The sequence below is a fragment of the Thunnus thynnus genome, chromosome 12 (genome assembly GCF_963924715.1).
Source record: "Thunnus thynnus chromosome 12, fThuThy2.1, whole genome shotgun sequence".
NCBI lineage: Eukaryota > Metazoa > Chordata > Actinopteri > Scombriformes > Scombridae > Thunnus > Thunnus thynnus.
The window spans coordinates 15,002,968-15,127,528 of NC_089528.1; the positions used below are offsets into that span (position 1 = coordinate 15,002,968).

At 40.6% G+C, this 124,561-nt stretch overlaps 1 protein-coding gene across 5 annotated transcripts; it reads right to left on the reverse strand.

Annotated features, from left to right (window-relative positions):
• Positions 1-1,206: 1,206 nt before the first annotated feature.
• LOC137194156 (glypican-5-like) lies at positions 1,207-121,391 on the reverse strand. 5 transcript variants are annotated; one of them, XM_067605771.1, is made up of 10 exons: positions 121,298-121,391; positions 120,619-120,724; positions 105,150-105,311; positions 88,674-89,377; positions 67,206-67,369; positions 65,995-66,051; positions 65,161-65,283; positions 40,872-40,992; positions 19,917-20,058; positions 1,207-3,611 (listed from the first exon to the last, which is right to left on the reverse strand). In XM_067605771.1, exons 3-10 carry the CDS (start codon positions 105,256-105,258, stop codon positions 3,424-3,426), a joined length of 1,608 nt encoding a protein of 535 aa, XP_067461872.1. In that variant the 5' UTR covers positions 105,259-105,311; positions 120,619-120,724; positions 121,298-121,391; the 3' UTR covers positions 1,207-3,423. The 5 variants fall into 5 exon arrangements, with proteins under 5 accessions (XP_067461872.1, XP_067461871.1, XP_067461873.1 ...); XM_067605770.1 differs by lacking the exon at positions 121,298-121,391 and adding an exon at positions 121,195-121,249; XM_067605772.1 differs by lacking the exon at positions 121,298-121,391 and adding an exon at positions 121,012-121,100.
• Between the last annotated feature and the right edge of the window lie 3,170 nt (positions 121,392-124,561).

Here is a 124,561-nt window from a genome sequence, read left to right on the forward strand (position 1 = left end):
ACATTAGAGCTGACAGCACAGACTTATTCAGAGCAATTATAGCCCGTGAATAGGCAAAGTTTCCCCTACAGGAGCAGCCAACGGGTCAGCCACACATCAGCTGAGCGAGCAAACTGTCACAGGCAACGTCGCTGTCATCACGACTGACTGTCTGCCACGGTCCTTTTCACCACCAAACCTATTCATGCCTCCTGCACTCCTACACTCTACCCCCTGCCTCTATTTCTGGTGCCAACACACAGAATGATATGTTTAGCAAGTAGCTTCCTGGATGCAAATAGAGAAGGTCAGACTATAACGGCTTGCCCTGCCTACACCATCATAATTCCCGACCAGCTGCAAGTATGGTCAGTGAAACAGTGGTGTGAGGGACTTGGAGACTGAACTGGACCGGAAGCAAGCAAAAGCAAGTTAAACATTAAAAAGCAATTAAAGGAAATGTTTGACATTTTGGGAAATATGCTTATTCGCTTTCTTTAGAGATCGGATGATTGTTACTCCTCTTATGTGTGAGAGCGTCATCAATCTTCTCATTAAAGTGCCACAAAGACAGCGAATAAGCATTTCCAAAATGTCAAACTGTTCGTTTTAAAGTACATAATGGCCTCAGTGTGTGATATTCCTTTTTGAAGACAGGGGCAGAGTGAATTGTGTAATATTTACGACCCTACACACCCACACAGGTGTGTTCAATTACTTCGGCTGATTAGACCTCTGCTCAGATTGGAGTTGGGTGGAGCTGCTGTATGCCAATAATTACATGAGGTCACCAAACTCTATGTACTGATAGGAATGAAGATGAAAAAAATTGTCGATTGTGGAGTTGAGTGAGCTTACTAGACTTCTGCAGCCATCTCCTCATCTCGGTTTGAGGTTATTGACTTAAGGCTACATTAGCTGCTACTAGCATAACAAACCCAAAACTCTGAACTGTTGGCAGTTGATATGGGTGCCATGTTTTGACAAGAAAGAAGAATGTGTTGAATAAAAAATAAGATATCTCTGCCTCTGCTGCATCTATTTTTCCTTTCATATTTATTTAGCTTTAAGCACATCTCTATTGTTTATCAATGTCTTTGATGACTGATATTTTTTTAAGGTGAGGCTATCGAGACCAGCAAAGAAGCAGAGCACATTCAATAGAGCTCAGCTACACTGTATCATACTGATATGAAAAAAGAAATGAGACACAAAACAAATGGCAAGTGACTTAAAATATGTACATTTATACACATGCGAGGGTATAGAGCAGTAAGTGATCTGTGGGTGCAATGAACGCCAGTCAGGAAAAAACACATACATGGAGGAAATCATATGAAAACAAATAATGGTTACAAAACAAAATGCGACACATTTAAACTGCCAATACATTATATGAATATAGAGATCTCCCTTCTTCATTAACTGCAGGATGTACTTGCATGTGGTTTAACTAGACTGGTCATCCATCTTCCAGTGTTATGGAGAGCTAATGGTCAATCACTTGTCAGTAGGGAGAGAAAAAGTTGTTTACATTAAAGGCTTGTTAATGGTAGAGGTATATCACTGCTCATAGACCCATATCAGCCTGTGAGTGTACAGACCTATTTTAGCTTAGATACTGTATCTGTGTAGCTTTTAGGCATTTTCAGCTTTAATACTGTATCTGCATAGCATTGACCATACATACATTCATTATCATCATTCACACAGGTACTATCTGCTGTACCACCAATACACCATCTACACAAGAAAGCAATCAGGTGTACAGAGGAAGCCATTGTAAAAGCCACACAGTTTGTTTGTTCAGCTATTGCTTCACTTTGCTTCATCCACATGAGGAATTATTTAAAACATAATTATCTGTTGGATTTTCAAGGAATGGTCTGCTTAAGAGTGGGTGGAGAGACATTAGAGCTTATTTGGTTCTCCCAAGAAATGTTACAGAGAAAAAAAAACATGTTTTTTCAACAAATACATGATAAATCCATTAAGATTGGCTTACACAATGGCTACCACTGTACTGGATCAAACTATTGATGCATCCAATATCGTAAAACTTGCTCTATGTGTTGTTTTTTTTGTGTGTTAAATGATATTTTATTCAGCATGTGTGGGATCTGCAGCCAAAAGTCCTCTTGTTCGTAAGTTTCAAAGCATCATTTAAGAGAGAAAAAATAAAACCTGATGACATTTCATCAGTGAGATATTATGGTAAATGATTTAAAACATATGTATTTTTAGATGCTTTGCTGAACAAAAGGCCTGATCCTATCGCAACAATTTTGATAACTTGGTAGGTTATACATGCATTAATGTGCAATTCAACAAGCAAACACACAAAACTAGATGCACAATAAACATTAGTAAAATCAACAATGTACAGACTTTGTTCAAACGTCCAAAATTTGTCCATTTATGTCATAGGCTTGGGGTTGGAAAATTGTGTTCATTCCTGGTTTATTTGTTATAGAAATGAAATCCTTTTCTTTTTTTGCATTGTTTTCGATGCTGTATGGAGCAGACAAGCACAGTCCATTCATAGCATAGGGAAAAGAAAAGAAGAACGCATTCAGCTAAATCAGTTAAGAGCCTTTTGTTGAATTAGAACCTCATACACGCCATCAAATCTTTCCACCTATATACAGTTACATACTATACACACCTAGTTTGCCTGCACAGTGTGTTCATCTGTGCAAGTGTGCTGGTGCTCTACCTGGGAACTCATTACATTCTAATCCGTGCTGAGGTACACAGTCATTAGAGTATATCAAATCTGCTGTTCTGGGCCAGGCACCTGGGATTGATTTATCAATCTATCATGCATTCCTTAATCCTCAAAAAGAAAATGAGTAGAGTTTTCAAATGAGCTGAATACTTCTGCCTGGCTGACAACTGGTGCAGTGGTTATGATGAAGTTCTAGCCTGAAAAGATAAGTAAAAAAAAAAAAAAACAAGCAGCAGAAAAAGAATATGGCTATATTTGTATATGTAAAAAGTGTCTATGTAAATCAGTTAATGTGGAAGCGTTTTTAAGAAAAATCAGAATGATGCAGTCCCGTTCTGAACCACAAAGGGCGTGTTTTTGTGAGTAAAGCATAGAGTGGTAGGGCTGTACTGGTGTGTGTATACACACATGTCTAGCCCATATCGTATACAGAGCAGCCTAGAAGCAGCAGGGCTAATCTTTGTAGATGAGTGTGCAAGGGATCACCCCCAAGTTCCTGCAAGAGCCCCCTGTCTACAGTCTCCTACAACGTTGTCCTCTTCTCTTCCAGAATCCTGTCCAGCTTTCCATTTCCATCATTATCATCCATCCATGTACGTTGTAGGACAAGAGTAAGGATATTATGTGAGATATGTATATGGTATGAGTGTCAATGTGCATGTATGTGGCTCCTAAAGGGGCAGGAGGTGAGGGCGATTTCACAGAGGGTGCTGGCATCAGAACAGGGTCCACTGGAAGCAAAGTGCAGCGAGAAGCAGTGCGAGGCTCCAGGGTTGCGCCCAGATGGCAGATGGAGAGCCCCCTATCACCCTCACTGAGGGGGGCTTGACAGGGCTCTCATATGGGCTGTCACCTCCAGGCTGTCTCCCGTTGGACTTTCTTTCACTGGAGACATCTGTATGTGCTGTAAGAGACAGAAACAGAGAGATGAATGTTTTGGCTCATCACAGTAATCACGGTAAACTGCTTTGGGCTTGTAAAATTGTACATTAGGGACTCATCATCATCTAATCACCATCCCCATCACCTCATTCCAAGGGTTTTCAAAAACAATCAGATCTAAAAATGCTCTATAATTATGTCTGTTACAGTTAGAGCGAGTTCATATGTACATCAGAAGAAGCACAGCTGCGGCTGTTTCAGTCGAAAGCTCGCATAATTAGTTTTGAAGAGTGCTTTAAAAAATTGAAAAATGCAACTTGTCTTTCAAATCACTTTACAGAAGGGCTTTATATAAAATGTATTTACAGTGGCACTGTATTACTCCACGGCTACCAACTCACTTTCATACCCTTTTGTCTCACAACTACACACATCAAACGTGTGCCAGAGTATACTATGATTTTTCTGCCCCACAGGGACACAGTAAAATGAAAATTGAACCTCCACCGCCATCTCCACACACACATCATGATGGAGGACTGACTGGCTGTCTAATCTCCAGGGGCAGATGATGGACAAGCCCTCACGGTGTCATTACAGCCAATCAGAGATAAATCAGCCTGATGAGGGTAGGGCAGACATTAAGCACCCTTTTTATCACAGGCCTCGCAAACACACACACATAAAATTACACACACAATAAAATCGGAAAGAAATGAATTCCTTCTGCTCATTAGCCATTTCTCTTTCCACTTCTCTCTATGGATCCCAGCCCAGTCCGACCCAACCCAGCCCAACTACGCATATCAGTGGATGAGAAACAGATTATCACTCTCAGCACAGCAGGTACATTACACACTCCCAGTCGCCCATGTGTAGGAGTTTAGGGCTCTGCAAGCTGTGTGTGAGGGGTGAAGGATAGCATGACTGTGTGCGTTGAAGGACAGAATGACTGTGTGTGTTGTAGTAGGGGGTAAACTAGTTATGGGAGTGCCAGAGCCAAGTGTCAAAACAGTTTAAGCTGTCACTGTCATAAAATTAGGTCAAGTTTGCAATGATCCCAGCATCAATGTGTGGGTATAGACCGGTCTGTCTGAAACTCTGCTTTCTAATTTAAGACAGTTACAGTGTCCTCTGTGCAGCAACTTCACTGTCAAACAACTTGAAAGCCGGGTGTGTGATAAGCTAGATATTGTACACATAAAAAACACCAAAATTCATAGCATACCACATAAGAGCTTTGAATACCTAACTTAATTCACTGTCATAAAAGAACAAAAATTATTGCTCTTTTCAAGCTTTCATCCAATATGAGTTTTTTCCTTTCACACCTGGCATGGTCGAATGTGTAAGAATACATTCTTTCCTAGAACTGAGAATGCATTATCAACCCATCCCTACTGTGCACTTGGGTTTGTATGCGTGCATGTGTATGCATGTGTGAATAGGCCTAGGCAGGGCTTCAGAAAGAGAGGGAGAAGTGTTTCCAGTGCCAATGTTTTTTGTTGTTCCAGTAGACAATAGACAAAGACATCATTTATCCCAAATCAGATTGCTGTTATTGTTTCAATGGAAATGGCTTGCATCTCATCAGGGAGATGTCAGAAACCAGCGTTTGAACGAGCCAACACACAAATACCACTCCACTGCAGGCTAACCAACTGGCTAATTAATGGCGCAGGTCCTTGCCAGAACAAGCAATTACAGCACAGACAACAGTCCTGCCAACTAGTTTAAAGGACCAGTGTGTAAGATTTAGTGGCATCAAGTGGTGAGGTTGCAGATTGCAATCAACTGAATACCCCTCCCCATACCCTCCCCTTCCAAGCGTGTAGGAGAACCTAAGGTGGCCGCGAAACTCGCGAAAAAAACGCAAAAGGTCCTCTCTAAAATAAGTGTTTGCCTTGTACATTCTGGGCTACTGTAGAAACATGGCGGTACAACATGGCAGCCTCCATGGAGGAGGACCCGCTCCCTATGTAGATATGAAGGACTCATTCTAAGGTAACACAAGAATTCTTATTTACATGGGATCGTACACTATTTAAAACATACGTATGAATATTTTATTCCATTTCTGACGAGTCCGCTCACTAGATGCCACTAAATCTTACACACTGGCCCTTTAAAGTGTATTTTTCATGTAAGGTGGCCATTCAAGAATGCATGGTGTTGGAATGCTTTGTGAACTTTGATATAAAACAAAACTGGATGCAATAAAATTAAGTTACAAGGCTGATAGTCAATACTAAATAAACTACCCAAGTCCATTTTCAGGCAAAGCCTAAACTGGTTATCTAGTGAGCCACCAGCTGGGAGGAGCACAAAAGAGGCGCAAGAAAAAAATGCATAATTTATCCACTTTTAAATGCCCATCAAAGTAGCGACTGATGTGCCAATTTCACACCACAGTACACATGCCCTGAAAAGCTATTCTGGGCACATTTGACCAAGATGAGAACCTGGAAAAGACCTAGAACATGAGTGGGGAAAAGAACACCTGTGCTCCTCTGCTTTATGTGTCGCTGCTGTTGTGATTGGGACACAAATAAGCAGCCCAAAATTTGATGGGTAGATCAATGTTGCATCAGTTGTAGATTTGTTGGAAATATTTTGAACACTATAAATATGTTTTAAACCATTTTTAAAGATGATAGCAGTAAAGCTTTGGTAAAAAAATGCAGCAAGACAGCAAAGCGCTACAAAACAGAGCTCTGCCATTGACAGGTGCAGTTAAAATTTAACAACATAGTCATCATTTTATGATGAAATGTAATAATATATTGTGTCATATTTGTCTTGAAGAACTTAGTTTTAAACGACATAAAATCTTTAAACGATTATTATTATTTTGGCAGATTTACTGCAAATATGTGGGAAACACTCGAACCTTTTTATGTCAAGGAAAGAGTTTTTAACTCAATAACTGATATAGACCAGTAATTGTGTGTTGTATGTCAGTTTAAATTTCCAACAAATATGTTTTTCATGATATTTCATATGTCTGGTCTCCTTTTTATCTCAGAAAAATATCAGAAATAGACTGTATTTTGATACATTTTAAAATCACATAATATTGAAAGGTTTATATTGATAGCATTTTCAGCAATACCACCTGGCAACAGTTGAGAAAAAACATTAAATTATTTAAGGTTATATAGGGGAACACCAACTTGAGAAAGAGAGGTGTAATGAAATAGTTAAGTCCTTAAAAGCATGCAACAACTTGAGGCACAAAGAAATGAAAAACCAGGAGGCCTGGAGGATAATGGAATGTGATGTTGTTGTCATAATGAGACAATGTTAGCAGATAAGCCTTGCCTCATAAGCTGGCTCATGTGTAAATCCCCCAAATATGGTGGGGGGAAAAGAAGGGAGAACAAGCAAGACAGAAAAGCAGAGGGTGGGAGGGAGTGAAGGATGACGTAGAGGGTAAGAAGAGAAAAACAGTTAGTTTGACTTTTCAGAATCAGGATGAATATCCATCGTCACTTGTATCAAGGCAGATGGAATCAATCACGTCAGACGACTTCAAGGGTATGCGATGGCACATAGACATACTTCTCGCATTACAACAACAGTCGATGACATATGTTCTGCACCAGTAAAAGACAAATGTGTTTTGATTGATAAAAAGCTTTATAATAGGCAACAAACAGTGACAGAAGAGAACAAAAACAGAAACCAGAAAAAAAATATGACCGGATTTCTGAGATCTGAACATGACCACAGACCTCATGTCTGGGAAGAAGTGTATGAATGTGTATGTGTGTATGTGTGTGTGTGTGGGCGTGGGTCCAATATTGAGCAAATGAATTGTGGTAGCTTTCATTTGTCACTAAAGCCTGTGTTAGACAGGGTCATGGAGAGGAAGAGGATGGGGGATCATGTCAGCTGGGTAGCAGAGCTCTAGTCTTTGAACATCTAACACTGATATACAGTGACTGTAGAACCTTTATAACTACATACATACATAGGAGCAACAAAGCTCAACCCAATCCTGTATCACTTGTTAAAAAGGACTGTTCTGTCTTCTGCCATCTTGTTGACCTCTGATTTGGCTAAGTGTGTGAGAAATGGTTCATAGTGTCCTTTGCCACTAATGCCTCTCCAGATGGGCAGATTGTGTCTTTGGAGGAGCCTCCATTTCCCACTGGCCACGGAGCAACAACAGCTGTTTCTAACAAGCTTGGCCACAGCACTGAAGAAGAGGTGGACCTCGGGCTCTGGCCAAGGGGAAGGATGGATGGGAGGGGACGGAGAGAAGAAGGGAGGAATAGGGTTGGAAGGTGAGTGGGAGGAATAACAAACGTCTTGGCCATCATTTCTTTGGAAAAATTCTGAGGGACAGAAAATTGCACGATGGTTCTCTGGGCAACCATGCCATTTTTCTACTGCTGCTCTCTCTTTCCTTTCCTCTTTTCCTCTGTGTTTTTTTGTTTTTGTTTGCCAGCACATATTAAAATCTTCAAACCTATGTGAAGGGAAGAAGCAAACTGTTCCCAAACAATTCTCATTCTGTCTTTAACTGATAAGATTTAGTCTGTCTTTTCCTGTAAACAATAATACACACATACAGTACGAATGCACACAACACACATGGATGCACAAAAGCATACTCATACACTGGGACAAAAGGGCAAAAAGTTTACCACAGGACAAATCCAAAGTGTTAACCCAAGGAACTCAGGCCACACAATGTGTTGAGCATGTCTGACTGTGTGTGTGTGCGTGTACGTGTGTGTGTGCATTTGTGTGTTGTGCAAGCCTGCATGGGACTCTTGGCTGAACACTAGCTGCAGAGCTGTAATCCAATGAGGAATGGTGCTACTGTATACTGAGGCTTAGCAAGTTGTCACACTATATGCTATCAAGATGACAAGGCAGCTTTTCCAGACTAAGCACTGACTTGTAGCCATTACAAACATAGATCTGTGCCCTATTCAATTCAATTGAGGTCATTTTTTTCAGTTTTACTGAGTTAAAATCTACCCAAAATTGCCTATTGTAGCTTCTAACCCTAATTACAGTGTAGCCTGCTGTTGAACAGTGTAACTTAACCCTACACAGAAGCTGCATGTGTAGATGGAAGACTTTTGACATGTTTATCATGGCTTTTAAAGCACCTGTGGCAGTCTTTTGCTTCTCTTCCTGCTGTGTACAATTAAAAAGACGGTCAGAAGGCGGAGGTTTGATTTATGGCACAATGAGGGAGTATGGTGAGGTGGGTGGAGGTCAGTAACTTTACTCCTCCTCTCTCATTCTCACCATCTTCCACTCTCTTGGCTCACACCCCTGCCTTGACCTTGAGGTTCTTCTCCCTGCTAAGCAGTTGATGGGAGACGGATACAGGGGGAATTGTAAAGCAGTTTGTGGGTCTGGGTTTTGACAAGGCCACTGGATCTGCCTCACGGCGATGTTTCATTAAGAGAGGTGACCTTTGACACATTTTTTTTTTTACCACTCACACAGGCAGACACATGAGTGTAACCCTGCACACAGACGCAAAGATTTACGCATGCTTATGGTGCATGTACATATGTATGCACACACACAAACTGCCATGGTGTCTGAATAAGAAGTGGGGCATTAATGTGATTAGTTAGTCACTCCTCGTCATAGTGTGTGCTTGGCTCCTCCATAAGTTCATGACTTGTGAGCATGCCTCAGAGACAACAGAAGTACAATTTATCCAACTGTTCCTCTCTTTCTCCTGCGACAGCCCTGTCAAGCGGCTGAATAATGACCCTGTTGATTTGCTAGATCAATCCTTATTTGCTGTAAAACAAGATCTTTATGCAATAGCCAATATGTCTTTGGAGTGTAGGCGCCAGCTCACCGTTTTTCAAATGCAGGGAAGTCACTAAAAATGATTTGTACCATTAGTCTCTGTCATTATCAGGGCTAGAGCATTCTCCTGTGATCCAAACTGATGTGTGACCTTTGCCAGATATTTGCCACGTGCCATCTATCCCTCTGAGAGCAAGACGCTCTCTGTTTCCCAAGTGCAGAGAGAGAAGAGACACAGATGTGGTGCAATGTTCCACTCCTCCCTTTTAGTATATGCACATGGTTTAAAGTTTTATGATTGTAGATTTTACCCTTGTAATTTTCTACACTTAAACCATTTTGTGTGGATAAGCTGTTCGCCAGCCTTCTTTTGGGTTTCAACAATAGGAAGTTCAACAAGTCTGGTACATAGAGTTCACACTATGCATAAGTAACCTGTTAAGCCACACATATATTCAGTGACTACTGTTACTCCGTGGTTGCAACATTAACATTTTCACACAACACACAACTTGAATGCATGTACAAAGAGTCCTATAGAGTTATGAAGTGAGAGGAGCCGCTGGTTCTGGAAGTTTTCCTTTTTCTGTATTCCCATTTCAAATTTTTCAAATGATACCCTAAATTTTACTCAACATAGAGACTAGGGGTGGGTGATATGGCAAAAATATATCATATATTTGTTTCAGGCAAGATCTTATCACGATTCTTTTTCATGTTGATTTTTCAATAAGACTATTTTGCAAGTTACTGAACAGTACTCAAGATTCAAAAAACTTCATTGTCTATGACATAATGATAGAAATTTGTCTTAGGTTAGGGGCTCACAAACAACATAAAAACATACACCCATGAAAGACTCACATAAAATTATATTAAAACACAAACGATTCCATAAATAAATAAGAGTAGGTGTGCAAAGCTGCATTAAAAAGTAGTGACAGTCTATTTGGCCTTGTTTCAAATGGATATTGCAGTGGGAAACAAAACTAACAGTAAAACCAAACTAATTTTATAGCTGTGTAGAAGTGTTAGATTGATAAAAAGCCATATAAGTGCTCCAACTGTGAGTCACATAACACTGTCTATGGGAAAAATGAATGGTGCTGTTTGGATTCAGGAGTGCCCAAAATACCTCCTCCCACTTCACAACTCTATACACACCAAATGATATGGACAAGTCTCTTTTATTCTTGGGTAAAGCCAGCATTACTAAGCTGTAGAGCTATCAGTCTGCCTCCGATCAGACCTTTATAGACGAATAAAAGATTGATGTTGCTCTTGGTGGTGATGGACCATGGATGTCCTGACACTATGTGTTTTTTAAGTCCTTTCTTTCACTGGTTCACAGACATATACCTTCCAAAGCACTCACACGTTTCCTTATCTCTTTTCACCCACACTTTCTTTTAAAGGGGGGTAAGGTTAGAGGGCGGAGACAAGGGGAGGATGCATTCACACAGTTCATTACTGGCCATCCATCTCTGCTGTTTTTGTTCACAACTCACTCTTTATGTGGTGCTATGTCAGGCAGGGGCTCCTCACCCCTTCAGACTAATCTCCCTATTTTGTATTCAAAATAACACACTGATTTTGCGTGCACGCACACACACACACACACATACACACACACACACAAATTCACTTCTCTGGGAACTGTCCCCCTGGTTCACAGGCAACCTGTATAGGGAATCCAGGACTGGTACGGGGTCTCTGGCAGGCCACTCAAGGGGTGAAAGGGGCAGGAATACAGGGGCACCAGTGGGGTACACATCTGAGCCTACAGCTAGCCTAGCAACGGGCATAGCAGCATGGCAACTCCGGAGAAGGGATCAGTGCGATGGAATCTGCTCAGTGCGATTCTTGGCTGTACTAGACCATTAAACTCCTTGGCAGGATTAAGATTTACTCCCCTAAACACACACACAAACACATACACACAGAAACAAATAGGCAAAAGGGGCCCTGGGAGGACAGTGACCTCCACCAGTCAATGTGACAGATTCTCAAGATGGAGGGGAATCCTGAGGAGAAAACAGCTTTTATGCAAGAGAGAAGGCCTAGTGCAACTCCTCAATCTTGCACAGGCACACACACCACATTTCCCGCCAGAACACTCATTTAGATGATATCAGTGTTCAATCATACACACCCAACACTACACCTGCACACACTCAAACACCAGATGCCTCATTGCATTGGCAGGTGTCAGGTTGTCCTTGTAGACAGACAAGCGTGAAGGATGCAGACATAAACTCACATTCTGTACTGTGTGTAAACTGTCATTAGGGTGCTACCTGCTCTGAGACACCGAGAAGCAGCAGCAGTGCCCACACAAAAGAAAGATGCAGGGAATGGGATGCAGCCTTGTGTTGCTCCATGTGACCAGCCTCCCCTGAATTTAACTGATCTAAGTAATACTTGCCTTTTCAACTTCAAAGTGTTTTTATAAATCTGTGTGGGTTAGAAAAAAAAGAAAAAAGTTGTGATGTGATGTTATAAATGTTTGATTTTGTGGGGGTGAGTCAGATACTTTGATGTAAACTCTTGGTTGCATAACTGACTGCAGCTTTAGAATCAAATTACTTAGAAATGTGCACTATTAGTACACTGTCAGTGGCCCTTCCTATCTGCTCTACAATCAGCTAAGGCAATGAGAGGTCAGCCCCCTCCCAGCCCTCAGGACTGGCAGTCCTGAGGGCTGCCAGGTCCAGCTCTAATTGCCACATCAATTATGGATAGGGGAGAAGGGCTTTGTCGCTCTCACCGCTGGTCAATTGGATAGGCTTTTAATGAAGTGACTTGTCTTGCATGTACGTCCCTTTGATGCATACACATATATAAGCCCACACACCGACTCGTGCTGCAGGTAGTCAATACAAAAGTTGGCTCATTGCTACCAACCTCCATTATCTGACTACTCATGCAATGCTAATTCACTTTTGCTATCTAAAGCAGACACTTTGACTATTGCTTTGCTTTAAAACAAAAGTTCCCATCTTTTGAGTTTGAGGCAGGAGAGACTGCCTCAATGGGGGAAAAAAAAATCCCACCCAAAGTCCTTCCAGGCTTTCTCCCCTCACCTAGTCTGTATTTCCACCTGCATACCAGGCTAAGCTGAGACAAAGAGGATCAGACTCATCCCTGATTATCCTTCTACTGTATTTTTCAATATCAGTGGAATGTCTGTCTTTATTTGCTCAGTGCTGTGTTACAGCAGGAATGCCAGTTTCTGTGTTAGTAGCCAGGGTTGGGCTCCAGGCAAGGCAAGAAAGTCAAGGGGGTCACTCATGCAACAACCCCCCACTCTCCCATCCAATCCCCATCCCTACCCCCAGCAGAGAGGCCTGGGTATGAGCATTAATAAAGCAGCCCAAATAAACTAGGACCATCACAAAGTGGTCTCAGCTGTAGGTCTGTCTTGTAGCAAGCAACAAAATATTCCACAAATTAATTGAGTACTTACTAAGTCTAGTCTCAATGACAACCCCAAAAATTTAGTGTAAGCCTGACTGGCGGCAGGGGTGGAAGGGTGGTGTCTTATGCACACAATAGCTTATTCGCTGAATTTCTAGCTTTAAATAAAGATCAGTTTATGAGTCTGGACACCGACTTTAACCATCTTTAAAATGTCATTTACTGCTTGGAAACCTGCACATGTTATATGGGTTTCTTGTTATATTAGTGATTAAGAGCTCCTTCTGTGGTTCTGTAGTTAAGACCTATGTGGCTACACTATCAGAGCACTGAATCACTAACATTCCTTGTTTCTCTGCTAGTAAACTTCATAGCAACCATACAAAATGCCGAGTTCTATGTATCAGTTTCACTAACTTCCAGGTAGTAACTCCCACTGCTTCCTCTAGTTTATAACCTGTTGTCACACCAGAGATTCTCAGTGCTTCCCAAACAGGGTCCCAAAGGTGTGCTGGAGAGGCTCAATCATAAAGGCCTCGCCGATACTGCTTAGAAAGGAAATGATGATGCTGGCTAATGAGAACCATTCTCCTCTGATGACTGTGTGCCTAGGGAGCCCTTGAAGCTAATATGCTCTCAAACTGCCATAAAAACCACAGGGCAGAATATGCCAAGCTAGTAAGAAAAAGGAGACCACTGAAAGGCATGGTGGAAGATGATATAAACAGGGATGGAAGGGGGCAGCAGGAAAATGTTGATCACAAATGCTAATGTGGAAATAAAAAACTGTGATACAGTGATTATAATAAAACAGAATATCTGTCAGGTAGTTGAAGTTCTGACAAATGGGTTTGAGTACATATTAATAAAAGGATTATCCCTCTAATTGCTGTTTGAAATGTGTCTTTCCCCATATTTGTTAAATAGAGAACAAAGAATGATACTAATATTCCTCAGTATCATTCACAGATTTTGTCAAAACAAGTCTTGAGAAAATTATGCAATGTTATTCACAAAGTCCGATAAAAAAAATAGATGACTCTGCATATCTGAGTGAAAAAGTGACTCACTCCTCCCACATCCATCCGCAAACCAGACCATCTTCCTGCCCAGCCAAAGCCCTCTCTGATCCTCTTCTTCCTTCTTCTCCAACCCTACTATGCCCTGCGGAGCTCACTCTCAGCCCCTTGAGCTCCAGATGAAAGGCTAAGGGAAATGGCAGTCATACTGGTAATATCCGCACCGGGACACAGCCACTACATCTGCTGGCCAGCCGGCCTCTATGCACGCCAGTCCCAAGGGGCTCGGCTCAGTCCAGGACCTAGGATAGGAAGATTGAGGGGTAGATTGGTTTCTACTCAGCCTGGCAGAGCATACAAGGACCAAATCCCCCACGCACCCTTCTAACCCTGCTCTCTCACGGTAGATTGAATCATAGCTTTGTATGTTGCAATCGTCTTCTCTGATCCTTAACCTTTTATTCTCGTCTTAACCGTGCTTCCATGCCTCTGCGCCTCTTGTACTGTAACTTCACATCATTTGGCTCTAAGGTATTAAACTCCATTGTTTTCATTTTTGCAAACCATTTTCTTGACCCTTTACCTCTAACTATGACCTTATGTCTTCTCTAAGACCCCAACTTGCAGCACTTCTCTCTTAATCTCCACTCTGCTCTCCTTGCTTGCAAGTTTTCCAACATGAAAGGCAGGTGCGTGCTGCGTCCACGGCAACAGCAGACTGCAGTGAGCTGTAGTGGGCTTGGGGCCGATCCAGTGTAATCCTGCTAACACGGGTGTAGGTTGGCCATATCCTGCCCAAGCAGCCGTTCATATTAGGAATGTGCTTCCTCTGCCAGGGTGAACAGCTGGTGCACACCTTTATGGCCTTATAGGCTTTGGAGAGAGGTTCTCTCCATGCCTTTCACATTCAGGTACAAACACACCAGAAATGCTGGAACCTTATCAGGATGATATATGTCAAAGTTGAATTGCTGTATCAAAGTCAGATTCAAGGTCATAATTTATACAATACAACCTTGTCCTTTGGAAATTGGAGTGAGAGAAACAAGGCCTATAGCTGTGTGGATAGCAAAATATAAACTGCAAAATAAACTCATATCCATAATATGTGTGTGTGTGTGTGTGTGTGTGTGTGTGTGTGTACGTACGTGAGTGAGAGAGTGAAAGACACACAAGGAACGGTGGGCATTGATGGATGGGGAGCACAGATTTCACTCTGGTGCCCCTCAGCCTTAAATTCCAAACCTGCTGATTGAGGCGTTCTAGTGTGATTCAGACCCACCTCTCCATATCTTTGAATGTGTGTGTATGTGTGTGTGTAGGTCCGTGTAGAGTGAAATCTATGACTATATTCCATACTTCTAGAGAAAAAATGTTCACAAAACGAGCAGCTGTGAATCTGAAATAGTGTTCAGAGTTTACTTCCCTTGGGGTCAGGTTTATATACACATAGCCAGCTGTTTCCTTCGGTAAGAGGATATGCAAGGAGATACGAGAAAAGCTAATATATCTGTCCTTCTGTTCAATAATAACAAAAGCACACCAATAGTCTCTTAAATCTTTCCATCTTGTCATATTTAGATAATTATGTTCTATGACAGTATGGCAAAGTAAAACAATCATTGCCAATAGCTTCATGCTAATAGACAGGTTTCACTACTGAGCTTCAGAATGTGAGCAATGCCGGGGGTGTCTTCACTTTCTTGATGAGCTCACCACCTGACAGATGGTGTTTGTTACCAAAAGAGAATTCTACTTTCATGGCTGTATGATTCACACTTTTTTTTGCTGTACATCCCTCCGGCCCAATCACAAGAAGTGTTTATCTATGCATTTACTTCTCCTCCTCTGAGATGGAAAACCTTCTTTCTCCTCCTTTTGTTTAAATGTCTTCTCACACCTTTGCCAGACATATTATCTCAACAGCAGTCAAAGGTGGAGCACTTGGAAGGTTTTTTTTAAAAAAAAAAACCTCCCATGTTCCACTCTAAACCCCTTTAAGATTTCATGAAAGAAAACTTCGAGTTTTGTCCATCCTTTTTAATATCAGAATAAAACATCTCTTCTTCCATATATGCCTGTCTATTTTTGCAGATCTGCACAAAAGGGCTATGCCTACTTAGCCAAAGACACAGACAAGGCTGCTGAACTCACGGAAGCAGACAGACAAAGTACTGTTCTACCTTTTGATGCACAGACATTCTGAGTCTCATCTCTCCTAATGGAGAGATAGTGGTCCAATGTGACACTATGGGTCTTTTGGAGATTAATACGTTAATGAGCGAGCTAAAAATGAATAGAAGGAATTGGAAGTAGCAGCCATAAGTGTTCCCGGGTTAATACAGTTAATAAGCCATAGTCACACCACAAAATGTACCACAGAAGAGGCCCTCATAGCTGCAGGGGAAAGGGAAGACATGGTTCATTAAAGATTCACTGATTTATTCTCCTGTCCATGGCTGTGGTCATGGCGGCTCATACAAGACCAGGCCTTGTTTAGTTGGCACACAAAGTACACTAACATGTCTCCAGGCAAGAAGGGCAGGATCTGAACCAAGATCAAACAGGCATGACATCATGCAATCAGACTGTGCTTTCTTTTAGTAGTGGAGAGCAAATTGGAGTATGTGAAAAGAATGTAACTTTTCCAACTCCTGTCTGTAGATTTTTGCATATTAGCAGTCATTTTAGTCGGGCAGAGTACTACACATTCATAGCTCAGCGTTCATATGGCTGCCTACAATAATTTGGCTTTGGCAACCGCTGGTCCTAAATATCTATGCTGAATGAAATATCTGTATCTGCATTCTTGAACATACTTTTAATATGCAGGAGGGCCAACAGTCTGAGACTGTATACATGCATCCTATCTCCTCAGTACAACTTGCAGCACTTCCATCACATCTGAGTGATGATAGAGACAGTGAGTCTGTTCTGTGCAGATTAGCGCTGTTCATTAGCTTGGTAATGAAGTCTCTCTTAGCAGAACCGTGGGCAGTAATGCCCCCTTTTAACATGGACCTTGGGAGCTCTGCCACTGCTACACAGAAGCAAACAAATTCACAAGCAGATGGAAGGTAAAGTAAGCCTCCTACCCCTGCTAGGCAGTACAATCTCACCCAGGGTAGGATTATTATTTGGATTATCAATAACAGTTAAACCAAAATTAGTGAAATAATACGATAATGAGATACAAATTTTCAAAGATCACAATGATCATTGAGGCAGATGTCATCAAAAAACAAGAGGCCAAGAAATGCAATGTCACGGAATGTCAGAAGGTGAATGAAAAATGACTAAAAATATCTTCAAAATGCAAAGTCAGAGAAAATCCAAGACCCAAAACAGATTGCTTCCAAGGCCTGGACAGGAGAGTGTGTGAGTGAAGTATATGACTGAAAAACTGAATTAAAGAATGCTTATTACCAGAGCCTTTATCCACTTGAAAGCTGTGGAAATTGCCTGATCATACCTACAACTGAGTTCAAAGCCTGGCTTGGCTGCTGTAAATGAATGATACGCGAAATGGACCGCCTTTGCGTCACAGAACAAGTGTTACCCAACTCTTGCCATCAGACTTTAACTTTGACTGAGAAGCAACTGACTCTGTCTCATAGTCACAGTATAACAGGGTCTATGTTGTAATTTGTTTTTATAAAAACCAATAGGCCAATCACCTTTCCAAGCAGCATGATTTTGTTACTGGATGACAAATATACTTTTGAAAGCTACAGGACAGTTGAACCTCACCATGATATGGATTTATACTTTGAGCACAGACTAATAGGTTTTGTTCGGTAAATATCAGACAGTGGTTTTGATTGATTATCCCCTATTGTTGGGATACTGGTGCTGCTGTCAGAGCTCCAAGAAAGGCTGGCATATTTTATCCACATCGCAGCAAGGAGCAGGGCAGAAAGGACCTGACCAGAGCAGTGTGTAACTGGGATTCTAATGGCTATTGATTGGTGTATTAACTGTACTGTGGTGTGGATAGCCTTCTCACTACCCTTTGGTAAAGCTAGACCAGTTCTTTTAAAGTGTGCTGATAGCACACTGACTCATACTTGCCGTTGTCATCTTTTGTATGCCAACTTTGATAGAGCCCTTACGCCCTGTAAGTACTGTTTTGCATATATGTATATTACAATAGCTAATACCTCACAGTGAGATTTTGTTTTGTTTTCTTGTGTTATAGTATTTTAATTTACTTGCATTGACTATCTCTCTTTTTCTGCAGTTTCAGGAATAAATTGAGCCACAAGCAGCATCAAACAAAGTGCATGTTACAGAAGTACAATGGGGATATGATTACTCACTGGGTAAGTTTCATATTCACTGGAAAAAAAAAAACCTGATGAAATATGTACTGCATCCTGTTTTCAGCTCCACGGAACTTAGAGGAAAAGGTTTTTGACATGTCAAAGTGTTAAAAATCTATAGGAAAAAATATTTTGGTATATTTTGACAACACTCACAATGCCATTTAAATAAACTGGCTAAAATTGACAATGCTCTATTAGACAACTCTTCTTGACCCAAGTAACTCAAAAGGGATAATAAGTTTGTTCGCATGTGAAAAGACAGATGAATGTCTGTTGTATATTTCTAAGGATATTTTTTAAGCATTTTTGACTTTCTTTTGATAGCAGAGAGTGGAGAGGTGACAGGAAATGAAGGGAAACAAATGACAGATGCTGGAAAAATCCTATTGTGAATTCGAAATGGGATGTGGTGAGTACATGGTCAGTGTCTTAAACACCTAAGCCACCAGGACACACCAATGTCTGTTAAATCTAATTGTATCTATCATATACCTACCATAAGGCACCCATTATTGTATGTGGTTAGCCCTCTGTACTAGATGTGGTTATGTGTATTTGTGTTGGACTGAGTAAACATGGTGCATGTCGTTGTATGTATGATGAGATTGCTGAATCGGCATTTGGCATTACTGCAATTTTGCACTTGGGGCTACCAAATAGACTCAGTTTACTCCAGCAAGGATCTCATCACTGGGCCTGTCTTCATTGTGTTTCCCTGTTGGCTTGCTTGGATGCCTCAGTGTACAGTATTTCCACAAGGCCTATTTACCAGCCACATGAAAAAAAATCCTGACCTTTATACCTAACCTGGCACCTGCTGCTATTGTGTGCTGGATGAGTGCATGTTTGCTTCTCCATGCACCTTTTTACACACTCCATGCTTGTAAGACAATTCTTCACACCAGACTCCTTTGTCTGACTGTTTAGGGGGAAAAACAACATAATAACTAGGGATCATTAACATGAAGCTTCTGCAAGAGATCAAATCTATTTATCTATTTACTAATATTTATAACATTCAACCTCTGCAAATTTGTAAATGTGTAAATTTAATTTAACTAGTGCCATTTATTTTTTTAAAAGTTGTACTTGCACAAGCGTCACTTTTTAAACATTGCGCTGCTATTACTGCTGTTTTCTGGTATTACTTCTATTTGTTTTAGAATTTTAACTACATGAGTATAATGACAATAAAGATCATGCATGCATTCATTCAAATGATTATCATCAAAGCTAACACACGACCTAATACCTCTTCACTGCCTTGTGTGTCTCTGCGGCTTGTTGTCTAAGGATCTGAAGAAACTCCTGCGTTGCTACCTTTGCTGTAGCCTCAAGGAGAAGTTGGCAGAGTGTGGAAATATGTTTTTAAGGTGAATTTCCCTCGCCATGTAGGAGGTGATTGAAAGAGTGACTTTGTCGCACTTCTCAGAAAACAATTCAAGGCTGTCTGAGCTGTAGAAAGGAGAAGGACTGTCTTTTCAGAGGCAGATCTCTCCTTGGGTACATATTACACAAAATAATCTGATTAAAGCGAGTGCACAATTAAAATTATGACAGTTACTGTAAATCATCACAAAGACTGGTGGGGACATCACATGGAACTTGAGTGATGAAAGGAGTGGGCATTTTATATTCAGAGTGAAGGAAATGCACCCGAAATTAGGGCTTATTACAATTGCAAACAATATTGCAAATGGCAAAGAGAAAATTAATAGTAGAAGTGTGTATGTACGTGAGTGTTTATGCATGTGGATGTAGGCATGTGTTACTTACAGGTCTTGTCTGGACCATCTCCTGAGGCTTGACATCCATCTTCATCATCACAATCTGTGGTGCTGCCCTCATCTATTTCCCCACTGCCCAGCTCCTCCCAGGGCTCCATCTGGCCCAGTTTTGGAAATCTCTCCTGGGTCTCCTGGATGACAAACACAGTAATACGAGGTTAATGACACATTGCTTCATGCACAGAATAATATTAGTATAACTGTGTCAAAAGAGGAAATGATGAGCACTGTGGGTGGTATACAGAAGTGAGGGCCCTGGGTGGTAGGATGACGTGTTGCATTTAATTATACATACAAAATATACATCATCTCAATTAAACTTTGTCGTGTTCAGTTCATACAACTACTGTATGTTGAATACTCTAAAGTACTGTAAAGTTTTTAAAAAAACAAATACAGTACACAGCAAAACTGGTCATCATTTTGGTGCGCCATTTATTTGTTGAACATCTGCAATTATTTATTGATATATGTTTATTTCCGCCACCCCCTTCCACTCCCCATTAGCTCACTGTTGATGCATCAAGAAATTCATGCACTGTGAAATCTGTATCACACTGCATCTGAATTTCAACAAAATTCACACAGCATAAGCTTTTCATATACCACACATTTTCATTAGATTATACTACACACCCATCTGTCACAACTGATTAAAGATTATTTGACTGATACATAAATCACCTGCATTTTCACCTTACTCTTGCATAAAGCTGTAATCAACATTTAAACTTATAGATAACATACCACACCACACTAGGACCACATTTCTGCATGAAGACTTTGTCAGCCTGGAGCGTGAAACAGCGCTTTTTATGATATTCCTCTCTCTCTGCATGGGGCCAACTAATTGGACCACCTGCTGGCTCTTCTTGCCGTCCACCCTCATCAAGGTGGTCTTTGTTCCATCGCATCATGTTTGACAAGAAGCTCTCCTGACACAACAACAAATGAACCTTTGGAGTAAGAAGGTAAGAGAGTGGCAAGAATACCAGATTTGAAGACTAGGTGGAACTACAGAGACTCGCAAAGTTTGCTCATTTTGACCATTCTTTAGGTTGTATATGCACACACTATTAAACATTAATGAGAAAGCTGAAAAGATCAATGGTAGTATACAACTGACCTTCATACAGTATGGGCAGAACAATCACTAAAGGCACGTTGAGAGATGAGTGGGAGGAATGGGGGTGGGATTTTCGGGATGACTAATATCCTTGCCATTGACACTGAACTCTGTCACTCAACACACCTGACAGCAAAGGTGACCTTTCACCTTTTGTCTCCTGAGACTTGAATACCCTAAAGGGAAAATTTCATCGTAATAATAGCAGACAGGTTTATGTGTGGTAGTCGCAATGAAAAGCTACATGTAAGGCACAATACTGAAACAAGACAAGAGCTACGCTAATGCTCTGTAAGACTGTACTTGTGCACAGTGGTGCTTTGAGCTACAGTAACATGCACATAGTGACTTTCTTGACCTGTGTAACATGGTGATGTTACACAGGTCAAGGAAGGAAAAGTCAGCAGATCACCAAAGTCATTAAGATTCAGTATCCACTGTTGCTGAACCGCAAATACTTTTACAAAAATTCATGGCAACCCATTTAGTAGTTGATAAGATATTTTAGTCTAGATCTTCTTTGATTGGAAAATTCACTTAAGGTAATTATAAAAAGAGTAGATACCCAGATGGGCAAGGGCTTGAATTGACAAGTAGAAATAATGAAGCAAAAGAAATTAAGATTATGTTGATGTGTAAAGGTTTGATTGTCAGGTGCAATTGCACAGCAGCTCAAGTGGTGTCAAAGTCATCGAAAGACCAGTTATAACTATATTGGTATTCTTCATGTTTTTCTTGCCAAAGTACTGTCTGCATTAGAGGGTGGAAAGAGAAACTGAAAATGATCCTGACACTAGCGGCTACTTTTGATATTGTAACTCATTACATCTAACATGTATCCTAATGCAAATGCAACCCCATTTATTCTGGCTTATGTGAGTGAAATGAGTGCTGTAGTGAAATGAATCATGTAAAGCATAATGCAAGGCCAGGCTTCATGAAACTCGAGAGGGCCCTTTAGAGGAGGCAGGTACAACATATCACTTATGCTCACGGTAAAAGTGAAAGCCATTGACAATAGTTGGATGGCTCCTTTTCACAGATTTACAGTAAGGTACAAGAGGATTATACAGAGAGAAATGTGAGCAATAATACATGCTGGTTACAATTGTGCATTTTATGGTTATAGATTGTGCTCACATTACAACCTGTTGACAGACTTTTTTGTGTCCTGTACTGGTTGTGCCTGTTCCGAGGCTGCAATGTGATATGCTGTGTTAGCAGATGAACCTTTGGTTCGGGGGCTCATTGCTCATAAGAGACACCCTACAAATCCTCTCTCCTACCTCATCTATCAAATTTACCATGCACTGTGTTATGCTGGTATTTCTCATTACACTTCCAGGAAACTTTCCTGTTGCTGTGAATTACAGTCGGAAAGATTCTGAGTTTTGTGCAAAAAGTTTGAATTTCAGTATCTATCCACTGCATCAGTCAGAATGTTTTAGCAGAAGCCTGCAAGACAAAGATAATGGAAGATAGAGAGTGAGAGAAAATGTCTTTCTTGGTTCTGTACAGCAACCATGATAAACCTGTTAACCTTATGTGATTAAGGATGTATGTTATATGATTTTAGTGTGTTGTTTTCTACCATCATTTTAACTTATGTAAACTAAAGTTGAGTACCCTGAAACGTGCTTTATAAATAAAATGTATTATTATTATTATTATTATTATTATTATTATTATTATTATTATTTAACCTTTTTATTATGTAAAGCGACTCAATAAATTCAATGCATATTCCATGAGTTCACAAGTAAATACTCTGCTGAACAGCAGAATGTTGTGTTCCAACACCATCCAGAAAACCAGTTGGGTATTAAGCTAATAACCGTGCCGTTCAGGGGACATTTAACACAATGCTGCTTGGCCCAGCTGTCCTTAAAGCATGTTAATTAGAGAGGGAATCAATTAAGGCGCCGTCGCTGTGGAAACCACAGCCGTGCTGCTGTAGAATTGTTGGTTGGCTGCTGTCCAATGCAGTTTGTTGGTTTGTTTTGAATGTCAGGACTGAAAAACAGCCAGTTTTCTGTTATTTCTTTCTGTTCTAGTTGCAACTCCAATGTGGTAATTTCAAAGGAAACATGCAAGGAACATAATTCTGGTACTCCAATAACATTGTGAAGAAGCAAATTTCTAATTTCTCCTTAGAGCTTAAGGAAGAGAGATGCACAATATTCCAATTTGAGTTCTGCGGACCTTAAATGCATAATACGCTGTGAATAGTCTCTCTATCCCTATCTATAGAAGACTGGTGCTGCACTGAGGACCAACACTGGGTTTCAATGAGTGTCTGAAGCAGTTTCTCAAATTGCCTTTTTTCACTTTCTTCACTATCTTCTTTAAACCAGAAGTACTCATGACATCATCATATTTCAAATGCAGTATATGCTTAACTTTGTGAGTCAATTCTAAATACAAAACAAAAATCTAATCACGCTGGACCCAAAGATAAAAAATACATTCAACAAAACAGAGGATGGTCTCTTTATGCCATCAGAAACAACAACAACCTCTGAAAGGCCCGTCTTCTTGTTCTGTCACACTATAATGTACAGTAAATGTGAGCAAGTGGGCAGAATATTTCAATAGCAGCAACCTTCGTGTGATTAAACACAAAGCAGAAATGCACTGTGACTTTACCCCTACAGCGACAGATGTCTTCTAACATGACTCGGCCTCCTCTTTCTGACATACAAAACGACGCTGAAAATCACGCTACTGTTGGATTAGAGCTTTGCTGTTTGAGAACAACCTACTGATACTGAACACATGCTACAGAATCACAATTATTTTTAGCTGTTTAACTGAAGATACAGTTCACATTTATAGAGGTATGCAACCACTTGATCTGTACTTTACCTCTTGGATTGTACCAGTCTGGCCTCAAACTATCTGATCTATCTGAACCGGTCTTCCAGAAAGATTTTCAACATCTGTTTTACATTGCTGTTTGAGTAGTAATGACTGTTATAGTGACAATGATAGCAAATTTTAAAAAAGAAAAGTTTTCCACTTTAAAAAAGGTACGAATACAATGTGTTTCTTGACTGTACTAGATCATGAACTACTGAGAATATTGCTGGTTGAGAAATTGATTTGTCAGCCTCTATGATATATTTTGTATTATATCTATATTGGCTTGACAGGTTTACAGAGAAGCCATTTCTAGCGTCAGACACAAATCTGACATTTTGTATAATTTGAAATGTTTTCCCTTTGAAGACCATTATTGCATTGTAAATAGCTCATGGTAACATGATGTTGTTTGCAGACACTACAAGTACAGTGGCATTTTTAAAATATAGATTTAATGTAACTTCCTTTAATATCCATTAACATAAACAGGAGTAGAATGTAAAAGTGCTGCAACTTCAGAGAAATATCTAGTTAAGATTTGCAATTGTATGGGCCAAAAGAATAATAAATGAGTGAAAAAAAAGAAAGAAAGAAAAAGACAGAATGCAGGACAGTCAGACAAAAACAAACAGAAAAAAGAAGAGGCAGACAGGGTGACAACAAAGAGTTTAAAGAAGAAAAATAAAAACAAGTAATACTTTGTATTAAGTGTTCAAGCAGAGAGACTGAGCTTGCTGACAACGTTGTGTAAGCATGTGAGGGGGCTGAGGCTGGGGAGCTTGAAAAAAAACAAGATGCCAGCCTTCTTACTTAAGGCCTGCCTTGAAATTACCCTGGCATCCAAAGACAAATCAGGTATTCCTAGAGGGCTTTGAATAAAATTCCAAATCATGAAATATTTTCTAGTTCTCCTCTCACCCTGCCAACTCATTCTCCTCTCTCTTTCTTTTCAAAAGCATTCTTTAGTCGGAGGATGACGGGGATGGTTTGAGAGCATCAAGGGCTGAATTCCTGCAAGTATTTGACTGCATCCTAGTCACACTAAAATCTGTACTGCCAGGAGTAACCATTGACCTTCTCAAGAGTTTGGAAGAAAAACAAGGCTGAAAGAGCATGTGTATGTGTGTGTCTGTGAATGTCTTGCCAACTTAACCATAAGGCAACTATGGATACACATTCCAGTTTTATGTGGAAACAGAAAATCTGATTATGAAATGTAAAAATGTGAAATGCGCTCACCAGGGAATTGGATATGAATACTTTAACTGCTGCAGTAGTTGTGTAAGTGTGTGTCTGTATGCATGTGTACTGTAATATGTGGGATACTGTTGTCAAAGAAATGAACCAGAATCATAAGTCATAATGTTTGCATACGCACAGCAGGACATGTGATCCTTTTCTTCCCTGAAAATTCAAAGCAGTATCACTTCATTGAGGGCGGTCATGGTAAAACTGCATATGTGGACGGAGAAAAGGAGAGGGGAAGGAAAACCTGGAGGAGACTGAAGGAAAAAGTGACAGTGGTAATCTCTAAAAGTCTGCAGATGTCCTCTCAGCTTTTAAATTAAAATTCTCTCCATTCTCTCACATACAGTACAGACTTGTAATGCTTTTGTGTAAAACAAATATCAGCTGAGACACAGTATAAGCATGTATGTGAGTTTGTGTGTGTGTGTGTGTGTGTGTGGTGTGTGTGTGTGTATATGCATGTGTGTCTATATATGTCCCTGGCTTCAGAGGAAATGGCTGCAATTCTCTCTACATCTCAGATTGCCTTAGCAAGGAAAGGCGGCCAAAAGACAGAGAGAAAAAAAAGTGTATTTCCTCAAGTATGAGTGTGACGGAGAGTGGAAGAAAGTAACAGACGGACAGACAGAGACGGAGCATTCTAGGAAGAGTGACAGGCTGTTAACAAAAGTAAATGTTGGTATGTGTACTGCTCAGTCTGATTCTGGAACAGATATAATGTATTGTTTGTGTGGATAAATAGTGCCTGTTATGGCCAGTTCTTAATTAACAGCGTCTTTGACTGGCAGATGAAGCAAGTTCTGGACTGAGTCTGGACTTTTGCAAAAGCCGCACTGCCATCCACAACATGGAAAATGAGTTTTGATTCACATTTGAATCAGTTTCAAAGGCTTAACAACACAGTGAGCCAAGTACTTCTCTGCTGTTGTCCTTTTCCATGGTTAAGGATGAAGCCAATAAAAACCCTTTATACAAAGCTGACAGCCAGGACTCTTGCTTTGTTGACCTTTTGATGTGAAATTCATATTTCACTATGGACAACAAAAAGATGAAATTTTATTCTAAATGGATCACTGACCACCACCTTGCACAATCCTACAATTCACTGTATTTTAATGATAGAAAATATTTTGTATTTCTGAACTTGGATGTGCCTCAGTATACACATGGAGATAGACAATCATGCTTATTGGCTGTTAGCTGCCATCCTAACTCCTGTCTGGAAAAGAAAAGTGAATTAGACTCATGATTTCTAAGTTAGGCTGCTTAAATTAATTATATTTTTATAGCACCATCAAAATTTTCGAAAGTTAAAGCAGCTTCAGACAAAATGACTCCTAGAAGAATTTGGAGTTTTTGGAAAATTTGTTTAGGCAGAAGTGTTCCTGGCCTACACTCAAAGATTGTCTTGAACCAAGAAATGCAGGAAAATTTTCTCTCTACATCTCAGAAATTATGAGATAAAACAAAATGCTTTGTGTAAGTGACCACATGGTGGCGCTATCTGCACTAAAACTTAATTAGTTTTTCTTAGCCAGTGGCCTAACTTTCCACCTAATTTCAAGGAAATCAGTGTGTCATCTCAAAACAGAAATCACATGAGCTTTTGAAAATAAATAAATACATTTCCCAAGAGGTCTGGATAATGCTTTGAACATGTTTTTAAACAATAGCAGAGCCACACACCCATGCACAGCAAGTTAGTACAGGCTGCTTGTGTTACTAACCGTTAGTGACACATTATTGGCCTTGACCTCACATAACCCTAATGAGTCAATCTATCACAGCAACACACTGTGGCGTTGGGCTGTCACACCCTGCTCCTGCCAGGCACTGTGTGTGTGTGTGTGTGTGTGTGTGTGTGTGTGTGTGTGTGTGATGTATGTACATGTGAACAAACTTTGGATCCTGTCAGGCAAATTAGGTTGATGTTGTTAATAAATGTATGACAGTTTGAGTGACAACAGCAGTTTTCAGAGAGCATGTTTCAACAGCTACCTAACTGATGAATAGTTTGTTGTGTGAGATGTGAGGGCCAGTAAATAGTGAAGGCTGCTGCTGGGACATAGAAACAAAAGGCTTTGAAGATGCCGCTCACATGATACCACACCAGGTCACTCACCATGAACACCCAACATTATAGTCATCATCTGAATTGATTGATTGAACTGATTTTTAGATTATTTGCAATTTTCAGTTGAATAATATAGTATTGTTTTTAAAATCCCAAGATTGGTCTTTGCATCTTTGACTTTTCTTCGACTGTGTTTACTTGTTATGTAAGATACCGTTAAGGATTCACAGTGAATAAAATATCTGTCCTGTAGAAATTATTACGTTATTATTGCAACATACACAAGTCTATTTTCAGTGATGTCATGTCATATATGTCATGTATATGAAATAGCTTCTTTGTGGAATATATAGTCTCACTTGAATTGTAAACCAAATGGTTCTGTTTCAAATAATCTTGTAAAGGTCAATATTCAGTCTCCTGTGATTTCATGCATGTGTGACATATAGGATATTTATGTGTATCTGCCCACTCAATTGTGTGTTATTTTATGCATATGATATTGATTTTGTATCTTTACAGATACCCTCCCATTCAATTTAAAGCATAACTGATTTGAGAAAAGGCACAAGAACAAATCTGGGTGTATAAACGGTTGGTTGGCGCTGCGTTCTTCAGTTGGCAGTTACACTTAGTAAAGAGTGAAGCTACTGAAGACCAGCAAAGTCACTGTTTGTTTTCATTTATTCTTTCAGAATAAGACCATCCATCTTTTTTTTTAAAGAAATATGTTCATCCTGAGTCCTGTGTGATTTGTGGGTGCAACATATTTCGGCGAGTCAGCCCCGGAGTGAGTTCTTCAGTTCAAGATCACCAAGAGCCACTTTTAGTGAGATTGATTCAGGTTTCCGGAAAGGATATTCTGAAGCTGAGATTGTCGAGGCAGTAATCAGAGCAGTAACCCCTGGTCTCCACCTACGAAACATGTTGGAAATAAAAAGTGGTTTAACCTTGTCAGTGCTGAAAACCATCTTAAAAGGGCACTACAAGGAGGAAAGCACTACTGACTTATATCACGGGCTTACCAATATTACACGGGAACCCAGAGAGTCTCCACAGCAGTTCCTGTTCAGGGCCATCGATATAAAGGAGAAAATGCTGTGGAAGTCCAGTGAGGGAGAGGCTGAAGAGCACTACAGCCCAGACCTGGTACAGCGCAAGTTCCTCCATGCCATTGATACAGGGCTCCTCTGTGATGCAATCAAGTGTCAAATGAGGCCCTACCTAAATGACATCCATGTGAGTGATGAAATCCTCATAGAAAAGCTCAGTGAAGTTGCAAGTCTGGAAGGAGAGAGGCAACAGAAACGGAGGAGCCCGAGTCTGTGAGGTCCAGGCTGAACTCACCAGCTCTACCCCACCCACACCTGTTGTGAAGGACCCCATCCCCGTGACAGCAAAGGTGAAGGAGCTTCAACCTCAGCAACCTAGCAGTGAGAAGCCTCCAAAGACCCAGGAGCTGATGGAGGAGCTCAAAGCTGGTATCCAGGAGGTGAGACAGATGTTCCTTACATCCATGGAAACAACAGCAAACCATGCAGCAAGGGGTGAGTCCACCTACCGTCCATATACCTACCATCCTTCCATCCACCAGTCCTCTGTTTACCATTCACCTGTCCACCAGCCCTCCACCTACCAGCCTACAAGGAAAGACAGACCCATGAATAGGCAGAGACCCAGAGGCTGTGAAATATGTCAAGAGGCACGGAGAGGAGAGGAGTGCAACCACTGCTTCCGTTGTGGTGAGCCTGTCCATATCTCCAGAGGCTGCAGGAAACTGAGAATGATGGGAAACGGGAATGGGCTGCTGAGAGGGGACAATCAGTAGCTCCTGTCCACATGTCCCACTATCGACCAGAGACAGAGAGAGAGATACTTGGGAGGGAGATACATGTAAACAAAGCCAAGCACAAACAGCAACAGTCTGCCAGTAAAGACTCCTTGTTGGCTACACTTAACCCCCACATCAATTACATCAAGTCACCATGCAGGAAAAAGCTGGTTAGTCTAGTAGGGAGGCAGTGCTTGGTGAACTGCAAGCTGGATGGTGTGGCAGTGGAAGCTTTGTGGGACAGTGGAGCTCAAGCCACTGTCATTAATGAGGCCTGGAGAGCTGAACATCTCCCTCACACCATACTGAGGTCCATTGAAGAACTCCTGGGACCTGAGCCATTGACTGGCTTAGCTGCCAATCGGACAGAGATCCCCTTCAATGGATGGGTGGAGGTAGAATTTAAGCTCTACAACAGGGAGAAGGAAACGGAAGCTCTCACTGTCCCCATACTTGTGTCTAGTGATCCAGGTGTGGCAGAGAGACCCATCATCGGCTTCTATGTTATCGAGGAGATGGTTAAGACACAAAACCCTGGATCCAGAGTTGACCTTGAGACCATCCATACTGTGAGTACTGCCTTCTCTGTCACCGCCAGGACAGCGAAAATGGTCGTCAAGCTCATGCAGATGCCTGACCGGGCTGAGACCAGATGAGTGTATTGAGAACTGGGAGGAAGAGAGTCATCCTAGGAGCCAATGAGGTGACAGCTATACGAGTGCCCGCCCACCTAGGAGCTAAATACAAAGGCCAGGAGGTTTCTTTCACAGTCAGCGACCTGCATCCACTCCCAGAGGGCTTGGAAGTGACAGAGGGCCTGGTGAAGGCAGAAGATGGAAGGAAAATCACCATCACTATACCCATAGCCAACACCATCAACCACTCCATCACTCTTCACCAACATACTGTGGTGGGCCACCTACAGGCAGTCAAAGCTGTGTATCCTGCCAACTCGTCTGCCAATAGTTCCCACACAACCCCCTCTACTACCAGCCACCAAGAAACCTGTTCTGCAGTGGAAGTGAGCCCAGTGAGTACAGAACAACAGAGCAGTAACAGCACAATCAAAGGCCAAAGACCCAAATGGCACCCACCAGTTGAACTTGAACACCTGTCAGAGACCCAGAGAGAGGTAGTGAAACAGATCCTGTATGAGGAGTGTGAGGCTTTCTCTCACAATGAGGATGACATTGGCTGCATACCTTCCTTCAATATGCACATTAGTCTGAGTGACCCCACTCCAGTGCAGAGAACCTACATCTCCATCCCCAAACCACTCCATGCAGAGGTAAAGGAGTACTTGCAAGATCTCCTCAACAAAGGCTGGATCACACCATCCATGTCACCATACTCCTCTCCAGTGGTGTGTGTCCGTAAGAAAGATGGAAGTCTGAGGCTCTGCTGTGACTACCGTGAGCTGAATAATAAGTCTTTGCCTGACCGTCATCCCATTCCCTGCATTCAAGACATGTTGGACTCACTGAGTGGCAGTTCCTGGTTTTCAGTCCTCGACCAGTGGAAGGCATACCATCAAGGGTTTCTGGATCCAGACAGCCGCCCACTGACTGCCTTCATTACACCATGGGGCCTCTACCAGTGGGTTAGGATTCCGTTCGGACTCAGCTCTGCACCTGCCGAGTTCCAGAGGAGTATGGAGAAATGTCTGGCAGGCCTACGAGATTGATGACAATTTGGTGCACAGCTCCAGTTTTGAGGACCACCTGGAGCATGTCAGGACAGTGTTGCAGAGGTATCAGCAGCATGGTGTGAAGCTCGCCCCACGGAAATGTGAGGTCTTCAAGAGACAGGTCCGATTCCTGGGAAAGATGGTCAGTGGTGACGGCTACACCATGGACCCCAAAGAAATAGCCCCTGTTCGGGCCCTGAAGGAGAAGAGACCAGCCACTGTTGGAGAACTGAGAAAGTTGTTGGGTTTCATCTCGTTTTACCGTCCATACATCAGGGACTTCTCCAAGGTAGCAAAGCCTCTATATGCCCTACTCTCTGACATGCCAGCCACAGAACCACCATCAACAACAGCAGCAAAAGGGAAGAGGAAGAGAGAGAGTTTCTGAGCCTCCAGTTCACAGTGCCCCACACTCACCTGTTCCAGCGCTCCCAGTCCACAAAACTGGTGTGGACAGTGTGGGGTTAGAGGGAAACATGAGGGAGGCGCAGGTCCGACAATGCCTGTCTGCCCCTGAAGTTGAAGCTGAGGACTCCTCACCCTCACCCCACCTGTACCCACGAAGGCACAGACATCGGCCCACAATGCTGACCTACAACATCCTGGGCGAGCCCACTTCTGATAGAGACTGTAGGTTTGAGGACATTACTGTTACAGCCATCCATAGTACTCCAAAGCCCAGTGGTGTTTCAGAGACTTTTAGCTTTAGTGGTGTGTCACATACTTCTCATCTTGTTGATGAGCCAAAGGGCTGTGCTTTGATGTGACAAACTTTGACACTTTTAATTTTTTTTTCTGTAATCCACCTATGGAAGGATTTTGGTCTGAGTTATGTGTTTATTTGAAATACAAGTACATAAAGAGGGTTATATGGTTGATTGAATACTTGTTACTGGTTTAAAATACAGTTATACTTACTCTTACTGATTGCTGTAAACATTGGCCTAACTAAAAATGTGGGGAAGAGTGTGACATATAGGATATTTATGTGTATCTGCCCACTCAATTGTGTGTTATTTTATGCATATGATATTGATTTTGTATCTTTACAGATACCCCCCCATTCAATTGGTAAATGAGTGCTGCCCTGACATCTCTGTCCTCATTGAAACTTGGCTTACTCAGAGTTTCAGATTTGGAAATACCTGTGGATGGTTACAATATCTTTTGCATTGACCGAAAATCAAAAGGAGGTAGTGTATTGATCTATGTCAGAGACTTTTTATTGGCCTGTCATATTGCTGCTGTCACACAACCAAAGAGTTTTGAATATATTGTTCTGGACATCTGCCCTGGAGGTAATGACCATTTTACAGTTATTGGAATTTACCATCCCCCATCTGCAAATTTGTGAGGCCCTGGAAGAAATTGCCAAATTAATATCATCCCATGTTAATTCTGAGCAAGGTATTTTGGGTGATTTGAATTTAGCTCTCAAAAAACTCTGCCAGACTACAAGAACTTTGCTTAGAGCTTAATAAATTACATCAGTTAATTTCTAGTCCTACATGACCAAACAAATCAAATCCTTTTAAATCAACCATGATAGATCTTACATTAACAAACAATCCACTTAAGTACCCCACTAGTGCAGTTTTTGCTCAAGACATCAGCAACCATTGCCCAATTGCATCTGTTAGAAATATCCGAAACCCCAGAACTAACATCAATCCTTGCATAATAAAGAAAAGGAACTTTAAACATTTTTATGAGCATTTTTAAAAAAAATGATTTTTATCACTCTGACCCTGAAAAAAACTGAAAACATTTCTGACTGACTTTTAACCATTTTAATAACGTACTTAATTTTTAACAACTTACTTAATAAACATGCTTTCTATAAAATTTTTTTAGAGTAAAACACCGTTCTAATCCCTGATTCTCCCCAAACATTTCCAAAGCTCGCATTGTCAGAGATGCCTTTTGGAAGACAGCCAAAACTACCAATTATCCGACTGGCAGAATTTCAGGCACCAACGGAATAACTGTCTCAGACTTATTAGAAAAGCCAAATCTGACTTCTACTTGGCCTCGCTTGCAAATACCTCTGGAAATGCAAGTGAAATTTGGAAAATGATCAAATCCTTGAAAAATAATTCTCCTCCCTCACTCCCCCCTAAAATCTGCTTTGAAAACCAAATCATGACAAACAAATTAAAGGGGACCTTAAGTTTTACATAGCTTACCTGTTGGGGGCATGCTGGTCAGCTCTTCAGCAAATATTATCATCACTGTGACTGTTTCTGCTTGTACTATTCCTCCCTGCTTTATTTCTGACTGATCTGCTGAACAAATAGCTCCAAATATCTCCATATCTTGTTGTGTCGACCGGTTTTTAGTACTAGTAATGAAACTATGCTAATTCGATGAGGAACATGTTTCATTTCCTGTAAATTCTTCACGATAAAAGTCTCCCATTATTTAGTTATTAAAAAGCTTTTAATATTAAGAGGCAAAAGCAGGAAATGTTGGGTTTTCATCAGCAGTAACTTAACACAACTCTGATATGGCTGTGCCTTAGCAGGCTTCCGGAAAGCTGGCCAATCAGAACAGAGTGGGCTCACTGGGAGGGGGGCATTCAAGAGAAAGGAGCTAAGACTGCCTGTTAGAGACAGAGGCTGAACTGAGGGGCTGCATAAAAGGCCAATATAAGATAAATAAGTAGTTTTTTGAACTGTGAATCATGCAAAGCTACTCTAGTGGAGTGCCAGAATAAAAATATAGAGCTGCAAATGAGAATAATAGGTCCCCTTTAAATATGTGTGAGGTCTTTAATCATTATTTCATTTCATCTGGCCATATGTTTAACAAACAGTTCACTACTACTACCTTAAGCTCTCCATCTGCAGGTCCTTCACCAAATATTGTCCACTCTAGCAATAAATCCTCTTTTATATCAGTAAGCTGAGGTGAGGCATACAGTAAATTGGTTGGTTTAAACCCTAATAAATCTAAGGGTGAAGATAATTTAGATAATTCCCTCCTCTGCCTCAGTGCTAATTTAACTGCAGCACTTCTAGCTCACATTTTTAACTTATCATTGGCATTGGGTAAAATTCTGAAAATCTGCACAGGTTATCCCATTATGTAAAGGTGGTGATCCTAGTGACTTAAATAACTACCGTCTGATCTCAAAATTGAAAATCAAAAATCCTGGAGTCCCTAGTAAATTCTAAACTAAGACCATTTCTAGAGTCAAAAATATATTATAGCCAGAGTGATCAGGATTTAGATCAAGTCATAGCACAACAACAGCTGCACTGCGTTCTCAACAATATTATTGAAGCCTTGGACAATCATCAACACTGTGCTGTACTTTTCATAGACCTATGTAAAGCATTTGACTCTGTTGATCATGATATTTTATTAGAAAAACTATGCTCAATTGGAGTAGATGAACAATCCATTAAATGGTTTTATGACTATCTCTCAAATAGAACTCAGGCAGTCGTTTCCAGCAGTTCCAAGTCAAGTCCCATTAAGGTTAGTATAGGTGTACCACAAGGGTCCATTCTTGGTCCTGTTTTATTCACCATATATATAAACAACATCATCTCTGCAAGCCCAAATGGTAATGTCTATTTTGATGCAGATGACACTATTTTATATGCCACTGGCTCTTCTCTTAACCTGGCCATTGTAAATCTACAGTCTGTGTTTGATACATTTCAGATCTCTCTCATCAAACATAAGCTTGTCTTAAATTCTGGCAAAACTAAATGTACGCTATTCTCAAAGTCACCTAAGAGTATCCAGCCAACTGCACATACTGTATCCAAACCATTAAGGGTTCTGGAATTGAAACTGTTGAAAATTATAAATACTTGGGACTCTGTCTGGAAACCAGACTCACTTTTAAGACTCATGTGGAACACCTATCAAACAAACTGAAGGTCAAAATTGAATTTTTGTATAGAATCAAATCATGTTTCTCTTCTGCTAGTCGAAAGACCATTGTGCAATCTACAATTCTGTCTGTGCTTGATTATGGTGCATGCTTCTCCCTCCACCTTAAAGCCTCTTGACTCAGTGCATCACAATGCACTGCGCTTCATCACAGTGATATATTTCTCACTCACACCATTGCATCTTATATGAAAAGGTTGGATGGTCCGCCTTAACAAACAGAAAGGATCAGCATTGTATGCTGTGTATTTATATGGCTCTACTTCAAAAATTGCCTAGTTATCTCTGCCCTACGTCAGCTCTCAGGACATTTTGGCATTAGCTGTACCTCTTGTTCACACTGAACTTAGAAAGTGGTTTCAAATATTATGCTGCATACCAATGGAATGAGCTCCAAAAATATGATAACATTCTCTTCTTTCACTTGAACATTTGTTTATTATTGTTTATTACATTTATTTATATCAGGGACCATGTACAAAACACATTAATCTCAAACAAAGAGAAAATATGCCTTGTACCAGATTTAGCTACTAGCTAATTTCCATCTGTAATCCATTTTAAAAGGTTGTACTTATGTCCTTGCAATCACACTTGTAATTGCTTTTCTTAATTTTGAAAAATGTATAATGTGTGTCTGTGAATTACCTGTGCATCTGTCTATGTTTAAATTGTACGTTTATTTTTGTACACAGGTCTCACAGATCCTGATCTCGACGAGACTACCTGTTTAAATAAAGGATTAAATAAAATAAATAAGAAATTTAAGTTCCCAGGATAAAGTGTTTTCATATTCATGCAACATTGGTATTCATTTGATGGAAATCTTATTCAAGAATTGAACTGAACTGATTAAAACAAATCTAAATTAATCAAATCGTGACTTTGAGAATCACAACTGAATCAAATCAAGAAATCAGTGCCAATATCCACCCTAACCAAGAACATTTTTATAATTTCACTGACAAACAACCTCTCCCTCACTCAATAATATTTTCTAAATATATGACACCACAGGAGCCTGTAATCACTCTTGTAGATAACCCTTGGAACATGGTGTTATAACTTGGGGGATTTTGACAATTTTGTGCCAGAAACACAAAACAGGTTGCATATTTTCTCCAGATGACAAGAATCTCTGTTTTCTTAGACCTGAAACCCAAGAGGAGAGTAAATATGACCCAGTGTGGAAAAACAGTCACAGTTCACTGGAGTTTTATGAGCTTTGCATTTAATTATAATGGCAAAAATGTTATGCTTAAATTAGAGAAGGTTCATGAAGTTTGGTTTCCAAGATAACAAAAGACCACTGGACAGACTTGTTGCTACAGCAGCAGCAGCAGAAAAGAGCAGCAGAGCTCAAGTGAAGGCCAACTCCATCATCTTCTTCAAGTGGAAAGAATTTGTCCCCTCCCTGTGACGAGCTACCAGCTCAGCTCGAGCTCTTTCTTCATCCCTGCCCTCCACTAACTCTTTAAAGCTAAAAGCCCTTTCTGATTTCTGCAGGCAGTGCAATAAAAGAGACATATACTGTGAAGGCATATTGAAGTCACAAAGTGAACTATGGGTGACTCATACAACTGAACCTACAGTCTCTTTTGATTAACAGAACAAATGTCAATTAATCTATTTCTGTAGTCCTCTATATAGCATCAACAAACTGTCTGAACTAACAAGCGCTCACAGTAACTCTAAGTCCCTGCAGTATCTGATAGATCCAAGGATCAGTTGGATCCATAGAGGGAATGTGGTGAGTGTGTGTTAAACACAAGTAAGACTTCTCTCATGTGGAACCTGGCTGGGCCACTGGCCAAACCAGACAGCAAAGCAGTAGTCAATCTCATCAATCACACATACAACTGGCCTCTGTGTACCGGGTTTTCATGCTGGAGTATGTCCAACTCTCTATCTGCTGCAGCTTTCACCATTTCTAATGATGCTGTGCTTTTGTGAATGTGTGAGTGTCTCAGAGAGGCAATAAAGAGGGAAATAGAAGCATGAGAATGATTGTCTAGATGTTTTTCCCCTGCACTGAATGTTGCCACTGACTTTGCATTTACCAAATTGCAGATTGAGAAACTGACAAATGATCTGGTCTTAATACTCAACATGGAAACAGATAGACCATTGTAAAAGTGTCCCCACCCAAAAACAGCTGGACTGATGGCCAGGAATCAAAAATCCACTTTGAAACATTTAATGTCCACATTAGCAATATTTACAGGCAGAGAGAACGAGAGCGGGAAAGAGGATAGTCAGAGGAGACACACAGGGGAGGACCGTAACTTGGCCTACTCACTTAATGGCCCATTTTATAGGAGGTCAAGAAATTAGGCTTGTCCTGTGTGTGTTTATGTGTTATTACCAGCTTTTACGTATTTGACTTAACATGGAGATGATATTGTTGTGGATGTGTAACTGTGTATGATCCTCTTGCCTCCACTTGCAAACCTGTCTGCCACAGGACGTGTGTGTAAATCAATCATATGTTCAGTGCGTTTGTACGTCCCTGTGTGCATACAAACACACACACACACACACACACACACCCACACAGACTCATTTTGTATGCGACTCTGAGTGCTTTAAGAGGAGAATGTCATGGATAGATGAGGGGTCAGAGTCTGTGATACATCAGCAGCAATTTCTAAATCCTCTTAGTGCCACAGTGCTTTGGGTCTAACTGCTCTCTGGTAGGTAAAAATATACATGTCTTAACCTCATTAATCCCGGAAATGGAGGCTATTCAAATTTGGAAAAGCTCAGATTAGAGATTCATTGAAATACCTGCAATACCTTTTTAGTCAAAAAAAGGGAATATGCATGCACTTTAAAATCAGTCAACTGTGTGTATTTTTATCAGGGTTTTTTGGATTTTCACTGAAAATGACTAGCTCCAAGGATGAAAGAAGACAAATACACAGAGATGCCTAATTGTACTTCTAACATATACACAAATTTCAAATCCCAACCTGAAAGATCTCACTTCTCAAAAATGTCTTCACTGTGAACATCTGCAACTCAAAGAGGTTTTCGCAAAGATAAAAGTACAGGAAAAAAACACACACAAAAGAACCAAAATTAACAACTGCAGAGACAGTTTGATTTTATCTAGTCCATCGAGACATCTCAGGAAATGCATTATTTAACAATGTTTCTTTCTGTTAAGCTTTTTGTTTGTCAGGTTTTTTTATACTCAGTGTGAGGCTGCCAAACATTGAAAATTTCCTGCTGTTCAATAACACGGATCAGATGTTTAAAGAATATATTTATTTATTGATGTAATCAGTAATATTTTACTGGCTCTTTCAACATACTAGCAATAACATATCAGCAGGAATTTGTAGGTGTTGCTGATCAATGCAGAGCACTTCACTGTTACCTCAAAGATTGCTGAGATTACAAACTTGCTAAATAGGCAGAGCTGTTCCGGCTGTGTGTATTTACTGGGAATGCGCCATACTCCTAGGCCCCCTGAACTACCCACTGTGCACAACACATTTGGTTTAATTCCTCCAAAACCTGCAAGAACACAGCATTTGTAACATGAAGGGATCTCAGGAAAACTTTGACTCTCCTGCCTCCCTCTATTATTTTAAAACTGTAAAATATGGGAGATTGTTCCTACCTGATTCAAAAAGTCAAAAAACTACTCATCTCACAATATCCACATAGACATAGCTAATCATTACCTTTTTATTAGTACAATTGTAGAGTGCTGTTTCCAGCTCCTGGACTTGAAACCAACATGCAGTCTCTACTGGCATCAAGACCCGATCTAGAACCTGAACAGTGATAGTCATGTTGTTGATGGTTATGTTCCTGACAGATTATGGAGCTCATGTCCACAGCCAATGAGTTTAGTCAATATCTGACAATGGAGTCTGCCCCAAAAATGCATCAACAATTCTTTATATCTGTAAACTAGTCTCTCCTGATTTACATAAATTAATTTCACAGCCTAAAAAGGTACCAAGGGTTTCCAGTACAGTTTGTGATTTGGAAAAGGATTCAGGTGGGCTTGCCAAAACCAATCAGGAAAGAAACTTATTTTGTTTGCCCACGTGGAGGATTCTTATATAATGGTACTTACTGTTTCCAAACATCTGTTAAGGGCCCTGCATAAAGACAGCTGTGGACAAATGACGACCCTGAACTAGACAACAAGACACGTGACATCTGTATGTTGATATTTGGCTTGTGTTATATTTAAATGACTATTATCTTACTGAGTCTACAGACAAAGACATAGACAGAAAATAGAACGACACCACACTTTTAACCATGAGTTGGTTAAAAAATCCTGTTCCTAACTTTTACCTACCTATCAAAGTAACATTTTGCAAGAAGCTTAAGTATGACAACTTAAAGATATGCTCCCTGATTTTGGTCACTGTTGATATTTGATGTTGGCACCAGCGCTCACAGTTGAGCATCAACATAACAGTGATGTGGGAGGAAATTGGGGGATTTGGGAGTGCTACAGGCTGCTATAACAAAATGGAGTGTGCCTTTAAGCTTGTCGAAGGTCTATTGAGCGTGAAATGGTATTAGCCTTTTAAGTATGGTGGCACAGGATCTAATTCTGAACAAAACCACTTTGATCTATATAAATCAGTTTGGATAGTGACCAAACGTTCAAGGCAGTCACAGGTGAAAAGTCAGAAGTTATCAGCTTTAAAATGTATAAATTCAGAAATTAGTGTCAAGCAAACACTTTGGGAAATCTGCTACTTCCTTACAGTTTAATGTATACCTATTGCCACTGTGCAAAGCTGTCTGTGATAAAATGTATTCCTCCACTTGTGGATGTTTAACTATTTTGAATGTACCTTGGACAGCCTACTACATTATGCAGTTTAACACTGTGATCCTTTGCTCTTATCTGGCACAAACACAAAGCTCTGCCAAGCTCTGCCACCTGGTCTTGATTCAAGGTAGTCCTTTCAATCCTGTAAATGTCAACAGGACACACGCTCAATTCTGCATAGTTACCATGACAACGGGGTACTTGACAGCCACTATGCACAATAGGATGTTGTGGTCTGAAAGAAATGATCTGGAGCTGTCAGTGGCAGGCAGGATACAAGATACACGTGAGCAGAGCCGGGAAAATAACATATGGATGAGAGAGAGAGGAAAGATGGAGATGAAGGTAAGGGGATGTGTGCAGATAAGGATAAAGGACTGTCATGCTATAGAGTGGAATACAAGCAAAACACGAATGCATTAACAGAGAGAACAAAAGACAAATTAGAAAAAGACAAAGCAAGACAGAGCAAATTTTAGGTGTGTTACACGGAGGCATCAGAAATCAGCAATCAACAGGTACCGAAAGGTTAAGAACAGAGCAAAGAAAGAGTGAGATAGAGATAAAAAAAAAGAGCGAGATGGCTGGTGTACTATCTGTGGGCATAATTTTCAGGGCAACAAAAAGGCAGGCAGGCAGAGGGGAACCAAATCCTGGTCCGTTTGTCTCCTCAAATGGCCTCTAGGGACTGTGTGAAATGGCTCTTTTCTTCTTGGTCCTTTTCAGCCCTAAACCCCATCTACATGACAAACAGTGTCACTTTGAAGCTGCTTGTATCATCTCTGCCTATCTGTCACTCATTCCTGACCTTTTGCTCCCGCCTCTCATCTTTCTCTTTTTCTCTTTCCACAGTAATTCACTTTTTTTTTTTGTCGCTGTCTCCCTTTCATCATCTATCCTTTTCATTTAACTTTGATATCTGCCTCTCAAAACAAGTCTTTGGATTTGAAGCAAATGGCAAAGACATTTCAGCAGTTCTTCTGACTATGTCTTATGTTGTTTGAGGAGCATTAATTAGACAAAAGCCCAATCAATTAAAACTAACCAAGTGTTGGTTACATAATACTTCATAGTTAACCTTGAAATCTGAATTCATTCTTGAGGATCAAAAGATTTAACTGAGCCTTGTTATCCACATAAATGAAGCAGATAAACAATAAGGCCAATCAGTAATGTCATTACGCCTCCTTTGTTTTGGCCTGTATTGGCACTCACCCACATATTATGTGTGATATATAGATGAACAAACACATGATTCAGTGCCTCTATTAGGCTATCACTGTATTTTTTTACACACTGAAACACAGGTGCTTTTGTGCATATGAGTGCGTGTGTGTACATTCAAAAAATGAACTTAATTAGTGATGCAATGTCCTCATGCTGAGCAAAGGTCATCCTACCTGGTTGAAGCGTTCCATCCTCTCCTTGACCTCAGCAAGTGTAGGGTTTGGGCTGCGAACCTTGACCTCTGGATTTTGCCTCTGGGCGTGTAGACCATTTCCTACCACTCTGCCAGTATAACTGTGAGAAAAAGAAAGTGGGAGTGTGGGAGTCAGGTATTTAGAGAAAAATTGGGGGATATTGGTGTCAAATAAAGGAAGATACCCTTTTAGCTGTAGAAAGAAAGAAAAGAAGTTGTTGCTTGACAAAACCCTAATTTTGCGTTATTCTGCTTGTAATAGTATAGTATTAGTATTGTATGTATTTGTTATTGTGAGATTTAATATTTTATTGTTGTATATAACCATGTGTAATTAAACAGTATACATCTTGGACTTTACTGTGTTACGCTTGACAAATAAACTAAGATGTAATCCTGCTTTTATGTCAAATAAAATAAAACAAAACAGAAACATACATTATGTAGTCCATCAAAGTCTGTATTTAAAGTCTTCCTACTGTACCAGAAAACGTGTTCAACATAAACTAGAAACCATTAGGGACTCATTTGTCAAAGATGAAACACCGAGCATGTTGCACATTAAAGACTCCATTGTGCAATATGTTTTCTATCAACATCACATCAAATGAATCAAATGTGGTCAGAAATCATTCATTGCTACTATGATTCATTAATTCAAATATGACTGAACATTGCCTTGTAAAAATGAAATTTAGAGAAATGGTGAACTGGACCCCTTAATCCCTGGCATGCTCTGTGGGCCTGGAGCTTGGCGGGGATTACAGCTGTTGATTTTGTCAGAGCTGTTGTTGAGCTGATGTCGAGCTGATGTCAGAGAGGCTAACATTTTTAGCAGCATCCCTGATTTACAGAAGAAGTGTCTTAATTGTGCAATCACAGACACAAAAGTTGTTTTGGGAAAAAAAACAAAAAAGTAAAATATGACTTGGCGAACCACACTTCAGGCTCCAGAATTAATTGATTTAACATTTTATAGTTTTAAAGGTAAAAAAATTTGAAGGAAATGGATTACATTACGATTTATTGTTTTGAGCATGCATTTGATGATATATTAAAGGCAGCTGTGCCTCTATATTTCGTAAAGCAAGGTTGTACTGAAGGGTTGTGTTTGAAATCCAAGTCCTGCTAGGAAAATCAGTACAGGATTAATAACGCACACACTGTAACTGATATTTATTATTTCTTCATAATACTGTCTCTATTGAAAATAACCATTTATTAACTGTTACTAATAACTAAAAGTGACAGGCTGGTAACAGGAAATTAGTCATAATACTTTTCCTAATTTAGACACTAACCACTAACTGACTAATGACTGTTATTCTTGTAAAGAACAGAATAGTAATTAGTGACTAAAACCATCCTCGAAGCTATTTATTCCTGATTTTAGGGAAACAATGAGACATCAAACAGTCTGACAGAACTAGAAGCTCATCAAAAATTACCCTGCCTTACAGAGAAACTGAAAGTACATGTACTTTCAAATGCATTATTATTGGCGATAACGGCTGTTAGTGTAAAAACCCATTCACCTTGTCTTACAGTAACTCTCCCTTTTTTAGAGTTTTTGTACATATACACACACTCATCCCCCTCCTGCTTTGGGATCCTCCCAGGTATCAGTGTTCCTCACCCTGGCCCCAAAGTTAAGCATCAACAACCTCCAAAGGAAACTTATATTGCCTGCTTGTATGATCTTAACCTTTTGATAATATATAGCAGGCTTAGATTCGCAGACTGGCTTATAAACTGCGAGGTTTGCCTTGCACACAAAATTTTTTTTTTTATTCCCACAGCTATTATACTGTTACCCAAATTAATTTGAGAATTATATGTTGATGTTAATCTTCCATGCGTGGGGGATTTAACAGCGTTAGAGAGGAATGACATGTGCTGGCATCAAATCAATTGATGCTTCCACAAGGCAGCACAAGGCTGATAAAGTGATTATGGTTGGTGTAAGTGAGTATGTTTATATGGATATGGGTACATGCGTGCATTTGTGTTGTGCGTGCATTGTGCATGCACACACACTTATATGCATACATGTGAATATGAGTGGAGGCAATCATAAAAGTGCTGAACTTGAGAATCTCTGGCCTGTGATCTAAGCAATGCCTTGATAAGGTCTGTGCTCCTTCGTCTTGCTGAAACAGCACTTTACAGAGAGCCCATAAAAATGCAAAACTTTCTTGCTTAACCTTCTGCTGCTACACATTACTTTGCATCCCGTTCTTGTTTATTTCTTCTTCCTCCTTCAATCACTTGTTTCACTTTAGTGTATTTGCAAAGTCAGTCCCTCCCCCCCAGCCCCACCCCAACCAAAGACACAAACCACTGTCTGCTTTGACAGCAATTGAAGCTCTTAATTGCCAACAGCTCTGAATCTTCTCTTGTCAAGATGGAAACAATCGATAGCTTTTGGACTTTCAACTCCCCGTCCTTTGACATAAAAGATTAATTGAAGAATCAAACAGCTCCCTAAGCAGTGGTTGAAAGTGGAAGGCTTGTGTGTTTGGGAGCGTGAGCGTGTCTGTCTCCAGACTTGGCTTGGGATAACAGTGTTGGCTCGGAAATGAGCTCATCAGATGGGATGCTAATGAAAGGGAAGTGTCAGGGCGAGTTTTGCAGTGTGTTAGGCGTGGAACATTTCATCGCAGGATATGTTTGATATTACACAGAGGATGTGACAACTGACACAGCTGGACATCCCAGGGCTGTGTACCTGAGAGACAGACAATTAATACTGCAAATTTCTGGACAGATCTGGAGCAGTCTTATCATAACATCAGATGTTATGATAAAACTACTGCCAATGGCAATAACATAGTATTTCAAATAGTTCTCACTATAGTCCTACAGCATGTCCTACCAAATTAAAGTTAACGTAGAGCAGAAGACTATACAAGAAAAATAAAAGACTGCAGCACCCAAATAATCTTTCTCTCTCTTGTGTGGCTAATAAATTAATAACAGCTTTCTGCAATCAACAGGACCTCCTCTCCTCTGGTGGTCTCACACGTTCAACTTCAACAAACAATCAAAATGACTACCTACACATGTTTGGCCTCTGACTCATAGCTCTCCGACTCTTTTTCTATAGATCTGACTCATTCCACTGTGAATACCCAATTGATGCACTTTCCTAAAGGCAGCTTTGTCTGTTCTCGTCATTCCTTCTGCCTGGAGCACAGACTAGCAGTGACCTCCACTCCCTGATGTTGACCGCAAGCTGAACTGTCTTGATCTGTTGACGGCTTGCAGGAATGTTCATGGGTTGTAAGTCAGAAAACACAAATTCAATATTAATCTCTTGAAGTGTACAGGGATATAGCAGAGAAAAAAACATTTGAGTGTGCTCAAGTGTTGAAAACAAAGCTATGCTATAGCATGAATAATAACATTGCAAGGATATGTCAACATTTAATGAGGGGTATACAGAAGGTTAGCTAATGCCAGAGTGAGGGGGCGTTTAGTAGAATGGCCCCAGGTAAAGTAGATTCTGGTTGTCTTTCATCTGTGCTCAGTTCTTGACTGATCACCGAGATCTGGCTGGAAGGCTTAAAGAGCCCACAACAGTCACCAGGGATTCAATTAGCTAGAATTTTTCGTGTGTTTGTTTCTTAAGTATAGGTAAGGGTCATCTTTGCATTTCTCCATACATCTGTCTTTCTGTAAAACTAAAACTAGATTCTTTCTTGTTCTACTTAACCTTCTGAGCAGAGCTTATTTTCTAAACCTCCCAAAGTTGAACATACGGCACCATAATTACTGGAGTCTTACAAGAAGACCCAAAGAGACTATAAAATAAACATGTAGCAGGTAGGCTTGTTGGATTCTAATTGGTCTATTTGCTTAATTGCATTCACGCTGCAAAACTGTCTGCAAAGACCTCTGCCAGGATCCCAGTGGTTAATGGGATTATCCAAATGTATCTGCCAATAAGAGAACTGGTTGTACATCATCTCAGAGATGATTAAAAGTAGGTTCTGTTGATATTTCTGATGTGCTTCAAGATTCACACTGGAATTAAACAGCACATGAAGGTTACATGATGTGCTTGGAGCTTGACATTTTGTGTCAGGAATTTTAATTTAGTACACAGTTTATTTGGATCTTTGCCCTTGTAATAACAATCAATAATTATCTTGTGTTAGTTCAAAAGCTGAAAATTCTGTAAAAAAAACAAACAAAAAAACATGAGTTTACTTGATCAATGCCTTGATGCAATGTATCAATAGGATAATATTAGAGGGTTATATCTATGTTGCCCAGTATGTTGTGTAAAGACTGAACTTGTATTGTGCTGTTTAAAGACTCACCGGCATCAAAGACAAGTACTCATTCGTGTGGACCCTAGGAAGACTAGCAACCACTTTCTGAATCTTTGACAACAATGAAAGGTGAATAAATCCCAGAACACTGCGTGTATGTGTAAGGTGCCATTACAATTAAAAAGCCACCAGTCAGTTTATATATCAGTATATTTGTTAGATCAATGTAACTACAGCTCCTTATGCCTAGCCAAAATATTAGACATTGAACATATTTCAGTTTGCTTATGCGATTACATATTTGTATGTAAACTGACTTGGATGAATGATTCCTCTGAAACAAACCCGCTGGAATGAGAGCAAACCGGGAGGGGAAAAGTGTTAATGAGTAATGATTGAAAGGAGATGTGAGGTTGTTCTCTTGTGTGAGAGAGTGTGTATTTTTGTCGTTGTGGGTGGTACTATTTTTGATGAGAAGGGCGCTGGTGATACTGCTGTCAGGGTAAACAGCAAATTGATGGTTCATCATGAGTAATAAAAAACCTCTCCCCACCCTCCCGGCTTTTGTGGGTAGACAGGATTGAACATGTGTCGAGTTATTCACAGAGAAGTCCTAAGATTACTACTATTAATATTACCGTTAATAACTGAATATTACTGCATATGTGGAACACTTTGTAAAACATGAACAGTGCTGAGGTCAAGGAGACAGCAATTGCCTTAGAGTTTTAAAATAGATCCGTCTCTTTTTGAGGTCTACTGTGATTTTTTTTTTTTTTTTGATTCTGTCGGCCCTCTGTCAAAAAATAAATGGACAGTAAGTATGCACTATGAAAACATTCTCTCTCTAATTAAATTCTCTCTCTATTCTCTCTTTTACACATACAAGTACAACAAACATGTTTATACATAAACAGAGATTAGAAGAGTTAGCACATATTTTAGTAACAAAACAAGAGCTTTACAAAGAATACACTGTACTGGACACAGAATTAAACAGAGTCTAAACAGAAGAGATGCACTAATATGTTTTAAGCCAATACTAATATCACATATACTACCCACATTGGTTGATTCCAGTAAAGCAACCCTTATTTTAATACATGACATTTTCAGATATGCATTTCTTCAGAATGTGACTATTTTATTGTCTGTTGCTAATTTGACAGTTTTATCAAGAGACACATGTTCACGTAAGATGAAAACATATTGATGTCACATATACTGCTCTCCATACCATTAAGCCCATAACATCGTAAAATACAGCATTACAGCCTCGTCTTCCTGCCCACTGGAACAAGAGGACCTGAAGTCACGGGTGAGGCCTGTAGTGAAAGCAAGGGAGGGGTTGAGTAGATGTTTGTAGCCAGCTAACTTTACGAGCACGGCTTGGACATGTTGAAATACTCTGAACAGGAGGTTTTGTTCTGAAAGGCCAGACTGTTCTCACACGCTGTGAGCTTAGCAGCCATTCACTCTACCAACACTAAACACATTAACAGGCAACTGGTCAAAAGCCACTTTGCAAACATTTAATCAGCATGACATATGTGCACATACTGTCTCTTGGACAGTAAACATGAACATGTGCAAACACATGCAAATGTTGCACAAGCGTATACCCAGTAATGCAATGTCAACATACAGTGCTGTATAACCACAAAACACTCGGACATTAGCCATACAACAAACCCTCCAACCCACAGCTTGTTGTTCCCAATGATTGACTTGTTTGCACCAATAAAAACAGTTAAGATAAATATTTTATACATAAGCTATGAAGCACAGGCAAAATCTGTGGTAGCTCTCACAGAAGATGTCCAAACGCCTGGCAGCTTGCTGTGCTTCAAAGACAACTTTATTAGCATGGAAATACTTAGATCATAAAATGCACAAGGAGACACAGCAAGCAAATCAGGAGAGGTCATCTGTAGGGCAGGCAAGCTCAAACAGTGTGCTTTTCTTTCTATGCTCTATTTCTCCCTCCTCCACCCCACCCTCCACCCACCCACCCCACCTATTATTTTGCATTCTTAAGCAATCTCTCCAAGTCCACCAAGAGGCCATGTCTTCAGTTCAAGACATCTTTAATCCTCTTGATTTCACTGCCCACCACCACAAACTCTATAGTATTAAATCGACACTCTCTCTCTCTCCTCTTGTTGCTGTCTTTTGTAACCCAGCTGGTTACCACATGAACACGCTAAACGCCACCAGTAGCTGCAGTCTCTTGGAAGTCTCAGCAGTACCTGGGGCGTGCGGTCTTGGCTTAATTTTACTCTCACTCTATTCCCACTAGCTCTATTTTTTTCCCCCTCTTTATCTGCCTCCTCCTATCTCTTGACCTCACCTCTTCCTTGTTCCAGCTGGCAGCTTGGGGATTTGGAAATGAAACAGTTCTGTGGCCAGTCTTGTCCCAGTGAGACTCCAACCTAATGGATGTTCAGAAACACTATGACACTATGGATAATGAGACTGACTTTGAGAAAAGTTATCCCAAGTTCAACTACTAGAAAAACTCAAAATAGGTTGTTCAAAAATTCTGGAACTGTTCTATTTTACTAAAGGTTGGATTTTTGGTTTCCACTGCTGAAATTGAAACATTTGACTGTAGTTTCAAGGGTAGAGACTTCAAATTATTTGTCCAAATTTTGTGTAGCTCCCAGTTAATCTATTTAAGAGCTGACTCAAGGGTGCCATGTGATTCTGTAGACCTGGCCAGTAGCCCAGTGGGCCCTCTGTCATGGTTCTTTGCAGCCTGGCAAGCTGCTATATTGAGTGATGAGTCAGAGATGTAAGCAGAGTCAGCCTGGGTCAGAAATATAAAGAGCAGCATAGGCGCCGCAGTCATGTTGGCAACTCTAAACAAGATCAACAACACAGTCAGCTGCTGGACCCCGCAATCTCATCTATTCTTTTTTGAAGTTACTTGGAATCTATTTTGATGATTTCATACTGTCCAACCGCTCCTTTTTCATGGGAAGTGTCCGCATGACTAATCATGAGATGGTGTGGAACTCTTTAAACTTGTTTTTCCTTGATAATAATCCATCTGTGGCTCATCAAACTGTGTCCTTCTCTAGATGGGAATGTGAATGTAAAAGATTCCCAGTGAATATCAATTCTGTGGCTTTAACTTGATCTTACGGTATGTTACCTAAAGAAGTGGTTTCCAACCTTTCTGACTTGTGACCCCCCCCCCCATAAAACAAAGTAGCCTAGTGTCTACTTGCAACCCCTTGTCACAGGTTGCATAAATCTACCTTTTGTGATCAGTTCAAATAAAGAGCAATTTTTCCATTCTGAGATTTTCAAGAGGTTAAGTTCATAGTTGAGTCTAAAAAAAAGTCTGGAAAAAGAAAATAAACTGAATTTTATGTAGGAGTTGTTTTTTCTACTTTCCTTTCCTTTCACTATTAATGGTGGGGTTCCACTCTCACATATAAACAGTCCACAGGTTATTAGCTCTGGTTACACTAACTGCAGGGTTATGTCACTTCAGCCAAGATCAAACATTTGTGTCCAAGAGCTTAACATTAATGAATCTTTACAGTTTTTGTCTTGGACTTCACCTGAGGCATGACACCTGTGCTGAGTTGCTGGTATATCTGTCTTTCAGGCACTGTGGACCAATGAAATATGGCTGTTTATGGCTGTGTAGCTGGATTGGAATTACACACCACTATGTTGGTCTCAACTGCTTTGCCACTTCTTAAGAGGTCCCTGGGTGACTTTACCAAGACTAGGATGGTTTATTGAGTGGTTGCACTGTAACAGCTATATGGTTGAAGGTCCAATGGATCAAATTACTCATGGCTATTACGCACTGAAAGCCTGTCCTCTACAGTGCAGTAAAAGGTGTTACTGCACTTATGAATGGCTCCCTTCATACTGTATATTTGTTTTCTGTATTCTTTTTTAATGTTATCAAATACATGTAAACAGCTTTTATTGGGTCAAGTTTCAAATCAATATTTCTCCACACCATCAACATGGTATAATCTCTTCCACTGAGTGCTCCCCTGGGGAATCCAGATATCTAGCTTTCATACACAATAATTAAATTCAAATTTCCTTTCATTTGTATCATGCACATTGCTCTTTTGTCAAATGACCAGAGCTCCATGTTGTTGCAAAGCAAAGCAGCCTGTCTGACTGTTTACTTCTCTCCATGTTTGTTTGTGTAATCAGTGGGATAGCTGTTGGCTGGATGTATTATCAGATTTTTGGGTGGATGAAGATGAAAACCGACCCCAGTCCTCTCTGAGCCACTAGACCATGGTCTTTTGGAGATGCGGCCCACTGCTAATAGCAAGCTGGAACTCTCTTTAGAATTGGGATTTCCAATCTGCTCAGTGCCAAATGAATTTTAAAAAATGCTGTGGAATTTCCAGTGGGGCGTGTGTAGCGCTGAGGTTAAACATACACTTCCTGGATACATCCGGCCTAAATGTTTAAATGTAGATGTTGCCCTGGTCCTTGTTTGTGGTAAAAAACAGGTCAGCTGTAGGCTACCTCAAGAAGTACTCTGTCTTTTGGGTTGAGCCCAAGTCTAGTCCTGTACTGGTATGCTCTCTAAGCCACCGTGACCTGGACCAACCCTGAGGAGCAAAAGGGAGGGCCAAGATGAAGTGAATGTAAGGAGAGAAAAAACAGAGGTAGGAAAATGATCTATGACTAGGCACAGTGATTCACTTAGCATGCACATACACTTACAGGTAATGACATACTGTGATTACCTTGTACCTAGGAGGCGTTTGATACTCATCATTACAGCTATTCTATCTGTCTATTTCTAATTCCCTCTCCAGGCTAGGTGATGTCTACAATATCTAGTTTGGCTCATCATTAGCCCATTACTAGCCTACACACAGGCAAACATGTTTCATTTCAATGCTACTCCAGGCTAATGAACAAGTATCGATTTATCTAACAATCACAGCAACTGCAAAGAGCTGAATTAATTTGGTGTAAGTGACTGGCTTTTGGCAACAAACTGCTCGTAGTCTCGTTTTCTTACTCACATTCTCTCACACAGTCTCTCTCTTTCCCTCTTATCCTGGAATCTGTGTAAGCAAATCTTGACATTAGCAAATCAAACCTTGCAGCACAGTGTAATGTGCAGTATATACTTTCCAACTCTCTGAGAGGGCATCAGATCCAACATGTACTGTAAGTACTTGGTGCTGCCTCGACACACTGATATGATGTTGAAGGTCTAGTGTCACACAGAAGAAATACAAATTGCATATTGCTGCGATTCGAGTACATTTCTATATAGTACAAAGGCAGTACTTTCAGATTTCAAACTTAGTCGCTGGTCTGACAGTGTAGCAAAATATGCTTCCACACTGCACCCGTGTGGCCAATATTATGTACTGAAAGCAAACAGCATCAACTCTTTGAGGCATCTGGACATTCTGAAGTTGCATTTTAAGAATGAGCTCAGACTCTGCATCTAGGCTAATAGGCTCTTAAAAGCATCAGTTGTTGTAACTTGTATCTCATGCTTGTCTCTTTGATATTGGTCTTAAACACAGAAAGCATCACTAAACCTCCCTCATAATTTCTTCTTTGGTTTTGGAGATGTTGTGCATAGCCTGTAGCATTGAGACTGGTCACAGCTGAGGGTACACAAACTTGAGCCAGTGCAGACACTTATTTTTCAAAATTTCAGTTTCATTCAATTAAATGCAATTCATCTCAACTCAGATCAGTTTAGTTATACCCCTACCTGTAGAATTGTTATTTGAGATTCAGAACAAACTGAATGACCTTTTCCAATACAAAGTGAGAGAGGTGTCCCCCCTAACTCCTCCTCCTATTAACCAATTACAAATCAGAGTGAGTAGTTTGTTACATGAGAGCTAAAATATGAAGAGCCTATAAAGAGCTTAAAAGACCAGTGTAAAGGATTTAGTGAATGAATGAATGAATGGCCCTCTCTAGAGCCATAGTTTGGTTTGTCTGTTCTGGGCTACTGTAGAAACATGGCGGTGCAACATGGCGGACTCCGTGGATGCACCGGCTCCCTATGTAGATATAAAGGGCTCATTCTAAATTAACAAAAACACAATGATTCTTATTTTCAGGTGATAATACACTAATTAAAATATACTTATGAATATTATATTCCATTTCTACACACTACACCTTTAAGTAGTGCTAGAGACAGACAAATGTGAACATACAGTATGGCTATAGTGTTTAAAACTTTAATAGTCTCTGGTGGCAGTTACATAGATTACAACTGTAATTGGCTTGTGGTTTGCTTTGAGGCCATTCCCAGGCCTGACTGTCCCGACTGTGTCTGTCACTGGGTGTAACTGTTCCCCACCTCTCTGTGTCGCCTGCTTCGATGTACCAGCAGACATATTGCAGGCTGAGTCAACAGACCACACAGACTTCTGGGAAAACACTATACAGCTCCATTAGATTGGAGGAACAAGAAAGTCATGTCCGTCTTGCCCACACACGCAAATAACATGCAGACAAGTATCGTTTCCTGACAAAGACGATTTCTCTCTTGTGCATATACCCCACACACTCACTCACACACACTTTCGTCACTCTGTACTCCTCACAAACGTGCACACATAGCCACCTCTGTGTTTGAATTTGCAGATTTAATTACACAGGTGTGTCTTCAAAATGTCAAGAAATTCCACCAATGATTCTTAATATGAAAATGTCTCAAGTTAGAGGAGGATGTGTACTTTTCTGCCACTCTTTGCTGTAATTGTGGCTGACAGCGAACCCATTGCTAGAGCTGAATTAAGTAAGTTAACCCTTTTAGACCTATGCCCAGAAGTGGCCACCTGGATGTGATTAGTTTTTTTTTTGTGTGTAAAATAGATGATAGATGGTGATATACTGTGCATCATCAAGCACTAAATGTCTTTTTTTAAGCACAAACTTTTTCATATTTCAATTTATGTTAATTAGTGAACTTATAGTTAATCCTATAACTATATAACAAACAAGGCAGGTGGGCAGGATTTAAGTAAAATTAACTGATTTTCATCTAACACCAGTATACTGATAGGGTTTGGTCTATGCAAAAACAAGTGTCACTGGACTGCACTGATTTCTCAAACACATGTTGAAACTTGTGTAAACTGATCAAGCACTTACCTTCTTAAATGACACTGATTTCCCAGTAGGTGGCAGCATTAACCAATTTATATTCCACAAAGTTCCACCAGACAACTCATTAATTTCAAGGATAGTGTGTGTGTACGGTATGTAAGAACAAATGGATAAAAGATGTATGTTGGAGAAAGTCACAGACAGAAGAGCAAAAAACAATAACAAAAAAAGAAAAAGACGTGACAAGAAGCAGACCTAGAGCAATGAATCTATCCTCCCTTCCAACCACATGTCGACATGCCGAGGAGGGCATGGATGGCTGAGGTTAGACGTCTGGGGGGAACCGGAGGGGCAGTTGGTGTATGGAAGGCAGACAAGGGCAGGCAGGGGCAGAGCCAGGATAGTAAACTATGCCCCGGAGTGCAGACGGGTGGAGTGGACTATGATCCTCTGGTGTGGTACGACCACCTGTTTGCCTGTATGTCTGTCTGTCTGATCCAGGCCAGAATGGCGTGATCTAGTGCTTAAGGGTTGACAGCTCAAGTGTAAACTAAAAGCCAGTCAAGGGGTTCATCGTGGAGAAAACTGAATATACTTTACCTCATGATTTTAGATACTTATTTTACATCTGTATGTACTAGCTAGTTTTGCAATCACAGCTCAGTGTGTACAAAGTGTATCATAAACACACACTAACAGAGATAAAGGGCAGTGTAATGTCACATCTGGACTTTACTTTACATGCTGACTGTGTAAGCAAAGAGCACTCGGTGCAAACAGGCCATTTTTAATTCAAACACACGGTACGTTTGACTCAAGACAACAAACAGACACAGGCGTCCACATATTCAGACGTACACACACAGAGTAGAGAGGGCTTATGAGGGTGTTGAGAGAAGGGGTCAGGGATCAGACTCTCTTCACTGCTGTAAAGGGCACATGGGAGCACAACTCACACCCATCCTTTGCAATGAACAGAAATGCACACACACAGGGGACACACAGACAATCACCCAGTGCATTTATTTTGCCTCATATGGAATCAGAAGATAGGCATAACCCCAACTTACACACAAACAAAAAAAGGTCTAACACATACAGTAAGGTGGACATTTGAGAGCACATTGTAGAAAAGAGATAGGGAGGCAGCTCTATCTACAGCTACCTGACACCAGAATAACATATAGGATTAAATACTGCAATGTTGGGCAAACTGCTGTTAAGGCGTACGAGAGAGTAACTGCATCAAAGGCAGAGAGAAAAAGGGCAAAGGTTAGGGAGCTAATTTCCAAATGAAGTCAGTCAGATGGTAGCATTGACAAACAAGGCCAAAATGGCTTTCTTGGCAGAAATCCCAGCCAGAACTATCATGTTTGTCATGATCAGGCTTATGTGTCAATCAGCCACAGGTTCAAAATTGGACACATCATCATAAGTCAGTCAGAAAGCTGAATTGGAGAAGTCCAGGTTTGGGTTAAGAGGCTTGGACCGTAACTGAGAAAATAGTTCCCTAGAGCCCAAAGTCAGTGAAAGTCTCTTCGGCATTCTCTATACACTTTATTCTGTTCCAACAAATTGCAAAGCTTCCATTGTGAATTTGTGATTTTGCCTGGCATCAGTTCAAAAGTGTATTATTTGAAATTGGTGATAAATTAAAGATATAGGAAAGTCACATTCTGGAATGTGTAACTATGTGCAGTAGGTTTTAGTTATATTGGTAGCCTTTCCATTGCCTCTTGGAATTTATCAACAACTTCCCTGCTGTTTCTTTGCCTCATATTTTCTTCTTAATTTCCTGGTTTAAGTCTGAAGAGTCACATTTTAAGTGCATGGGTTTCAAAATATGGACCACTGCTGCCTCTTTGGTGGTGCCTTTGATGTACAAAACCACAGCACTTCATTGGATTGGTAAACCTTTGATTTGAGTGTTCTTTTATTGTCAGTTTGTGGTGCTCAGCAAAGGATTAGTTTTTCGAAACAACTGTAAACTGGCAATGACACTATATGCTTTTTACTGTCAAATTAACTACACTCACATTTTTACTATATTTTTTACTATAGCCTTGGGTGAATGTGACATATTAAACAGATTATTGGTATCAATAAATTGTCAAAATAATGTTTGTGCCGTGTCTGAAATGAACATTTTGACTCACATGCCAAGGGGACTGGAAGATCAAAAAATCCAATGGCCAAGCATATTTTTTATCAGCCAAAATAAAAAATTGCCTTTTTGTGTCACATATACATTCGTTTCAGTACATTTCATTGAGATAATAAGGTATTATATTGAATACAAACTTAAAGAAGAGTCCAGAGCAAAATCTGAAGCAAAATTATTTTAATATATTAATTAATGGTTAATCAAATTAAACCAAGTTTATTTGTAGCGCACATTTCAACAACTATAGTTGACCAGTGCTGTACAGAGTTTTACACACGTAACTATGTCATTGTGATTGGACTCTGAGCACTTCCAAAATGCGGGTGACCTACGCTCAACACTGTACCTGAACGCCTCCTGTGTAGACACACAGATGGAGAACTCGCTGCTGCTGCTGCTTTGCTCAACGTGTTGCTCATGCTATGCTTTCTGTGTAGACACAGTGTGAGACTGTCTAGAGTGCTCCTACAGTTTCACAGCACTGTTTAGACGTGCATAAAAAACACATATGGTGCGTGTCTACACTGTATAGGGACAAACATGAGTAATTTCCTCCGAGCCATCATGCCAGATATTTTATTACATGACTATTCTGGTATAGACATTTATCCTCCAGTATGGCAGACAGCCCTCTTAGATTTACTCACCAATCAGAAAATCTACCCACCAGGTGTTAATTTTGGACCCTGTGTTTGTGTCTCTCCATCTCTCAAATACACACATATGCTGCAAAATACATGCCTATTTATTCCATTCATTAATGGACTCTTTTGTTTAATCAATCTGGTGCTGCTAGTGTAAATCTGATGCTTGTTACAATGTGCATTCATGCAACATCTCAGTTCCTCCACACTTCAGGGAAACAGCCTATTCCACCACCTGGTCCTCAGCTGCTCTGGCTTGAGGATGTCTCTGTTACCTGCACAGCTGTGCACTATGACTACCCAGTCGCTATTGTCTGGCATTGACAACCATGCATTTATTTATGTGCAATGTGCTGAGGTCATTTGGTCACCTTTTCAATTTGTTATACAAAATTGCTTTGGCCAAATCTGGTGTGCTTTGACAATGGACAAAAAGCTAGCCAGAGTGCTGCTAAACGGAGCCGATTCTCATCTGCAATGGGCCAAGTCCACACCCTCAAAACCTGGCCAAATTTGGAAGCCATATGAGCTGGATTCATTTCACTTTTGGTTCTTCCATGCATCATCACTCATTTGTAATTGGCCTGACTCATCTGACTGCCAGACAACCATATCATGCCTGACTTGGCTTAAATATGGCAATTTTTAACAATTACTTCCTAAGTTTTGCAACTTTAGTATTACAAAATAAAGTATTTGACAATGGACACAAGATGGACACAGATACATTTGAAACTTCAGACTTCAGGTCATGGTTGAAACACTAGAGACTTTAAAAAAAAGCTAGTATGAATATAAAAGTTGTCTCTTCAGTTTAAGTATTGTCCTGCACTTATATTTTGTGTATACATGCATACATTGGGTAGTTGGTAAGGAATGTGTGTGTGTGTGTGTGTTTGGCAGCAGAGTGAAGCCTATGGATGTATGAAGGTGGAGAGGGGGAGGTGGGGGGGGGACTTTCCCTTCATTCTGAAGCTCTTCCGTGCGGAGGCCGCATTCCCAGCACCACTCAGGGGGCTCCAGTGAGCAAGCCACGACACCAAACCCACCCGGAATTCTAGGAACGTTTTCCCTGTGGTTTCAGGTTACCACATACACACATAGAGCACAGATCACAGGCACACACACACACAACACCCTCCACAGTAGTGTACTGTACTTTTGTTGTTTGTACAGAGTCGGTTTTATTAGCTTTCGTTCTCTCCTCCCATGCCTGTCATTCATTATAATTTTGAACTCACATATTCATTCAATGGGTTGGACAACAACTTGGACTAACGCTTAAACTTGCAATTGGACTCAAACCAAACGTCCTGTTCAGATTCTCACTCTGATGATGAATACCACACTGAAACCTTTGACTTGTACACACATTTACACTCAACACTCTACAGGGAATTTTTACACTACACTTGCTAGGAGCATCAAATTTAGACTTGCAGGTATATGTTGCATCACATAAAATTCAACCCTATAAGCCTCAAATTCCTACAAAAACTTACACTTGATAAAGCTGTATCTGACAATTGTAAAGTCTGCTGTATCCCCCAGGAAAAAAAGGATAACAGTGTCCCTAAAAATAGTCACCATGCAGAGAAGTTCAGCTCTCTAGGTCAGATGTGATCATGCTGTGTGAGTGTGTGCAAGTTTTGTGTATAGAACGTATGCTGTGGCACACATAAATAGTGTGATGGTCTGTAAGGCCATAATCCCGTGGCCGCACGGCTACAAGCTGCATGTTTGGATCAAAGCAGAGGTTTGAAGGTGGATTTTCTCTGCCTTTGAACAGTGTTAAAACGCACACTGAACTGAGTGAGTGTGTAAGTGTGTGTTACTGATATAGTAGTGAAAGATGTGAAGTCTTTCTCATACCGTGGGTTATATAACCCCAGAACAATTTTTCTTCTTTGTTTTAGCTGCACTAAAATGCACAAATCACATCAAATTCCACATTCAACAGGCAGCAAATGTGCCTCTACTAAGATTCTCACTTTCAGAAATCGACGTCACAAGAGACTCCCAGTACAGAAATCTGATGTATTTCCTAACTTTTGTTTTTGTGTGTTATGTTACAAAAAAGTACATAAGAAACTGAAATTCCTATACAAAATCCATTAGGAACCAGACTCTGTTGAAACAGCCAGAGACAGCTATAATATTTCAACACTGAGATAAGCATCGCAGAGCGTGTGCCGAGAGAAACAGCAAGCAGTTCATTGCATAGCTGTGGTGTCTTCCAAGAGTAATTTTATGACAGAAGTTAAAACTGCCTCTAAAATGCAGGGTTCGTCCTGGTAGACTCATCGGTGACTGTTTTGTTTTACACATAATATTTTGGGCGGTGTGGTGTTTATGCATGCAATTGCATATAATCAGCACTTCTGACATCAGGGAGACATTTTTTTTTACGGTTTTGTCCTCTGTTCACTGGCATGGTGCATCAGAAAGTGTGTAAAACTGATACAGAAATGTTCAAGAGCCTGACACAACACAACACACACAAACACACACACACACACACACAAACACACACACACACAGAACAGTGATATACAGACCCTATTGGCTGGCACCCAGACAGGCTAACAGTGAGGACTTCAAACAGGCTCATAGAGGCAATTAAGCCACAAAGACAGAGGGCTCTCCTAAAGCCACTGCTTCCTGCTGCCACTGACCTACATCCCTAATTTTTTTTCCCTTCCTTCATCCATCCATCAGTTCATCTCTCCTTCTATCCATTGTTTTCTCATCCATGCCCCCCTCCCCCCCCACCCAGCATGTCTATCCTTCCATTTCTCATCCTTCTCTCCTGCTATGAGTTTGATGCCATGCCAGTCGGTAAGCACAGAGGTTGGTGAGTACACTATGTCTACCTCGCCCAGTAGGAACTGCTCCAGTACAGCATGCCAGTCTATTGTGGCACTTTAATTATATTAGTTCAACCCACTCCACCGGCTGGGCACGCAGCAGAAGGGAGAAGCTGTAAAACTGTGTCCCTTCTATAAAAGTGATGACAGAAAGACTCAATGGAGCTGGATGGAAATTTCGCAAACATGCAATGTTCACAAGGCGCACCATAAAACCAAAATTTGAGGGGGCTGAAACACATAAACACTCCTCACTCAAAGGCATGTTAAGTCCCACATTGGCAAATAATTGTACAGTGCAGCCAACAAAATTACATTTGCTTACACACTATCTACACAAAGTATCTTCTAACACTTTCCTTCCCCTTATTTTCTTGTGCGCAGCTACAGATTTAGAAATAACACAGTACAAACTGTCACGATCCAAACATTTCGGCAGAGAGAATAAATAACTCACAGTTACTGTAATATGATCACTGTTGTTTTCTCTTTCTCTCGCATGCACACACACACACACATCAACACACAGAACACTAAGATGCGGGCCCAAAGACAGAGAAATGTCTAAGCAATGTAACAATGTAGAGCGGGTCATGCTGAGGTCCCAGGCAGCAGCCCAGGGTTATGGGAAAGGGATGGGCCACTGAATCGGAGCAATGGAGAAAGAGAAGAGAGGGATTGTGGGAGGGAGAGGAAGCACTAAGTGGTTTGTCGCAGATGTAAAATGCAAGTGGCAGAGGTGAAAGAGTAAGTAGAGAAAAACAGAGAATATGAAGTCTGTATTCCTCTCCAATATTTCTCTGATGTCAACTGTTCTCATGACTCTACCACCATTTCATCATATCTGTTTAATAACTTTTGATACAATGCACAGCATGGATACCCAACAGACTAATCTGACTTAGGCTGTATCTGGTATTTTTCCTGCTATAACACAAGCCCTTTGCCACACATTAACAACACACACAGGCTCAGAGAGGGGAATGTCCTTCCTCTGCATATAGTAATTAATGTATTGTCCCCTCTTCTCGAGTTTCATTATCCAATTCCCTCGCATTTTTCGAACTGAGCTCCTCTTACCCGAGAGACCGACACAGAGAAGGCAGGGAAGAAAAAAAAAACAATAACTTGGGACTGGAAGAAGGAGAGAAAGTGATTGAGTGTGAGGGGTAAGGGCTTTGCCCGGTAGAGCGCTCTCCCTGCTTCTCCCTGCCCTAACAGAATAGATTCCAGATGTCAAAATGATAAACAAATGGATTGTCATAACCTTATAAAAATGCAAGGCATTCAGAAGCACTCACACTGTTGTATTGTCTGTCCATCCCCTTGAGCTAATCCAAAAGTTTGAAATCATCCCTGAAATATGGTGACGAGCTTTTGGTTCTCAATTGTTATTGAAGCACACGAACACACATGCACGCAAGCACATGGACAACACATCCACATGTGCACATTGACACATTCTTGCACCGTCGGGGCTCAGTGTTGAGTTTAATCACTTTGAACGAATACACTTTGCACATAAACTGTAGTAAATTTAAAAAATAAAAAATAAAAAAGTCACTCATTTTTCAGATCCTGGTGCTATAAGGAGGTTTGACCTAGGGGTTGAAATGAATGTCTCTCTTCAAACAGGTCAAAACAAAGAAAAGGAAGTGAGCCGTACAGTAAGCATTACGGCTTCTGACTGCTGACTTACTTGACTGTTTCTTTTCCTCCCAATATAATATACACAGCCTGTATACAGTGTGTAAATCAACTCAATACAAAGTGAATCCCTTAAGGATTTATTGGTCAGAAAATGCTGATTAAATGCCAGAGTCCATCTAAATCATTTCCTAACACAACCACTGTATGCGGAGCATAGGCAGAATTCAAGCAGGGAGACTGCTTCATTCCTTCTCCTCTGGTTCTTTAACTTGTCACTGTTATGCCATTGGTTTAAAATCTAAGTGGCAACTCCTTCCTGGTTCACATCACTTAATCAAGTCATTATGAGAGCAGAGCAAGACTGAATGTGGTGAGGCCGCCAGGCGCCTGCAAAGCCTCATACAATCTACCCTCTTGTGGGTAGACCCACAATCTTGTCAATCCAAATGTTTACTGTTTGCTTTCATGCTTGTTGTAGTTTACATTTAGTAGTGGAACAGATCACTGCATAAGCTGTATCTAAAATAAGTCTAATTTCAGCAATTTGTGTTTATTTACATTAAATGCACAAGGCATCTCAGTTGTAACTGGTTCATGTGCTGTCATTTTAAACCCTTTCCAGGTTGCAATTTGTTTTAACTATAGCCTTTGCTCCACCTGGCTGTCCCACTTGTGATCCCTTTATGCACCTGATTTGTTGCTTCACATTAGCAAAAGTTAATGACATCAGAGATGTCTAGCTTGCCACATTCGGTCTTTATTCTAGTTACCACTCTACTAACTAACCCACATGGAAACCAATAACTTTTTAATCCATTTAGCTGTACCAAGAGAGAGCTCCACTTTAAGTCTCCTGACACTGATGCCAGCATCCATCCACCACATTCCCCTCCACCACCTCAAGAATCACTTTAGAATCGGAGGGGTGATAATGACTGATTATGGACACCAGGGAGCAGATGCATTAAACTCTATGTAGATTCATGACTAAAATTGTGTGTAAGCACAAAGCCAGAAATATGCATATGTGCTCTTTTCATCAGATTTATAAAGCAATGCCTGCACACAGTTCTGTTTTTATAAATCATCCATCAGCCATTATGGAACTGGGCACATGTGCACAAGCCCCATTTCCATTCCCACAATTAGCCATTAATGGATGAAGACATGCCCTTAACTAGGCGTTTTCATATTGATTCACTGCCTGCTCCACCAGTCTGTACACCTGTCAATGAAACAAACGGGAAAGAAAAAAACAAGTTTTACTGATTGTGTTGCATCGACAAGGTTCTCCAACAGCACCAGAACAGCAGTCATTACCTCGCTACCATTGCACATGGCTGTGCAGCTCTTCATACCTATTAATTCATCAAATGGACCTGCAAACCATTAGTTAGGAGAGCTCACATCTAAACTGGCTTTACAAGGTGTGCTACAACTAAGGATGAAATAAAAAGAATATTAACAGCTCAATGAACTGTTAAATCCTATGTCAATTCCTTATATTTGAAAACTTTTTGTTTTGAATTGAAAATGAAGTTTCACGAAAGTTCATTTAGGAAGACTATCTTTTGCATGCTCAGCTATGTAGTATTATTTCTCAAACCATCCGTCATTCCCATCCCTCACACATGCTCACTTATAATTTCCTAGCTGTCATTCCCCCAGGCGTCAGTTAAGATGTCAACTGTTCACATCAGCTGGTCACATCTAACCAATAGCACGGTGACACATCTTCATTGTCAGCCTATCATATCGCAGCTGTCTTTTTAAATATGCTTTCTTCCTCTCTCCCCACCACCTCCCCATCATGGCCCAGTCTTCGCAGATTCATCAGTTCATCAGTTCATCAACCTCATCAGCCTTATCAGTCTCAGCAGAAGTGATCAGCCACCACCACCAGTGTCTGGACTCTATGAGGGGGATTTATCTTGCTGCTGCTCAGGACTCATGTCCTTCGATTCAAAATCTCCCTGTAGAGTCTAAGGAGCCAAAGACTTTTGACAATACTTAATCATCAATATCATCTGTAATAAACAATTCCTTTTTCTTCATTCACTTGTCTCTCCTGATTGAAATATTATTTCCCCTTAATATTCCATGCATACTTATTGGGCACTTTTTTTAATTCTTAGACAAATTATTTTGGTTCTGGTTATGACTGGGAGAATTTTAACAATAAGTAGTTGTTAAATGAAACCCTGTTTTCAGTTAAGTCTAATCAAAGTCTTTATGATGCCATAATTGTGACTATAGCCTGCAGCATTGTTTCATAACCTACATGATTTATAAGTATGTGTCAAAGGTTTCCCAAAAAGGGCAAGAAAAAAAAAATAGAGGTAATTAACATAATTAAAGTGAAGAGAGATGGCAGTGAATTATTTCAGGTTGTGATGCGACAACTACAATAGATATAAAGTAACTGGCTAATCTAAATAAAGAATGTAGTAATTTTGGTTGATCTTATCCTTCCGGAAAAGATGGTGCAAAGTATTCACACATGTGACGCTGTAAATGTTCGGAGATGTTTGAACACATGCCAACACGTACTTTTAGTTGTAAGTACAACTGTTTGCCCCCTGCTCCCCCTTCTGTCATCAGATGCTGAATACAGAGAGGAAGGGAATTTCAATCCCTGATGCCTTTGATGTACTTTGAAGTATTATAACATACAACTGTGTGTGTGGATGTTTGTTCTCACATGTGGATGTGTGTCTCCTTGCATGAGCACAGTGTGATTGTGTCTGACTGAGTAACCCCTCCAGCTGTTGAATAGCATATGGATCGCGTGTGGATTGATATGAGTGTGTGTATGTGTCCGTGTCCTTCTGCTTGTGGGGAAAACCCAACAAGCTCTCATAGCCTTTGTGTGCCCACCACAAGTCAGACTTTGACATGGAGCAGCTTAGGATATCCATTTTTGATCATATAATTGTGTCTTCTTCACTGTACGCTTTTTTTTTTGGTCTCTTCTCATATTTTCTCATCTATGCCTCTTCCCTATCTGTCATTCTATCATCTCCTTTGCTGTTCTCATACAACTTTCCCAGGCATAGTGTGGGCAGTGGCAGTAGTAGTGGCAGCAATGTCCAAGTCTTTCCCATGCAGCCTCATAGGAGGGTCTTTGTTCCCCCTCCAGGCTTTGGGGGTCCCCACGGCAGGGCTGTGCCCCACTCCACTGACTCCACAATGGGTCTTTATGCTGCCAAGGCCCCCCACACCTCCATCACTCCACCATGCTTCCCTCATCAGGGGCACAGGGAGGCACAGGGGGCACCACGGCACCAATATGCCAACTTTTTCATGCCTTGTCCTCTGGCTCTCTCACTCTCTCCCTCTCTCTCCAACACATGTCAACTGAGTCAGATACAGTGGAAGGGGTTTGCTGAATAGCCTCAAGCCAATCTGGGCAGTTTATGAGTGGTGCCAAATGTCTCAGTAGGGTACTGTTTTCTTATTCAACCAAGAACACTTGACACCACAAGCAAAGACCTGGCTCTCACCAGGGAGTGTGTGATAACACACCGTTACGACCCATTAGCACTGTTGTTGAAAATCAGTGCCCTTGCTAGTAAAATTGACACTCACACAGTCTCTCACAAACACACAGAGAGTAAAGAAATAAAGAACTGGTTTTAAATACAGACAGATAAGCCATATCTTGACGAGATTAGCTGGAGATTTCTTGTGTTGTAGGTGTTGAATGGTTGCCTCGCCCTCTGTATACTTTCTCGTATGTTCCTGATAATGGAGCTAGCACACACACGTACACCTACTGTAGGCCTACTTTGTGTGCTGACACATTGTCACAGGCCCTGATGAATGGGTGGACTACTCAATATGTCTCAGCCATTGGCTGATCTTATGCATTTTGTGAAGGATAGGAGAGCACTGGGCCAGAAAAAGAGGAGAGAAGAGAAGAGAAGAGAAGAGAAGAGAAGAGAAGAGAAGAGAAGAGAAGAGAAGAGAAGAGAAGAGAAGAGAAGAGAAGAGAACAGAAGAGAACAGAAGAGAACAGAACAGAACAGAACAGAACAGAACAGAACAGAACAGAACAGAACAGAACAGAACAGAAGAATTTTGGCTTTTGACAACCACTGAGGGTAATAAAAAGGCCTTTTTGGTATCCGGGAATCCATCTGTTCATGTGCCTAATGTCTTCCCATGTACTCATGTAAAGCTTAATGTATGGCTTAATCCAGCAAAACGAACAAGAGCCAAAGAATCTGACAACCACTCTGAGTGGATCATGGGGAAAAGGCATTCACGGACCTCTGTTTTCCTCTTGGCAGTGCCAAGAGCTGAGGTTACCATGGTAATGGAAGTTTAGGGCCACCGCAGAAGAAGGAGAACATAACCTTGTCATAATTGTGGACTGAGTTTCTGAAGTGTTTGAGAAACAGATCCAGCGGGAATCAGTTACAGACTCGCATTGGCTCAGTAATCTGCATCAATTCTCTGTTCTTCTCATGCTGACTGAAAATGCACATAACCACCCGCGCACACACACACACACACACACACACACACACACACACACACACACACACACACACACACACACACACACACACACACACACACACACACACACAGAGCAAGTACTTCAGTCTCTGCGAGATACACCAAAAACCATAAGTAGGAAAAGGGTCCCAGGGCCACACCTATAAATCAGCACAAAATAAATACCTCATAATTATAAGAAAGAAACAGAACAGAGTAGGAAGAAAATGCACAGATAGCAGCTCATTAACTGATTTAGTACAAAAGAAAGGAGAGCCTAGAAATGTTTTGTTCTTCCTGCATTCACTCAATATGGAGATGGATTTAATGACTTCCTTATTTCCACATTGATTAACAACAGCCAGCCACACTGACTCATATCCTGACATTATCATACACAAGCTCACAAACAAACGCACAAAATGTTTTCTCAAGTCTTAACGTATTCACAAGTCATACTTCTCAAAGCCTGGTATTATAGGTATCAAACCTCAGGTAGAACAAAAATATTAGGCTGTAGGATGCATACAAATCAGAATCTAGTGCCATTTGGAGGAAATGAGTTCTCATCTGCAAAATCCAGTGCTTCCAAAAACTGTATTGAAGCAATAACTGGCCATGTCAAAGACGTGTAACAAGGTGCAGTATGTTGCCAAATCTTTCCAAGCAGTATCAGTGAAAATACCTAGATTGATCCATGTTCACTGCTCTTATTAAAACTGAAAAGAACATTGGGTTTTTGGGTGTGTAAACTGCAGTTTTTCAACAGCAACTAAATCAAGAGAATTTTAAAGAAAGGCGTTTTTCAGTTCCAAAATAACTTTCAGCAGTGTGTGTGCAGCAGTGTTCCAACAAAATAAAAAGATCAGATTTGTACAGAAATCTTTGCATCAGATGTTTAGAGTAACCATAACAAAAAGGAATGGGATTGTCCAGGTGTGGGGGTGAATCTCTAACCTGTTTTTGTCAAGTCCCCCTTTACTTTTCACCATCCCTAGCTCTTTTGATGTGCCACTTCACTCTACACCCCCTTCCCTCTAACCCTCCTGCTCTGTGTCTCATCCTATTCTCTTACCTCTCCACCACGTCGTCTCCGCTCCAGCACTTGGCGTCATCTACTACATTCTCCCCCTCACACAGCATCTCTGGCAACGCTGCAAAGAAGGATTTGTAGCGCTGCAGGTACATCAGGAAGTCCCTGAGGAGAGAAAGACAAACGGGGAAGGGCGTAGAACAATTTAAATACTTACCACATATCTTTCACTAGCAGTGTTAAAAAACATACAATTTTTAAATGCATTGTTTGATTGTGGCATATGTGGCCACATTTTTGGTGTGGTTGGTGGACACAATTCTCAACATAATACTTTGGTACCATACCACCATCAACAAACACTATCTGCATTCCATTCAACAGTACATGCATGTGATAAATACACAACATTGATAATGATGGTGGCTGGTTGATAAAATGGATGGCTTTTATTGTGACTACTTCACTGATTCAGCACATTTTCCTCAATTATGCTCTGTGGTAAAGTGCTTGCTTCACCAGATCTGATCTGCTAACATATGTTACCGATATAGACGTTGTTATCTTGAGCAAAACAATGGCATAATATTTTGATCGGACACACATTGTTGCCACCCATGAGGCAGAGCTGACAGTTGGGGTGATGAGAAGTTACGTGCTGAGTCAGTGTAGGGAATCACTGTTCAAGAATAACAGATGATAAGAATATGGATGATTGTGTAATTGTGTAAGACATAAAAAACGCATCAGTCACCCAAAACACAACAAAGTAAATTAAATGTCACAGGTGCCTGTCACAATATGAGCTGTCATTTCTAAATTAAGTGTGTGAGAGATTGAGATAAATACCGGTAAGTCCCTTGGGTGCATGCTTACCTAGAGAGCGTTCTCAGACTATGTTTATTGTTCTTGGAGGGTTTCAGGGGGAACGAGCTGGGAATGATGGGAGTTGGAGTCCAGGGGAGATTGTTGCAAGCAAGGAGGATGCAGGGAAGTGAAAGGAGGGTGAGAGAAAGAAAAAAGAAACAAAATGAAGACATGACAGGAGATGTGGGGAGGAGGAAAAAGACACAGTCAGTTGACCCTGGAAGAGAGTGATTAATCATGCACATGCAGAGACTGTGACACACCAGAAATACATCAATAATCTCCCCACACCACACCAACAATTAAAACAGATACTGGGATGTAATATATACGTCAAGTCAGAACAAAAAACACACAAGAAAACATCAGCACATATGCAAACAGTTACATATTCACAGAAAACCCAAAGAAAGTTCTGCTGAATTTCTCAATTCATATTTTTTCCCATCAAAATGAAACAGAAACGTTGCTCTACTCTACTCTATCATGTTTCATATTCTTTAGCAGTGGACTATTCTCCTTTAACTGCAGTGGGTGTTGTAATGTCTCTGAAGTGGTCAGTGCTCACACGTGCTCTGGTCGGGGGTTGGCAGCAGGCAGGGAGCTGGACTTTACTGCCATGAATGGTGGTGGAAGTGCCAGGCAAGACCTGTCAACTAGGCTGGCATCAGTGCAGTGATTCATGGTTTGGGACAAGGTCAGGCAGGCAACGCTGCAAGTGTGTGTCTCTATGTGTGTGTTTGTGTGTGTGGTACTGTTAAGCTGAGGCGGGCTGGTGTTCAGAGTTAGTGGTATGGCCGTCTGGATAAACAGGAAATTGTTGGTCCGTCAAGATTAATCTTACCCGCACTCCCCCTTGCCTGGCACATCACTGCCAGCTGCTGTGGGCATGGGAGGGCTGCCTCAGAGGCTAGGTGGAGGGCACGGGCTCTAGTGCAAGGCATTTATGAGTTTATGATTTATTGTGTGTGTGTAGGGTTGGGGGGGGGGGTCTTGTGCCCAGCTAACCACATGAAGAAAGAGAAAAGTGATGGCAGCTGTGGAAAGACATTGGTCAACCCCTCAAGCTATGTCATGCAGATCTGGTCAGTTTTCATTTAATTTAAATGTACTTACTGACCATCTAGTAGTACAACTAATTGACAAGCTAAGAAATTTGCCAATTTGCCTATTTGCCAAAGGAAAAAAAAAAAAAGACTAGGATTTTTACTTCGTCTTACCTTCTCAAGTTGGCTAGCTGCCCCATCCACTGTTCTGGTAGAGGTTGGGAGGGAGCTGCAGATGGAAGAGGAGTAGATGAGGTCACGACAGAGGTTGTGACCTCTGGACTAGTAGGCTGCATGCCAGTAGGTCCCCCAGTAGACAGGCCACACACCTTGTCCACCTGTGGAGAGCATAGAGCAAACACACACATGCACACCTGTTAAGCTAGGAAAACATATAACAACAGGGGTGGTGGAGCTACGGGGTGGCTCCTATAAACCACCAATTGACACCAGCACACTTGAAAGCATATGAACACAAATAAATCATTCAAAAGGTGACCACTTTATTCACACTGACGCCATCAGTTTAAAATGAAGAATGGCTACAGTTCAGTTGAATGACTGCAAGGTGAGGAGATGTGAAAGGAATTATGGAAGAGAAAATTCAGAGTAACGGTATGACATAGGAAAATGGTGGGTGTGAAAAGAGGTATGTGATGAAAGAAATGGGTGTGATGAGTGAGTTATTGCCAGGGGGGCTGACAGTAAATGCAGAATGTTCCACTGCCTCATGGAGGTGAATGCACACACTCACAGTTGGCAATATTGGTGAGTATCTCTAGTGGCCTATTAAAGCCAGCAGCGGAGAGGAGGAGACAGTGGGGTCATGAGAATAAAGGGGCGTGTGCTTCAAACCAAGAAGCAAAATCAATGACATCTCATTGGCTTAAAAGCCTCTGCGTAACGTTATTAAGTGGTCCTCAATTAGCCAGAGAGACAGAGTGTAATGGCTCTTGCATGCTGGACTGAATAACTCCTTATAGTGATCAATGTATGTTCCCCGCTTTGCCTAGAAGGATGAGTCATTCTATCGTGTAAGAGCATTCAGCAGGACTGCGTAATATTTAGCAGCACCACTGATATAGAAATGGGAACCTTACAGTAAGAAGCAGTGGGAATTGTTCTCTTACAGTTCATTGAAGGAGTGTGGCCTCCTCATTCTTAGTAATATTTCCCTACATCCAGTAAAGCAAGGCTTTTCCCAGAATAGATGCTCTTATTGCTTCCTTTACTTGTCATTTACTTTGCTGCTTTGAATAAGGTCTGAACGATTTATTCATTTATTTTGAAGTCATAATTTGAAAGAGTGCAATTTTTTGAGTGTTTTGGAGGTACACAGCAGGGAGTTTTGACAACTAGCGCACCCCGAGCACTATCAATAAAACAATAAACAAAAGATGTCAAATTGATCAGTCTTCGTATACTAAATGCAAATCGATCTCCCTGTTAGTAAAAACATCAAAGCTATTTGCGCAAGCCACACAGCCACAGCAATTTAAAGAATTTAGGCCAGCTTTTGTGGGGCCCAGAACGATGGAATGCACAAACAAATACATAAACCTTTTAATTTTGGAAGGAACTGGCAAGCATGTGTGTTAAAATGATTGGCTGGAGGGGGGGGGGTAATTCACATGCTGGGAAGATTTTGGATAAGTAAGCCTGGAAGCAGCTGAAATATGTGTTAACATTTACAAAATGTGTCTTGCCAGGCTACTAAAAATATCCTTTCCCCTTCAGGGTGAGGCAGATCAGTCATCTCATGTGCCTTATAAATGGAGTTTACATTGAGGTTTCCACATAACAGCACGCTATTCCTGAGCAGTGGGATTGTCAGTGGTGCATGAATCTAAGAGATGCCTTCTAACAGCATAATTAACTACCTGGACATCTTTCATCTTCATTGCACTGTTTGCACTTCACTTTTGATTCTGCTCTTTCTCTCCTACTCCGTTCTAGTCTTAAATCCTCTCTCAAGGCAGACGCTGGGCACGGGGAAGGTTGTTTTATTGCATTAACCTTAACCCCCTCTGGGCACATAAAACACGCTCACATGTGGTAGAGCGGCTCACAGCCATACATGCACATTGCCACACATGTACATGCAAACATACCACACACACATTACATTGTGGCAGTGAGAAAAGACTGAACATAGCAACTGTAGGCAATGTAGCCTACCTACACACTAAGTCAAATGCTCTTTGCATGTGCTGCATTGCTTTTGCAGACAACTACCGCTTACAGTAATTCATTTGCATACCGTCTGCACAACGTGATCCATTCAGACATTTATTAGAACATTTGTAAATTTCCAACCTGTGAAATGGATTGGCTTTTGAAACAAAGTTTGCCAAAATAGAGTATTTGAGCACAGGTAATGGCAAACGAGGATATTCTAAAATTTACAGTTTGGTTTATATTTTAACTTTTAACATTGCTTATGCATTATATACACTGGCAAGTACGCTAGTGTTTGTAGGAACAAAATAAAAGTACCCAGTAAAACACTGTTAATTCTAAGAAGTAGTCAAGCTATAAATGTCAAGGCTAATTCATTTTACCATGTAAACTTGCTTAAAGCTGTCTATAAACTAAATGTGTAAATATGTACTAAGTATTTGGCCAGAGTAGCAGATATTGTTGAAGTGAACCACATTGCCTTCATATGTATAAATTAAATTATGTGCCTAAAATGCAAAACACATATTTCAGACACATATAATCGCATGACATCATGTCCAGACTGCAGTGTTTGGGAGGTCCTTGCACATGTGGAGAGACAGTGTGTGAGTTTGTATGAAAATGGTGAAGCCTCTGTGCAAAGGAGCAGAACTAAGAGTAGTCTGTAATAATAGTTACTGCTTGTAAATTGTAATCATGGTTAACTGTAAAATAAAAAGCACCTTAAAATTTAGATTTTGGCTGAGATTGGGATAACAAACCCCAGAACAGAAATATATCCCTGTCATTCTCATGTGTGTTATTGTTATGGTCTGTAAAGATGCAATGCCTTCAATGTTGCCAAGTTTGACAGAGTAGCATAATCAATCAATCAAGGTAAGTACTGAGCTTTGGATTTCTGTTGATTGACCAATGGGCCACTGTGCATCTCCCAAAAGTCATCTTTTATTTTTGACATGAGTTTTTAGCAGATGTACGGTAAACCTGCAATTGATACCATACAACCGCAAAGCAAAGATCAGAGTTAAGCAATAATTTGTCTCCAGTGGTGAGAAATGGAGGATTACGACAGGATCTAACCCTGCCATTATGAATGTTTCAAAAGAGACAGACTAAAATTTTAAATCCCATGCCATTTCTCACCTACCTTTGTATAACACTTTGCTATTCTCTGAGACAAAAATGTAAACATCCTGGTAAAATATGAACATCAAGAGGAGGTCACTCACAGTTCTGTTTGCACTACCCCCCTATTTTTACAATCAAAGTGCATGGAGGAGGTTCAAAATGCTCCACTTTTGAAGAAGCCAGTAGAGATTGGCCAGAGGCCCACATTTCAAAACAATAACACTGACATTTATATCATTTATATGCCTAAGTAAACATACACCAGTGTAAACAGAACACAGAGTCATCTTAGCGAAAATAAACAGCATCCTTGTTTTGGATCCTCTTGAGAAATAGAGACATGCTCTCATAGGTTGGATCTTATGACTGCATAATCCTGAGGGCCAATCAGATGACAGGTTGAATAACGACAAGGGCTAGAACATGGCCATAAATCAATTATCCCCTGACCTGATGATGGCGTGAGAATGAAATCCCATTTGGGCACAGCTTGAGTTCTTGGTTTTCTGTGTGCATGTGTGTGTGACCACCTGTTTGTCCTTGTTATACCTTCACAATTTCAGCTATTTTGTGGAGCATTCCTTATATGATTGCCTGAGGACAGGGGCTGATGGGGGATGGGGAGGGGGGGCGCAGCCTGGTGGGATGCATGTTGTCCACATGGGAAGACTTTAGGGAAATACAAGGCATGTATTCTATGTACATTTGAGCTAGCCAATGAAATTTGATGTCTACTGCTGCAGGCAGTATAGATCAGTGTTTTTGCAACTATACATACATGTGTTTTATAGGTTTGGGTTTTACTGTTTTACACATCAACAGAATGGGCAACAGTCCACTCAAACAAAATACATGTTTTGCTCCAAATTTGTACATGTGTGTATCTGTGCATTATGAGCATAACACCCTGAGGAAAGAGTATAAGAAAAGCACAGCAAGGGAATCAGCTTTAAGCTAGCCCAGCCCAGGGCCATCCCTCCTCTAGGGGAGTATTGTTTTACAGTTAGCAGTGGTGGTCTTGTCTTCCCAGTTTATTTATCAAGAGATTACCCAGTAAAGCTAAGGGAACTTTCTCAGCCCCCTCTCACCCCGAGCACACAGCACTGTGGGATGATGAGGGCTTGTTTGGTCAGTAACAAACTCCTTCTTCCACTTTTCCATAACTAAACCTTAGTATCTTATCATTATCTTATGTACTAAATGTATAATGACTATAGTATAATAATGAATAAACAAGTACTCTGGTCATCTAATGCTAATTGAGGAATAGTAATATGTTTGTCAGCTCTACCAAAGTGAACAACAGCGAGACACTTTTTAGTAAAACTCAATTCTTACCCATTGCAACAACTGTACACAGAAATCTCATCTACAGCAGGATAGCTTTTCATTCTCACAGAGGCCAAATGTGGTGAAATGAAAAAAGCAGTCACATACTGAGATTCTGTTATATTAACAATTCCTGACCTTAGCTAAAACAATATCCACTTTTCAACTAAGCTTGAGGGATTGTATTCATTTATCATAGTTACGTATCATAGGGCTGAATGGCCTAAATGGAACATTGAATTACAAATCACTGGTTCAGTGCCACTAGTTATATCATTTGAAATGAATCACTGGAGGCTTTTTGCACTGTCTCAGTGGTGTAAATTTGTGTAAGAGCAAGTGTAAGGGCAGGTAAATATGGGGATAACAAAAAAAGAGAGCCAGAGAGAGAAGTTCAAACCTGGGCTACTTTCTCACCACCACACAGCTTGCCAATCACAGCGTCAAGTAGGTGTGAATGGCGGATAGTCGCTTTACAGAAGTTATAGAAATGGTCAGATACAGCCTCCCAAATTCCAACATTACAAAGATGTGTGAGGAGGGAGATTGCGAAGTTATTCATCCATCCGACAAGCAGTTTTGATGACGCATACGCCAGCCTTGAGTGTGAATGCATGTGTGTATGTGCTGTTATGACTTTACTATGGCAAGAAGCTCAAAACTGCAAATTGTCTCAATTTTCGTTCATGTCCATTGAGAATGTTCTTGGGTCTGCTGCTTACATTCATTACCCAAACCACAGGCACTGTCATCTCAAGTTATTAGACGTCCAAAAACCATTTTTCTTCATACTCATAAAATATTCACTTACCAGCAAAAATTAGGAAATAAAGTGACATTCCCGTAAGTAACAGTGATGCATACTACTCTCAAAGATAGAAATAAAATGTACCAACAGTGTTCTCTATTTAGGTTTGGTTAAGTTTAGATACATGATGAACTGACATACAGTCACTAACCAGACAAGTAGAAGCCTCTGTTCAGTACCATGTTGGACCTACTTTGGCCATGAAATAGTGGCTTAAAAACCTTTAGCATCTCAATTTTTTAAAGCTGATTAAGTAGGCATCTTTGCTTTGTGCATGATAAACCATATGCCCTGACATGACAGCACTCTGCATCTATTAAGAGACACCGGTATGTACAGATATAACTGTAACTCTATTACCAGGCTGAAAAAAATCTAAGTGAATGAGAGGGTAAGTGGGAAACAGACAGAAACAGAAAGAGCAAACATTAGCTTTATTTGGTATTTACTTCTTGTAGTTACTAACTAAAGCAGAAAAAAGAAGAAGAAAAAATGCAATCAGTAGCCAACTAGTGCCATGAGTAGCGGAAACGTAAAGAGAACACCAGGCCAAATGCCACTGGTTCACACACTGGGGGGGCTCTCTATTCCACCGCACAGGAAGATCCTTGTTACTTTGGCAACATAGTTATTTATGATGTTTTATCCAAAGAAAACCCAAGGCCCCAATTTTATTTCAAATGACTGGTGTTTTTGCCGTGGAGTAGCATGATGATTGTGTTTAAACAACTAATAATTTCCATGCCTAATTGCAACACATGTAAAAATAGTAATGGCCTGCTAGATGTGCAGGAGGGTTTCCATTTCTGTTTTTACTGAGTTTTATTGAGCATTTTCCATCCATAGAAAAATCATCAACAATTTTATACCTTGGGTTTCAGGAGCACTATACTATACAAGATGAGGATTCTCTCAGGTGTATCTGCTTTTGTCCCATCCCAGTGACCAAAAAAAGGATACAACTACCTGACTCATTGAGGATCAACAACGGGTCCTGTGTGCAACAGTTTGTCATCACATTATAGCACCATCCAAATGTAACCAAATACATATATATAGGAAAAATCCACCCAGATAAATAACTTTTTCCCTTTATTTACACATTAAGGTGACTCCTTGAATTTCGCAGGAGTAGCAGTGTTGTGGTGGAGGCCTTGAGGTTAAAGAAGCAGGCTTGAGACTGGAAACTTGCCAGTTCAAACCCTGGACCATCTGGGAAATTCTGGGCGGGCATAGGGAATAAGAAAGTCTCTCTCCTCCCTCAACAACAACGTTGGGTTGTGTTTTACATTTAACACACACTGCTGTAGGCTTAAAGATGTTGAGTTTAATCAGATTTTGGCCTCAGACAGCAGTCAAACCAGGTCTAAGACAGTAGACTTTAGTTTTTCATCAATGAGACAGACAACAAGCAAGTGGTGGAGTTTACTTCCCAAAAAATCACATGGCTGGGTCTCCAAAGATAACTTTAAGTGGTTTTGGGTGGGGCGGGTATAGATTTGACAAATGCTGATTATATACAATGAGTGTTACACTGTAAAGGATGGAGATTGATGGTGTGTAAGCCCTGTTATTTGCATACATTAGAATACATATATTAACAGATACATGTCTTAAATGAAATGACATGTCTGAGGATAAAATGTTTGCTAATAAAGATTTGTAAATTATTTAATTTATAATGAATGAGTACAGATTGTGTTCTGTGATTAGACTTGGTGATTCATGGCTGATACAAACAAAAAGATAGTTGAATAAGCCTACTGTACTAAAAAGATGTTTGTCTAGCTCAGTATTTTTTCATGCAATCATGAAAGTTAAAACAATATTTCCAACCTGATCTCACAGAAATACGTGAAATGACCACAACCTCTTAACATGGCATTACGTGGTAATTGCATGTAATGTGTTAAAATTATGTGCCGGTACCATGGAAATAGTGATAATGGAAAGTCAATTAGGATCCTTTGTCTTGGTAGACATGCCCAGAGCAACTGCTCCAGCCGTCCATTGACTCCAATGTTAATCCAACCACGGCATTATAAGACGCTTTGAGCATGCGTCCCATTGATGAACAGAGGGCGGGAGGACCCAGAGTCCACAGGCTTAAGTGTGGAGGCAAAGGCATGCCTGTAGATTACATAACCATAATCCAGAACCGGCTTAAAAACTGCTTCAATCACCCTCTTTCTACTACACATTGGGGAGGTGTCTATGTTTCTGTAAAAGAGGCCAACTTTTTGCCGCAGATTACCAACAAGGCTGTGCATGATATTTGAATGTAAGCTTCTCGTCTAACCAAATGCCAAGATATTTATATTCTGTTACTTTATCAATGTTATATCCATTCATAGTGGATATATGCAAGTCATTATGAGCAATATTTCTGTCTCTAGAGAACACCATGAATTTTGCTTTGTTTGTATTAAGAACTAGTCTGAGATTAATGAGTGCATCTTGAAGGACATTAAAGGAGAGCTGCAAGTTCTTAATGGCTAATTTTACCAAGTCAGCAATACATTACAATATGGTATCATCTGCATATAAATGAACATGACAACCATCAAGGGAAGAGACAATATTATTGATATAAACCGAAAATAGCACAGGGCCTAAAACTGATCCATGAGAGACACGTTTTACAATCGTTAAGAATTCAGACACAGTATTTCCCATTTTTACATGCTGTGATCTGCCAGATAAATAGCTGTAAAATCACTTACATGTATGTCTAGGCATCTTTGCAGCCTTGTTTCTTCCCTCAATGATAATAAGTGTGATCATAATACCTTATACACTGATATTAATGTTTCTAATTTGATAGCATAGCCTATGGCATTTTGTTGGCAACTGGCCATTGTATAGGCAAAGTAGGATAATAAAGTCTATAATAATAAATCATTTATTCATACTACTTGTTTCTGTTTATTTCCACACAATTAGAATTAGAAGTACATTTGTATCTTCACTGCACATATTGTGTTCCAGATGTTTATAAAACAGGTTTGTCAGATTTGGGTAGCGGAAGGCTCAACGATACCCATGGGCCTTAGCCACCATGACTATGCAGAAGAAGTCAGTCCATAATGTGGAAACTTTTTTCACTTTTAAGGTGAAATTGTCTGTAGCATGGCATATAAACACAGAGGACACATTTCAACCTAGAAATTCTCCTATGTCACAGTTGAGCTTATCCTTTTAACCTGTAATTTGTGTATGTGTTTTTTCTTTCATTTCCTGGCAGTGGCAAAGTGTGGGATGACACCTGGTAGCCAGCACAACAATATACAGAGCCAACAACAAGCCCACAAAAAGTATACAAGCATGAGTTTACATTTATATTTCTGTTCTGGTGGTTCACAATGGCAAAACAGTGTTTCTTCCTTAAATTTGTCACCTGTGTTGTCCCTTGTCATGTTGTCATCATGAAAGAAAATACATTTGAAAAGAAGAAAAAATGCAAAAAACAAACTGCAAAAAGTCATGTTAACTATAGGTGGGCATTGAGGAATATAATTGCCTTTCTAAAAACATAAAGTGAAGGGAACAATCTATTTGACACAGATGAAGCTCTGACATTCCTTCAAACCTACCTCATTATATCAAAATGACAGTTATAGCACACACAATACAATGTTTTTTAGGGAATGAAAAAAATTGTAACTAAGGCACTATAATAAATTCAGTCAAATGACAATAAAAATAACAACAAAATAGAGATTTCTAGACTAGACATTAACCACTGCCCATTGCATGATGTTGAACCAGGGCAACAAAGGATCCTAATTGACTTTGAATTGGCATTGTTTCTGTGGCACATTATGTGCCACCACCATGTAATGTGGTATTAAGAGGTTGTGGTCATTTCATGTATTTCTGTGAGATAAGGTTGATATTTCAGCTGAATAAAGCCTTCATTAGTCCCATAACTTCTTGATGAGGGGATCAATCTTACATTGAGAATAATGCCATTGTTTTCCAGCCTCATTTAACATTTTTGATGAAATCAACTGCTCATCACTAACACTCTTAACATGCTAAACTTTAAGCAGCAGGGGGTGGGAAGTGATGATAACAACTTCCCTGTGGGAATTTATAGACTCTGAGCCCAGGTAGATGTTGGGGTGGAGGTGGGGCTTATAAAATTCTATATAAACTGCAGAAGCGGCAGTAGCAGCAAGTGTCAGCATAATTTTAAGGTGAGTGGTGTGGCAGCAGGCGTGCAGGCAGGGTACTGACAGCTTAAGCGTGCAGCCATGATCAAGAATTTGCACTGGATGTATGCTGCATTTGGGGGAGTATGCCATGTGAGTGTAGCAGCAGACTCAAGTCGACTGCCTGAGCTCACAAGTGAATGTCTGAAAGTGGGTAAGACTGTGAGCTTGTCCAGTTAAAAGACATCAATTTATTGATACAACTAATAATTGTAACAGCTGATAATGTTCAGCTGATGCTGTAAACAACTAAACTAATGCCATCCTTCATTCTTCTTACATGTGTGTGAAGTAAGACTTCTTTTGGTCTCGAAAGATTAAAAAAAGAATGGTGGAAAAAAGAAAAACTGCATCAAACACACACATGTGTTTCTCATAAGAACTGCAAAGAGCTGATTCATAACTAATTAATTACTCAATACAGAAGGATGCAAACATCATCATTTGATGGGTTTGGATCTGTCCTAAACATTATGTAATCTGGATATGATCATATGTTGTGACTTTAAGCCAAAATAAAAAACATATATATATATATATATATATATATATATATATACGCCTGTAAAATTTCATAAGCTAATTGTGACAGCTCTCTACATTGCCTCTCCCAGAGAGTCTTGGGTAAGTATAGCTGATTAACAATATTACTCCTCTCCCCTTGCCTTCTTTTCTCTCTCCCCCGTCAGTTCCTCACTGTGATCTTTTTAAGTTTCTCTTCATTCTTTCTGAATCACTTTGTCTCCATCTTCCTCTTTAGTCTTCACGCTGCAGTCTCTGTCAATCAGTCCCCCCCCCCCCCCCCCCCCCCCCGTCTTTTTCTCTCTCTCTTAGCCGAATGATGTCAGTGCTAATTAAAGAGAGACTGAGTCCCTCGTATATCACAGAGAAAAGTCCTTGAGATTCCAATCAGTAAAGAGAACGCTGAGTTTCTGTCTCCACATTGAGGGTTGTTTACCCTGATTAAATCATTCACAGATGATCTAAAAATGAGAGGCTCTTGGTTTTTCCTTGTAAATATGGGTGTTACTTTGGAGTTTGTTGACAACATTTGTCCATCTTTGTAAACAAATTTATGAGAATTATAGACACAAAATGTGGCAAGATATCTCAGAGGATTCAAGTGGTGTTATACCGCGTAGATGGAGGAAAAGGGGGCAGAAGAAGGAGACAGAATAAGGTCAAGTGAGTTCATCATGTCTGTGTCTGTGATATGGTGGAACATACGTGCGCAAGCAAAGAAAATAAGCTTGTGGATAGAAACATGCCCATTTGAAGCCTTCCAATGAACCAGCAATACCACTGAAATCCTAACACAGATGCAGTACAGTAGGCATATGTGTTAACTTCACAGTAGCAGCTGCATGGTATTATCATGCCAGCTAGCTCAAGAGTAAGTTAAAACTTTGCACTTGCCAGCTCTGTTATAGAGATTCGGGGAAACGAGGACTTGCACAAAATGACGTATATCAAGGCAAGCTTCCTACAGCTTTCCAAATAAAGCATGATTGCTACATGAATCATTTCAAACACTTTTCTCTGAGTCAAATGAAAAGTGAATCTAGCTGCCTGGAACGGCCAATATGGTTAACTGCATAGGAACTTAGATCCAGGGCAACTTGCCAGCTGACCTAACCACCCTACATATTAATCCGCGCACACTGGTTTGTTTACATGTGTGAGGCTGACTTTCACTGCGGTTATTCTGTCTTCTAAGGAAAACTCAAAATGCTAAGTGCAATGACTGTGTATCCCATAAAGTTATTTCACTTTGATGGTCGACCAAGCGGAAAATTTCTCTCTAATGAAATAGTCAAAAAAGACCTGATCAGCAATCCTAGAAAAGTGTTATTATGAAAAAGTTCACAGTGAACAGCTACTGTATAGACTGTAATAGACAGGGTGGAGATATAAACTCCAAAAGGACTTAAGACTGCGATTCGTACAGCAACAGATTGTGACCAGTGTAGAAAATACTTATGGTTATGAGGATTGTTGTTGAAATGTATCAGTCACCATTAACGACAACATCAACATATTTGTCCTCCTGTCAACTGTCCTTCTTTTTCTTGTCATCACCCTCCTGTCATTTCATATTCTGTGTGAAACAGTCCATCTGAGTAGCAGACCTCAGGCTCTGGGGGAAAGACCCACATTATTTAGTCTCCCTTCTGTGAACATTGTACTCTTATAATCAAGTACATATCTGAGAAATTACATTATTTCTGAAATTATATGATTCCACCAATCCAAGTCATGGGTCACAGAGAAAAATAATATACTATGGACCACTGCTTTATGTTCAGATCCAAATAAAATGGCCCAGCAATCAATCATATGGTGACTGCTCACTGTTACAACTGCATTTCCATACAGAGGAGGAGAAATGCAGGGATTTTTTGTGGTGTTGAGGGCTGCTGCATATCATCAGCATATTAAAGCAAGGCAAACACTAAAAGAGGGAAAAGAAGAGTAGAGGAAAAGATGTGCGAGACTGGCTGAGGGGAGAGGCTGCACCCACCATCATTAGCTTAATGGACTGCTGAGTAAGTCAGTCAGTAAGCTTGAGGGTTAGACGCAGTGCCAAAAGCGCACACAACTTAGAAAGATGGGTTAAGCGTATAGATTGGCCATGAAAACATTTTGCGTCAGCTACCATTCTGCAAACTGTCTCAAATATTAGATACAGGAACCATTTATAAAGGCCTCAGCTACAGAGTGTATCTCAAAAAGTAAAAAAAAAAACAGGCTTTTTTAGTGCTTACATGCACACAGTTATTATTTTATTTCTATTTTGTTGTTTATTATTAAATTAACTTTATTATGTTAAGAATAATAAATAGGTTGCATAATTATTTTCCTTAACCAGCCCAGTAAATCGCTGCATGCATAAATACTTGAATTAGTAAACGACAGTGGAGGCTGGTCCATAGAGGCAGAGGAGGTTGATCCTCCTCTATTTTTTGAGAGGCAAAAAGGAGATCAAAATATAAAAAAAGATATTTGGTCGAAATAAACCATTACCAAATCTCAGTATTTATAAAGTGTTTTTTCTCTCTTCTTTGGAAAAAATCCATTACTGAAATTCTGTTTAAAGTGCTTCAACAGCGACACCTGCAGGGCAAGAGGAGAAAGGGCAGTGTGTGAAGTGGTGTTGGGGGCAATTGGTGGAGGTGGAGTGGGGGACAGAGGAGGACAGGTGCCTGCTGACCTCCGCAGGGCGGGATCTCTTACATTGGACTTAATTTATTTCATTTTTTTTCATGCTAATCTGTGATTGGCCATGACACATAAAATGACGCTCCAAGGGAGGCTGTCCTCCCTTACCAATCAACAACCAGAATGCAATATTGACATTGAGTTGGTCCAATGATAGTTTCCAGAATTCATCTTCAGTTCTCCCCACTGTAAGGCAGAGTAGCAGCAGTAGATAGCTCCTTGTGTTAGCCAATGCAACAGCTGGCTTGTTGTGGCAGCCTGAAGGACTCTTTATACATCCATGGAAGGAATGTTAAGGACTGTTGTTAAGTTAACGGGAGAAATTATCTGGATTGTGCGGTGCAGCAGCAGCAGGACGCTGCCGGGGAGGCTGGAGAGAGACGCAACCAGAGAAACATTCAGGAGAGTTAGCTTGTTTGTCATTGTTGCTATTGATATCAGACTGGTTAAGCAGCAGCCACAAAGTTCTGTTAACTAACATACAAGATGACCAACAGCCACAAATGGACATTATGACATGAATACTTCATCTCTATAAAAGAAAGAAGACATCCGATAACGTGAGTCAGATACAGCTTCTCTCTCTGTCTCTTTGGTCGCTAATTTAATCTCTGATGGTTAAATGTCTCTGTGGCTTTTTTGTGGTTTTTATCTCCTTAACAAGAATGCAGCAGGGATCATATAATGTGTTGTAGGTTACGTTAGTTTGCTTGTTGAAGTTACAGTTAGCTGTCTGGACTCACTCATTCATTTGTTTTTAATTGAGTGGTTGTTCAGTCACCTGTTGATGTTGTATGATTAGTGTGCAGGAGGTCTGGCTGCTTGCTTGTGACAGTTTCTTTAGTTTGTTTTTAAGCTGAGTTGTATATTGAGTAATAAGCTTAAAGTAACTAGAATAACAAGTGTTAACTAGTGGTGTAACTGATCTTAGTTGATCCGTGTTCCGCACTGATCGCCCCCCACGGTTCAGCAGGCATATGAACTGCTGATTAATTGCAAAATTTAATGTCTCATTGAAGACAAAGTAAACAAACTGCTCTAAGTACAAGTCATGGGCAGATAGCGTGTCGCTAACAGGGATTTTGAAGAGCAACGATCGAACCAGCATCTAACAGGTCCGATGTGACATTTGAGTCATTTACCTGCTGTTTAATGTGCTGCAGCTGAGCAGCTAATTAGCTATCTAGCTGCTAACTGACATTAGCGGTGAATGTTTGTTATCATCAAGTTTTGATGATGTGGACAGAGGCTGTTTCATTCACTGTTTAAAAGAGGAAGGTTTCATGCCTCATATTGCAATAACAGCATTAAATATTTTATATATTTTATTTTATTTTATTTAAACATTGGACATCTTAAATGTTGTTTTCATTTAAGACCATGGGCAAAAGTTCCTTGCTGTTTCTGGCTGTAAGTGTGTTACAGAATAAATGGAAAACAAAGTTTTATTTTGTCCCCCGTCCCCCCCCCTTTACGATCCGAAACCTTGAGTTTTGTGTTCATGTTAACACCCCTAGTGTTAACATGTCAGCTTTGTAGACTATATTTTGTATATCGTACATATAGATAAGAGTGTGTAAGTCATGTATTTGATACATGCATTAATACTTTTTGTGAACCTACACTTTTAGATCTGTGAATGTTGTAAATGAGCTTGTACTGTCCAATAACTATTAGGGATGCACAATATTGGATTTTTTGCCAATATCCGATATGCCCATATTTTCCAACTCATTTTGGCCAATTGTCAATACCACTATGGATATGTGTACTTTTTTTTTTCTACCTGACTGAGGAGACCATTACACATGTAATCATAGATTGTACTAACTATGATCAAGACAGACAATATATGAAGGAAGAACTGGAGCTCAGGAGCTCAGCATTAAAACTTTAATGATCCTGCTAAGTGGGAGGAGCAGTAGAGTTTTCTTTGAGTTTATTAGACAGACAGGATTAATGTGTAGGATTTAATCTCTGGTCCACACACTAGTTTCCAACTGCCGTTATAAACCAAAAAGAGGAAGTTTCCTCAAACAGAGTGGTAGCAGCTCCTCTGTGGACTGTTTCAGCCTGACAGTCCCGGTGCTTCCTCCTCAGGCTCCACTTCACTCAGAAACAGTCCACGAAAGGAAGCACAACCAGGCGGCGGATGAGAAGGTGACAAATCAGTGATAGTCATATCGGCATAAATGTTGCCAATACTTCATTTTAAAGCCTTTATCAGCCAATATCAATGACATGCTGATATTATCGTGCATCCCTAATAACTATTAACTAAAATTTTTATTTTTTCAATGTTCATCAAATTTATACTAAGCTACCTGTTTATGCCAAGCAACCAGTAATATTCATTGTCTTGTCTTCACAGAAAATTAAAATGTATTTAGTGGGAAATATAGAGATGTTCTATGTTTAATGTAAGATGTATGAAAATGAAGAATTGCAGAGAATGGGACAGGGGAAGTAAAATATTAGAGTGTGATAACAATAAAGTCTGTTTTCACACCAATTATGGTCTTTCATTTTATTGTGGGCTAGAGAAAAAGAAACTGTGTTTGCAATGTAAGCCACTGCAGTCTATTGAGGTGCCGCCATGGTGAATGGAAACCTTCCAGTCATCCCACTGGCCCTTATTTCCATTATCTAAAGGCCCAGGCTACTATTATCATTCCTCCATAAGACAGTAATGAGAAGCCGGGGTAAAACCAACAAGCGGATAAGGTAGACCTGCATATAAACTTTTCTAATCTGAACCACTGGTACTATTTTCTCATAAGCAAACTATAGACTTTCAGTGAGCTACTGAGTGAGTGAATGGGTGAGTGAGTGAGTGAGAGAATAAAAGAAAGTGTGAGGGAATACATGCTTCTGTGTGTTAAGATTTATCTAAAAGTCTGATCATCTTCTGCAAGTAGAAGATATAAAGTCAGCCCTCGTGGGCTTATGACCCATATCATTTTTATGGCCATGTCAATAAACAGCAGTCTATGGTCTCTCAAGCACAGCTGACTCTGGGAGAAACTCTGAATTCAACAGGGCTTCATTCACAGGGAGAAAACCTCACTAAACATTGGAGCCACCATTTGCTCTGGGGCCCAATAGTAGCAACTTTTACTGGATATTTTCCAATTTTCTCCTAATTGTGTCTACTCAACATAATCCAGCCCCAGCCTCCCCCAATATCCATAACCATAACCACTTCCCTTCGACCCACGTTCACGCTCCATCTCAATATGAGCAGGAATGTGTTAAAACAGAATCTATCCTGCTGCTGCCCCACATAACTATCAATAGCTGCCTTTCAGTCGCACGCGCCCTGCTCGTATTGTCACAGGGTGGGCCGCACATCTAGGCTCCTTACAGGACTTCTAAAAACCTGATACCTGTCCAGGGTGCGGTAATGTGTGTGTGTGTGTGTGTGTGTGTGTGTGTGTGTGTGTGTGTGTACAGTATATGTGTTGTGACCCAAGTCCTACCTTATGACGTACTGCTACATATAGTGCAGACTCTGTGTAGTCTGCAGCTCACTAAGTGAGAGAGAGCGCAACCACAAAATGGTTTGGGATAACATCCCAGTGTAAAACCACACAGTCACAATAATTCCTTTAATAACAACTCCATATAATATTCAGACCCTGCAAAAAACAGAGTTACTTCTTTGTGCTTAACTTCACACATAAAGCATAAGTTAGAAAAATCAACAGTAGGTTAAGCAAGGTATTTGCACTTTATTTGCCCTGCAGTAAGATAGTAAATACAATATAATAAGAAAACGGGTGTTTAGGGTGTTCGTCTGGGACAAGGGTATATTTAGGTGTAAGGGTGAAGGTGGCTACGCTGACACAGTAGTTGTGCATTGGAGACTTAACAGTTTTCCTTGACAGGCCACTGTGGCTTTATAAAAACACACTGTGATTTAAAAAGGCCAGGGGTTCAAGGTAACACATGGCAATAGAGCTCCAAGCTGTACTGTGTGTGTTTGTGATTGTGTGTGTGTGTGTGTGTGTGCGGACATAAGTGAGCAAGTAAACTTAAGTGTTCATTTTTGCACCCTAGCTTGAGTGCATGCCTGTGTGAAGTGTATAACAGCAAAGAAAACGGGAGCCACCACTGTCCAACTGGGGGCCACCTCCTTTTCCAGCACCGATTCTCTTGGCCCTTTTTTCCAGCTGGCTGGGTCTAGTTTGTATGGCCTAGCTGGAACTCTTTCAATTCTGTCCCACTTGTCCCTGTGCTGGGCTCCCTGCTCTGGGCTTGCCTGCCACCCCATGAATACCAAGCAGGCATGCACACACATACGTTCATACACACACACAAAATACAAGCTGGGTCTCTCTCTGCATAGCTGTATTAGATCAGTCTTTGGGCCTGGCAACCAGCACTCCTCTGTCTGCGTGTGCATGTGTATATAAAGTCAAGGTCTATACATTTGGGAACATGTGTTTAATGTGGGGCCAACTGATGTAGACTCATTCAGGCTCTGTGATGTTCCACCACAACCTTAAAGGACCATTCCAGTGGTTTCACATGTTTAAGCTCATTAACTACAAATTACTTTCATTTTATGTTACTGCCAAACATTTTCCACTAGAATTGCTATACATGATAAATGTGTTTTTCCTACCTTACAGGCAGCCATTCATTTCAGTTAATTCTGGTAAACTAGAGTGTTCAAATACACTTGCGAAAAGCAAAGGAACTTGCTTGAGAAAGGTAATCTTTAGACAGCACATCTTCAATACACTTAGTCAAAGTTATTTCACCTGACTATTGATGAAAAATATAGAATTTGGCAAATTTGGTGGGCAGAGATGCACTACTCAGTAGCATGTTACAGTTATCTGATTACATTTATCAACAAAAATGTATTTCAAGGAATAACAATTTGAAATTCTGTAATAACAAAACAGTTACTAATCCCTGTAATAGGCTATTGCGCCCACATTTTCAGGGATTGGTTGTTTGTCACCTTATTATAAGTTGGATAGAGGGTTAATATCAATTCTGTTTTTGTGCATTCAGTGGACAGACTGGTCCCAGACCTGTTAGCTTGGCACAGGGGCTTAGATGTGTGGCTAGCCTCTGCCAAAAGTGGAGGAATATACCTTCTGGTAAATCAGTAAATTGTTGATGGGCCAACATGCAGACTGAAGAGAGATCCACCACCAAATTGCTCCCATTTAAAGGACTTTTTATTTTTCTGCTGTGACATTTCGAGCACAAGGCTCTTCCTCAGACTTCTAATAATTACAGAGTTGCCATCTTAAATACCTTTAGTCCATACTACAAACACATGTGACATGACGCACCTTTTGCAAATTCCCATCAATCATTTTTTTGCATATGGTGTTACATTTTCCCTATGTCAAAATAATAAAAACTTTCATAAATAGACAGAGGTACCTCTAATAGGTAGTATGTATGATAGCTATTTAGCCTGAGTCCTTTATTGGAGTACAAACTACTGGGGGTACATGAGTTGTATATACTGTAATTTTCACTATGTACATTTTGTATATATATAGCCTGTATATAAAAATCTGTGTATATGTAAAATATGAAATGTAAGGTTTTCTTACAGAGCAAATGGTAATTTGATTGATGCCAATTTGCAGCATGTGTGTTATTTCCAAGCCGGAAGTGCCAGGTCTGAAAAATAAGGCCAATGAGGATGTGACCTAAACCTGCATTCTCTCTAATGGCCAGCAGGGGGCGACTCCACTGGTTGCAAAAATATATCTGATTGTATGGAAGTCTATGAGAAAATAACCCTACTTCTCACTCGATTTATTGCTTCAATAGACACTTTCCTAATGAGTTTATGGTCTCAATTGCATGTTTCAAGTCTTCTTCAAAGGAGCATGATGTTCAGTTTGTAAATTATGGTCCCGTTTAGAGTGAAACAGACAAAGCAGGGTATGCCTTAGAACGTGGCTACCTTGTGATTAGCAAGTCGCTACTACAGCAATGTTGGTTACGTATGTTACATAACGTAACTCCAGATTAGAATAGGAGTATAGGTGTAGCTGTCACTATTTTAGTGTTTTCAATTCATGAAAGCTAATTATAACATTTTGGTCACCTAAAAAGTCTTGTTCAGTGTTTGGTTGTACTAAAGACCCTCTGAGGAGTTAGCTGTTCAGTTTTTCCGGTAAAGTACATTTTGTTTTAATCCTTTTTTTTGCTAGCCAAAATTAGCATTAGCATTAGCATTAGCAATAGCACAGTTAACCATAGAATGTAAATGCACCATGGTAACCAAGCTAGCACCTAACGCTAGTGTTAATGTCAGCTCCACCCTCTCGTCCAAACATGGTCACTTCTGGCTCCAGAAATCAAGATGGCGAGAGATGGAGTCAAAATGCTGAACTCAAGGCTTCAAAACGGGAGTCCACAAACTAAAGGCTATGTGACTATGATGTCTAAATCCATTTTTTTTACAGTCTATGGTTATGTCACATGTGTTTGTAGTATGGACTTTGGGTGTTTAAAGTCCATGTAAAGGAAAATGAGAGATTTATTTTCAAACACATTATACATGTTAGAAAACAATCACTGAAAACATGAAAAGACTGTGAACTATGTAGTACTGAACTCGAGCCTAGGGGAGGGGGGGTGGGTTGGGGCACATTCATACAAACTTTCGTTGGAGACAACTGGGATTCACTTCGGATAATCCGCTGTTACTGGTGAATGGGGCCATTTTCGGTCAACCTTAGCACTCAAGGAGTTATTTTAAACCCAGCTGAAGCGTCCGTTAATGGGTGGAGCCACCTATGGCTGAGGAAGAGCCTTGCGCTTGAAACGTCAAAGCAGAAAATAAAAAGTCATTTAAAGGGAAGCTGTTTGGTGTGCGGATCTCTCTGTTCAACTCTGCTAAGTATTTTTTGATCCAGCACCCATCGTATTTGGTAGTAGGACGTGCTTCTCTTATCATTTCTTATCCAACATGCAGACCCACCAGTATGATCCTTTAAGTTAATCCGGCCAACACACTATTTCTTCACTGACTGACCACAGTAATCACTGGTCTATGAAAACAATTGACTTCAGTGGAAGATTGAAACCGTGCATTAAGTCAAACAAAATTGCCAAGCTGAAGTTTAATCCACTAACAGCTTGCACATTATGGCCTCTACAGTGTTGTCTTACAGTTTCCAGTCCAGTTCTGGGAACAGTTCCAGTGTAGACTTGTCCACAAGTGGTCCCATTAAAGATATTAGGGGACAACTGCACCTCACATAAGCCTATCAACATTTGAAGCATTGTTCCTACATTCTATGCTCCCATATTCAACATTGTTCATATCACAGAAAGCTACTGTCCAATAATAACTCAAGGTGTAAACAGGTCCGGATATGAATCATAAAAACTCATATCTGTAACCCTTCATAGCCAACTAATGAGATGGAGAGAGGTAAGGATGAGGATAAGAGAGGCACAGACTGGGAGAATGAACAGAAATAACAGACTATTTCCATAACTCAGGGAAGTCAAGTCCTGCCACCCACTCAGTATCCAGGGGCCACTAAAGGCTATGGAAGCATGATGTCCAGAATTCTCCAGCTCATGCCCAGGGGGGAGACACATTCATAAATACTCTTGTAATTTCATTTGAAAGCAGTGGATACACATCATAGACCGTATATAAAGATGGACGTAGTGAGGTGTGATGTCACCCATTGGTGAAGCCTAGAGTTGCTGCTTATGGTTGGCGCCATCTTTTACATTTGGAGCCAGGACCTTCCAAATAAGGAGTGCAAGGTGTTACCTTTCACACTCTGGAAACACGCCCCGTTACCTCAAACCGAAGCCAACGCAGAATTCAGCAATTGAGACCATAATGACTCATTGAAAAAAGTTACTTAGTATTTCTAGAGAAATATGCAAATATGCCTGCCTATGGTAAGTAGGACATTGATTAAAATGTGGAGATATGGATCACAGTGCACTGCATTTACTGACAAATCTAATTTTAGACTATATATTACTTTGTATGCATGAATATGTGCAAGATTAAGAGACAATTATGAAGACGTAATCTGTAGTTTTAAAGCCGGAGTGTTAAATTGCAAAATTAAACACAATTCCTAACTAAATTGATTTTTTTAATGTTTATTCAGTGTAGTCTAACCATGCTTGCTGTGAACATAATCCATGATAAATTGTTAAACAAAAGCACAATTTTCACTTGAGATTTAGCTGCAGTATTCAGTTTAAAGAACTGTCTGGCAGTCGTTCATGAAACTGTCTTCATGTTTCGAACATCCAGCTTATGACTACATATAACATGAGGCATATGGTAGCACTCACACTGTGCATGTGCACCCAATCCCCACTTCATCCTCTACTTTTCTCATTTTCATCATAGTCAATGAGGAATTTGTAACATTTCCTTGCAGTCACAACCTAAACAACAATGGTGATTTTTAGCTGCCTTGCCATTTTGGAAAATGACTCCTTCTCTAACATCAGCTCAGCCTGCATTTCTTTGGAGGAGACTGAACAGTTTTTTTTTAGTATAAACAATATTTTTCTCTGAATAGTTTCAACACTGTGCAAATATTAATGTAGTGTGCAGGGTTCTTTGTTGCATTGGTGGAAAAAATAGCTCATAACCCACATGCAAAACCTTTCCAATCAATACATTAAACATTGCCAAGGTACATGTATAAAACAAAGACGTTAAACAAAAAGGTTTGGAGGCTTTTGCATGTGCCATTAAAGCTCCTGATCTATGTTTCTCCAGTGTGTACTTACTGTGGCTGTGATGAGTGGACCATGAAGCTGTGCATAAAGCAAGGCCTCATCAACATGCCCCCTGACCCCCAGCAGTGCTAGTTCCAGGCTGTGGTGCCCGGCCATGGCGTGAGTAAGTTGCTCCAGCAAGCTGGTATACCTCCTCCAAGGCTGATCCAGCTCTGAGACGCTGGCCAAGCAGCCTCGCATTACATTCAGACAGTAACCCACGCAGGGTTTGATCAGCGTCAAGCCTCTGCAGTGGGAGCAGTACACCATCTTCACCAGGCCCTTCACACACTCTCTGCTCAGGCTTAAATGTTCGGTGGCATTCATCACCTCCAGACCTTCCTCTAGGGCGAGGCCCAGTTGTCGCCCGGCGCCCATTGCCCCAGCCAGTTCCTGGGCCATGATGGCTGCATGAGGCCCAAAAGGGTTGACATCCTGCCTGATCATACGGAGACAGTCAGCCATTTCGTTGCCCACCATCACACTGCCTTCAATGCCTGGATTGATGAGCCGTGTGTAGACAAGGGGGAAGAGATTGTTGAAAAATTGGTGAACTGTCGCCTCCACAGAGACGTTGGCACCGCGGAGGTAGAGGGAGAGCGAGGAGAAGAGTTGGTTTACATGGGGCAGGGCGTTGCGGGACAGGGATGAGTAGGTTCCCTCCAACAGAGAACTCAGGTGGCCCTGAGAGAAGGATAGAAGGTACTGGAACATGTCTGCAAAGAGAGCAAAAGAGATACACAGAGATAAGAGACAGATGGAAAGATGACAAATGTTGATTTCAGTCACTGCATTTGAGAAAGGAATATTGAAAATCATTGGTGACATGATAAACAAGCTTTTCATGAAATGCACATACATATCCAAACCCTGGCACCTAACCAACTAAGCTAGACTTGTGTGTCAGTAAGTTGGGCTGAGAAACCAGTGTCAAGTTTCCTTATAATACAGTTGGATGTCATTGTGCATGAAGTCATCACCCATGAAAGTATGTCTTAAGGAGAAAGTCTCTGCCTATATGAAAGAGACTCTGAACAGCACCCTTATATGAGCAGCAACCACAATCACTTTGCATTTTCTATGGCGAATGCTATATAATCCAGATTCTAGAGGAGTGTTTGACATGAAACCAACCTGCAACTCACACACACACACACACACACACACACACACACACACACACACACACAGACTTGAAACAGTTGAGTCATCCACTTCTTATGTCATTTCCTGGTGAGCAAGTGAAAGCTGTAAAGCAATCAATGATGTCAGTTACTGTAAGCTTGGGCGGTATCACGGTATTACGGTATTCCAGGGTATTTAGAAATCCCGAAGGTACGATTTTCAATACCGTCAAGAATACAGATGTAGTGTAAATCTGGAGTACAAGGAGCACTTTAAGGCAGCATGTAATCCCCCCTCCGACCACAATGGCAAGTTGCAATGGCAGAGTGGCGCTGTCTGCATTTATGCTCACTGACTCTACGGGAAGTGAAGACTGCAGAAGGGATTTGAAGACTAACTTCGCAGAAAACTTTAGCCTTCAGGAAGTTTGTTCCTGACATTACTCAACCGTTTCTCCGCTGTGGTACCGGATGAACGGTGAGAGACAATGTTAATTGTTTTATCTCTAAATATGTGCCTTGTACTTCCACTCATATTCTCATATTCTGCACTCATATTCATAACGTATTTTCTGCGCAGTTGGGAGTTTGCGGGTCGGGTCGTGTTTGGGTGGTTGATTCATGTATAGTTTTGCGGGTCGGGCGGTGCGCATTGGCTCTCATAACTGGTTGGGTGGGTGGTAGCATTAAAAAACCCTAACCCGCACATCACCACCAGACAATGTCATACACGCTACAATGACTTCTTTGACCAGCAGCTCAGCTTTTTTTTTTTTTTGTTACACAAATACTGTCATATATCGTATACCGTGGTGAAATGTAAGGAAAGAATGAAGGTATGAAAAAATAGATACCGTCCAAGCCTTAATGTCAGTGCAGAGATTGATTAGTGCCAAAGAAGTGCCAAGCAAGTTACTGTAACAGACTAGAAAGACAGAAGGTGAGATGGTAAGCAATGGCGAGGGGGTGAAAAAGACAAAACTTGGAAATAATGCTTGACTCTCTTTACCATTAATTTTCTGTATGTCATATATAGTAATATATATAAAAATAAATAATAATAATACAAATATATAAGTAAAAAACAGCCAACTCATCCTTTTATCCCACCATCTCCTTCACTGTACATCCACTTAATCCTATAACCCTCTATCCTGTTCCCTCTGTATATAGATGTATGTTTGTGTGTGTGTGTGTGTGTGTGTGTGTGTGTGTGTGCATTTCTTGGACACAACACTCTCCTCTGGGTTGTGATGTCAGCTTAAAAGCATGCCAGGACATGAAGGAGCAGTAGCAACTGTAGAGAAACTGAGACTGGAGAAGGAGGGTGCCAACACACCCCTGCCCCCACCAAACACACACACAAATGTACACACATACACAAAATGAACAAACTGAAGATAAACCCAAAGTGTATGATAATACTTCATATGGTATTGCAAGCCAACAAAACATTATCAATTATGTAGTGTGGGCTTAAGTTTATAAAAATCAGTTTGCGTGATGTTAACACTTACATATTCATTCATAATAATAGCACATTACCCATTGTAAATCTATCCCAGTACAATGATCGTTACCAATATGTCATGTGTTTGTGTGTGTGTGCGTGCCTGTGTGTGTCCAGCCCCTCCTAGCTCACAGACAGAAGGATAACAACAGTCATGTCCTTCTCAACAGCTGCACTAATATGACCGCTGTCTGTGACACACGGGGACTCCCAACTGGCCAGTAAAATGCACAACGCATTTGTAATGCACCAGAAAACACCATCGTCATGATCAGAGCAGCTCCCACACACATAGCAGTTAAAGTTGTAACCTATTAAATGGGTCTTGAAGAGCGCGACTGTGTGTGACAGAAATAAAGCAGACAGACATGAGAATTAATGGTCTGTTAGGGAATATTAAAGGAAAGGGCGACGAATTTTAGTCTGGCGGCAGTCAGAAAGATATCCAGAGATGTCTAGCTAGAGACAGAGCAAGAGGAGACAGAAAATAAGAGAGACAAAAAAATGGGTAGAAATAGCATAAGATTGGCAGAGAAGTTGTCAAGCCACAGTTTCAGTTCCACTTCAGTGTCTCTTAAGCCTGTGGGACTGCAGAGTTGGTACCAGTGTGAGGTCTGCCTGCTTGCCTGCCAGTCAGGCCGCAAGGCTCAATAGCCACAAGACATTTACACCACAAGATGCACCCACAGGCTTAGGTTACACTGCATTACATAATGTTATTATAAAATTATCATGCTTAGAAATACCACGGTGTAGTCTTACTCTCTGTGAGGTGTGGCGGGGGCAAAAACAAAACTGGACTAATCTGTAACTCGAGTTTTCTCAAGAAGAAGAGAGGTGACATTTCAAAAAATATATTCTTTTAAGTACATCAAGACTGGATGCACATCTTTTGGAGGGTTTACGACAGGATCATTAAAACTTTAAGACATTCTGTACTTATTAAAAAAGCTTATTTTTATCTGCCAAGAGAGTGACATAGAGAGAGAACACGAAAGAGGAAAAAAGGGAAGAGAGAGTGGGAGATCGCCAGGAAAAAATGGAATAAAAAGAAGCGACTGAATTTTTGAACAAGGAAAAACAACTACTGTACGAGAGGACTCCACCTTGTGAACATGCTCTGACATCTGGATTCATTTGGCCCCTAGAGTCCCTGTCTTTCCATTGCTGTTACTTCAAACATGTCCATCTCTGAATATACAGAATAGGACAAGAGTCCATCATTCTAACTGCACAATTCCTCTGACAAACAAAAGCTGATCTCATGATTCATTAATTTTCTACATCAGTTTTTCTCTGTTCTATATCAAGTTTTCTCCCACGCTCAAATGGATCCGGTTTCTCATTCTGTGATAAATCAAGTACAATCATTGTGGGTTTCTCTGCACTTTCCAGTACTGGGAAACAGGGTGAGAACAAAAAAACAAGAAACCAAAGACAGCTTTTTTAAGTCCTAACTACCATTGCATGATAGTCAATTAGATTTGATTCTTCTGTCTGACCACTGTGTCTGAATCTGGATTTGACCACACTCTGTTCAGACACACAGTCGTGGGTGGCTATCATTACCATGTCACAGTCTCCCCTCAGTAAGCCTCTTGGGAAATGCAGTCTGCTTGGATTGAAGCTATTTTGCATGAAGCAATTATCTTTAATTTGCTAGGAAGTCCTAAAAAACACTGAAATTCAAAACACATAATTCTTAGGCTAACTATACAGGAATAAATGAACAGGCTTGCTTTGTCTGTCGCCCTGTCGGACTAATCTGACATACTCTCTGCTCGGAATAAACAAGGTATTAAAAGGATTCGCAGCGGTGACAATGCAGAGGAGGCCTTTGTCCTACAGTGGCCTAAACTGAGTTTGTATTTATGACTTTGGTCTAGGATATTATACCATATCTTTCCACCAACGCTATGCCAAGGCCACTCTCTGAGATCACTGGGCTTTAATCATAAGAAGCTATTTCCACTTTACATTCTGCATAGCAACCCGGTGTTTTACTGGCACAATTAAAGCTAAATTGTCACCATGGTGAAGCTGCCTCAATAACGGAGTCAAAATAAGCACAGTGGCAGCTCTATGGTTTAAGTACAAGTGTGGTGTTCCTTGCCCTTGCTACCCAGCGGTCTCTGAACTTTAAGCCACTTCAGCATTGTGCAAGATGTGTGTATGTGTCTGTGGCTCTAACTGAGCAGTATTGTTACAGTATAAGTAGGTACCCAAGGCCCAAGTATCACAGCTGGGTTGCCAAAACTCAGCACAGACATGTGGCACCAGATAGCCTGCACAGACTGACATAAGTGTGTATACAGGGGCTGCACAGGCTAATTATACTGTATGACGAGTAGCTTTCCCTGAAGCATAAAACAAAAATGCAGCACATTAAAGTCATAACTCTCCCAGTATCAACTAACGCTAGCAAGTCCAGCTAAATTAAAAACATTGTAAAACACACATTTTCTTTATCTTACCTTTCAACTAAAAAGAATCATGCCCATAATCTTGTGGGCAAGATAGCCTATGTTTTCCAATGTTGCCTGTTCTGTGATCAAAAGGTGCTCTGTGACTTTGGTTCTGTGATATGGCCCATCACATTCTCAATAAAGTAGAGTGTAGCCTTTGCTGAGATTGAATTATAAAGCAACAAATTATTAACCCCAGAAGGGAAATTTAATTTGAGGAAATGTGAATGTAAAGTGTTTTCTGAAGAAAGAAAATTGACATTATTTACAACTACAATTTGAAGAAATTAAAACTAAACTTGTAATTACATGTATACATTCATGTCAACTAAATGAGACAATAGGTAAGCAACAAAAACACACCCTTTTTACAAAATAAAAAAGAAGCATTGTAAGGAAATTTTAAGATGTTGACTTTATTTCACATGTGCATTTTTTGATCAAAAAAAAGTTAACTTGATCATGGTTGGCCCAAGAACTACACTTATCCATTAAAACAGTTAAGTAGCTCTGGGTGAGAGACTTTAACTGTTCTGTGCTAGCATGTAAGTCTGTATTTTTAAGTATGCGCATATGAACCTATTGAAGTGTGTGTATGTGCAGATATATATGTGCATGCTTGCGCGTGCTTGGAGATGGTTTAATATTGTGATAATGAGGTAGGAGACACTGTTCTCATACCATGGAGCTGTGGGCCATATCTTGGCAATCAGTCCTGACTGGACCTGACCAACGATCTTCTCAGGCAAAGCATTTTAATCCTGCCACAGGCTTGGGTTTCAGACAGGTCACCACACAGATATGTGACATAGTGACACGTGTGTAGATTACATATCCTTGTTTTAATTAGTAGAAATACTGTATATAGAACCGTCTCCCACCCAGCACTGGTCATCTTAGGTTACAAGGGAGAGCTGCAATGTCATACAATCTCCCAGACTCTAACCTTTCAGCAAACAGTTTAATGGTAATAAACTATTAATAAGTCAATGAATCAACCTTTCGATTCATCATACTTGTGTGGCAAAAACCCATGTCTACAGTCTAAAGTGGGAGCATGACTCATCAATGGGCACAGATTTGTTCACGCAGGTTTGACCTGCAAGAACTGGAGAGCTGCACTCCTGCCAAAAACACTGTAGCTCCACAAGCTCCTTAGAAAACCCATACATGCAATCACAAATGTGTGCACACATATTGCAGCTAACCCCTGCCCCAAATCCCAATTTGCTTGCCTTGTCCTATCAGGGGGCTAACAGGTGGGATAATGAGCTTGAGAGAGACGACATGAGGAGGTTGAGGAGAAGGAGGAAGAAGAGAGAGAGTGGGGAAGCAAGATCCCCATCGCTCCATCAGCATTCCAGTAATTAAAAAGGAAGCCCAGCTATATCAAAACTCTGAAACATAAACAATTCCACAGATGCCGAGGGCATTCAGGGTGCACTGGGCTATAATGTGGTGGGGAGGAGGAGGTGAGGAGGAGTGGAGGTGGAGATTGGGCAAGGGGGGGTCACTGCTCTCTGCTCTGGCCAAAGTAGGGAAACATGATCGAAGGCAGGGGAATGAGCAGACGAGAGAAGGACAGGGACAGAGACAGAACACTGGGGCAGAGGGTGAGGGGCTGAGAGAAGATCAGGGGAGGGAGGGAGAGGAGTTCAAATGGCTAATACCATAAAGGGGGGGGTATGCTGAGGGCCAGCCTGGGGGAAGTCTGTTGACAGACTGATGGACAGCACCTCTGGTCCTCAGCATTAAGGGGGCCACAGGTCTACACTGACCCCCCCATTTCTCTTTTGTTTATTGGTATACAAATCACAGTTTCTCTTTTGATAGAGTATAGTGCTAAGACGCAGCACAGGGTGTCATACACAAAAAGCATTTGCACCCACTGATAACTACAACCAGAAGTATGCCTGTTGCACAAGTAGAGTAGGAATAGACTAGACTAGACAGCTTTATTAATAAACAGATTTATTAATCCCTGATGGGGAACTCATTATATCTGCACTCTTTTCATCTACATAGGGAGCAGGTCCTCTTCCACAGAGGCCGCCATATTGCACCGCCATGTTTCTACAGTAGCCCAGAACAGACATACCAAACACTTTCTATAGAGATGGCCTTTCACATTTTTTGCAAGTTTCAGAGCCACCGTAGGTTCTCCTACATTCTTGGAAGGGGAGGGTGAGGGGAAGTGTATTCATTTGGCTGCAATCTGCAACTTCACCATTAGATGCCACTAAATAATACACATTGGTCGTTTAAAACCATTAAAACAAAATGCACTTACTAGAAAAACTGAACATCCAACTCCTTGTTTCTTTTTGTACAACCAAATGCTGAACAAGACTTTTTTAGGCAACCAAAATGTTACAATTAGCTTAACTCATGACTGAAAATACATATAGCGATGGCTATGGCTATGCCTATACCTTGTGAATCTGGCATTATGTCATGATTACATTACCTAACCAACGTAGGTAGCAATTTGTCAATCACAATGTAGCCACACCCTAAAGCATACTATACTTTATCATCTATTTAACTCTTAATGGGACCATAATTTACTAAATGAACATCTTGCTGTATTAAAGAAGACTTGAAACTAGCGATTGAGACCATAGACTCATTAGGAAACTTTTTACTGAGGTAATAAAACAATTGAGAGGCAGGGTCATTTTCTTATTGACTTCCATACAATCAGACTACTTTTTGGAGCCAGTGGAGTCGCTACTGCTGGCCATTAGAGAGAATGCAGGTTTAAGTCACTTCCGAATTGGCATCACCTTTCAGGCCAGGAGCTACCCACTTGGTTCACATCTTCTTTACTTCTTACAATGACTGCCACCAAGCAGGTAGCTCCCTATACTTAAGGGTGTGGCTATCTTATGATTGTCAAGTTGCTACCATGGCAACAGCATTGATTACATAACATAACCATAGTGTAACCCCAGATTCACAGACTATAGACACAGCTGCCGCTATTTCACATTGTGTTTTCAGTTCATGAAAGTTAATTGTAACAGCGTTTGGTTGTACTAAAAGACCCTCTAAGGAATTGGCTGTTCCATTTTCCAGTAAGTACATTTAGTTTTAAAGGTTGTAGGCCTGTTTTTCACTAACAGAAATTAGGATTAGCATTAGCATTATCACAGTTAACCATACACTGTAAATGCACCGGGCTAACCAACCTAGCAGCTAGTGCTAGGGTCAGCTCCACCAGGTTCAAATATGGTCACTTCTGGCTGAAAAAATCAAAGATGGTGATGGTCAAATCCAAGATGGCAACGGTCAAATCCCTAAACTTCAGGTTTCAAAATGGCAGTCCACAAAGCAACAGTTAACGTCACAGTGACTACGTCCATATATTCTTTTTACAGTCTATGCTACATATATATGTTTTTCCCCTTAGATTCAGTTCTGAAATAAAATTCAGTTCTGCAGACTGGAGCAAGGTAAAACATGCATATTCCAAGCAGCATCCGCCAGGGCCGAAAAATGAAGCCATTAAGGAAGGGTCAAAAACTGCAGTTCCTCAAATGGCCACTTTAGGAACCAGGCTTCATTTGGCCCACCTCAGCGCCACCTCTTTGTCCATTAGCCAGGAGTTAGGCAGGGTTAGGCACCACCAAGATGGCAACAGCCAGAGCCGCCCACTTTGAGTTTCAAAACCGCTCTCCAGAAACCAGTGGGTGACGTCACAGTGGCTACGTCCATATTTTTTTACAGTCTATGGCACATGGAAATTGTAGATTCCTTTCAACATCAAATCAGCTGCCAGAAGTTTATTATGCTACAGACTGAATCATTATGAAGTAAATCTAATAGACTGGAGGCATTTTCTTCAACATTTGGCCATACTGATGACACTTGGTGATTTGTGATAAACAAAAAAAGCCTCGTCAAGGTAATAACCCCTAATATAAGTGGAAACTGATGATGACGGCCTGTGAAGGAGACTGAACTCCAGATTTTCATGAAAGGCAGAAAGGAAACTTTTAGGCTAACATAAGATTAACATGAAACAGACCCTTGAATGGACTCTGAGGTGTGAAAGGAATCTAAGATGAAAGGGAGTCTAATGATGAATTTTCCACTTTTCTTAACAGGTGTGGCCCCTGTTTTCATTTTTCAGCTTTATTATGAATTAGGCATACAGAAGGTCACTTATGGATTGTTTCAATTATGGGCCAAGACTACTCTTTTATTAGGCTTAATCCCTTCTGCCATAAAACAATGCTTCTATCCATTTTGTGGGATGAAAGGAAAATTCTAAATGATCAAGATTATTACATAAAAATGTTTGGAAAGGACAAATTCCGTCATATTACTGAATCCAACTGAAGTATTACAAGTTTGCCAGTGATAGACTTTGTTGTGGTTGATTTAAGAGCAGGCCCATGTGAACCTTCTGTTCCAATACACATCATAATCCATCATGGATCATACAAGCACGACAGGACTGGGAAGGGCCAGAACAACATTTTGTTTTTGTCTTTCCATTTCTCTCATTTATTGTGCCTCTTCCTCTGGTCCTCTGGAACACAATGGATTAATGACTAGAGAATCAGTGAATGAAGCCTACTGTGGGGACTCCTTAATGGTGTGCTAGGAGCCACAGAGGCAAGGAGAGAGAAGGAGAGGGAGCAGAAGAGACTCCAACACAGGGCGTAATGAGCAAAGTGAGTGGACTTGAATGGGGGAATGAAGTGAGTTGTTGGGGAGAGATGGGAGGAAGGCTGCCAACTCCAACCTACTTTGGGCTGAAGTAATAGTGTGAGTCACTACACAGAGACATGTATATCAAGATGCTCATCCACTTATGCATTAAAAGCTCATATTAAGCACACGCCCTGATCTCCCACAGGTGTCTGATGGAAGCAGCTCTTGCTCACAGACATGTTCAACTCCTCTCGCCAGCACTCACTGAATTCTCCTAGCATGACCTTATTTTGGCCACCATCATTTCCCTTAACAATAACTCCTTTCTATTACACTGAGTAAAGGTAGGTATGTGGAAATTTAAACAAAGGGGGAACTATTATGTAGTCTGTCGATTTTGTTGGTTTATCAGACATTTTCCAATGAGAATTTTGATTGCCGGCTGCTATACACATGCACAGACGTCTGCATCTCATACTTATACACATGCCCACACACATTTTATGGCTTGTGGGATCAGTCTGGGAAGGACGGCTGTAGCAGAGTCAGAGAGGATACAGGAAAAGGCCAGGCTGGACCAATCAGCAGCAGTGGAGTACAAATCCCATCAGCCAGACAGACAGATTGTGTTCCAGAAAATCCAAATTCTCTTGGACAGAGAACAAGCCCCGGGAGATGCGACTCTATCTGATTACTAAGAAACTTCCTGGACATCAAGCTTATTGTGCTCATACGATAGTAGTGAGACCGATGAAGCTTAGTCTACACCAAGAATGTTTGTTGAGGCTAGCGGAAAGGCAGTGTCAGAAATAGCAATTGTGAGGTTGTGTCAGAAGATCATTCCGTGTGAGAAGAGATGGTGTTGGCGAGCAATAAAGGGGTATTTTTCTCAGTTTGATTTTCTTCTAGTGATGTTAAATTATGGTGTAGTTTCTGGCGGCCGGCTAATCTACACAGACTTTGTATTAGTTTAGACATTTATTGCAGAGCATGCATGGTTGGTAAAGAAGCAGAATAACAATGAAAAAAAAATGAAAGGAGAATTTTGGGGTGAAGAAAATGGGGGAGATTTTTGTGTTTATAGTTTCATTCTGTTGAGCACACTCTTGGCAGCTGGGTTATCTTTGAGACATGAGGGTTCCCTGCAGTGCACATGCCAGCAAGTAAGCTGTTGGCATAGTGCCCACCCTAGGCCCAGAATGCTCTTGTTAAGCAACCAATACTGACAAAGCATGGACCACAGACAGAGAGACAACCAGGAAGAAAGAGGGAGAATTATCAGCAGCACACAGTGGATCAACAGGGCAAAAACCTGTTGAATCAACATTTTTAACGCACACACACGCTACTGATAGAACCACATTCAAACACACCTGTGCACACTTTCACTGAAACCTTGCTTTGACCATCAACCCTTCCTCCCCCCCATTTTCTCCCCTCTCTTTAGGCCCAACTCCCTACTCCTTTGGGCTCTCACACATTCATGCTGAGGTGAGAGGGGCAGATGAAAAGCAGAGGTAATTAGGGAAGGTTTGAGTGTGACTTTATGACTGCGAGAGGCTTTGAGCCTTTCCCCTTCTCCTCCCTCCTCTCCTTTGTTCTTTCCCTCTTTTCCCCAGCGAGCCCGAGTCCTGCAAACTCTGAGGGAAACTCATCCTGCCCTTATGTGTCATGTCTACTCAGGAGACTAGAAAGGCGTTGTTAAAACATAAACATGCTGAGGACACTCACACATTCACACACACACTCAAATACACAATGTATTCGCTCCGCTATTAGGTCCATAAACACGTTTCCTCTCCGCCCTGTATGATTAAATGAGACGTGTAGGGATGGATTCCGGATATCCTCCCTAATTTAAGCATGAGCTCATGGTGCACTGCAATGTCATCCTGTGTCCAAGCATCAACCTCTAGAGCAATAACTCTGTCGGTCAAAACATCTGCAGAGAAAAATACATGCAGACATGGAGGGAGAGGGAAAAAAACACCATGATGTGAGAGAGGATAGGCTAAAAAGATCACAGGCAAAATGAGCGAGGGAACTTCCAGACAAATGTAGAGATTGCAATAAAGATAGATAGCTATGTGTCTGATGAAAGAATTAAGATAGAACATGACAGCCAAGTGATTTATCATTCCTGTCACGTGCCCATATATATAGAGACACATGCACACACAAATTGTGCACACAAACACATATAAATCATCACTGTTTAATAAAAGAGAGAGTTGCCTTTACAGACTTGGGGTAGGGGTGCAAAAGAAAAAAAAAAAAACAGACATGGAGCGAGCTGTCTACTGTCTCCAAACAAGCAATCAGGGAGGCTGCTAATCCCCAAGGGCAGAGAGACAATTACAGTAGGTTGAACTCAACCACCTGTGAAATCCCGGGGAGACAGTCACAGGGGGAGACACACCAACCAACCAGACAACCAGGGTTTCTCATTCTCTTATTCTTCCTTTAGCAATTCTCACCTCCCGACTCCTCTTGTTCTGCATTCTGCCATTAACAGCCCAAAGTATCCCTGTGCCTTAGGTCGTTGTTTCGATTACTTTGTCTCTCGCATACACTCGTGCAAAGACTGTCTCCCAGCACGCAGGGTCTGGAGAGTTCCTGGATGATGAGACAAGGAACAGCTAATTATGTCACCTCATTGAGGAAAAGCACCATCCTTGTCATGGCCTCTTTCTCTCTCACTCTCTCGCACTTTCTCAAGTGTACTTCTTCATTGAAGGGCACCTAAAGTTTTAAATGCAATGCACTTTCATTGATGATAGAGAGCTATCTAGGCCAAGAGAATACATTTCTCTAGAAAGCATTTGTCAACTCCTATGAGGACAACTTGAGCCCTGAGGTGGTCATGGTGACTTAGCAGAGGTGGTAAATACTGTACATGCTCACATGTCTTGAGTACACATGTATGCACACACACAATGATCAAGATGCACATGTACTAAATGCTCAAACACCCCTATCACACACACACACACACACACACACACACAGACCTAATAGCCTTCAGCTGTGGGTCAGGTCCCCCTTCATATCGGTGTCAGCATTTTCTTGACATCTGCTCCCCAGCAGTGTGAGTATATATCCTGATACTTACTCTCCTGCTCATCATTCTCACCTGTCATTCACAGACCAGACACACACAGGCATGCAGAAAAGACTGCCAACAAATTCAGTTCACAGGGCATTAGGACGGGTGACAAATTAAAGGAAAAACCAACATGAAGTGTCTCAGTAAGGTGTTGGACCACTACGTGCTGCCAGAACAGCTTCAATGTGCCTTGGCATTGATTCTACAAGTCTCTGGAACTCTACTGGAGGGGTGAACACCACTTTTCCAAAAGATATTCCCTCATTTGGTGTTTTAATGACGGTGGTGGAGAGTGCCATCAAACACGTCGCTCCAAAATCTCCCATAGGTGTTCATTTGAGTTGAGATCTGGTGACTGTTAAGGCCATAGCACATGATTCACATCATTTTCATACTCAAAGTATTCAGTGACCCCTCGTGCCCTATGGATGGGGGCATTGTCATCCTGGAAGAGACCACTCCCATCAAGGTAGATGATAGATATAGATATAGAGATCACTCAGAACAACTTTGATTTGCAGTAACCCTTCCCTCTAAGGGGACAGGTGGACCCAAATCATGCCAGTAAAATGCCCCCCACAGCAAAACAGAGCCGGATCCCCTCACTGTAGGGGTCAAGCATTCAGGCCTGTACAAGTTTTTCCTTTAATTTGTCATCCGTCTGAGTATGTCGTATTTTATATGAGGGCTCTGTTGGAATTCACTAAAAGTAAAGCTCTAACCCACTGTTATTACAGCTTAACTTTAGGCAAACAAAGACACAAACATATTCTGGCAGCCAATCCATCTGTTCAACTTTCTCTCAGCCAATCCGGAGGCCACAGAGAGGTGTCCAGCCAGTAAGATTACTCCAGATCTGATTGGCTAGAACAGGCTGACAGGCCAAAGCCCATGATGGCAACACTAAGCTGCCCCAGCTTAGACTGGGTTCTGTGGTGGACACCCACCCACCATCAGGCCCCAACACTCATTACCTATCAACTATGGCATGGATTAGGAGAGTCTGCTTGTTTGTGTGTTGGGAGGGAGAGAGGAGTCCAGAGGGGCTGGCTAGGGTGTATCTGTCTGTATGTTTTGGGAAAGTTGAACGGTAGGAGGAAAGAAAGAACAGACAACATGGATATTGTCAGCAGGGATGAGATACCAAGGAACAAGGAGGTGAAAAGACAAAACTGCCTGCAGGATTTAGGGCATGGCAGTTACAGGGTAAAAGGTGATGGCAACATCAGGATAATCCCTAAAGGTTCTTGGTTGATTTTGCAGCATAGAATCAAACCTATTCTATCACATTAATACAGTATCAGAATAACAATTTTGTGAAAAGGAGCCCCTCAACATTCATGAATGTGGTCTGCGTTTTTGGGGTCATATTCATGACATGACAACTCCCACACATGACAAAGCACAATAGGACCTTTAGGGCTGTCAAAACAAGGGCAGGCCAACAAAAACACACATACATGCAGACACACACACGCACACACCGTCTCTCTTCTAATGGACATGTCCTTTTGGCTAAATCTTGCCAATCAGCGAGAACGATTTTTACTTGAAACAATAAAAGCTACACTGCATCAAGAAAAATACTCAGGAGAAACTCAAGCAGAAATGCACACAGAAACACACACACACACACATACACGCATATAAAGTAGGACTTGTCGTTGCCAGATTCATGGTCAAGTGAATGACAGGCAGACTGAAAGCTGTACAGAAAATCGTGGCCCCATCATGAAAGAATTATCAAATAAACAACAGATTAACAGATGAAGAGCAGCAGTTTTTAGCCTGCGGACAACTGGCTCTGTTGAACTGCATGTGGTGCAATTGAATAGACACGAACCAGTAGGGCTAGGACAAGAAAGCTACTCGCAAACAATTTTCCACCATGCAGCGTGTGAATAACAGTATCAATGGTATCAGCCAAAGTCATATTCTCATTACTTCATGCGGTATATGAGCCACTTGCTACTTCACATTCCTCTCGAGGCACTCAGACAGCACAGAGACTGTCCTTAGAAGGCCTTGCAAATTGAGGGCTTGTGACATCATCATTTTCAGCACCATCATACTCCAGTATCTATTGTTATTCCATTGTTATTTTCCATCTTGGCCTTTTCTGGATATGTGGAACACCTGATCTTCATTCTCCAGACAGGCTCAGACATGAGGTAAGAAGGGAAAGATCTTAATGATGATGAAGTGGATGAATACCAGAAACACTATTCAAGCACTGTTACTTCTATCCATGTAACCTGCTTGTAAAGAAGCTGTGAGAGGCTTATCTCCATGTCTGTGTAAACACCTACATAACAAATATGTTTGAAGGGACTGTAATTTCAAATTTCAGTTCATTTGTAGGATGGAGAACATTGTGTGCCACTAATATATCCTGATACCCAGATGACATGTACAAGTTAAACATGACAGTAACAATTTCCATGACAACAATGTCTGAAAATAATAAATTCTCCATTACCGTTTTCTGACCTATGTCATTCTCTATTACAGCATCCGTTTACATATGACAGGAGTTTTCCATATTAGAGACCAAGACCAGTAGTGTTGGCCTGCGTCTAAGCAGTCCATTGTCTTATAAAACTAATTGCATGGTACCGAAATTCCTGTAACATTAAAAACATCTGAAGCATGTCTCCAAGCCTGTGGGATTGTGCTAGAGGTTTTGGGGAGGAAAAACTGTCTGTTTTGGAAATTTTAAAATTTAAATGACACTGCAATTACTAGCGGGAGGACAAGCTTGGGCAACTACTGCACTGCTTGATTCAGTTGGGCGTAGTACAAAGCCCTTTGGCAGGCAAGATCTAGCTGAAACAGGCTTTGTATCTACAGCAGAGCCTTGTTTATCCAGAGCTCAGACATGTGAACTGACCGGGCTACCAAAGAGGAAGCACGACCAAAAATACACCCAAAAATAAACACCAAACAAACAAAATGCAAACAAAAGTGATAACATGCACAGATTGTTTCACTCTCCAGAAGTACCATCATTTTTTTCAAGGGTTCCAGTAAGTGTTTTGCTTTACTGAGAGCAGGATCAGATAATGACAAAGCAGACCATCTTCCACCAAGCACTACAGGCTGAGAAAAAGGCCCACATACTCTCTTTTTTCCCTGTCTAACCTCCCTGATCCTTCTCCACAGGTCTATTGCTGCCAAACCCACAGAAGAAGGGAAGAGGGGGGGAGTGAAGCCATGCCCATTCTTTTGGGTTACACACTTGCCTGCACACCAGCTACCGTGACCTTGGGGAACTGAGTAGAAACTTTTTTTTTGGATATATAAGCATTATTTGCAAGTAAGAAAACAAATACGAAGTCATTTAGTTATTTATTTCTGTATTTGGATTCAAATAAAGGGTGTATGTTCAGTTATAGGTCAGTAAAAAGCTGGGAAAAGTTTTCATGTTAAATACTTTGCAGAAGGTAGCATTCTGGGGTATCAGTCCCAGGCAGTGGTAAGTACAGCATGTACCAGAATAACAACCCACCAACCACTGTATCTTAACATCTCTTTCCCATCCATCATCAACAACCCAGTGTCCAATCCCACCCAACCTGAGCCATCCAGCCCCAGCTTGCCCACTTTTGTCTCAGCACTTACCCTGGAAGGCGTCCGAGTGGCCTGAGATGAGGTGCTCAAGCTCATAGCTGTAGGAGTGAATGTTGTGGAGGGTTTCTCGTTTTACAGCGAACTGGTAGCTCTCCTCCATCTTCCGGGTGCAGCAGGATGGACCATGGTGCTTACAAATCAACAGATCCACATCTGGGAAATTAAAGCAGACATGGACACATACCATATGTCTTAAATTGTTTATCAATATTTTTTTTTAGTAATCACTTTCAAGTCAGTGGCAACACATTGCATCAAGCATATCACAGGAAGTGGAAGTGAAAAGGATCTTCAAGATCTCAATTTGAATAAGATGATAAATTCTTGAAGAATGCAAAAGTCTTTTATCCTATGAGATATATATTTATATCTGGTATATGATTCTACATTGTGCTGCACGAATATGTGTGAGTATATGTATAGTGTCCTGAGTATGCACATAGACAGACAGGCCATAACTCCACTGGGAGACAGAAGAGGCACCATGGGAGGGTGAGAAAGTAGACCAAGAATTCAACGATGTTTCTTGCTATAAATATGGTCTTAGCTAAATATAAAATATATTTGGCTCATACGACTGCACACATGTTGTTAAGTGCTGTCAAGATGTACATTTGTAAATGCATATGCACAAAATATATGCATCTACTTGCATTTTACAATGCAAACATGCATAACCCGCAGTCACTCACACGTGTACATGCACACGTATGCCCCAGTAATTCTTGTGAAATCACCTCTGAAACTAGACAGTCATTAGACATACCGCTGCAATTCTGAACAACCACATGAAGGCAATGACCTAACTGCAAATACTATGATCCAAAGAACAGCTCAATCAGGCACAATTACATCAGCCCAAACAGAGTCCACCCTGTCCTGCCAGTGTCACCTGCTTCTCACCATCGCTACATATATAAACACTGTCATGACATCACTGAGGCTGGTCACAATTAGCATGGGCTATTAAAACTGTCCTTTCCCACACATTTCCTTGCCCAAATCCACATGCACATGGACATTTCCATAATGCAGGAGTCTGATATGATAACTCATTTTACAGGGGGGGAAGGGCTAGAAGGGGGTGGCTAGAGGCAGGTGTTGTAACCAGAGCCTAAAGCATGGCCTTAGGACAGACCGCAAGACCAGTGCCTCACCGTCCAAATCCCTCCATGAAACACAATAGGGTTGCATTCTCAATCCCTCTTTCCCTTTCTGCTCCCTCTCTCCCATTTGCCTGGCATATCCTAGTGAGGCCTGGGTGTCTCTTAATTACCCAGAGAGGCTCCATTTGTTCCCATCCCTGAGCCAGACGAGTGAAGTCATAACTGGCTGTCCTGCCCCTTCCAGCTCATTATCTCCATCTCTGCAGCAGTTCACTCTTTTTATATTGACACTGTCTCCCTGTCAACAGTGTTTCTGGAAAATCCTATCCTGTTCTTTTTTATACAGAAATACCGCAATTTTAACAAAAATCCATTGCCTAAATCATCTGCTATTTCCTTACTTACCTCCTGCTGAGCTTCACAGAGGTGTTTTCAAATTTGATGAGTATGAGTATTCACAGATCTAGACATCCTTTAACATGAACTCTTCAACAAAATAGAGGATATATTAATGACATCTTTAAGGCTTAGACTAGCACCTAACTAGCCAATTTGGTAGGCTTTTCTTTAAAAATTGGATGTATTAGTCCTAAATCTGTATTTTTTGGTCTAATTCACTAAAACTCATCAGAACAGTACAGTAAGTGCCGGTGGCAGTCATGGGGTTAAACAAAAACCCCAACAAACATATTCACCCATTTAAAAATGCATTGCTTTGTATTGAGGGTAGAGCTAGTGTGGTGGTGGTGTACTGGAGTGAATTATAATGAATGGTATTCCTAATATTTTGTCCACTCCATTAACATACATGAGTGGGGCAAAATATTAAGAACATTTTTCAATGTAATGCACTCCAGTACACCACTACAACCTCAATAATAAACATCAAGTAGAATTATCACCTTTCTGACAATGTCAACAAAAACTGAAAATGTATAAGCTTCGTAAAAGTAGCATTTATGGCAGAGCTGTTGTACTGGATTTCATTAGATTGCACAGGTGTACCTAATAGGGGTGGGCCAGAATACAAATCTGTCCTCTGCTCCGCTGTTACATATATCAGCAGGTCTCAACAAGGGGAGTCACATCCACCTGCTACATGATGCACATTTCCTAATATGGACATCACTCCTGGAGTTGGGGGTGTTCCCCAGAGATAAAGCTGAGCTACTGACATGCACAAAGTGCTCTCAAAGGGCTCTCTATAACTTGTTGTTCCCCTTCTCCTTCCCACAAAGTTAGGTTGTAAAAAATAGGTAATAAATGAAAAGTGCAAAGTAAGGATCGCCTTTGAAGTTTTTCCTACACGTTACACGCTGTACTGTCTCTGTGTTATGGGTGTATAAATACCTACAGGTCTATCTGCGCAGTGGCAGTGTGCTAGATTTTAGCTCAGTAGTCACCACAGTCGTCTATGACCTGGGAGACTCCAGTTCGAGACCCGGACCTCCTTCATAAGCTTGTTTATTAATGAACACTTACTGTAACACTTTAATTTTCTAAAATTAAAAGCGTAATAAAAACAAAAAATAGGATTTTAAAGCTATTTCCACTTTTATTCGAATACAAATACAAATAATTTTGCTGCTTCAACAAATAGTGATACAAATACAAATACTGGGCTCCCTGCACATCCCTAGTGCCTAATGAAGTGGCCGATCAGTACATAATTTAATTTCATTTTAGCAATGTCATTTCACCATATTTGGTAGCTGTCCTCTCTCACCTTCTGTCCCTGACCCTGTTCTCTTGGCTGGCTGGCTCTTTCTCTCCTTTGTGTTTGTGTGTTATCTCTGATATGAAACTAATATCCAGGGACTCACACTGGAATCCAAGCTGGCCTCTCCGTCCCTTGTGAGTAGCTGCATGGAGTAAGTGATACTCAGAAAGACTTTGGCTGTTAAAGCCACCACAGCAGTCAGGACAGGCTGGCTGTTTCACGAATATACCAGGCCACTTTTTGGAATCATTAGAAGCCATGTCACTACTCCCGTGTGCAACAGCAAACAACCTGCTGAGTCTGTTCTTTCTAATCTTTGAAACATTTTATATACAGTATATCATCAAACAACATTTCAGTGGCTTCTGTCTGAAGGGTAAACTAAAATATTTATGGGGACACACGGTAGCAGTCTACCATCGACTTTTTTAGTTATTGAAGTCTACAATGTAGGATATATCTTTTCATATCTGACTCCCTTCTTTTTGAGTTACATTTATATTTCCAGGATACCAACTGCTCAACATACATATGCCTATAAAATGCATTGAACCTTTTGACGTTTTAATTAAATCAAAAAGTCTACAAATTCATCTAAATAAAAAATTGAAAACAAAATATTTGCACACCCTCTTAAAATGAATATTTAGTACTGTAGGTACTTTTGCAGTAATAACAGTCTTTAACATCTGGACATTAAAATTTCCCCCCATTCTTCTTTGCAAAATTACTCAGGCTCTGTCAAATTGCTTGGGGACTGTGACTCAACAGCAATTTTCATTTTTTTTCTGCCACACATTTCTGATTTGGATTGAAATGGACTCTGACCAGACCCTTCCAAGAAATCAACAATGTTGCTTTGAAGGCAGTTCTGTGAAGTTTTCACTTTATGTTTGGCCACGTTATCTTGCTGGAAAATAAGGCAAGATGTTATGTAAGTTTACTGCAAAAATGGCTTTCTCTTTGCCATGAAGCTGCAACTGATACTGACTGCTGTCTGGGTGCTTTATCAGCACCCCCTCCTCCCCTTCCAAGTGCGTAGGAGAACTTACGGTGGCCACGAAACTCATGAAAAATGTGAAAGGCCCTCTCTAGAGCCAGTGTTTGGTTTGTCCATTCTGGGCTACAGTAGAAATATGGCGGTGCAACATGGTAGTCTCCGTGGAAGATAATCCGCTCCCTATGTCGATATAAAGGGCTCATTCTAAGGTAACGAAAACACGATTGTTATTTTCAGGTGGTTATATGCTAGGGATGCACGATAATATCGGCATGTCACCGGTATCAGCCAATAAAGCCTTTACAATGACATATCGTTATCGGCCAATTCGTCGCCTTCTCCTCGACCGCCTGGCTGTGCTTCCCTCCATGGACTGTTTCACCCTGATGGTCCCGGTGCCTCCTCCACAAGCTCCACTTCACTCAGCTGCCGGACAGACTCGCTGCTTCTTCCCAATTTAACCTGAAGCACAGGCTAGCTGGCTGTGCTTCCGTCCAGCCATGCTGCGGCTAATGCTTCGCTAGCCTCCCAGCTAGCCCTGGCTCTCCATGTGGATCCAACTGAAGCACCATCCCCCAGTTTGTTATTCAGGTTAAATCGGGAAAAAGCAGCGAGTCTGTAGGGCAGCTGAGTGAAGTGGAGCCTGCGGAGGAAGCACCACGTGAAACAGTCCACGGAGGAGCTGCTGTGTTTGGCTGCACAGATAGGAAACACCTCAGTTCACAAGATGTACCACTGTTTGAAAAATTTTTTCTTCTTTTTGGTTTATAACAGCAGATGGCAACCAGCGTATTAGGTGCATTACTGCCACCTTCTGCTCCTGACTGTGGATCAGAGATTAAATCCTGCCCATTAATCCTGTCTGTCTAATAAACTCAAATAAAACTCTACTGCTCCTCCCACTTGGAAGGTTCATTAAAGTTTTAATGCTGAGCTCCTGAACTCCAGTACAATCTTAGTTTTGTCTATGATTGCATGCATAATAGTCTCAGCCAGGTGGAAAAAAAAAAAGTGCATATATCGGTATTAGCAATCGGCCACAGTGAGTTGGAAAATATCACAATATTGGATATTGGCAAAAATCCAATATCATGCATCCCTATTATAAACTAATTAAAGCATACTTATGAATATTATATTCCATGTCTGCCAAGTACGTTCCACTATAAGCCACTAAATTCTACACACTGCACCTTTAAACTGCAACCATGAGCCCATAGCTCCTTCAGAGTTGCTACATGTGTCTTTGTGGCCTCCCTCACAGGTGCCCTGCTCACATAGACATTCGACTTTTACGGCCTATTTCTTCTTTTTTTATGATTGACCTTTCTGTACTTTGAGTAATTGGAAACTTTCCTGTTATCTCCCCTTAATTGGCACTCATGTGACTTCCTACAGATGCTTGGTTATTAACCACACTGTGAGTAGTAAACGGGCTAAATACTTTTGCAACTATTACTTTTTGCTTGAAAAGCTGCATGAGACTGTGAACAGAGCCCCAAAAGGCCACATCAAAAAGGCCCAAATTGTGAGTGCACTTGATAAAAAACTGAAAATGTTTTTTTAAATGTTGAAAATCATGACAACATATTACCAAGAGACGTCCTTACAAGTCTGATTTATTACCCTTTTTTCATGAAGTGTGGATGTTATTTTGAATCCTGGCTGTACCCCTTCCTCTGATAAAAACTTTGCTGAATTGTGACTTGATATATCCAATAGGCCAAGAAGACTCTACAGGTCCTTTATAATTAGTGCCAAGAGTATGCTACTCATTCTGCCTTGCTAAACCTTCACACACTTTACTCTTTAGACTGGATGTCAACTCTGAATCCTAATTCCCTTAATCGTCCTCAGGTGACAAATACCTCTGGAGTAATTTGCCGTATTAAAGCCATGGCTCAGGGGTCTTGACTTGTTAGTCACAATCCCTTCAGCAACACCTCAGTGCCCTTCATTGCACAAGTCAAAACTCTTGAGTGGGGAAACTCTGCCATTCTATAATTGCACAGCTAACTCACATGCCATTCTCAATGTGTGGTATTAGCTGAGGTGAATACAGTATACTGCTGAGAAGGTAGTTATGTTATTACAGCCCTTTTCAAACACACACATGCATTAACTACTGCACTTATAAAATGATTTTAATGCAGCTCACATCTCCCCAATATGGTATGGAAATTTTGATTTGATTTGGAAAGCGTTGATGACCTGGAGGGTTGCGGTTTCCTGATGCTGCTTTTTTGATATTTTTACAAGAACAAGAATAACTTTGTTAGAAAGTAGGTAATTAATGCAGTTACCCTTCTCCTGCCTCAGGAAGCCAGTTCCCTTTGAAGTCGTCTGATCCACTGAACATACAGGATATTTACTCTATACAGATTTGCTGGCTTGGGATGGACCATACTGAATGAAAACACATCTCAAACGGGCTTTACCGCATACCTGCATTTTTGGACAACCTTGAAACTGAGCTGTAATGTTTAGCTCTCCCAGACCCCAAGCTGCAACTGCCATCAGTGATTGGCACGGTGTCCAAAGCCATGCCAAAGGGAAGGGGTCAGACAGACTGACAGAGCTAAGAGAGCCAAGTAGAGGACTGGAGGACAGATGGATGCAGACATGATGAAGCAGCATTATACTAGAGCGTTGTTCAGCCCCTGGCAGAGTAGGCTAATTATTTTATATTCAAGATGATCTGTTGAACAGTCTCTCAGAAACCATGTGCACATATACTATTTCTATTCCTAGAGCTCAGCAAGGGTCATCTTTTCTAGATGGTTGTATTATTTGATAGGTAGATGATATACTTGGCAGTCTAATAACCTTATAAAATTGCATCTGTCTCTACCACCGTAGCAAGCCAAGAGGGTGCAGTAGCACACAATCAACTGAAACACAAGATAGACTTAGGCTGAAATCCAATAAGAGATGTTGTGTAGATCCTGACTCAGACATGGTAATCAGCTTCAGACTGGCACAACACTGATAAGGCAGGAGTGATCGGGTGGACTTGAGAAAGAGCATCTGAGGTGCTTGTAAATTCAACTGTCTATACTGTGTCTTCTTACTTGAAGATATACATCTGTTGCTATTTTTTACCAACAATATCTTTTTTCTAATGGCTTCAGTTTTAAAAAACTCACTGGACTGGAGATGTTCTTCTGTTAATCTTACATGAGATTGAAGTAAGTGGTTGAGAGATGGCCTGGAAAAGAAAACACAGATGCTCAACAATTTTTAGTGTGTATGGAGTAGGAGGTGTGCACCATGTGTTTGCTCTCTCAGTGAGAAAGGCCAAGTTAAAAAGGGAATCAAAATAACTACAGCCAATCAAAGACCATGTTGAGCTTTGAGAGCTTGCCAAGGCTTTTGACGCTGTAACTGGTTAAGGATGTGGCGACATGTGATAACACAGTGTGTTCCCATTCCCTCGCTATTAACACATGACCCTGCTTGCCTTGTATTAAAGATATAAAGACACTTTCTCTTTCACTCCAGAATAGCTGTTAATGACTCAGTAAATCAGTGAATGGCAGTAGTAAAATGAAAAACGGTGAGTGGTATGTACACAATCAGATAAGCCTTGCTCAATGAGGGAGTTTTAACTGAGCTGTAAAATAGGCTGATCATATCACAGGACTGGTGTGTCTGCGAATAGCACTGCTAGCTGTCTGCCTCCCAAATGATCTATCTCCAAAGGGCTATATCAGCACCCTGCGGTAATCTCAATATGTAGTATTTGGCTGTGTACCACAGTACCAAAGTGGCCATAACTCTTCAAAATAATGTCAGGATAAGCAACTTCATGTCACTGATTATCTACGTTACCTATGCTGAATGAGGCAGGGAGATAAAGTCACTTTTTATAAATTGTGGCCCAAAAAACAAACATTTAATGTCTGGAAAGCAAATTTTTTAGTCTAAAATAATTCAATTCAGAGACATACTAGTAAAATACTGCAGAGGCTTCTCAGGGCCTCTCATTAACACAGAACCTAAGCAAGCACCTGCAATTAAATCTGCTTTTTACTAAACATTTGAAGTGACTTATCGTCTACATTGTTGAGAGGGGGATTCATGTATGACTGGCATTTTAAAGCATTAATTCTCCTACTAATGGAGAAGAAATAGCAGTAATAGTAGGAACTAATTCAGTAAAATAACTTGTGTAATCATTTGTTAATAAAATATGTGTACTGTAAAAGCCTTTTTTTTATTATAAAATCATATCCAGTTGGTCAGTTCTTAAGTTCCCTGCTGCCACACTCCTGGTGCTTAGTGAGAAATCAGTTCACCACACATGAATGAAACGTAGCACTGTATCCTAAAGCAAACATCAGACTGTGAAAAGTGCTGAAGTTTTGCCACTTCAAATTTCAAGAGTTGCTTTTGTTGGCATTTGATCTGAGAACTGAAGCAGAGTAGCATAATTGTGTACACACACACACACACACATATACACCAAATCTCCCACTCAAACACCCCCTTGCATTGGTCACTGCTTTGAAGACGAGATTGCGCCTGACCCAAAACAACCTCTCCAGGACAAGTACAAACAAAAAGCAAAACAACATTTAAGCCCAAAATGTACTTATGAAGCGACAGCAATGTTTGATTAGCTGTGAAGGGAGAGGACAGCAGAGAAGTGGTGGCGTGTGAAAGCACGAAAATGCAGTTCAGCGCACCTTTTAAATAACACAAATATTTATATCAATTGCTAGTTCAGACTAGTGAGTAGCAGATGATTGTATCTGGATTATATCAGCACTATTTTACTCAAATTATATTACTATAGATAGAAGGTGTGTTTCACAAATAAAATATCTTATGAGGGTTAAAGGTGGGGAAAGCAATTCATTAAAACTAAAGATTATCACACTATACAGTACGGCCTGTATGGTTTTTTTTAATCTGTTTGCTGCTCAGTGTCAGGTAAAATGCTCATTGACAGCTGAAACATCAGACTGAAATACTCATATGCAGCTTCTGCCAATGCACTGCAGACTGTAAAAGTTTGTCACGCAAGCCTTGCTTCAGACTGCTGACATGCTCAGAAGACCGAGGTCCTTCTGTTGTCTTTAAGAGCTAACCCTAAACTACAGCTTCCAATGAAACTGACATCCTCTGTTGCTAGTAGTGACACCCTGCTAAACAAACATATCAAGTGGTTTGGATGCACCTCTAGGTATGTTACCCACTAAGCTATCTATTGCTCATCTCGCTGTTACAGCGTGCAGACTCAGACTGGGTGATACTTAAGCTGCTACCAACTTGCATATGACACGATTTCAGTTACAGTATAGGATTCTGGTCTGTACTCATATTGGTACTTGTACAATGCATATCTACTGGTATTTGAATATTTGTAAGGCCAGGAGATTTACAGTAACTAAAGATCAAATGATTTAAAAGACTGGATTAATCATAAAAATGACCACTGAATAACCCAATTTGTTGTGTTCAAATATATGACAACTGGCAGGAATGGACCTACATAGATCAAACATGACATGATTAGTCAAAGTGATGAAGGGTCTTACTATGCTTGCAGTATAACTTTCAAGCAAAAACAGCATAGTTGTACCAAAGCCTAAACCCGCACAAAATGCATTTTGCGTCCAAAGCAGATTTGGAACCAATGTTTATCCTCACAAAATAACTTTTTCCTCTGTGTGCAGAAGGAAAGCACATACCACAAAAGTTTCAAGGCATTTATAACTGTTTTCAAGCATCCCTCGAACAAAAATCTGACAAAAGACAGGAAACATTTGGGAACCATGTCAGCAGAGATGCCAAAAGACTCTATAAGCCTGCTGGACAATCTTTTCTGATAAACTGTGGCCCATGAGCTCAACTCATGTACTGAGAGACAATATGTGTTGTAAGATTTAAGGGTTCGTCAGCCCAAATCTCTAAAGCCTTATTGCCAAAAGAATTGTTGATGACTGACTTGCACAAATCAATATGCAGATGACAAATCAATCACCCTCTATTGCGGACACAATCTTGCAGCCTCTTTATCTACAGAGACTAAACCACATAAGACCTCTGCCTCATATTAGACACTGTTCTAGCTCAAAAACCCTGTCTCAGTAGCTTGTGAATGTACTGAGCAGCTTCTCAAAGGAAATTTGCAAAATAATTATGTAATCTCTCAAAACAGCCTGCTTGTATGGTGAGAAAGTTTTTAGAGAGGGTTTGGGAAAAATCAACAAGCGCTAATGCTTTAAGCCAGACATATCATCCGTAACTTAAACATGTAATACGTAATATACAGGTATATCAGGACATGTGCAGTCTGAACACTGATGCTCAGACTGCACAGTGATCGGCAGATACGATACCAGGAATGAAAAGGGTTTTTTTTTTCCAGACACACTTCACCCTATTTAAATAATTTCTGATTTTGTTGTGTGCTATGTTGTTTAGAGTAATCATTATAACCAATAGCATCCCCCATACACAACAGACTTAGCACACGGACTTTATGTCCAAAACCTTTTAAAGGTTTATTCACTAACATTACTAAATAATACAACATGGAATAATATAACAAAAGTGAAGACAGACAGCAGTATCTGTTCTGTCTCACAACCTTTCAATGGCTGCTGTCACTTCATTGAGCTTTTGTGTGTCAGTGTATACTGACCCACGTGTGCTTTTGACAGGAGCAAAGAATGCTTAGATAAATTTAACACTCATTAAAAGTCTTTTTTTAAGTCTAGAACTGAATCATTGCCGTATAATTGCACTTTTCACACATTTTATAGGTTCTGGTGTTCATGGCTGAAATGGCTATGGTTGTACTTAAAACAAAATCAGCGGCTTCTGTCTGCGGATCTATTATCACCACTGTATAATGTTTGCAGTGCGCTTTAGCCAAAGTGCACTTCACTATACTTGCCAAACCCACTGGCTCACCTGTGCCAGGTGTCTCCGGTACGCGGTGCAGCGGCCCGACCTGCCGCAGCTGGAAAGCGGTCCTCACTTCATGACAGCTGTACGCGTCCACGTCGATCACGTTCACCGCAAATATGACCGCTGACAAAATCCAAAAGGGTCCGCAAGAGGTTACGCGTGGGCATATTCCTCGGGACATGGCCGCATCTCACACCAGGTATCCTTGTGGATAGCCTACTGTAGCCTGATTGGAAACTGTGTGACAGTGTTGAAAACAGACGGCACTTAAGCACAATGAAGCGACGATGACTTTTAACATCTGACAGACCTCTCCGACTGATTCTCACATTATTGGTTGGGATGAGTGTGAGCGCCTCACAGGAGAGGTTTGGGGGTCTTCTCTTGGACAGAGGAAGAGTGGTGTGAGTGGTGTGGGGCTGAAGCCAGTCTGTCCCGCGCTCAACACTTTGCAGTGGTCGGCTGTCTGCATGCCTGTTTCCAAAGCCTTGCGCACACTCTCCCCTCCCTTTCTGTTTACTTCAGCTAAGTGCCCCCAACTAAAACTCACTACAATATCCTTATAGGGACTTGCAGTGCCAGTTTCCTGATAAGAACATTGCAAATCCCAACAATTTAACAGTTTCATTTGGTATCAATAAACCACGAGGGAATGCTCATTATACAGTATATTTCTATCTACAGCATTTGTATCAATTGAACGTTTTGCTGCAACTTTTCATGCCCCTCTGGAGATCACTTAACTCGAAACTATTTTTGTAGCAACTGTTTCACGATTAAATAATATAAAGCAATACATTACATAAAATTATTCACCGTTAGGATTAGGCAGCTTCAATTGTACTGGCCCACCTCTGATCTACAAATTTAAGTCAAATTAAAAAACCTCACCTTTGCTTGTCAAGTTATTCATCTGGATTATTTAAAATAGCCAAAAGGCTATCTACAAAAAAAAAGAGAATAAAATGTTGAAAGGGCGCTGATTTTCTAGTTCTTTCTCTTCTTTATCAGGACTAGGGATAATGATAAAAATGGATTGTAGACATCTGTAGACATCTAGGCACACAACATCTCATTTTGTGAGTATGGTGATTGTAGAGTAGGCCTATAGCAATTGACTCTACCTGCGTAAAGAAGAATCCATGTGTTTAATGTTGCTGTAGTGTGAAAAGCCTTAATGTCTTGACCTACATTGCTGCCATCTGCTGGTGAAACTGTTTAGTTAAAAACACAACCAAATAACGTTTTCCCCCTACAGAATGAGGATTATGGAGGCTTTCACGTTAAATTTCATACCCTGTCTGTCTATAGAGGTATCAGTTTAGAAGTCTTGGAGAATTAAAACATATAATCAAAAACATCAAAAGTGATTCAAAAATTAAATTGCGTTTATTACATCATAATGATATGGGTTTTTTTTTCAGATTTGGTGTTCAATAATATAAATACACATCAGATTTAAAATTGAGTAAACATGCCCAGATGAGAGAGCATGGCCAATGCAATAATTCAATGTAAAGTGGACACACAAAACATAATAAAAATGCAATTAGCTAACATCCCGGTATTTTCAAATAAAAGACATTTGTTTTCTCATGCAGACACGGCAGGTGTGTGTTTTGCACTACTTTTCAACGTTTCTCACCACATTTCCTCACATAATTTTATACTATAGTGTTCCTTTTACACATTTTATGTTAAATACTACCCTCTCCTGGACAGATGTGGTACTACATCTGTTTTATAATAGTTACAAAGAATTTTGCAATCTGTTTTCAAAGACTTGGTATATAAATAAATTATATCAAAATTGTTGTTATCTAGTGGGATGAGGGCACATGTTGCGTGTACTTCATTCGCAGGTCTACTACCGTGGAGCTTTCCATTTTTATTGTCCTGTTAACCCAGTGGTTCTTAAACTTTTTCATGTCAGGGACCCCCAAACTGACACAATTTAGACCGCGGACCCCCATTTGATAAGATTTTGTCCCAGTGCCCCATCTGATAAGATTTTTGCTTTTAGATGTTTTATTACATAAAGTATATGATATCCATGACCAAAATAGTCATAGATTCTGTCAGTGTTACTTATAAATGGAATTATAGTGAAATTAAATTATTCTCCTTTTTGCTAGAGACCCCCTGGAACTCCCTCAAGGAACCCTGGGGATCCCCGGACCCCACTTTGAGAACCAATAGGACTTAATTTTCATTTTAACTTTAGGGGAGAGATCTACTGGTTACTGCTCAAGCTACAAAAACTATTGTCGTCACCAACAAGAGCAGTATGTTCGTAATGGAAAGCTATTCTCATGTGCAATACACTTACGCTATTTGACCTTTTGGCACTTAACATGGCATCCTGACCTGAGCTGTGTACTGAGAAAGAGGAAATGGTATGTTGGCTGTAATTCTGGCTTAAACAGCATCTCTATAGCCCATATTTGGAAATTGGCTCTATAAGTGTATGTAGAAATCACTGACAGTAAATATTGGAAGCAGGTAACAGCACAGGCTAAATCTCAGGTAGTCACAGTGAAAATATCACCTTCTGAAACACCTTTCAGACCAGCCAGCAGGGCTGGTATCCTTGTCGAATGACAGCTTATAAACTTGCTGACCCCTGTGTGTCTAAGTCTGAACTATAATATCTACAACCCAGCCTGTACTTGGACAAGGCCCCACCGTCCAGTGACCTCCATAACACACACACACCAATGCTGCCGCCCCTAAACAGGGCACTGACTCACATTAGCTGTCTGCTATTCCTCCAATGGTTTGGAAACAAGAGCAGCCAGGTCAGTGAGCTGGCTGATGTGAAAAGCAAAAACGTCTCACCACACAAACAACAAACAAGGAAACAAGGCATGAATGTCACTAGAACTATCTTTGCACACACAGCAATGAGGAGAGAGGCTGCCCTTACAGATAGCCACCAGTTTGTCTAGTCCAGGGGTTCAAATGGGTGGGTTAACACAGTGCTACAAGACCGGCAGACAAGTCCTGTGATGAGTAAAGTAAGCAGGGGCCACAGTTGCTGTGCTCCCTTGAGAAACGACTCACTAAAGAATGAAATCCTACAATCCTATTGTCAACCAAAACATGCAAAGATGAAACACCAGTTACACAGATGTTACGTATAAAGACTTAAAGCCCTTTATTCAGCATCAAGTACTACAGGCATGGAGCAATATTCCAGTTTCCTTCCCTGTTTCCATCGGTAACAAGTTTCTGTCTGTTGGTATAAAGCATTCCAGCAGAGGATGCTCTTGAGTTAAGTACAGTCTGAATTATGGCCTTATCATAGATGTGATTCTGATTTACTCAGGTGATTATGTTACTGCAAAGGCAAAACATAGCAACAGATAATCTGAGTGGGGATGCCATGTGACCCTTAATTGTGACAAAAGATCTAGCCTCTATAGATGAGGCTAAAGCAGTCTGTCAAGGAGTCTGCATTAGTACCTTATCCTTCCCGGCAACTTTGGATGCACTAGCAGCACTCTGGATCATCCTGCTTATTCTGTGAAAAGCTATTCAGCAAGGGATATGCCAGAGCATTCTGATCCAACATGCCACACTGGTAAACTACAAGGGTAAGTCCATATGATTTTGAGGCAAAGAGGTCCTCTTCTCTCTCTTCCATCTCCACTTGGGTAAAATACGCTCTCAGCAAAGACTCTCACTCATACATGAAATGTATGTGCTATAGCTTTGACGATGAGAACCATAAGCTCTCAGATATTTTTTTTTTCCATTCCTGGAATGCCGATATGATCTTAACTAATATGATCTCAACACCCCCAACGTTTCATGTCAGTGATCAACAAATCAAGCGATCCATCAAGATTCAGATAGTCTCAGCAGGATGTGAAGCTTGGTAGCCAGTATCGGAACTGACTCTTGTGTCCCTCTCTATGCTTAAAATGAAACTCACCAGTATGGAGTAGTTATATTTTGAGTTTTGCTCACAGGAATACTGTCACAGCATACATCTCATGAATCAATGTACATATGTTATTTTAAATATGGGGCTAGATTGCTTCTTTTCTTGCCTAAAGAAGTCCAAATACATCTGAGGGGTCCAATATGACCTCCAACAGACAGCTGCTGCTTAAGAGATCAAACATTTGCTTCCGCCTCCACGATTGGTAAATGATCACTACACTACAGTTCCAATGTGGAGAGAGCATACAGGGTAAAGCAGAAAGGTCATATTAAGCAACTATGGTTTATCCCAGCAGGACTTGGAGAGGTAAACATCAGTTATACTGTCTCTCAAGGACAGGAGCATAGCTCCAACTAGCTGTTTGCAAGGCTACTGTCATAAGCAGTAATTGCAGGAAAACAGTGTAGCCCAATAAAAGGCATAGACGTGTTAAAGTACAAGACAATGAGAAATAAACTTCTGGGTTCTTGGCTGTACATCACCTAGGTACATGTGACTTTGTGTGTAGGCCTATGATGGAGTAGCAGTAATAGCATTTTGTCTCTGGTTCAAGTTCTCCAGTTACACAAAACAAAAGAACCTTGATAACCAAACAATGGCATATTAAATTTACACATTGACAAAGTAGTGTATTAGTAACATATTCTGAAATAATGTGCCTCCAGCTTTAGGTTTCATCACATGAATAAGCTCAATCATTCAAATACAGTCTGCTGAAAGCTTCAATTGCATCAGAATGTGGAATATAGTATCAAATTTCTCACCTAGATTTCTCCTCCTCTGTTTTCTTCTATGCACTGCAATTAAAATGTTTATTCTTCTATAGGCACCTTAGATTCCACCTTAATCAGTGCCAGAATGGCAATGAAGCTGCATGGGGACAGAAAATAATAAGGTACGTTAATTCAACTTTAGGAGCAAATAAACAGGATGTCATTGCGTGCCACCTATGCTGACAAAGCAATGCCTTGGGTGTTATTTGGGTGACAAAGTCCTGTTATTTTTAATTCTTGCTACACATACTAGTGTTCATTTCAGCCTAGCCAAGGACAAAGAGCACATATCTAAAATTAGCTTGGAGAGTAATATCTACTGTGTCTGACACACAGTACCTGAGATGTACCGCTTGGAGCAAAGGTGAGAAAGTTAAATGGGACCTGTTAATTTGCTCCATGCACGCGAACAGACTCTTATCATTTTCCACTCTTCGACATAGTTAGGAAGGCTAGCATATAAACCAGGCTTGTTCAAATAAAACAGTCGGCTTGGAAGATTTGGAAAAGGCCTGAAATGTGTTAAATACTACGAGAATCCACCACCATTAACGTTAGTCTACTGACCTCGATTACTGCTCACTTTAAGCTAACTTAGTTAACTTAGCTAGCTAGCTAACCACGACTCACATTATGTTAAATACAGTTACAGCAGGTGTTGCCAACTTACCTTAATGAGCATCCAAAATGAAGAAGGTGAGCTAACGTACCTTTCCTGCAAAAGAGTACACCAGTACACCACTGCAGTTAAAAAAAATCAAAATATTGTGGGCAGGTTTTAAACTTGAATAAGTCTTGCTAGTCTAACGTTATATGGTCAGGCCTTGGTGGATTTTCCTGGGAATATGCCCCTTTACTCTTGAAAGGCTCTTCATGGCCACAGAAATTCTCACATGGCCTCTTAAACTGTCAACATAAATCTTAACATTTGACAAATTTGATCTCATATTTATTGCACTTCTTTATATAAATCTCCAGATTCTTAAAGTCCCCTTCCACTCAAAATATCTGTGAATATCTGTGTTTTTCTTGTTCCTTTAGTTGGAAGTTTGAGCTTCACTGTGCAGAATGATGTATGTGCAGAGTTTGACACTAGAAGTCTGCTAAAGGAGGAAAGTTTCTCTTTGCTCACCAAAAATTTGAGTTTAAGGCCTGTGTCTACAATAATGATTTATGAACATGACTAGTCCTGTATACAACTTACACAAGTAGGTTATGATGTGAAGTCTCCAGTGCCCATACACTGAGAAACGACTTTTCAGGTAAAAGACATCTTGTATCAAGCAGTGAAACAATGAACAATTGTTACATATCCATAGATTTTTGATTTTTCAATGAGGCAGAAGCAGTATGTCAATTTAGGAATTTCTAACCATGTAATTGAACTTTTTTGTGGAAAAACCATATCAAACACAAGTTATTATTACAAGCAGAGGATTTTTATATGTCTTCAAACATGACTGGAACGGGAATTGTAGACATGCACAGGAAACCACAGTCTAAGGTATGTCCATTAACTGCAGTGTGGGCTGTTCAATCCTCAGTTCTTGTCTGCATAAAGTGTCCTTAAGCACTGAGGACCATGAATGGCCTATCAGCTCCATCACCGGTGAGCACGTATGCATGGAAGAGGCACTGTGAAATGCTTTGTACTGATCTCAGGTCATACAATCGCAGCCCATTTACAATTTCCCAATGAAAGACTTATGTTTTACAATTGTCTACAGTTGTTTATAGTCTCAATTGCTTAAGCCCATTTTCTGAAACGTTGTAGTACTGAACATAGAAAAATCAACCACCACACCATTTCATACTGAGCAGCACAACACTTCCTTTTTGCTGCAAAAGTCATTCTTCCAAAACATTTAACCTGTATGTCAAAATTAACTTCATCAACATGTGCACCACTGCTACCAAAATGAACATTGTCTTTATCATGGTTTTAGCCAACATACTGTATATGTCTGACTTGTGTCAGTATGACAGATGAGAGTAACATTTCTCAATTAGACTTACATACAGTAACCCAATATTAAAGTCAAACATCCTCTAAAGCCATCTGAATAAACTTATGTCATACTAAAGACCTGCTTCATCAGTCTGTTTACAGGTGTCTTGCTGTCAGTGTTCACCTTTCACAGTAAGTACCTTATATGTAAGAGTAGTGTGTGACAAAAATGAAAGCACTGTAAATACAAATCCATCAGTACAACAAATTCATGTAAATGGAGAATCATTTAGAGATGAAGAAGTAATTCCCCCTCAACACCTCATTTGCCATTCAAAACAATCATGTCTAACTGGTCCTATCATTATGACAGCAAATATGAAACATTTATGTTTGAAAGATTATTATGGTCGGATGCAATATTTTGCATGTGAGCACTGTAAATTTTAACATGGAATTTGCCAGATTCAGATTGTATATAGGAGCTTTCTGTTAGGATTTTAAATCATTTCATTAGCAGCAGTCCAATAGTCAAAGGTCCTTCTTTCCACATACAGACCTATTAGCTACAGGGAAAAGTCCTGATGCTGTTGGTTTTGGAAAGGCTAACTTTACTGTTTAGGAACCAGGTGAGGGAAGAGAAGAGAGAATATATTTTACTTTTTTTGGAATCATAGTCAATGTGTGTCCTAAATCCTCTCAAAACGACGTACTTCAATTGGTGGTCAGCAGATGGCGCCAATCACCCTAGTTTTCAGTCCTTATTTAGACAACTTTGATGCTCATTTATATAGGGTAGGTTTTCTGTATGAGATACCATTAACATAGTTCAAAATAAGGTCATTTGTAGGTGACAAGGACAACAAGTTTTCTGTAATATTAATCTGTCTGAGGTGACAGGAAATCACTATTTTCTCCCAAGCCAGTATCCATCTTTCAAAGTCAGGCCTTATTTTGAACTAATCTCCTGTATATCTAGTTAGTTGTTAGCAGTAGGTCATCATTCACCCCTAGCATGCTTACAGTCATCACATACATGACATTTACACAGCACAAATTGATTATCATAGAAGAACAATATCTATCAGCATTCACACCATAATCAGAAACCTGTCTACATGCTCTTACTGACCTTCCTCTTTTACCCATTCAATAGTGATCATGAACATAATTGTGGCACTTCTGATGCCAATTAAGCCCATCCAATCCTTTGACTGGGACTATGTAAGGATGTAGTGGCTGCAGTAGTCGTGGCGGGGGATCCGTTATTCTCTTGCCTCACGCTGTGTCTGGGTCCACTAGTTAGTAGACAGTCTGTGGGGGCTTTAGCCCATCAGTTCTGGCCCTCTAAACTGGGGATTTAAGGGGCTTACAGGGGGTTAAACCCTCAAGATTGGAGCCCTCAACCGCCTGTTTGAGAGATTACTCTTTTCAGTCTCCCATTTTCACCTCTCTGTCTTGGTGGAACAGCGGGAAGTGTGAAGGGTGGTCGTTAGAGACATGCCTCTGCTTGACGTCTCTTGAGTGAGGAAGTGGTGATAAATGAGTGTTGAAAAGCTTGATTAAGTAGAACATTAACTCATGCTGTGCAGCTGAATACTAAGGAACTTGTGGATAAGATTTTCATAAAAAATACTTTCAAAGTATTGACACATCTTGCATTCAGAAATTCTTAAATAGGGGGTATTGTGCATTGAGAAGGATAAGTGTGCATTACGTACATGCAAGCAGACATGAAACATGGAGCAGTCAGGAGGTGTCTGCACATTGCTGGTCAGAAAAGGAACCTTATGCTCCATTTCTCTTGGGTGGAGATGTGAGGAGTGGAAGTAAGCAGTGCTGCATCTTTAATGAGAGTCTGACATCCTCAGTACCTCTGTCTCACTATCTATCCTGCTAGAGCTTTCCTCTTCTTCACCTGCATGGCACTCCTAGGGAAAAGTAAAGAAAAAAAGGGCAGAAAACAGGCAGTGCCACTAAGCCTCA

Excerpts from the sequence above, each read along its gene's own strand:
- LOC137194156 (XM_067605767.1), bottom strand. The coding sequence starts at position 116,086 with ATGTCCCGAGGAATATGCCCACGCGTAACCTCTTGCGGACCCTTTTGG. Across the intron at positions 105,312-115,908 it reads ACCGGAGACACCTGGCACAG|ATGTGGATCTGTTGATTTGT; the intron begins GTGAGCCAGTGG and ends TTAATTTCCCAG. Across the intron at positions 65,284-65,994 it reads AGTCTGAGAACGCTCTCTAG|GGACTTCCTGATGTACCTGC; the intron begins GTAAGCATGCAC and ends TTCTCTCCTCAG.